This window comes from Anoplopoma fimbria, chromosome 14 (assembly GCF_027596085.1).
Source record: "Anoplopoma fimbria isolate UVic2021 breed Golden Eagle Sablefish chromosome 14, Afim_UVic_2022, whole genome shotgun sequence".
Classification (NCBI taxonomy): Eukaryota; Metazoa; Chordata; class Actinopteri; order Perciformes; family Anoplopomatidae; genus Anoplopoma; species Anoplopoma fimbria.
Genome location: NC_072462.1, coordinates 8,883,777 through 9,027,955, shown reverse-complemented (window position 1 = coordinate 9,027,955; position 144,179 = coordinate 8,883,777). Strand labels below are relative to the sequence as shown.

Here is a 144,179-nt window from a genome sequence, read left to right as displayed (position 1 = left end):
TGGAACCAAGTCCAGTTATTCTGCAAATTAACAATGGAATGAGCAATAGTAATGGGGGAAAAAACAAATATAATGCAAAAAGGAATAGTGTACTTGGAAAAGAACCTCTAATGCTTTCCAAGTCCGTTGTAATATATAGATCAATATTCTCCATGTTCCGAAATGACATGTAATCAAGTAATGATGTAAAACATCCGAATAAAATGAGACCTTGCAGAGGAACAAGAATCTACCCTGGGAATATCTGGGAAGTATTTTAGGCAGTACAGTTTAAAGAGCTGTCCCACTTAGCTTCCATGTTTTTGTACAACATCCCCATGAGGTCAGGCTCCAGAGCTTACTTAGATTCTGCTCATACAATTTCAAGTCTTATGACAGTGAAAACTGTCCTGTTTATACTTTGACAAGCTTATAAAAGGCTTATTATGTATTGTCTGGATCAATATTACTCTCCTATTCTCTATTGCTGACATTTTACATGTGGCTGACAGGGGGCTAGCTAGAGTTGAGGTCACTGTAACAGCAAAACAATGTATGGATTGATAAATACGTATATACTCATATCATAAAGCAACTCTCTATGCCTATCACATGGCAGAACTGCATCAAAAGCATCTGCTATGGCCCAGGCCCATTAGATATGCAACATTAATATTTTAAATTGTACATGCACAATGACAAACTCTAGACTAAATACACTATTCAGACACTATTTTTTAAGAAAACTAATGTTAAATGTTAAATGTTATGACCACCGACATGACAATCCAATGAGTACATTTCTGGACTATACATTTAACACAGTCAAATCCATGGACCCATAAAAAAATGATACAGCACATTTAATTATAAGCCTGGGCTCTTTTAAACAATGTTTACATGATTAATAATGTGATTCTCAACAATAACTATGGTACTCCTTTAATTCCCATTGTGTTTGTAGCCAGTTTACTGCAGCTTTCTATCTGAATCCCTCTCAAGAGCGTAGGGGCAGCTGGTATGTGGAGAACTTGGCACCACCCTGACGAAGCCAGCTTCCTGGACAGTCAGGCAGAGGTGTGAGATAGCGCTTTAGCGTTATCTCACATCCTGCTCTTTTTTTTAACCTGATCTCACTTCGTTCCGTACCAAACTATACGCGACCCAGGCAGAGTCCTCTCACAGCCTGGACCCGCTATTTAAAACCACGTTAAGCTCGCTACAGGACAATACAACACAGTCTCACAAATTGTTCATGTATTTGAGAATATATCCACCAGAGGACACGTGTAAATGCATAAAACGTGACACTGTCCACATTTGAATATTTGCAAAGCAATAAGAGGCCCGACAGCTGGAGCCATATGTCCAAAGGTATTCAACTGCTCTGGGCGGCTCCCATTCAGCCATGGCCGACAAGAATGCAGCTAGTCATCCACATAACCTTGCCATTTTGAATCCAGTAGCATTTCATTCATTGAATCAAACGCGCAATGTACAAACTGTGACCGAGGACCCATTTCAATGAATACAAGTGAATCAGATTTGGTTTCTTAAATTGTACCTTGCGGACTACCGTTAGCTAGCAGACACCGCTAGCAGCTCCTGACAAACCCCTGCGTTAACGTTACGTTATGTTCGCTGACGTTGTTAAACATGCATTATCATACAGTTAGCGTAACACTGCCAAGACAGAAAACACAATAGTTATGCTAGCGGATGTTAATTAAATCGACGTTTAATCAACCATTTTGTCTGAATGCAACGCAGGTTGATGTCAATGCACGCTGAGTGTCATTCGTTAGGGTGGCTTACGTTAATGTCAACACTGATCATGCATTTGATCATGTCTAACCAACAGACAGCGTTAGAGGTAAACTAGCAAGCAGTCTGTCGTTATTTGAACTACCGTACTGGAGTAACCATTTAACAAAAGGAGCGCAGCTAATGTTAGCTACTGAGCTAGCGAACCCGTAGCAGACAGGAAACTCTAATGAAATTAGCAGAACAGGGTAACTTGGAAAGCACGGACTAGATACATTGTTTATTTAAAATGGCCAATTCAATAAGAATGTAAAGCAGTTTCATACCACGGTGTGTTTTCGGAAGAGCTTAAGAGTAGTGGTGCTTGTCCAGGCGGATCGACGGCGGAAGATGCACGACTGCTCTCTGGGTTGCTGTTTTTTTTTTTATCAAATGTGACGTAATTTTCTGCGGCTGTACGAAAAAAACGGCAACTACCGGACGCACCCGAAAGCCATAAAGCATAACATGCTCAATACAAACTATGTTACCGTAGTTTGTCCCACCCTGTGTGTCATATTATTAGAATACCCAGCGATAATCGTGGTTGTGGCACAAATCAGAAATCATTAAATATATGTACTGAAGGCTGGTGGTCTGGATTGGCATTTTTTTGACCAAATTATCAAAATATTTACATGTTGAGGGGTGGTTTTCAGACTTCCTTCCCGACTGCAAAGGAATATTACTGTAAGACAAACGGTAGATAAGGCAGGACAGAAATACATGATGCTTGCTGCTCATGCACTTTGTTAGTCACGCTTAATAGAATAAGTGCTGATCAATTCAGGGCTGGGTATTTTGATGTTATTCTGAGAAGCTGTGCTCCGATCCACTATGCTGTTAATACAGAAAGCACTGTAACTTCACCAATAAACTGACTTTCAAAGACTACCATCTTTTATCATAAACAACTTGACCTGCAAAGTCTGTGTTCCTAACATAATCTTACCACAACCATATTTGTCGTCTGTGAGAGTTCAGCTGACTAGCACAAGGATTTATCAGACAATACATCATCTGTTCATGAGATGTTACACATTGGTTGAAGCATTATTTTGCCTGCCTCATTTCCGTTTGAACTGCCCCCTCGTGATGTTAAGTTAAAATGTACAAATAGTAGGCTTAGGGACAATTTATCTTACATCCGTCATACTTACTATTTATTGTGAAGTTGACTGATGAGGCTGCTCATGCACAGTAAATAATTAAACAGCTGCTACAGGACTATTTGACAACAGCTTTGCCGACTGATAGACAGCTTCTTTGGATAACAAACAAACAACTACAAACAGGCGCACACACTTTTTCACTAATTGTATGTCTATGGCCCAACACCAGAAAGTGTTATGTCAGTTGGTATCCTCTTTGTAACACTATATGACAAGAAGAAAATAAGAGTTGAGAAAACCGTTTGAATCAGGTGGAAAAACATTTTGTTGCTTTATTGACGCTTTTAAGTTACCCATAGTGGATATAAATGATTCAGTTATTAAATACACTCCATGGAAAATAAATAATTATTGATTCCAATAATGTAGTTTGAGAAACTGTAAACCCAACAGTTGTTTTGACACACACTGTCTTGTCCCAGCCAAAGGACAGTGATAGCACCAATGTTTTCAGCTCCATACAATCAAAGGGTACAAATACATTAAAGAACATGTTGTGCCACATAATGTGTCATGGGTGGCTTGGCTACAGAATTGTATACATGTAAAAAAGCACACAAATCAATAGTTTTAGTACATAGCAGTACCAATACAGTACGCAGTCTGTTAACTCTGGTATAGAGATATTACCTTCATGACTAGCTGAGGATGAAAACGAAAGACACTGTGAAGGCTTGATAAAGATGAGCAATTCTTATTGTTTTCGGCGTGTAAAATACAAAGTGACTTTGATATCCAATCCTACATTTTTGAAGAAAACATTCAATCTGAGCAACTCCAAGGGGCCATCAAAAGTACTGTAGCTTTTGTAACAACTGAAAATAATCATGACAATATTTGATGTTGGTGTTTTGTCTCGAGGATCAAACAACAAACGATAAAATCATAGAAAATATAGCAGTTTGAAACATGACAATGGGATGGTACTGTAAGGAATGGTAAAAGCAGCAGCAAGAGCGAGCTGGTAAGATGAAAGGCTGCAGGTTACAGGGACAGTTTGTGTGAACCATTAAACCTCTAGCATATCATCAGGGTAAACACAATGCTTTATGATGCTTTCCTTTCATTAAACCACCTGCCTGCATTGCAAATACCCAGATGGGCATTATCGACATTAGGTCCATTTGTTTCAGAATCAAATTTTGAGGTGAAATGGAAACTGCACACAGTTCCCTACACTTGCACAGTTTGCATTAGACACCCTCAATCACCCAGCCAATCAACATGTCAATGTAACAATTTGCTTTATACCTGGTAAATTGTGAAGCCCTCATCTCCTTTCTGTAGTTTGGAAGATGCTAAAAATGCATTTAGTGGATTAAATCATCTGGTAAAATAAGCATGAGCAAAGTGAACGATGTTGGAAGTGACAATCAATCATCAAGATCTTTAACAAATGCCTTGTCTTGGAAATTGAAAGCACTATGAGTACAGTTTACATGTGACTGGTGGAAAGAGGTGTGAGCAGCATGAACTGCTCTCTGTCATAGTGTGTAACGCTTAAGTACTAAATACTCTTTACAGAAACAAGTCTTTCATTGGAAAAGCCCCACAAGCAGTCAGTACTGTTCACCGAACTGGTTCAAAATGGGATTAAACAAGCAACCAGACTGAGCAAGCATGACATATTTACAGCTGCCAGCTCTTTTTTAGTAAATTTAAAAGTATCTGGCTCAGACCACTGTACTGTTTTGGAACGAATGCTTACAATACACCTCTGACAGATGGGCTGTTAGATGGGTGAGGGGGCACGCAGTGACCTGTCAAGGGCCAAGTCTCCAAAAACATTGGCGTAGGAGGCTTTTAGGAACTGGACGTAGTTCTGCAGACTTTGGTTGGTGCTGTCTGACTGCTCCAGACGATCCTTCACATCCTGCAGTCGGCTCTGGTACCGCCTCTCAACCTGTGCATCATAAATTCACACCTTATAGTCCTACTGACACAGCGGATACATACACACTTTAAGTAGACTATTAAGGGAGGCCTTTACCTCCTCTTTGCTGCGTCGCAGTTGGTTGATCTCTGAGGTAGTCCTGCTAAGTTGAGCCTCTAGGTCCAGTATCTTGTACTGGGTGGAGCGTTCTTTGGTGGCAGCAAGTCCTCTGGTCTCTGACATCTGGAGATAAATATGACACACTGGACTTAACCACTGGGCAACAGAGGGTGAAATAGTAATAACTGATATAACCCTACAGTATAATGTATGTCCCTCACAACATGCACACCAAGACATGAAAGCTCACTTATAATGACACGCATCCCGACACACCCAAGCCCCTGAGTGCAACACTGAAGTGTGAGCTCAGGTTCTACTTTTTGCTAGACAACCCTGCATTTTTTAGCCAAAGAACCTCTGCATATCTGCACCCTTTTTTTTGTCATTACAGAGGACTCAATGAAATGAGTGAGGAGGCTACGTTTTCTGATGCAGTGCTAATTATGATCGACTTTCACACACTTTATATGGCAATGTTCAGTTTTAGACCTGTTGGTGAGCATCCCCCAGAGCCTCCTCCAGCTTTTTGCTCAGCAGAGAACATTCCCTTGTTTTTTCTTCCAGGTGGAGCTGATTGTTGTGGATAGTGTCTTCCCGTTTGGCAATGACACCCAGAAGGTCGGTGTTCTGGCCGGCAGCCTCACCCAGCTTTCTGTAAGATGATACAAGACAGGACAGCCACAACAACAATGAACAGTTAAAATGAACACAGTTAACCAGTACACTGACTCGTATCATTAAGATGGGTTCAGTTGTTTGAGTGCAATGTTTGAGTGCAATTAGGGTACTTTAAAACCCATGGGTCCAAATTGTTATCTGGCAAGGCAGCTGGATCGCTGGATCATATATCACACGAAAATCCATCTAGGTAGGCTTCAAGTAATGTGTCTGTGTCCGGTATGCCGGAGCATGGACCAATCAGCATCCGGTAAGGAGCTACCGGCAGCTAAGGGCGGGGCTTTAGTGTGTGCGTGACCACACAGAGAGGCATCTGTCTGTTCTAAACAAAAATGGCAGCTCCCAAAGAAGATAGCGTAGATGCTGCAATAGCATCAGTTCAGAATTCAGAATTGGAGAACATTTCCTCATTGAAAGAAGAGTAAAGAACAGCACTTAAGGCTTTTTCTCCACGGAGAAGAAGCTCTTATCCCGACTGGCTTCTGTAAGAGTTTGATTGACAGATGGTTTTATCCAATCACATGCCACAAATTTTCTGAAAGTGCCTTTTCAAAACACTTTCTTATGACGGCTCCTCAGATGGTTCTATGTTACAAACAAACTGACAGGTCAGGTTAGCCCGATCAAAAAATCAAAAATCATAATCCTTAGAACTCAGTCAAATCTGAACACACAGACATGATACACATTTTTAGATTAGGTATAAATTACACTTTGCATATAATTGTAACTGATGTCCAAAGAGAATAAACATAAATAGATATAATAGGAAAAAATTGTTTATAACTACAAAACCTGTATGAGAATCATTCAATTTTTAAGTTTTCCAAAGCGCCAAAGCCAATGGAGAAAAGCAGAAGTGATGACTGACCTTTCCAAACTCTCCACTCGCTGCTGAAGCCGTCGATTCTCCTCCAGCAGAACCTTGTTCTTCTGTCTCAGAAGCTCCACTTGGCTGTACTGGGTCTCCACCTAACACAACAAAAGTCCACGATCTGACGACTTGGACTGTACATCCAAGTATTTGGTTTCCTACTTACAGCTTTTATTGTGTGGTCTGACATTATAATGCCAGCTGAAATCAAGTCATTAGCAAAAGTTAACCCGAACCTTAAATTTGACGGACATTAAAAGTGGCCTTATACCAATGTTGTTTTCAGTGCTACTGCAATATAATTGTTGTTCATTATGAAAACCACATTTCCCATAAATCCTATGACTTCTTCTCTCCCCGACGTTATAGATTAAAATGTTTGAAGTCATTTTTTTCCATTTGCCCCTGGCATAACTTGTTTTTGCTGAAAGTGTGTGCTTATTACTACAAAATAATATATTTTGTAGTAATAAGCATTCAGCAAAAATTTTTCCAAATCTGATTTGGTGTAAAACGTTACAATGCAAAATGTAGTATGGAGGCCAGTGTTTAGATTTGACTTACTATCTTATCCAAATCAATGTTGTTATATCTAAATCATTTTCAAATTAGCACTTAAACTTGGAACAGAATTAATTATTTTCTGATGCTAACATGAGTTTACATGCATCCGACAGTTGACCTTCATGCGGAGATCAGTCAGGGTTGTGCTGAGCTCCACGCTGCGTCTCTCCTGGCTGTGCTCCCTGTCCTGCGCCTCCTGCAGCTGGAGTGCAGAACGTCGTAAGGCTTCGGGAAGAGGCTCTAGCTCTGCCAGCCGCCCCCGCAGCTCCCTTCGCACCTCCTCTATTTCCTGCTCCAGTTCTCTGCGCACCGAATGGGCCTCCTGCTCCGCTTGAGCCAACTGAGCACGGTACTCGTCTGCTTCGGCCCTGGTTTTTCCAACCTGTACAGAAAAATAAATGGATCAGAGTTCTGATGGACGTTAACATTGTTCATGGGATAGCTATGCTATCACAATCTCATACTCAATGTGCTTTTAAATGCAAACTAAACTAAGGATATGCTTGAACGTGTTAATATTAAGTTTGCTGATGCAAATAAATATCTTGGCACTTGGTTTGACAAAAATCTAAATCTAAAGCATCACAATGGAACTCTTATAAAAAACTCCAAGTTCTCATTTGGTTTCTTATTTACATTAAAGTCATGTTTTTCTCCATCCTCACGTTAACCAGTTGTACAGGCCTATTCCTGTCTCAGTTAGACCAGTGTTTACCAAACCTTTTTTTGAGCTAGACTATTGTGATTCCAGTTACAGATTTGCTTGTGTGGTCTTACTTGATCCACTTTATCATGCTGTTTGAGATATATTTCAAAGAACTCTGCACATTGTACTGACTTCTTCCTTGATCTTGACTTGCTAAAGGCAGGTTTCAGCATTGGTATATTTTGATGTACAAGGTAATTCTGGGCAGGATACCCACAAACATATGTGCTAAGGTTATACAAAATACCTACTAATCTTCAGGCCAAAAATTGGCTGGGCTTTAAGGGGCAACCTGTGCGGACTGAGTCTGTTAAGAGGTGTTTAATTAATTATGGCCCTCTCAAACACTATCTTTGTCTATAAACCTCTTCTGGTAATTGGGACTTAAGTTTTTACTTATGTATTGGTTTTTTTTATTGTATGTATGAAATTGACATGCAAAGTTGAATTTAACTCTTGGCCAGCTCACCATCACAAAATAGATTTTACCTCAATGGATTTAATCTTGTTAAATAAAGGTTTAATAAAAATCTCACCCTGTTGTATTCCTAGTCGTACCGCATGCTTCACATACCTGGACCTTATAGCTGTCCAGCAGGCTTTCATACTGCTGGATTGAGGCTTTGACCTGCTGGAGCTCTGACTGAGACAAGGCCAGCTTCTCCTCCACTGCAGACGATGTAGTCTGACAGGAACACGTTGAATCATTAGTTCTCAATTATAAGGACAGCCCCCCCCCCTCCTAATGTAGCATAAGGCAATGTAAATCTATTGGAAAGATAATGGGGATAGGAAGGACATTATCCAAGACATAAAACTACAACAAATGTGTAGACATTTTGATCAGGCATTGGTCATTTTAACCTTCTATAAATGTGTTCACTGTTGTTTCACCTTGAGGGATTGCTTCTCCAGTTTGGCAGCAGTGCTCTCTGTAGTCAGTCCATGCAGGTGATCCAGCAGGGCCTCTCTCTCCGCTCGGCCTTTACCCACTGTGGTCTGTAGCTGCTCTGTCAGCTCTGCTATACGGCTGCATCATAACACCACACCGATCATATTTCATATATATTACCAAAATTAACCAACTTTACTGTTTAGACTGTTTCATAGTTTGAGAAATATCTTTTAGGTTTCATTGCAAAAATTCTTTCACTAGTTACAGTTGGTAAAGTGATGTCATGACGATGGGATCTTCATGCATTATTCGAAACACTTCCGTTACTCAGATCACTCAGTGGATTACTATAGGGTGGATAAAACAGCGGCACGTCCCATTTGGCATGCCTGCAAAATTTAATGACTCGGTTATGCATCAATATAAAAAACCCAATGTGCCTCATACAAGAACAACCTGTACAAACAGAAGCCTTCCTCAGTGACAGAGATGACTGATCAAAGAGAACTTTCACATTCACTAACTTTCTCATATTTAGTTTTTTCTCTTGGGCATGAATGAAATTCCTATGTGGTCCAGTTCTGTTGTCTGACTTATCAATAGGGTGATGACACAGGTTGGACTTAAAATGATAATGGCTTTAATTTTATTGTGTAACTAAAATACAAAATACTACTAAATAAAACAATGTTCATCTGTGTGATTTTAATTATGGCTTTGGGTTATCTATTTTAAATTTATGATTTTTAAAAATTATTTCACCACAGCAACTACAGTTCAGTAGTTGCTAGGAAAAATGTTCCCACTCTGCAGCTGCTCAGATTCTCTATGCAGGATTGTCAAGAGGATCATCCTCTGTTGTACCTTACCATTTATTTGTGTCAGCCTGACCCCTTGACTGCCTCCAAACATGGACCACTTTTTTTTTTTTTTTTTTTTTTTTTTAGAAAGACATGTTTTAATCGTTTTAATGCCAAACCGTTCTCTCCCTTGTAAGACAAACCTGGTTCAATAAAGGCATTAAAAAAGATATATAAAATAAATACCTATGAAGCTTAGTGAAAGTTCAATCAGGAATACTACTCTATTTTCTCTCTCACTCCTTTTCTGCCTCCAAAAAAAAGCTTCTGAATGAAGTCTTGAGCTACGGGGTATGACACATGCTCAGTGTAACTGGAGATGTTGGAGGGTTACAGCAGACGACTAGAAATAAAGGGGTGGTGTCCGCTGGACCGGGCCGGTATATACAATAGAATGTATTCAAATAGAAAACATTTGTCATGTGTAATATGCTCTCTTATTAAAAATCTTCAATTATTGCAGAGTTATTGTCATCCATATGACAACTTCCCTCAGTGAACTGAATCAATCCTCCTCATATTCTATGACCGTACGCCAGCTAGAGAGCCTTTTTGCCATGTTCAGACCAGATTTTACTGCGTATGTGTTGCTTTTAGGCGAAATTAAGCTCTGACATCTCCTCTTTTAATCCTCTCTGCTTCCAACTCAATCAGCTGACTGGGGGGTATACCTCTGTGAGCCAATCATCCCGAAAGTCGTCATTATTCTTGTCTGCAGATGGAGCCGTAATAGAGCTGTAGTTACCTGTTCAGCAGTGACAGTTCAATCTCCAGTTTACTTTTGTCTTTCACCTCTTGGGCATGGTGACTTTGCCAGGTCTCAGCTGCTGTCAGCGCATCGGCAACCTGCTTCTCCTGTTGCAAAATAATAAAAAGTGCCTTTAAAAGTGATAATTTTTTCTTGATTCTGTTTGATGGAGCTTGAAGCTCTTTTTTAAGGTGAACTGAATGCCAAGAGGAATAACTGAATACAAGTTTCTTTAACAGATGGCCAGTTATCTAATAATTGACAAAGCATCTGGTGATGAGTTTACAATGAATCATATCAATCAATAATCAATCTACAGCTGTAGTACATCAGCCCCCCCTGCTCTGTGACACGGCCCTACCATGTCCAGTAGCTGGACGCTCAACTGGCCTGCAGTGTCCCTGCTGCGCTCAGTTCGCCGTTTCTGGTCTCCCGTGGCTCGTTTCAGAGCCTCTCGGTCGGCACTGGCCTGCTGCCTCAGCCTCACCAACTGCTGTTTCAGAAGCTCCATCTCTGCCTTCTGCTGGTTGGCTGCACGCTCCAGGTTCTGAACCAATGGAAAGGACAGAACCAAGCATTACAGTTCACACATATTGAAACAATAAGTCTGACTTACTTCATCTACCACATGATGCTAGGACAGACAGATCCCATGACAAACCTTTATTTGCACAGTAAGCCGGTTGTTCTCGGCTTCTTTGTTCCGCAGCTGTCCTTGTAAATGAGCTCTGGTTGACTCCAATCTCTTGGACAAATCAGCTGTGCTCTTTGCATTGTCCTGCATTCCCAGAATACAGTAGAATTTTCATTACGGCCAAACATGTATTCTGCTTTGACCTACACACTGTCAGTAAAGGATTAAAATCCTCTGTAAATATATAGTTTTGGACCCCTGATTAATAAGATAGCTCCACATATTGACAGAGCCATATTTACAGTAAAAGTATCACAAATACTGACAACAGGGCTATCAGTACCTTTTCAGTATCTATGCGTTTGGAAAGTTGATTAACCTCTCTGTCCTTCTCTTGAAGTTTCACCACAAGATGCTGTAAAAGGAAAATGAAGCAAGCTTTACTTATAGAGCAAATGTTATACACAGGGGGAAAAATGTATGTGCTTTACACAAAAATAGAAAAATACTAAACAAACATAATACACGGGAAAAATATACAATAGGTATCAGTTAGTCTAATGAAGGAATAAATATAAACCAGACACAACATTTGGTAGATTTCGTAGGATTCTATCTCACAGCATTTTCTGCCTCTTTGTCTGCCAGTCTCTGGAGTAAGGCATCCTTTTGCTCCGACACTTGGATTGACTCCATCTGCTCAAAAACAGCCAATGTACATGAAAGTCAGTCACACTGCTTAATAAACATTTGCTGTATATTAATGCTGAAAAGAATGAGTCAGCCAGCATCACACATGTTGTGATCCCTGGGTATCCATATCAACATTTGATGGCCTGATGTACCAACAGATGTTGTTTGAGGATGCATTACACACAGTACCTGGGAACTGTGCTGCTCTCTGAGAAGGTGCCGCAGAGTTCGGTTTGTGGTCTCAAATGTCTCCAGTTTCTGTAGCAACAGCTCCTTCTGACAGGCCAAGACTGAAGAGTCAGATCCAGACAGCCTCTTCACCAGCCAACAGAAAGAGAGACAGAGACAAAGACATAGGTTGACCAAAGAAGATTATGTGGACTTATTCTGTAAAGTCATTGAATAGCATCACACAATATCAACATTAACATTTATGACTAACTAAATGTGCTGTTCTTTGTTCCAGAGAAAGTCATGAAAGTCAGAAAACTTGTCCCTGTTGCTTTCTAAAGTTCCCAGCTTTGGACCTGACAGAACCGGACAGGACACCATATCAGTGCCAAACATTGAGTTAACACTCACACTGCCAACAGCACCGCAAAGTTTGGAAACAGATTCTCGCAGGGCTGAGACTTGCTTGGCAGCTGCTGTCACATCCACATCAGCCTCCACCAGTTTCCTGCGCAGAGCACCTTTGTCTTGCTGCATACTGCAAAGACAAGATGTTTCACAATGATGTCATAAACACTGGAGTTCTACAGGGTTGCATCCTTTCATGAGTTAGGTGTGCAGATGATATGGCTTTAGTGGTGTGCCTTACTCATCTACAGTCATTAAACATGTACACTAACCATTTTACAGAACTCATAATGTGATTCAATGACATGTCATCTTTTGTTGAATGTCACCAATACAGATGGAATGTGTCTAAATGGTAACAGGAGCAACCTTTCAAACCTCTATTTAGACAATTAAGGTTAAGGGCATGGAGGTGGAGTTGGGAGCTCCTTTAAGTACCAGGTTCCTGTGTTAGACCAACGTTTTTTCTTTACAGATCATGTTGAATGCCTTTCAAAGAAGCACAGCAAAGGCTCCTTCTGCTGCGTAAATTTGGCTGCGCCAATTCACTTTAAACAAAGTATACCAATCCCTAACAGAAAGTATACTCACTTTTGATATTGTGGACTGGTTCAAGCCACTAAGTATCAAAAACAAGTCTAAGCTTTCCAAAGTAGTCAAATTGGGTGGCACAATTACAAGCTGCAAAAGAACACCACTGTCCTATCACCATGGCAAAGCAGTCCAACGTTTAGGTGGCAAAATGTTAGACAACCATAGCCATTCCTTAAATCACAACCTTCAGCTACTGCTATTAGGGCAAAGCTACAGAGTCCCATATGAAAGAAAAAATCTCTATTGAAAATCGTTTGTCACTGTTTGCATGAAACATCTTAATCCAACCTTTATTCAGTCCTCCTCATTGAGTACCTGGTGCTTCTTTAAATGTACCTTCTATTGTGTATTTTGTTTTTTTGTAAATGTGTTTTAATGTGCCTTGTCTGGATGTGATATAACGTGCTAATGTACCTTTTTCTTTTTTTTGTATTTTCCCTTCTATTCTCTTCTTCATGGGTTTAAAGTTATGGCACTGTTACAGGAAAGATAAAACAAAGGGACAGAATAAGGCTGACTTGGATCATTTCACACAGCTGAGTCTAATAACCTCCCATATTTTGCATATAAACTTATTGAGTGTCTTGTCAGTGTTAACTCACAGCCTATTATGCAAATTGATCACGGCCTTTACACATAAAGCCTACAATAATAATTTCAACATTTTTAAATTTGCTCTTATCTTCAAATTTGGTCAGGATGATCTTGAGACCTTTACGATCAAAAGTTATCAAAATGGTGAGTTTTGATCCAAGGACCTTGATGTGGCGTGGCGACCATTTTGTGGTGGTCGCAATGAAAAAGGAAGTTGTTGTAACTCCAAGGTACATTGTCCAATCTGGCCAAAATCTCTTATGCATGATGCTGGTTCAGGGCTGAACAGATTCCAATACAAAAAAAAAAAAAAATCACAAAGCATAGCAAAAGGAAGTAGATTTTTCTGTGGCTTGGGATGCTCATAAACTCATGGATCTTCTCACACGTGTAATAGGTGATGTAAATAAATATTTTGTATCAGATTCGTGCTTTGCCGTTTGAAATTGCCTAGATAGCGCCCCCTATAAATCTTCAAATAAGATGCCCCAGCGCTACGTTTGACCTAGATGCATGAAATTTGCTAGGCACATGTATCTCATGTGGACTTAAATAAAAGCCTCTTGGGACCATGCTCCAAACCAAACCGGAAGTCAGCCATTTAGATTTTTGTGTGCATTTTCATCACTTTTTCGGCCATTTACAGGCGCTACACTTTAATGAACTCCTCCTCGGGAATTCATCAGATTCACCTCAAATTTGGTCAATACAATTTAAAGACCTTAGTGATTAAAATTTTTCAAAAGTTTGTTGTTTCGCGGAACGCCATTACCGTGGCGTTGCATTGTTCGCCATGAAAACGAAGGTGTTTTTAAAGGTCTAAAAATGCTTGAAACACAACCACGCTTGGCACACACATTAAAAGTCCAAAATATAGTTGCCTGATATGATTTGAATGCATCAGAGTGAAAAGTCGACTCGATAGCGCCCCCTACAAAATTTCGATTTTGAAAGGCCACGGCCCTCATCCCGTAAATCCCATTGACTTGAAATTTTACACACATATCCAGTTCCATCTGCTCTACAAGCCACGCGCTGCAACTTTTAGGCTCCGCCTCTTAGATTTTCCTCCATTTCGAATTTAGTTAAAAACACATTTTTGCATACTCCTCCTAAATGCAGAGTCCTATTACTTCCAAATTGTCATCAAAAGTTATAAAAAGCTTGTTGATATCTCATTGCGTTTACAAGATATGGAGCAATGAACATAATAGGGGCGTGGCTTTGTACAACAACACAATTAAATTGAAAACCGTTTGGCCTATCATCACGAAACTTGCAGAATATGTCGGCATCGCATCCTGTAACAATCCCTGAAATGTTCATTCCATTCATCCAATAGGGGCTACTACAGTAATTTGGTCAATTTCTGTATTTTTAGGCATCTAACTATTGGACGCGGTGTCCGATTGTCGCAGGCGTTTGCGGCCTCTTGAGCCCGATCATAGCTGTTTAATTTAATACTTGAAATTGCTATCAGAAACTACAATGCGTCATCATAATGCAGGAAGCGTCACCTGAGCTAAGACGTCTCTGGTCCTAGTTTGGAGTGATTCTGAGACGCCTGATTAATACAGGCCCTGTAGCCTGAAAGCAAACACATACACCCCACCCCAACTACACACACTGAAGAAGGGAGGACATTTTATTGATTATACTTCCTGTCCACACTTTCCCATGTGAAGAGGTGTTCAGTGTAATATTTGCCTGCTGTGGTCGGTCTCCCCCAGCATCTTCTCCATGGATTGGCGTAAGCGTGTGTTCTCCTGCTCCGTCTCTTCTAGCTCCTTGCTGACCTCAGCCAGCTCTTCCTCCTGCTCGACGATCACCCGCTGGGAAACACTCAGTTGCTCCGACTGACGCTCCAGCAGCTGCTCCTTCTTCCGCAGTTCCACCTGAACCCGTCCAGATGTGCAAACATACACGTGGACAGACAAACAATATATCAACGGGGTCTCTGTGGACTCAGTCGCATGACTCAAATCTACACACGACAACTCATAATGTCTCAAATGTTCAGAATACCTTGTATTTATGAAAGCCAAATGTGTGGTGATAATTCGTGCATCTCATACAAACTTCACACCATACGGACTTCACACCAGGTGAAATCATATATTAAATAAAAGGTGAGAGATGAAACGTTCGAGTAAAACATTGTTTGTTAGGACACATCCTAACAAACAATGTTTTACTCGAACGTTTCATCTCTCAGCCATCACTTCGATGTCAATTATCTCTTCATTTTATCCTCATTTGCTTCACAAATGAGGATAAAAAAGATGATGACTGAAACATCACTTTATAAGGCTTACTGCTTGCATTTTTCTGTCATTGTGTCCGCACAGTTTTAGTCATATTTTATGCATCTGGCCGCCTCTCACTCAGGAGTGGCTTCTTTGAGAAGCACTGTATATTGTTAATTCAAATGAAAAAATCTTATATCTCTAATCTCTCTCCAAAAAAGTCCTAGAGATATCTCAAGGATACGGGTCAGTTTGGAGTGAGATAGCAAAGGCTGTTAATATTGTTGTAAATGAGAGATTACATTTTTGATTTCTAATAAATTTGGAGAAAATTCTAAAAGCATGTACCGTATTTTCCGCACTATAAGGCGCACTTAAAAGCCTTTAATTTTCTCAAAAAACGACAGTGCGCCTTATAATCCGGAGCGCCTTATATATGGATTAATTCTGGTTGTGATTACTGACCTCGAAGCGATTTTGTGTGGTACACGGCGCTCTGTCAACATGTTTTAGTACGACTTTGGTAAACTACAAAGCCGCACCGCTTGCAGCATTACGGCTACCGTAGTCAGGAGCGTCGCGGAGTAATACATACTGTGCTTCACCATCATATTACAGTGTGTGTGTATAAGGACCCCAAAATGGCTCCTGTCAAGAGACACGCTTACGACGCGGACTTCAAACTCAAGGCTATCAGTCACGCAGTAGAACATGGGAATAGAGCAGCTGCGAGAGAATTCAACGTTAATGAATCAATGGTAGGAAGTGGAGGAAGTTTGACTGACTGACTGTTTTGTTTCGCTTAATGCGCCTTATAGTCCGGTGCGCCTTATATATGAAAAAAGATCGAAAATAGACCATTCATTGACAGTGCGCCTTATAATCCAGTGCTCCCTATAGTGCGGAAAATACGGTACTCACTTTGTCATTTTGGGTAACTTTGTGTAGAATGTATTGCCATCAGGGTAGATTTAATCCATTTTAAATCATATGTATAAGAGTGTACAAAAAATGAAGGTGGTCTGAAAGGTCACTATATTTGTAGAAATGTAAAAAAATAAAAACAGTGACTTTATGTTTGTTGTTGTGAAATTCCATATAAATGACTAATTACACTCAATAGCATGCTAAATATTATGGCATGGCATTAACTTAAGTTAGATTAATTGGTTCACAATTGTTACATATGGCAAATCTGGACTTGTTTATCATTTGATGGCACTGGACTTAGAAGGTCTACATTAGCAATGAATCACAAAACATTGAAGGACATGTGCAATCCTACTCTACTGCTGTCAACAGTTTGATGCCCCAACATTCCTGAGTCTTCACCCTGTTTCTCTCTGATACATTAGGCTAAGACCAAGGTTATAATTAACACCGGGGGACCCCAGTATGCAAAAATATTCAAAAACACCATTTAAAGAACATTGGAAAATATACTGCACGCAAAAAAATTGCGAACTACATGAGATTACTGCAATTTGTTATAACCAGGCTGCTATAATAAGTCTCTTAAATCTCTCCAGTTGATCCAGAACGCTGCAGCACATGTTCTAACAAAAACTAAGAAAAGAGATCATATTAGCTACTTAGTTAGCTATTAGTATACCAGCTTCCAGTTTCAGTCCGGGGGGCAGACACACTCACCACTTTTAAGAGTAGTCTTAAGACCTTCCTTTTTGATAGCGCTGATAGTTAGGGCTGGTTCAGGTTTGCCTTGGTCCAGCCCCTAGATATGCTGCTTTGGCCGAGCAGCATATCTAGGCCTACCACCATTATTATTAGTCACATTACTATTACTATTCCCTATACCATGACTGCTCTTATCATTATACTATATTCATTGCTGCTGTTATTATTAGTAGTCTTATTTTTTTTCCTTCATTGCTCTGCTTACTACTCTTATTATATAGCGTAAATCATTTATGTCATATGCATTGAAAATATGACCCGTTTTTTTAGGGGAGTTTTTCCTGTGCGGATGTGAGGGTTCCGGGACAGAGGATGTCGCATGTGTACAGATTGTAAAGCCCTCTGAGGCAAATTTGTAATTTGTGAATTTCTGCTATATAAAATAAATGTAATTGAATGTTAGCTCCCTTCTGAGCCACAGAAAATGTTATACATTGTTTAGTGTTACTTTATGTGACAAATAAACTCATAAGCCAAATAAGGACTTGATAAGGGAAGGGTAATGAGGAGGAGAAACTGACCTCGTTCTTCAGAGAGTTGACTTCAGTCAGTAAACTGTCAACCTTCCTCTCATACTGGCTGATTCGTCCATGTAGCCCTTCTTCTTCTTCTGATGTGAGGTCAGCTAATCGCAGCACAGACTGGGAATGTTCAGGTCCTGGTTCAGGGGGCGTTTGTGTGATCTCAAGGCAGCATGTTGGCCCCTTGGTGAACATTACACGTTCAATACCACTGTATCTTTAACTGTATGAGCTCTTTAACAATGCTGAAACTAAAACAATCTTTTGTAAAAATGGATGGGATTTAGGTGTACATTTCCTTTAACTTGTGTTACCTCCCATTTGAATGAAGCGTCCCGTACAGAGGCCTTTCCTGGTGGTATCCATGGCACCCGAGTTTTGACCTTGGCTGTCGGATGGAGGTTTGCTCTGTCGACCTTGGCCTTCCCCTTTAAACACAGTGTGTGCAGCAGCATAGTCATTTGCTAGGCCTTTTTGCTGCATCATAGCTACAGGGTATGAGAGTATGTGCTTTCTATGAATAGGACTGAGTGTTATGATTTTCAAGACGACATAACCTGTTATCAGGAAATAAGAAGAAAGAAATAAGATCAGGAAGATACACATCTTCAAAATGTGCACATTTACAATAAAAAGAAAATTGAAAACAGTAAAAACCAAAAACATCACTTTGACAGACAGTCCAAACAAAGTAGGTCTCTAACCTGAGATATCCTGGCAGGACTCGTCCTCTGGCTCTTCACATGCACATGGACCGGTGTGGCATTGTCGATGTGCACATGAATTGGAGGAGAACTTGACCGAGTTCTCATTGCTTTCCTCTGTGAGACATAGTGTGTTTAGTATTTCCAACCAACTTAACTGCTCACATCCAAATTTACAATATAAATTATTGTAAAGCTGATGCCTTGAGTTCTGAGGAGGTAGGATGGAAACATGTTTCGTTCCATACACGAAACACAAAATTACAAACTGTGATGGAAAATGTAAGAATAATTTGACTGCACCATATTCCAGCTTCTCCCTCTAGGTAAGGCGGTTAACATATTTAAAACAAGTACTGTGAGTGTGTTTGCGACACAGTTGTGTAATGTTATCATGTCAACAGAGATGAAGGCAAATGTTCATGCATCTGTTACCTCTAGTCTGGATTACTGCAATTCTTTATTATCAGGCTGCTCTAATAAGTCTCTTAAATCTCTCCAGTTGATCCAGAATGCAGCAGCATGTGTTCTAACAAAAACTAAGAAAAGAGATCATATTACTTCTGTATTAGCTAAAATTCTCCTCACCTACAAAGCTCTAATTGGCCAGGCACCGTCTTATCTAAAGGAACTTATAGTTCCATATTTCCCAACTAGAGAGCTGCGCTCCCTGAATGCAGGGTTACTTGTGCTTCCTAGAGTAGGACGGGACCAAGAGCCTTCAGTTATCAAGGTACTCTTCTGTGGAACCAGCTTCCAGTTTCAGTCCGGGGAGCAGACACACTCACCACTTTCAAGAGTAGTTTTAAGACCTTCCTTTTTGATAGCACTTATAGTTAGGGCTGGCTCAGGTTTATAGTTAGGGCTGGCTCAGGTTTATAGCTAGGGCTGGCTCAGGTTTATAGTTAGGACTGGTTCAGGTTTATAGCTAGGGCTGGCTCAGGTTTATAGCTAGGGCTGGTTCAGGTTTATAGTTAGGGCTGGCTCAGGTTTATAGCTAGGGCTGGCTCAGGTTTATAGCTAGGGCTGGCTCAGGTTTATAGTTAGGGCTGGCTCAGGTTTATAGTTAGGGCTGGCTCAGGTTTATAGCTAGGGCTGGCTCAGGTTTATAGCTAGGGCTGGCTCAGGTTTATAGCTAGGGCTGGCTCAGGTTTATAGTTAGGGCTGGCTCAGGTTTATAGCTAGGGCTGGCTCAGGTTTATAGCTAGGGCTGGCTCAGGTTTATAGCTAGGGCTGGTTCAGGTTTATAGTTAGGGCTGGCTCAGGTTTATAGCTAGGGCTGGCTCAGGTTTATAGCTAGGGCTGGCTCAGGTTTATAGCTAGGGCTGGCTCAGCCCCTAGGTATGCTGCTATAGGCCGAGACTGCCGGGGGACTACCTAGGATACACTGAGCTCCTCTCTCCTCTTCTCTCCCTCCATCTTTATGTATTCATGTCCTATTTATGCTCATTACTGACTTTGCTTCTTCTGCGTAGGCTGGATCTGGACCGTGGTCCTGCTGACACCCACTGCTAGTACCATTATTATTATTAGTCACATTACTATTCCCTGTACCATGACTGCTCTTATCATTATACTATATTCATTGCTGCTGTTATTTTTAGTAGTCTTAATTTTTTTCCTTCATTGCTCTGCTTACTACTCTTATTATATTATATAGCGTAAATCATTTATGTCATATGCATTGAACATTTTGTAACTCTGTTATGTTGTTCATTCTGTACACATGACATCTATTGCATTCTGTCCACCCTGGGAGAAGGATCCCTCTTCTGTCGCTCTCCCATAGGTTTCTTCCTTTTTTCTCCCTGTAAAAGGGGGGTTGTTTTTAGGGGAGTTTTGCCTGTGCCGATGTGAGGGTTCCGGGACAGAGGATGTCGCATGTGTACAGATTGTAAAGCCCTCTGAGGCAAATTTGTAATTTTGGGCTATATTAAATAAATTGAATTTAATTGAATATAACAGAACATCGTGTAATGAATAAAACAAGAACTATGATGAAACATAAAAGCTACGTAAATTAAAAACACAATGCCTCTTAATTAAACAAACAAACAAAGCTATGAATTAAACACCAGCTCTGGCTATATTCTATGTAACATTAGACACTCGGAAATGCATTTAGATGATTGTGGTGGGTGTGTCAGTCTAACGCTTATCAAAAGACGAGATAGTTCTGGAAGAAGTAACGTTACTGTCACGTTATGCATTAGCCTGACAGTAGCATTAGCTTATTAGCATCTCTAGCGTCCTTTCAATTGAGTAACAAATTGTCCGTCTTACCATATGAGAAACCAAAATATATTCGTCAAGACTTGAAAATATGTTTCATTGCGACAACAGCGGGGTTCATTTAGCTGGCAAACAAGTAAGACTAGGTTAAAATAGAAAGTCTGTTGGCGTGAAGACTTTTAGAAACCTCAACAGGTAGTAGTGACGCTAACGTCTCTCTGGTTGGTCAGTTCAAAGCAGGTGACATCTTTGACCAACAGTGATTGGACCAGATTCGACATTCGAACGTCACTTAGCAACAAACTTAACTCAACAAGCTGTAGTAGCATCAGAGATACTCAGTGTGTTAAGATACTCCCCCTCCGTCTTGATGCAAATCGTAAGAAGCTATATAAAAGTGCGCTGAACGGGACCTATGACCTACTAGACCGTTAACCAAGAAAAAAGGTTTAAGTATGTTTTCTAAATAACTGCAAATCTGTCTGAGATCACTCGCTTATAAAATACGTCATGAACTGAATCCTAAATCATCACCTAAATGTAAGCCCCATCTTGTAAAGGCACCCTGAGCGTCTAGTTTAGTGTAGTGTCGTAGTAGTACTTCAACGTGGCCACTGTAGGGCAGTAAACAATCATATATTCTCATTTCATTCATGGCAACCGCAAACCCCATCTGCGTAAGCAAGTTCACCACAATAACAAAACTTTAGACGATTTTACTCTTTTGACATATTTGTTTCCAGTATAGATCTGCATTCGATTTGGCAAATGAAACACTGCACCCTAAAAAATGTAATAAAACAGTCAGGCCTATGGTTCTGGTTAATCCGTACATTATTGAATTGGCAAATTAATGATTCAATCACACTATTCATCTTTATGTAGTTTGATTTGTACATTTTCAAACTTGCCTTGACAAACTAATGGAAACAGAGCATTTCATGTACAGCCTTCCCAGTCCCACAATAAAAACACTCCATTTTCCTTTTATCAAGCCAACTTTTCTTTTTCTTTATTGGCTCCATCTGGCAACACAGAAAAAACAACACAAAAAAAACCAACCATCTGATACAATCATTGATCTCAATCACTGTTAAGATGGAAAGCAAGAGTACATCAGTCTTTGGCACTTTCTATTCTAAACAAACATGCTGCCCACATTAAAAAACATCTGTGCATTTTTTTTAAACTGAAGTTTTGAAAATACATTTGACAGTTTGACACTGACTTAAAATCATAACAAGCAAGTCACACGTGTTGCTATAAAGGAAGGCTTCAGCCATCTTTTGGACATTTGTTACAGTATAAAAAGGTAGAAATGACCCCTGCATATCTGGGGGAGAAAACAGGATTGATCAGTCGGCAGTTATTGGAGTTGTGTTCCCAAGAAGCGTCAACATGTTTCTCCATGGATGTGGGTCCATTATATGGAGCAGTGTCTTTTGTGCTTGCGGCATGTCAAAAACTTTTATTGGTAATATCTTGTGCTGGTAGATTCTAATACAGGTTATGCTCGTCGAGCACCGATTTGTCTCATACCCCTAAAACAGGCCTTGAAACCCTCCCTGTTGTTATTTTCTCTAACTGTCAAGTCAGTTTGCTTCTCTGCTTCTTCTGTGCATGTTGTCGATATGAATGTTGGACTAAGTGCACTGTGGCATCTTTGGAAAAGAAACCGTTGATTCTGTGGAGCTGCAACAAAAACCTGGTGTTAACGAATTATGTTTAATGTAGCTGAGACATTTTCCGCCGGGAAACTTCATTGTAGCTGCTTGAAACAACTGGAAAGTCCTCCCATCATCTATGTTTATCTTAGTCTGAACTGTTAGGGATTGGAATAAGTAAAGGCAACAAACCCAGTATGGGTCCAGGAAAGGAAAAGTAGGAATCATTTGAAACCCCAATTCTCAAAAAAGTTTCTGGATACAAGTTTCAGAGTCAAACAAGGCCAAATTAGTTTAAATACAAGAATACCTGGAAATATCTTTGAACACTCAAATGCAGTTTGTACACTACTCTATTATATGTAAAGAGAATGTCAGAGAGGAAAGCCCTTTTATTGGGCTTTATCCTGGGGTTGTTAGTGAGCACCTCGCGTAATGCTTTATAATCTCATATGAGTATAGTATGAACTGCGCATGATGTTGTAGATCAACCACCGATTCAAATATCTGATATTCACCTCAAATGCACAAAAAGATCAATCGTGTTTTTCGCACAACTCATCTGGTTGACACAGGTATTTTGTTAATATCTCGTTTGCACAGATTCACATTAAATTTACGCACGGAAGCTTGTTAGTACAAGTAAGTTAATATCCTGTTCATATCAGTCCCGTAAGCTGTGTTGTTCATAGGGGTTATCTGGTAAGCAAAAGTGTCTCGTTTACACAAATTGATATATTGCTCGCACTAATTATCTTGGTGGAGTAAAAATTGTATTCATACAAATGAAACCTTCTTAACATCTTGTTATAGAGTTCGAACAAGTTATCTTGTGAACATGAGGTTTTTCGCTCTGATCTTGTGTTAAAAAGAATTCCTCAGCTTCCAGGACTCTAACAATCCATTCTGATACACCCATCAAATGATGTGAAGCAGGAACCGACATTTCATCAAACACAATCAATGTACACTATAACACCATGCTCCATATTCTGCTGAGTAGTTTTTTTTTCAAATTGAGGACAATAATTAAAAAACTATTATTCACACACACACACAATCCTGTCCAAGGAGCGCAAGTCTGTGAGGGGTAACAAGCTCATTCAAATTTAGACCTTTTTCTGTGCTACTAATCACACTGGTGCTACATAACAAATGAACGGATTGTGTTCCCAGTCCTGTTTTAAATATAAAGCACAGAAGACATCACTACAGCAAACAGGCTCAACAGAAGCTAAAAGTTACCTTGTTTATTTGTTGCTTTTATGTTGAATTATGATCAGAGTACGGTGGTCACTTCACTGTTTGAGCTTATTTTCCATTAAATAATGCTTAGGTTGTGCCCTTTAGGCCACATATTTGATATTTTCATGGATTCTGAGGAACGCACCATACAATAACATGTTATCAACATGACTTTTTCAGACTTAACGTACAAACTTGTCAACTTGCAATATTGGACAGTCTAATGAACACATTTCATCACTTCTTCTTCTCCTGTCCTGACTGATGTCCAAACATGTAACATGTTAGTGTTGATATTCCTTAGTAAAGTAAAAAAAAAAAAGCATGATTGGCGTTGCAATCCCCTCCGACAGCATCGTCTTAGAGCACCATTGGCTATCAAGCACAAGGATCTCTAACTCTTCCACACATGTACATGAACATGTTATTGCTGCCTATTCAACACTTTTTGGAAAAGAGCAAACATGTATGACACATTTCAGGAAGAGGCTGTTAAAAAATTGACAGCAGATGATCAGTTCCTATAAGAAAATGTTTGAAATCACTGACTCACACAACTTTTACTCTGAGTAAAAAAGAAGGTCACCAGTGTGAAGGGCTGGCATGAGGAACACTCACATGGAAGGATTATTCTCACAGCACAACAACAAGATCAGAACAATATTAAACTCCATAAATTGCAAGCCTACAATATCTTAATCGTCAGAACTGTCAACACAAGGGAACGTGGAGGTTGATATTACAATGAAAATAGAAGAAAGTGTAGAAACAGCTCACTTTACCAGACAAATGGAGAAAACAGCGGTAGTTGTCCTCTGCCTCTCTTCAAGTCCTTGAAATGTTGGAATGTAACATATTTAAAAAAAATGGCCAAAGATCAAACTGGCCTCATAAACAGTTTGCTCCTCCTTAAAAAGGAACAGTGTGTAACATTTAGGGCCAAGACAAAATATTAATATCTACACATGGAGCAGGTCCTCTTCAAAGTCCACCTTGTTTCTACAGTAGCCCAGAACGGACAAGCCAGAAAGCCTTCACATTTTCACGTTACCTGAAGGCCACCGTAGTTCTCTACGCACTAGAGAAGGGACATATGATCATTCGGTTGCAATCTGCAACTTCACCACTAGATGCCACTAAATCCTACACACTGCTTCTTTAAGTTTAACTTCATATTTCATCATACATTTTATAGACTTACTAAATACTGAACAAGCACATCTGTGGCAAAACATTGCTTCACATTATCTGTACACAAACTCTAACAATGTCAATAAATATAAGGAACACCAAAAAATTGTGTTCTTCTTATCATTTCTATCAATTCAAAAACTTCATTGCAACCAGCCGGTTTGGCTACTTCCTGCATCATTAAACATTTTGGTCAGGGGCAGTTAACTGTCAGCTGCTTTCAGTATCTGCATCACTAAATGGCCGGTGCTATCACTCCCCCTGTCTCAGAAATAAATCCCCAATGATAACATTTGGACATTACATACTTGCCTTCAGCTTGTTTCTACTTTGGTGTATGTTAAGATGTGGAGAATAATAATAAAAATATTAAACTGTCAAAAACAAACATTAGAGGTTGAAGCCTAACTAGAGACCTGAGTGGTGCCAGACAAAAAGATTTTACTTACTGACACTTTAAAAGCGCTAAAGTACATTTTTGCCGTTTGAAAACTTGGTCAGTAGTTCTAGAAATTCCTTGTCTTGGCAGGTATCAACACCTTTAGGAATCTACTTTTCAGCAAATCAGATAGTTCCTGTTAATTCGGACAGCACTTGAACTATCCTTCTTCGGGTCATAGTATTGGACGGGAACATGCTGACAGACAATACCCGTCAGAAACCTACATACCCTCTGCAACAATTCAGCAGCATGAACATGCTTTAAAATGAAAAGCCCCAGTGCTAAGTATTCTGTGAAAAATGTGAAAATATCCAGCTTGTTAAATTTTGGAATCTAAAATATAATATCAATACATTGTTTTAAATCTTATCTGCACACCGCTGATTTTGTCTTAAATGAAGAAATGATCTGCTGTTTACTGCAGATTGAACTCAAACAGAAACAATACACAAAGTGAATGAAAGGGTCATTAGACCAGGTCTCTGGAGGTGCTAACTGGGGCAGTTCTCATGCTATATTAATAATCTGATACTTCTTTGATTCACTGCCAAGCAAATAAATTCAGATTGTTGGGTGTTGAGACTAGAAAGAGACAGAAACCTGTTGGAGAGAGAGGGGTGAATGATGATGATAAAGGTCCTGGGCCGTAGTACAATCCAGGACATCATGGGAAGTGTGTCTTTGACCACTGAGCCAATGCAACCCCTTAACAATAATCTGCCTCAATCAAAGGAATAGCTGGCTGTCTGGTTAAAGGCCATTAACAGCATCAGTTTAGACAACACCATGCTTCCTGGTAACCACTTCATACCTCAGAATCCCTATCAACTAAAAACTTGATTTAAACTCCAGGCAAAGTACTTTCATTTTTTAAATATCTCCAGAGTTCTTGCCTGCATGTAGTAGCAACCATTACTGCCTTTAGCTGCAGTTCTTCTATGAACCGCTAGATGACTGCTCCAGGAAGTCTGCAGCAGATGCACATGTAGTCCTATATATGTCAGTGTGCATGTTCATACACAGGCGTGTGCACACAGGTTTGCTGACGTACGAGCATCGTGGACATGTTCATCTAATCAAACTGTGTCAAAAGTGTGTCCCGGCCACAAGGATACAAAAAATATAATTTGGGCTTTAAAAATGTCTCTCAAGACAAAACCACATAAAAGGTCATGGTCTCAAGTGTTTTCGACAGGTAGTCAGCCATGGTTGTTACTACTTGTTCATCCCTCCTCAGCTCCACCCAGGTGTCCTCTTTTTTTAGTACATTAGATACAGTTGTAGTGCCAGTAAGACCTTGTTCAGACTGCATGCCCAAATCAGGCATGTCCAGATTGGTTTTATAAGAAACAAAAAAAATGAAATGCAATTTTGCAAATTAGATCCAAACCTCATTTTGAGGTGATTTGAAATGCGATTCCTACACGTGTCTCAGTAGCACACTGCGACAGAGAAATTCTGCAACGTGTCTCCACAGCACGAGAGGACGCATGCTCCCGTGTTGGAAAGCCTACAGCGAAGGCTCTACAGCAGCAACCCATGCAGAAGCTTGATGATGGCTGATCTGATCACTTGCTAATTAAAATGACAGTCTGTCTTAAAGATCTGATTTGAGAAAGAAAGTTGCCTACAGTCTGAATGTAGCTGAACTGACAAAGACCTGTAAGCTTTTTGGATCAACGGTAAGAGTAAAACCCAGGTCGCTGACCTGTGAGAAAAGTCACCTGACTGTAGGATGAAGATGACTGCTGTTACTAATGTTATTCGGTTCAGGCTACCAGCAGGTAATGTCACAAAACTGCTTGTCATTTAGGTTACAGAGGGGTTTTGGTGTCATTTAACTAATTAACGGAATGATGCATGTTGGTGTGCACACCGTGCTGCCTTCCTTCATCTCCTCTGTTACAAATTAGATTGTCTTTATTTGCTGACACCACTACAAATATATGGGCCCATGCAACACATGCACTGGCTCCATTTACTTTCCAACCATGCCATTTCAAATATACAACCCGTTTTAGAGCCGCATTTGTGGTTATTTGTGGATAAAACAACTAAATGGATACATTTCTTGCCCTTTTTTCATGCAGATAGAGCACAGTGATAGGGAAAAGCAACAACGATCACTTTGAAAACGCTCAAGGCTAAACAACGGACAATTCAAGGTATAAGTTGGATTGCTGGTTGATGTCATCAAGGGGTGCGATAGCTTTCCAACTAATGAGGACCTACAACACGCAACAGAACACAACCTCATGCACCTCAGCCCGCTACAAGTGAAGATGTTGAACAGCAAGCACTGTTTGGCAAATACCAGTAAAAATGTTTTTGGTGAAAATGTTCCGTTTCTAAGCTAGCGTACGGATAATATGCTAAATTATACATGTTTTTTTATATTTTGTGACGCAGAGAAGGGTTTTGTTTAGCACTCTTTTCTCAACACCATCCTGCTCTGCCTTCATACACATAGTTACCATCACACCTGGAAGCTGCCCAGGGTTTTATTAATTATCTGTCATTTAGGCATACACAACCTTCCCTCTAATTAACAACAATAAATAGGATTTAAAAAAAGTCAAATCCAAGACTGTTAACAATTGTGAGGGGGAATATAGTTGGAGGCTGCAGTTTTTAACCTCACATTTGGATTGGATTGGTGAGTAGGACAGTTCTATGCAGCCCCTCAATCAGTTTACTCTTATGTCACATGACGCTGATTACATTTAGGAGGAAGCCGCTGAGACTCATGAAGGGGAATTTATAATAAACTTATCTACATGACATGCACATACATTTTCTTCCACAAGTAACAGTAAAATGCGTGACATGAGCTTGTATGTGCTTAATCAGTAATTTCATTACCTGTTAAAAAAAGAAAAAAAAAAAAGAAAAGGGACTATGAGGGCCCTGGCAGTTGAGTCTGTATGTACATGAATGCCATTTTGCCCTGTGCAAAGATGTTAGTAGGCTTCCAGTGGATCATCCCAAAATAGGCTCTGCACGTCCAGCATAGTGGCCAGCTCCAAAATATGCTTCTGTAAAAGGCTGCTCTCCACTGTGTCCTGTTTAGGGAGCTCAGGGTACGACTCCGGGAAGCTCTGGGACTCCTGCAAGCACAAACACCTCCGACTCAAATATCACTGTCTTAACGAGCTGCCAAGAATTGTTTAGTGTTTCACTGTGGACAGTGGTCAGTGTGTAATTGTACAGGCTTGGGGGTCCGCAAATACAGTGTTTCTCATATATTTATCCTACTGAAGCACAGTGATGGTGGTCAGCCAACCAGCTTTCAGGTGTGTTACCAGTAGCAGCTTCACTGGTGTGGTGCAGTAGACTTAGCTCTGAATAGACGTTCTGAAGTGTGCATCGAGTGTGTTGTGTGTTGGCATTTCTCAGAAGTGGGACAGACTTTGTGTGCTATGTGCCCGATGGTGCATGAATGCGTGTTAAAGACCACAAGCCTGAGTACTGGGCTCTTACAGTACATTTTTGGCATTCAAATAAACAATGCAACTTTCTAAAGAAAACCACAGCAGCAGAGACTCACCCGGAAGAGTTTATGCAGTCTCAGTGCAGCTGAGCAGAACACAAAGCGGATCAGCAACAGCCGGAGGAACTCGTCACCAAAGAATTGCAAAAAGGCTTGATCTGCAGAGACAGTGAAAAAACACAACATTTTGGTGGGCACCTTGTTAAGTTGAGGCTTATTTTAGTATTTATTTGTACTTTAATGCTAGCTCTTAACTGTGAATAAAACTAAAAAGAACCTCTGATCTATTGAAAAGACTTTTCTGCATCCTCCACAACGCAAGACTTCCCACAGGAATGCCGAGCTTCCTATCAGGTATTAGATGAAGGAAAACACTGAACAGGGAGTGCGTTTGCCTTCTTCCTCGCTTCTCTGTCAGATACTTACCCAGTAAAAAAAACTAAACTTTTTTCTAATTATCAAATACATTATATACATTAAATTTGACCTCTGCATTTAAACATTAGACGGGCCACTCCTCTACTCACACTTGGCAATAGGGAAACCAATAGCATACTCCTGTACCCAGACTCATGACAGAGTTTAACAATGCCATAACCCATTTGGGATGATCCTTCAGAACTATCTTACGCCCTTAACCATAACCACTCCTTTTTTTTTTTAAAGAGACATTCTTTTGCCTTTATGATGGAGTTGACATAGGGGTGATAAAAAGTCAAGGGGGGAGAGAGAGAGAGAGATGTGAAGTGACATGAAAACAAGGTACCTGCAGGACACGAACCGTGGACATTCATTTAAATTACTTTTAACCTGACCGTTAGTATGTTTGATTTGAAAAATAAAAGGAATTAAAAACAAGTAATACACATTCATCACGATCCACCCTATGCTGTTATGTCTGCACTTATGTTATGAAAATGAATGGGAGGTGTGCTACCTATGGTCCGTGATCGAGTAATCATCTGCCCAATGTCCCGGTAGACTTTACGCAGAAACTCTTGAGCCCTTTCCCACAGGCCACGCTGCACACTGTTTAAGCCGCACACAGAGGAGAAAGCCAGGAGTGGACTGTAGAGGAACAGAGTGAAGAGACTCCCTCGCTGAGACTGATCTGAGGTAAGCACAGATGTGGCACAGGTTAGAAGTGAGACGCGTGTTCACATAAACACATTTAACAACACAGGTTTTCAGGAAGCATGAGTACATCTTAAAAGTCATACACACTGGAATTTAAAGACCTAAAAAAAACAAGATTTAGGCTAATAGATATCAGAGATTTGGTATCTAATTCAAATTCTGTCAAACTGCCAGTTAATAGATAACTGCAGCTTTTTGTCAACTTAAAGCAGATGCCTGGCGTTATTCTATATACTTAATGTCAACAAAACCTATGAAAAGAGCCAAACCAACAGCATCTACTAACAAGTAGAGTGTGTGGATGTCTCTTCTTCCTCTGTCCATAGAGCTCCATTAAAACACATCAATGAGCCTCACTGTTGTCATGGTGACATGTTCCTTCTTCACCATCAACACAGAAACACACACACACTGTAGTTTATTAAGACCCACATACACCGTCCTGCTGCTACAAATACTCACTAGAGCAACACATGTGGATTCATCCGCTGCTGAAAATAGTCCCCAACAAACGCTCTACTTCCTCCTGTCTGAGTAGTGTTTGATTAAAAACTAAAGTGACCAGCTGTTTTTCTGAGCTTTAAAAACAAACAAACTGTAAATTTGTGAATATCACCATTTAATGAACTGTTGCTCTAGAGTGACACACACCTTGCACACTCTTGGGATATACTGTAGGTGATAGTAGGCACACCAGAGGCTGGCCAAAAAGATTTGTGAAATGCTATTAGGATAAAGAAAAGACAGAAAAGTCATATTAGTTATAAGAATATACGGTGTGATCCATATACACAACAGGTTAACAATTGTCAAAAAACATTTAGAATGACATTAAACAGGTTATTATTCCCATCATTTGGAGGTTTTGGGGGATGTAAACAGGGAGTATAAAGTTGCCATAAAGTCAGCAAGTTCCACTACAGTTGTTTATATTTTGTCAAAACATTAAAAGTATGCTGAATTTGTCATTAGCATTTCTTGTATGCAGTGTACCCATGAATGTCCAGACAACTATAAATTGAATATTTTAATACTTTAGAAAAATGTATGATTCTCAGGCAAGTCCTGCAAGTTATGAGAGGATTTATGGACGTTCATTCACAAGGAACATACGAAGATTATGACATCCTCGGAAAGTGTAAATCCCACTGAATTTAAAAATAGTGTATCATGTCTGTTTGTTCCGATTTGACTGAGAAAGAATTTTCGACTCACCTTCTTGGATGAGTGTTTTATGACTGCCTCCGTGAACAGGGCGTTGGTGAGCAGCTGAATCAACAGCCTGACTCCAATCACTAACTGCCTGTCGCACCTCTCCCTCTCATCTCACAGTCTCTCTGTCTCTCATTTCTCTGCCCATACAACTCTCCCTCACAGTTTGCAAACTTCTGATACAGATGTGGTTCTTTTCAGGGTACTTCACCAACTTACATACCTTGTAGGCTGTGCTGTTTGAAGAATCCACGATGACAAAAAGTGGCTTCCTGGTGAAAGGGAATAAGTCCCCTGGATGAAGGCTGCAACATCACAAACAAGTTCATGTCAGGAGGTTACATTTCTGTCCCAACAAGTCTACTGTGAGCTGTACACATGGCTAGAGATTCTGAGCTTATTATTAATTAATTAAAACAGAGAATTAGGCAGCAGACAAAATTAGTCATATGATGTAATTTGTCACTAGCCACAACAAGCAAACTGATGTTCCTTTTAGGTTAGGTCTGAACACACAGGATGCATTCTTCTTTCTAAAATGTTAAATAAACACATTGAAAAAATGCTAATAAATATATTAGACAAATCAATAATCACCAGTGCATTTCTTTCTGGGCCTGATTCCTCTTCTGCACCGTTTCTCCATTCACCACATCTCGATTTGTATTTGTGAGAACTCCTCCAAAATCATATGGTCCTACAGGAAACGGTCAAAGATCAAGCTGTATTGCTTCAACTTGAATAGATTATTGATTGTGACACATAGATCATAAATTCACTGCAACTCTACACTACATTGGTAAGCATTGTGGATGTCTGCTTCTCAAAGACTGGATGTTGATGTATGAGAAGGTGCACCAAATATAACTATCAACACTTGAATAAGCAGCAAAGGCTCTGGGTCAAACATATGTTGATTATCCCCATAGCTTTAACTATAATAATGGGGTTTTTTTTCAGGGCACGGTGGTGTGGTGGCTAGCACTGTCGCCTCACAGCAAGAGGAGCCCGGGACAGCCCGGACATGCAGCTTATGTTAATTGTAGACTCTAAATTGCCCGTAGGTGTGAAGTTAAATAGTTATGATATCAGTGTGCATCTCTGGCCGAATTAAAACATTTAAAACTTAAGTTTTAGTCTTTATGAATGATCATCATTACTGCGAGGGACGTTTCGCTTTTCTCTGTAATCTCATTTAACAAGAACAGAAATGGAATTCTGCTGCTTACTTTATAAGTTCCACAGTGCAAAACGTGCTTTACACATGTAAACAGTGTTTTTCAGATTTAAACAGCCCAACGTGAACATCTAATGGCTTAGAGGCTGTAAATTAAGACAATGATCGTACTTCGACAACTTTCGCTAGACAACTTTCACCAGTTAAATTACCAATGTATAATATTATATTATATAATATGAATGAATACATATTAATTTATTTTAAAACAATGTAAATAGTTTGGTGGCAGGTCTATTTTTCATAAAAAGTCTAGATGATTTTAAGAAGATTATGTGGGGTCGAACTTTTAGCATGGTACCTTCATACTCTGAATTGCCAGTAGGGAAGACTCCGGTCGCTGACAGGTAGACAAGCAGAACGCTGTTGGAAGGCAACTCCTGAGGGGAAAAAAAAAAGATGCTGACATGAAATCATTAGATCAAAGCAGAAGATAAAATCATGGGTAGGGGGTGCAGAAGAAAACTAACAAAATATGGGTCCAGATTATGAGTCAGTAGATGGAATTCTGTGTAACATCAATACAACGAAGGTATGATAAAATAAGATAATCCTTTATTAGTCCCGCAGTGGGGAAATTTGCAAGATTACAACAGCAGAGTGGATAATGCAAACAAGAGACAGTTAAAAAACAAGATCAAATAAGGTATACTAAGGTAATCACACAGTGTACAAATGTTAAAAGACCAAAAACACTACAATATGATATAAAAAACATATACACACATACATACACACACATATACAGTGGGTACGGAAAGTATTCAGACCCCTTTAAATTTTTCACTCTTTGTTTCATTGCAGCCATTTAAAAATCGAAAAAAGTTCATTTTGTTCGCATTAATGTACACTCAGGAAATTTGCAAGATTACAACAGCAGAGTGGATAATGCAAACAAGAGACAGTTAAAAAACAAGATCAAATAAGGTATACTAAGTAAGTAATCACACAGTAAACAATATTAAATAAGTACAAATGTTAAAAGACCAAAAACACTACAATATGATATAAAAAACATATACACACATACATACACACACATATACCGTATATATACACACATACATACACACATATATACACATACACACACACACACACAATGGGTTACTTTTGATTAAGTTGAATACTGACCTTAAAGGAGGCAGACAAGAAGGTAAAAAGCTGGCTGAATGTTGGCTTGTACAGAAGATACTTGTGAGGGTTTTCTCTTTTAGCCGGCTTCTCATTGGGTTCCTTTGGAAAAATGACCAATAGAATTACTGGTGATATCTCAGTTCCAGTTTACTTTATGTACAGCAGGGTAACCAGTCTGCTAGGAGCCAATTATGTGTAAACCAGTAGGGATTTAGTGAAATATCCGTGGGTAGCAGAAGACTTTAAGGTTGGCAGAAATATATACATTTGCTTATTTATTCACATACAATCACATGTTCAATATTTGTTTGGAAAAGCCCCCAAATAATTTTTTTTAAAGCATTGAATAGAAATACCAAAAGGTAGCATTAAAAATCAATTAACAGTTTTATTCCCAAATAGGCACATTCAGAATTTTTTTCACATTAAAAAGGACAAACATAAAAAACATATGTCGTTTTTAATTTAATATAAGCCTGTCACTTAGCCAAATTTGTGTCCATAACAAATCATTAAATTATATGCTTTCAGTTCCGTTTTTTTTAATCATGAAATTTAAGCTATTCTCAATGAATGCGGTATAACTCTCTCTGATTCTTTGAATCTGTCACTGCATTGCGGACTTGTGTGGCTTTTTGTTGGACGCTTTGAGCGACTGCTTTTAGCGCCTTTTAAACAGACTTCCTTTTAACTTTCACTGATCTCAAATTTGGACGTGTTTGTCTGCAGGATGAGCAGTTTCAGAGATATCGGGAGCTGCAGGCGATCAGGAGACACTCACGATTTATATTTGGGTTTAGTCAGGTTTACTCGGTCCATCAGGTATTTGTTATGGGTAGTGGGAACCACCACAGGTGGAGATAAATGCAACTCTTGACAGAATGACGCATCTCACTCAGCACTCAATCGTAGCAGGATTACAGGGCTGCTATAACAGGACAAAACATGGTGACATACAGGTGTTTGCTACTGATTGGTCCTGAGGGAGACTGCATAATTTACGAGACATAACATGTTCACAGTGGCCTTGATCGGAAAATAATGCTCTGAATCTTGACTCATTTTATTTGCGCAAAAATGAAACAGGAATTAAGAACCATGTTCCACAGCAGCTGATGCTTTTCTCTTAATATTGTAAAACCTTATTTTGCCCAAAACACTCAAGTACGATAGCTTCATACATGACACTCACCAGCGTTCCTTGTTTTGAGGACTGTGTTGCCAGGTTTACTGGTTCCCTCTCCAAAGCTTGAAGCATGCGGAACATATCGATGGTTAACTCACTGAACTTCACCTGAAAAAGGAAGAGAAAAACTCTGACATTACCTTACCATTTAGAGATTTGTGAAGAATTTGTCATTTAGGCATTGTGTTTTTACAGATGGCACAAAGCTCAGTTTTTGTAGTGCACAACATTTTTTTGCAGGTTGCCAATATGACAAAGACAAATCAGGGCTGCAATTCTAGCAACTTTGCAAAGATTACATGCAAAATCATCAGTTTTAGGGATTTAAAGTTTTTGGTCAGCACTTCAACTACAAGTAGCACCTCCCAAAGCAGGAGATGGAGAGCATGTGTTCTACTTCAGCAGTTGTGAGAGAATAAATAAGTCAGAGACATGTTGGAACAATGAAATAACACCTTACTGTGTTCTAGGGAAATAAACCATATACGTTTGGAAACAGAGCCAGCAGGGTGCTACTTCCCATGTATGCAAGAACATGTATTAGTTTAGTTTAACTGTCCGGACACATCCAGGTTTGTACAGCCGAATGCCCTGAACACAGGCTCACTGTACAGGTGCTTCCCTTCCACAACCGCCTCAAACATTTCAGGGGCCAATTGAAGGAGATTCATGTGGAAAGTGAAGCATGACTCTGGAAAAATCCACAAAAGTAACTTGTCGCATAAACTAAATGTACAGTGTTTATGAAGTTAAGTGTTCTTGTCCATCACGGCCATTAAGCAGAGAAAATATCACTACAGCGGTCAATGCCAGGGCAACATGAAACAAGAGGAAATGGTCTGACATGAAGTCTTGCTGTTAATGAGACATGACAGTCACTGGAACACAGAACACTTTCTAGTACAGGTGATGTTACACTGTGTGGTGTGATGAAGATGTCCCCCTGGACACAGCTAGCATTAGCACTGACGCTGCAGTTGGAGTGGGAAAATTCTCTAGCAAGTTCTGAATTGTAGAAGTTGTCAAGCTAATTGTGAAAATGATGGCGGGCGTGTCCTCACTGAAGGTCTTAAACCATGCCCAGTCCTGGGTGAGTGCTGATTACATATGAACAGTTACAGTATATACCGCATGTCGGCCATCTTACTGCTGCATGCTACTTTAGCAGAATGTTAACATGTATTGCTCTATGGGCAGAGCTTGAGCACAACAGACTTCCAGCGGCCGAGCTGTAGTATTACTGATGCTATGTCTCTAGTTGTCATATAGAGTTACGGGCGGGGTCATGGCTCCAGTGCTACATCGAGCCATGATTTCAGGCCTGCCCCAACAACCCTTAACAAAGACATGGTGAAAAGCTGTTCAACGATCTACCTCGACCATTCAGTACTTTAGAGTTGACAGTGTTTTGGGGCGCCCCGGTGGTGCAGTGGTTAGCAAAGTCGCATCACAGCAGGAAGGACCCAGATTCAATCCCAGACCAGGGATTGTCTAGGCTGGCCTCTGAGTCTCTGTGTGGCGTCAACCTGTTCTGCAGGTGTTTGCGTAGGTGTCCTCCCACAAACAAAACATTTATTCCCGTCAGACGCTATGATCCATAAAATCGGATTTCCATACTGGATTGGGTTACCAACTAGATGGAAACAGATGATCTGCTGAACCAAACCAGCCCATATAGTAAGATAGATCACAATCGTTCCACATTTTTAAAACAATTGTCAACCAACAAGTACAATGTGTTTAAAAATTTATGTCAGATTAGACTTTACCCAGACTTTAACCCTTTGTGGAACAGTATGTTTTGTTTTTCATTCTGTACACATTGAGAATTTAACTGAATGACATAGCATGCACCATGAATCTATTAGGGCATGCATATCTATCAAAAATTGGTTTAGACAGTTGACAGATATACTTTGTCAATACAGTACTGAAACTATCATTCAAGAGCAATGTAAGATGAAACATCAGAGACAACAGAGCTAAGGTAATACTAGTAAGTTCTATCATGAAAAGGTGAGTTTGATATTGTTTGTTTGAGAGTTTTGTTTTTTTAATAAGACCGGTCGGCAACTGTGTTGATGTGTGTGATTTGTTTGGGAACTAAAAATTAGAATTAGTGGGTTAAAACCTGGTTGTTACAGTTTCCGATGATTAGTGCATCTGCAAGGACGAGCTGCCCAACCACCATGCCTTGTTCTAGAGGAGGCACATTTCCCTCCTGCAGACGATTGCTGGTGACAGCAACAGAATTGTTGTCATTCAGAACTACCACTGGATCTGCCTGTTTAAAAAAAAAAAAAAGAGAAATGACAGTGAGCCACAGCTGATCCAATGAAACAGTCAGCGGACAAGTAACAAAAGCGACTATTTTAATTTCCTGCTCTCAGTCCAGAGAGATGAAATGTTGCATTACCGTTTTAATGTAAGTAACTAAGCTAAACTCTAAATTTCTCTGTCACACAAGTATGGGTTGTTACTATATTTTTATAAGATACATCAAGGACTCAGTGGACCTCAGGACAATCTAATCAAAAAGATTTGCAACTTGCATTATGGACATTGATATAGGAAACATTGAAAGAACTAATGTGTTGTGCTACATATGGAGGGTTAGTTACCTCTACAAAAGCAGCCACTTCCTGGAGAACCAGGTTCCATTCCAATTGGTCCTCTGTGTTGAATCGCTGTGTGTAATCTTCAATTTCCTCAGATAACTCCTGCAGGTAGCAGACAGAAATGAGGTTCCATGAAGGTCATGCCAATTTAAAAATACACTTTTTTCAATTCATAAAATAGGTCTCATAATAGGTCTCACTTGTCCCAGTATTCTGAAAAGGGGAAAGTTGAGTTTTTGTTTGTAAAGCCAGTGCATTCATTTTGGTTTCTCACTAAAGGATTCTCTCCACACGTATTCTCAGAATAAAACGGTTGTTTTGTTGAATCTCCTAGTGTATTTCTCCGGTGTCATTTTCCACCATCTCTTTTCCGTTCTTGAATGCGCAGTGGAGACAGCAGCTATAACATTACCCACCATAACATTCAGATATGTCAATTTGTAAATTAACACTTATTAGCTTTACAAATTGTTTGTGTCACAAATTGATGTGTGGCGGGGTGTTTTATGCTGTAAAAAAGAGTTAGTTGTGGGTTATTTATTGTTGTGTTACGAAGTTCTAACCATGAGTGAGAAGAGTAGGCTATTAAGAGAGTGCACTCCCAATGCACTCCAAGTTGTGATGGCAATAGCACTCTAAGTGGACAATTTTAAGTATGGCAGTATATGCAAATTAATATTTTAAGGCAAATTATAACCCCAGGATCTAGGCACCGATGGATGGACCTTCAGGCCGACAGAGAGCTGAACTAATGGGAAAAGCTTAAACTGCACCAATAACTCTAATTGTCAATTTAATGAATTATGAAAATGCCTCAAAGGATAAATGATATTTCTTATTTGAAAATATACAGGAGTGCTCTAATTTCTAATACTCCTGGTGGCCTAGGGGTTGGGGCCCCAACCACTAAACACAATGTCCCCGGTTTGTGTTTGCTTTGTTGCATGTCAATCCCAATCTTCCACTCACTTCCTGACATCTCTTTGCTGTCCGTGTCCCATAGCCAGACACTGAGATGAATGCTTTAAATGGTAAATGAGGTATAAGGGTGCAGGAGATGGCTTCATGCTCAGAAAACCAGGGGTGCAAAAGTTTTGATAAGTCATTGTACTGTATTAAAAAGAACTTCCATACCTTCACCAAAACTTTGACTAGGTCCATCTTGTTCAGCAGTAAACAGACGACTATGTAGCGAGCATAATATCGAAGCTTCTTCACTACTAATTCTGGCCTGATAAGAGATAAGAGAAGACAATATGAACTTGTGAAGTTAAAATACATTAATAAGCCACGCTGTTGCTCCAAATACTTACCAAATCAACAAATGTGGATTATTTCACTGCTAAAAATAGTCCCCAACTAATGCAATATTTTCCCATTTGAGTCACATTCACTTAAAACTACAATGCCCAGCTGTTAAAGAAAACAGCTTATCAAAACCTAACTTTTATATTTTTATTTTTTAAAGATTTACTTCTTCAATAGAAACCAATATGCTTGTGGCTGAGAGTCACTTACTGACTGGGGAAAGTCAGAAAGTCTTGAAAGATGGTCTTTTGGTAGGATTGGTTGACAATAACAAATATATATAATATAGCCAGCCCTATCCTTTAAAACTAGACCATAGACCCTAAATTCGCTGCACATATCAGTAATGTATGGATTAAGAAAAATGATATTTGGCTCAGTTTTTGAAAAAGGATGAAAACAAGAGAAATCTTTAATAAAGTAAATGTCCAAGGAATGTATTATATACAAAGCAAAGGCATTTACTTCCTGAAATTGCAACTCACAACATTTTAAGAAAAAGATTTTTGGAACTAACCTGTCCTCTTTGTTGACCTGAAAGTAGTAGGAGCGCTGACGGATGGCTGAGTAGAACGAAAAGGCCTCATTCAGGTAACTTGTTTCTGAGGTACGAAGGCTGTCAGTCGGGATGAGAAAGTAGAAGGTGTGTTACCATCTCTGGAGGGGAGCACATTTCAATACACTTCAGCCTGAGAGTGGATTTATTAATCACTCCACCTTGTTATCTAAATTCAATAAGCCATTCAGCACTGCTGCACATACATGACCCAAAGGAGCAGGTCCGCTTGGACAGTCCCAGCGCCCAAAACTTATTGCTTTGCACTTACTACAATGGGCATCATGCAAGAACATTACCGTCTACTTATCCTAAACCTCTCTTACTTTTACGAGTGTTTCACCAAACTCTCTTCAGTGCACAAACTTGGCTTGAATCGCTATATTCAGCTTGATAATTGACACTTGTTCATGAGGAATTGAGGGTTTGTGAGATATCATCAGCAAAATCTACGCCCCTGAAATCCCATAGGATTTGGCCTGTCCCGCTCAGTTTGTGAGCAGATTTCATTCACAAAAAGGTTACCAAAGAGTAAAAAGAAGGCTTTCACACAGCAGAGCTTCAACTCCTGATTATATAGAAAGTTAAGCTGTGGCAGTATTGGTCTTAGAGGAAATTAAATAAAAGACATTAATAATAATTCATCTACCAAGAAAATGTCATTAGAGCAGCATTATATTGTGATAGAAATAAAGAGGAAAGGGCTTTACATGAATGGTAAAGACATCTTGCTAAGGCAAAGCAGTCCGAGACTTGTATGAAACTCGTCAAGGGGACATGAACTCACAGAGATATTAGATAAGAGAATATGATAGCCTACAGTAGGTGGGGCCCAATGAAATTGGTTTTAATTATTACTAGATTCCATTTTCTTTTCTCCAAATTTTATGGTTTTCGTTTTCATATTTTTTTCTTCTGTGTTTTACGAAAATAAGCACATTTTTGTGCGTGTTTAATCATAAATTTATAAGAAAGTTCTCAAACTTTAATGAATATCAATGAATTTGATGCAACACCACAGTGCACTATTTTTTAATCAAAGAAAGTACCTCAATTATCTGTGCCATACCTTGTTTTTAAATAATTGTTTTAATTCTATATAAACTGGAGTAATGGACGATTAGAGAATAAATCATTAAATCATATTAAGGTAATGTATTCAGTAATTACAATCAATAACAGTTTAGGAACAGGCAACTGTGTGACAGAGAAAACCCTTGGTGGAGACATAGTTTGACTTACTAGTAGTGGTAGTAAAGCTGTCCAATTTTGGATGCAACTTCCCCAATCTGCCATCTCTTCAAGCCATAGCGACTGTCCAGGACCTGCCTGTCAGTAAACCAAAACAAGTTTTAAAAGTGTTGTTTGTAATCCCATCTGTAATATTTCCCCTCGTTCTGATGAATCATAACACAACTCTCAGTTTGACAGCTGATTCGACCCTGAACCACATACATGGAGCACGGCACTCTCCATCCACCTATTCTAACAGGGAACACAATAAGAGATGGAAATAACCTGTGCTGCTGCTGAAATTTCCACAGCTTAGTGTAGACGTCAAAAGTCCGTCCAAAGTAGGACTGCCACTGCTTGTGTCCATACTGAGGCAGGTCCCTGCAGCAAATAGCACCACAACGGTAAGAGGAGAGAAAAGAGACACTGTCACATACATAACATCTTTAAACAATCTCCAATCAACCAGACTGCAATTAAAGCAACTCTCAAATACGGGAATATAGGGAAACAAAGGTATGCAATAATTTGTACATGAATGGGAATGCTTTCAAATAAAATGCCCATTTTGCCCTTCGTAGAACTCAAGACCAATTTCCAGTTCTGTCATTACATCCTGTAACTGCTGTTTCTATTTCTTGCTATTTCTATTTCGGACATACTTTGCTCTCTAACAGGCTTCACTATTGGTAACCACTGGAGGCGAAGGCTGCTAGGGATGCAATGGATGATGTGGAGCAACATCATCATTCATTTGGAGTCGTGTTTCTGTCCACATGGTAAAGTGGATAGCTTCACAGTAAGCTGAAACCCTATAAAGTCGATGGGAACTGCAGATTCAGGGGTCATTTTCTGTACGTCCATCTCTACCAGAGACACCTTTCACTTTGCCACACTCTTTCCATGCGAGCATTATATTTTGAACTTTGATTAATCCATCAACCTTTTTTTAATTATTGTGAAAATACCCATCACATTTTCCAGAGCATAAGATCGGTCTCAAAAATCGTATTTTTTCTGACCAAAGCCAAAAGATAATCAGTTTACAATTACATCAAAGAGCAGTAAATTCTCACATTTAAAAAGCTGGAACCAGTGAATGTTTTGAATATTTTCGATTAAAAAGTTGTCAAAATTGTTAAGTATCTTTCTGTATTCTGTTAAACAGAAATACTACTGATTAAGGGTCTGCCCCATTATTAAAACAATTACAGTATGGTAAGAGAAAAGCTCTGTAGATAATTATGCACAAGCAGAATTCAATGAAAATAACAGAAATGGGGTTTCAAAATTTCAGTCACTTCAAATAGTGTGACTTAGTGAGTCCTTTAAAAAGGTGTGCTTTGAGCTGATGATCAAGTCATTTAAATATGACGAGAGAACGCAGCATCGGTCAATGACAGCCTGAAGTCTGGAACCCATAGACATCACCAGACGCTGGGTTTCATCACTGGTGATGCTCTGCCAGGCCTCTACTGCAACTGTCTTCAGATCCTGCTTGTTCCTTGGGCAGTTTCCCTTCAGCTTTGTCTTCAGCAAGTGAAATGCATGCTCAATTGGATTTATGTCAGGTGATTGACTTGGCCATTGCAGAACATTCCACTTCTTTGCCTTGATAAACTCTTTGGTTGCGTTTGCAGTATGCTTCGGGTCATTGTCCATCTGCACTGTGATGCGCCGTCCAATGAGTTTTGAAGCATTTGGCTGAATATGAGCAGATAATATTGCCCGACACACTTCAGAATTCATCCTGCTGCTTTTGTCAGCAGTCACATCATCAATAAATACGAGGGAACCAGTTCCATTGGCAGCCATACATGCCCATGCCATAACACTACCACCACCATGCTTCACTGATGAGGTGGTATGCTTTGGATCATGAGCAGTTCCTTCCCTTCTCCATACTCTTCTCTTTCCATCATTCTGGTACAAGTTGATCTTTGCCTCATCTGTCCATAGGATGTTGTACCAGAACTGTACAGGCTTTTTTAGATGTTTTTTGGCAAACTCTCATCTGGTCTTCCTGTTTTTGAGGCTCACCAATGGTTTACATCTTGTGGTGAACCCTCTGTATTTACTCTGGTGAAGTCTTCTCTTGATTGTTGACTTTGACACAGATACGCCTACCTCCTGGAGAGTGTTCTTGATCCGGCCAACTGTTGTGAAGGGGTTTTTCTTCACCTGGTAGAGAATTCTTCGGTCATCAACCACAGTTGTTTTCCTTGGTCTTCCGGGTCTTTTGGTGTTGCTGAGCTCACCAGTGCTTTCTTTCTTTTTAAGAATGTACCAAACAGTGAATTTGGCCACACCTAATGTTTTTGCTATCTCTCTGATGGGTTTGTTTTGATTATTCAGCCTAATGATGGCTTGCTTCACTGATAGCGACAGCTCTTTGGACTTCATATTGAGAATTGACAGCAACAGATTCCAAATGCAAATCCCACACTTGAAATTAACTCTAGACCTTTTATCTGCTCCTTGTTAATGAAATAATGAGGGAATAACACACACCTGGCCATGGAACAGCTGATCAGCCAATTGTCCAATTACTTTTGGTCCCTTCAAAACGGAGGGACCACGTATAAAATGTCTTGTAATTCCTACACCGTTCACCTGATTTGGATGTAAATACCCTCAAATTGAAGCTGAAAGTCTGCAATCAAAGCACATCTTGATTGTTTCATTTCAAATCCATTGTGGTTGTGTACAGAGCCAAAATGATGAAAATTGTGTCAATGTCCAAATATTTATGGACCTGACTGTATGATTATGTCATACTGTCATACTACTTAGGCTTATCTTCCCAAGAGCTGGTCTCTTTGGTTCACCATGCCGTCCATGCTGAGCGTTCATTTCAGTTTGGTTACACTTGGTATGTATTCATAGCATGTATTTTGAGATAGGACAATTCTCTGTACAAGTCTTTAGTTGGAGCTCTCCAATTTTCAGATTCAAGACTTTCAAGTTAGGCTTTGTGTTATTTCTATTGACCTTTTGTATACAGGACATGATTTGTCTCCATGACTACATCCCAAATGGAAAATTGAGGAGAGAAGGAAAGAAGTGAATTGGTTCTCTTATGAATGTACAGAATTCAGGTTGTTTTAGAAGTGTAGGATTCAGTCTCCATCTAAATGTTCCAGGTACCTTTCAAAAATGGAGGCAGATAGAAATAAATAATCCTTGTCTTGAGGGTGTATCAATCTCCAAGCATCAGACAAATGTAGCTGCCTCAAGTAAAAGATTGTGGATTTACTTGAGGCAGCTAAGAAAGGAGGGTTTTTCACTTATTATATTGCTGTCCCTCTTGCTTTGCTACTAAAAGATCAGGCACACACTTGACCTATCCATTGTCTTTTCAATTTAGCTGACTGTCAAATGTGTTTCTTTTTAATAAATAAAGTCCCCTTTAAATTTCTTGAGGTAAGTTATGACTGGTTTTCTCTGGATAGGGCTGCTCAAGGATTTTGTACCAAAGGTAACCAATATCCAACTGTCTTATAATTGGCTTAGTTTCCAATGAATAGTAACCAGATAATTAACCCCTTCATGTAAATAAGTAAGATGGCATTAATCATAGAGATGTTGTGATCTAAATGTCTCTCAGAAAAATCAGATCAAACAAACAAAAATCAGATCAACAAAAAACATTTACACTGCCCTTTAGGATATAGTATATGAAAACAAATGCTTTTATAACCTGGTTAATGAAAGCCAGATCAAAAAGGTATATTTTTCCAAGATTTATAACAATAATATTCACTTTTCAGCAATGTTATTGTATCGTTATTATTAATAATAATACTAATGATAAAAAAAAACATGACTGAATAGGGTTTTGCTAAAACTTAATTGTCCCATAGAAGAGTTATCTCAACTACTTAAAATTCAGTTCTATACAGATGTAGAACAGAAAAGTCACTTGTTTCATTTGAGGCTGTGAAATATTTACCAAAGATTCCTGAGGATTTAGTTACATCCAACTCAGTTACTTATTGAAAGTGAAATAAAATAAATCAAATTAACAGGGGAGAGATTTTTTTTACAAATGTCAATAAAACAAGAACTTGCCTTTCAAGTTGATCTGGTATTATTTGTATCAATCGGATTCTAATTCCAATCAGTCAGTCAGTGACTCTCCCACAAGGATGAGGATGATCCATACAAAGACGTAAAAGTTCAAAATGCCAAGGCATGAAAATAGTTAGGATATAAGCTCACGTTCAAGGTCAAGCATATTGTTCCCAATTAGCGTTCTTGCTGATCAACAATGTTTTAAAAATGTGCTCTTCAAGGTTTAGACTTTAGGCAAGGCAAGGAGGGAATTGTGACATTCAGAAAAATATAATTTCTGTATCTGCTGCACAAATACACACACACACACACACACACAACCCACCCTCTTACATCCATGTCAACCAGCACACATATTTTAATTGCGTATGTTTGCTACAGCGGAGCGGTTTTAATGGGTTTCAGTGGTACATTTCTTTCCTGAGTGTCTGTATTTCAGCTACACAGTTTATTATAGACCTTTATTACACAAGCCAAGGTTGAACTTCCAAAATTCTGAATAAAAATCACTAGTGAGGCACAAGGGTGCAAGCATTTAGACAGCTAGAATGTGTCTGTATTGCTTGAGTTTGCTTAAGCTGGCGTTATTTGGGTGATGTTGTTGCGTCCTTCTCTACATTGACCATAAGGTATTGAGGGTGACTTAGCTTGGCTTAGCTAATTCTAATTTGATAACATGTTTATTTCTTTCCAGCTACTGACTCAATTCTGCCCAGCAACCCCCTGCCAACGCACCCAGACGGAGAGCAGCACACAGCTGACGTTCGCTGCTGGCAGTCACGCTAGGTTATCTTGGAGTAGCATCGTGCTACGACTCTTAGTAAGTGATAAATACTCTCAGAATAGACATTTTCAATTTTACTTTCAGTTTTACTTATGTTATGTTTTTATTTCACTGAACGTACATTATATGAGTTTTCTGGTTTGTACCACACAGAACCTTATAGACATTAACTTAGTTATGGACTGCTGCCATTTTAGGGGCCAAAACAACTCAAAAGATTTCAACCAAATGTAAGCCATTAACAGACTTGATGTTGTATTTTGAAGTTTTTTTTAAATGCGTTTGCAAATACTTATTTTCATTATTGGTTATAGAGTAAAGAGTGATCGGGAAAAATATATAAATTTCATCAATTTAAAATTTTATTTGCAACACAATAAAACGTGCAAAGACTGAAAAGGTCTAAATACTTTCTGAAGCTGTAGATAGTCCCTTCTTTATGTGGCAAGGTATTCTCTAAAATGTCTCCAACATTGTTGAACAACTTAAAAGATTTTCACTGTTTATCAACACGTGCTAGAGGGATGACAGTTGTCTTTCTGGAGCAACTGGAGGAGTAGACAGACCTTGGAACAAGTTCCTGTTGAGTTGGAGGGTGCATTAGTCCTCAGGGCCTGGGAAACGGTGCGACAGCTTTTGGGGTGTTTCTTTAGTTTGGACTGCTCTATGTTCTCAACATTTAATACCCAATGAACTGGAGGTACACACATGTGGCAATCATGGACATTTTTCTTGGTTTTGAAGAAAAATGCTCAGTGGGAATTTGAAAGCTTAGTTGAGCCTAATGATGAGTTGAAACTGAGTGAAACTTGTACAGACGACTGTAAAAGCTCCATAAAGACAGACCTGCCACATCCACACAGAAACTACATGTTATGAGCTAGATTGTTTTTGTATTGCTCGCCATTAATTCTGTGTACATTTCTGGGACTTGTTTACAGAGAAACAATGAAAGGACCGTCAAGTCCAACTGCAAAGTGTTGAGCTAAACTTATACCATGACTAGTAGAAAGGCCGACTTGCCCTGAGAGATAAATAATTACCTGACCCAACAACAGTAATGGGTTGAGAACGTAATATTTCAACTTGTAGAAAGGTTGGGCCAACTTTCCCAGAGAGAAGTAAATTAGTTGAGCTTACTTAAGTTTTTGAATTAGCGTAAAGTGCTGCCATCTTAACGAACTGTGCACACATTGGGACTAAATGGTAATTCTGTAACATCAAAGTTGGGCAGCATTTGTTCTAAAAGTTGAATAAAGCAGAACACAATAATCCATCATATTCATATGTCTTCACTGGAATAAATACTTTGGTGTGATCCACACAGTAAGAGAGGTACATTAAATATATGTGAGGTGCATCAAATATATGAGGTGTCACACAATTGACAACAACTATGGAACACTTGAAACTAGCTTGGCAGGACAAGCAAAGAAATTGAAGAGGAGCAGTGGCAGACAGCCCTACAACAGATTCATAGCACATAGTGTGTGTAAGACATTGCCACCTGCAATTCAAGGGAATGCATCCTTTATTAATCCATTTTCTTCATCATTTCATGTTATTATTGTTGTTACACCTTGTCTGTACATGTGTGTGTATATGTGTGTAGGGGTTTGTATGTACTGTACACTATAAATAGTGGGGGCAACTGTGGCTCAGTGGTAGAGCAGGGTCATCCTTCAATCAGAAATCGGTGGTTTGATCCCCAGCTCCACTAGTCCATGTCGAAGTGTCCTTGTGCAAGACACTTAACCCCAAATTGCTCCCGCAGGCTTTTACTGCGGTGTATGAATGGGTATGAATGATTAGATAGATCATGGTGGGCAGGGGTCACCTTACATGGCAGCTCCTGTCCTACCAGTGTATGAATGGGTGTGAATGGGTGAATGATGAATTGTAGTGTTAAAGAGCTTTGAGTGGTCGGAGGACTGGAAAAGCGCTTTACAAGTACAGTCCATTTACAATAAATATAAGACAATAAATACAGTTAAAAAAAATGTAAATTGAGAATTATTCTTATTACATTTATTGCAATGGTAAATGACATAGATCAATATAAAAAAACATCATGAAAAATGTTTTGGCCATATCATCCAGCCCTGGATCTGTCACATCATGGCAGATACTCAATGTTCCTAATAAGCTCAGTATTGGTATCCATATTGATCCAGAGGATCAATTTGGTGCCCCTCTAATGGTAACAGGTTTTTTTTTTCTTAACTGTTAGATTGTGACAGGACACAAACTCCAATCTACCACAAGGAAGCTGGATGCACTACACAGTCCGCCACCCCCTGACCTCCACACCCTCACATAAAGGCCACACTACTTCCTCTACTCACACCGACAGTTGGTGATGGATGTATAACTTTTGCTGCAAAATTGTCCAATGTGAATACATATCGTTCATGTGCATTGCATCGGTTTCCTTCAACTAGTCACTGCAAGTCATTGCTTGTTTACAAAATGCATTCCAGCAGACACGAGACAACATAGTAAGTTCAAACTAACCGTAGCCCATTGAAGAGTTGTTTGGACTTGTCCAGGAGATAGCAGAAATCTGTGACAGTCTTCCTTTCGCCCAATGGAATGTCATCCTCAGTCTCAGCTCCAGTCATGACACTGACTTCACACTCCTGATTGCAAACAAAAATAAATGAATACTGTATTGACTAAGGAGTGATACTGCAAAAAATACTGGTTAGTTATAAGTGGTTAAAAACAGTGGAACCAGTGGCAACTAGACCAAACAGACTACCATTGGTTCCAATGTGAACTTGTGATTTATTAATACGAGGTAATACATTTCAACCATGTCGATATCCAAACTATTACCACTAAACAGACGTTTCTGGATGCAGATATCCGAGTGTCTTTCTGGTGCCCTACTTAAATATTAATAGAAATAAGAAACTATGGAGGAAATGCGTCACATGATCAACTTTTTTAGGTTGACTTGGGATGTCCCAGATTTCACTCACAGTGGTTGCAACTTCCAGTTTGCTAAGATGGATGTGCAATCAGGTCAAGGCATCGCACAGTCAGGTCACAATGTCCAACTATTGCTGTGTCTTATCAAAAATGATTTGCCGCAAATGGAAAGTTGATTGTGCCATAGAAATGACTGACATAGCTTCATGAATGGGGGATGGTGTGTGCCTTCATATAGAGAGAGTGAAGACAGACGACATGTGCAGGATAACCTAAAGCTGTAACGTTACTATGTCTAACGAATGGCCTCCTCTCAAACCTTCAGCTTACCTCTCTGTTATCAGGGTGGTAAAAAAACCTGCATGGCTTATGTTTATCTCAGTAACAAACTGTCATTTTGTTCTAAAATGATCTATTGTGCTGAAACGTTCCATGCAGGAATGAAAATAAATGTGTCTTTAGACAACCAACAGCTCTCATTCAGATGAAGAGAAAGCTCTCTATACCGTGAAAAGAGACGTTTGCGTACGGGATGGTGACTGGAGAAAAAACATTCAACACAAAAGCATGTCACTACACACATGAATGAAAATGCACGAGGAATTAATCAGCTGGTGTATTGTTTCTCAATAATTAGTTATATTTAATATCGGTAGTTAGCTAGTTAACTCATCTGTAGTGTCAACTAATGATCACAGCAGTGGACTCGGTTAACCCTAGGATAATCCATCTACCTAATTAACTTTAGCTACTAATGAGACTGAGCTTGATTGGGCCGTTCACTATAAGCGAACAGCTCTGTATCTAACGTTAGCCATCTATCGTCCCCAACATCGGCAACATTAGTCCAAACGCCACTCCACCGTTCACTTCCCAACAGAACAAACATCTGGATATGCATTAGTGGATAACAGAGGTAACCAGCGTTAGCTAGTGTAAAGACGGGTCACACAGCCTGGATGCAGCTGCTTTAACCACCTCTGTTGGTGTGATTCACATTTCTCCTTACCTCGCCAGCCGGCTAGCGATGATGAACAGGCGGACGTTACCACAGTGATGCTGCTCACAGCTCTGTGCAAAAGCCACGACGAGTTCTGTAGATGAAACGCGCCTCTGTTGGCATCTCACTGTATGTACCTGACACTGGACCGCCGTCCAACGAGCCGTGTCCCCCAGCAGCGTGGACGGGGCCGCTGTCGGTAGAAGCCTAAATGCTACCCTGTATGAAAGGACGCCGTCCTGTGACAGGTTAGGAAGCAGGGGGAGGCAGGGGAGGGATGGGGGAGGACAGCGGCTGGCACCGCTCCGCTACAACTGGCTAGCTACTTCCGGGTCAACATTTTTAAAATAAAAGCTTTCCCGCTGATAAAACGCAAATCTTTAAATAAGTTACTAATCTTACTATTATTAATAGAATAATGAAAATATTGAATGTAATTCCAGCAGACAAGTTTTATTGGCAGAGCAATAATCAAACATGAATATTAACAAAAGTGAATCAAAATAAAATTTAATTGTGAGCAATTAATAATACATTTTAAGCAAAAAGATTTCAACAGTTGCTCAAATGAATTAGCACTGACTAAACTCCAGAAGACAATTTAAAATCCTTCTTCTCCCCTACAAAGCCCTTAATATTGAGGCACCATCATATCTTAAAGAGCTTATAGTACCATATTACTCCACTAGAGAGCTGAGCTCCCAGAATGCAGGGTTACTTGTGGTTTCTACAATCTCCAAAAATAGATTGGGACCCAGAGCCTTCAGTTATCAAGCTCCTCTTCTGTATAACCAGGTTCCAATTATAGTCCAGGAGGCAGACATCCTATACACATTTAAGAGTAAGCTAGAGACTTTCCTCTTTGATTAAGCCTATAGTTGGGGCTGGCTCAGGTTCTTCTAGGACCAGCCCTAGTTATGCTCTATAGGCCCAAACTGCTAGGGGACTTCCTAGGATACATCAAGCTCCTCCTCCTCTCCTTCTGTAAGTATTCATGTCCCACTAATTTAGGTAACTTACTTGTTTTCTTCCCCAGAGTCTTTGGGCTTTCTCCTCTTACAGGTTTCCATGGATCGTGGTAAAACCTGGAACATGGTTACGCCAGCTGCCATGGCCCTGATTGACTCCCTGATTCCACTTGAAAAGGGAGATCCCAGATGAAAAGCCAAACTCTCTGGCAGGGATGTAGGTGTGCACTGTTGTCTGACGGCAGTTGGCTTGCTCCGGATGGCTGATCGCTAACCAGACAGCCGACAGTCAACGCCAGGTGTGTCAACAGTGAGCAATGAAGGCCTGGACATAAGAGACGCTGGCCTCCCACTCAGTCAGGCAGCAGTGGAGGCTGGTAGACCCCTGGGCACTGAGAGGGTTCCATCTGCGGGATTTTACTGAAGTCCCACAAGATGACAGTATTAGCCAAATAAATGAAGGAGAACGGACAGGCATTAGGCAAGAAGCTAGGATTGGGGTCCATTAACACTGCTTATGCATAGCGTAGTTCTTTATTTATCTTGGAACTGCCATGGGAAGAGGATTGTATGTGTAAATGAGCCGCTGTAAATTTGTTTAGTAACCACTAGACATGCTCAGCTACTTTGGTGTTTTGTGGTCATGGTTTACTGTGGAAACTTTTTTCACAAATGTAGAAATTAGTAAATATTTCAATTTGACATCATGATTGGGTTTGAATGGGCAAGCCGTCCGCTCCATAGCACCCACTAATCACTTAAATTCAAACGCATTGTGACACCCTGTGGATACTCAAACTCACGAGACTTGGCACAGATCATATAACCTGTGAACATTGCGACAATTTTCAGCGATTGAGTTCATGCGTATTTAGCAGGCTCCATAGCGCCCGACCTGTGCATTTACAGTGCCACGCACTCCACGCAGGACGGACTTGAGGTGACAGTGACCTTGACCCTTGGCCACCAAAATCAAATAATTTCATCATTGAGCCTGGTTGAGGTTTATGCCAAATGGACAATGAATGAGAATGGACCAGACAGCCGTAAGTCTACAACTTGAAAAAATAATGCTTCTGGCTAGAACTGTCGCAGGCAGAGGCATAGAAAGGAGAAACACTGAGGGGTTCAAAGTGGGTGACATCACAGGTCATGTGACACACTAAGCAGCGCAAATCACACCAATTTTAAATCTGTAAACTGCATGAAATGTAAACTGTGATAACTCAGAAACTAAGTAATACCAAAAAAGCTGATCACAAGTTTAATAGCTCAAAGTCGTTTAAGGTTTGAATGAAGTCTGTAGCTGAAAATATGCGGAAGCATTATCATTTCAAAGTGGAGTAGGTAAAAGAGGATTTCAAAATTTTCTCCATTGAGTTAGATTGTAATTTTTTTTTAAAAAAAAGCTTAATATTTGAAAAAGTACAAGAGGCAGAGATAAGCAATGTCATAGCAGAAATGCCATCAAAGAACTGAAATTTTTGATATTGATATGAAAACCATGTTTATGGTTTATTTTGCTTAAAGTACACACCAGTAATGAGAGTCCAAAGAACGTACTGAAGAATTGAATGTTGAAGAATAAAGATTAGGATCACAACACACACAATAACGATTATCTCGTTAATTCAGAAACACTGCAAAAAATGTTCTCAAGTGAATACATTTCATCTGTATAAAAGCCACAGATGCAGAAACTACCATCATAAAAAATAAGGTCTGCAGCCACATACCTTTTTAAAAACATTGGAAAAAACTCACATTTAATGCAAAATGGTGTAGGATGTGCTCAAAAGCTGTTTATACGGGGGGGGGGGGGTTACACACAACAGCAATTATTGTATTAAAACATTTCATTACCTAATTCCAGAAAGTGTCATCCTAAAACAAGGAAACTAGTCCAGTCTTTCAAAAAGGCAACCATGAGACCAAACTGCTACAATGCTAAATAAAATATATATCACTTTATTTGAACATGTATTATTGGCAGTTTCCACCAGTTTAAATGTTTGATTTGCTTCAATAGGATACATAACATCAAAATTAAACCATTCAACATTTTCTTATCATTAAAATTTGAGTTATCATTTTCTCATTGGGGCTAGTTTGTTCTTAAAGACAGAACAAGTGAGTGTGGTGCAAACAGACTGTTGCCTTAGAAGAAACCCTTTGCTACTCAAGATGCTGTAGACCTGAGAGGGACGTTACTTCCATTCATCTTCTAAAACATCTTATTAAGTTTTAGAGTTGAGACCTTAAGAGGCTTCGAGAGGAGAGAGGACTGGCTCTCGTCATTAGAGGAAGTAGGGGGTAGTAGTTCGAGGAGGTATGACACGCTCTGAGTCGGGGACGGCACGGAATAGCTTTGGCTCTCGTCTGTTTACGTCCTTGAAGACCATGATAGACGCGATGTTTCCACATCGGTAGCAGTAGTTGGGCGCTGACCACACAGTCACGAGCTTCTCATCAAACATGAACTTGTAGCCTTCGTGAACCAGCTGATGTGCACGGCAGATGAGCTTCAGATTGTTGATGTGCACAAACTATGACAAAATATGAGTATTATTTTCAATCAACTGGTGATACAGATGTTTCTGTTTCCATTGATTGGTTGTACATGTTGATGACATAACATACCTCATTGGTAACCTTGGAGCCAAACAGCCAGCCTGCACCGCGCGGACTGATTGCCCAGGTGTCCACATCCTCTGGATCTGACCACACAAGATCACAGAAGGCCCCCTTGTGTGGAATCTCCTGATTGCGTTCGATGGTGCGGATCTGGTCCAACGTCTTGATGTCAGGTGAAAGACCACCATGGACACACAGGACCTGCTCATCTATCAACTGGGATTACACATTAGAGATATCATTAGAAAACAGGCAATTCAGAAAATATATTAGTAAATATGACCCAAATCCTAATCTTGATCAGGTTTAGGTGTGTTTGTAAATCAAATCTGAAGATCTACACTAAAATTAAGGCACTGCTGGAACAAACAGAGCATTCTATTGCTATGTGAATAGAGGAACAGGTATGTCAAAATAAATGTAAGAAAACTTTCCTATAGATATGTAAAATGCAAAATAGAGTCTCTTGTGCAAGAGCCAGTGAGGATGACAATGATGACGATGAGACCGTAACAATATGTCGATGAAAATTAGTTGAGAATGTAGGCTATGGCTAACATAAGGAGTTAGTGAAAATGTAACCAAGGTAGCTTAGCTAAACAAGTAACTTTTACACGTTCACTGCATTTGACACTTGGCTGCTCAGAGTGTGTGGTGCTACGAACAACCAAATGTGTCATTTCAACAGCGCTCTGAATTTAGGAATTCTGGCGCTTGGAGTGACTGTTAACTAATGCACTTCTGTCTGTAAAAACCTGAATCAGCACATCAACATCAGTAATATTCCATGTTCTATTCAATACGCAAATAAAGTCTTTTGGACTGTACTTGGATTAGAATACAACGAGAAATCTTGTTTTAATAAACAAGTTTAATTGCATTTGCTCATAATCAAAATATCTCACAACAGGGAAGATAGAACTAAATTAAAAATATACCAAAAGTACCAAGGTGGGAGTACCAATTATGCAGCCCATCTCAGAACCATGTTTATTATATTAATGGATTAAAATGACTGATGCCTCACTGTGTCGATGGCTTCAAATGAGCCAATTAATTTACATATATTTTATATATTAATTTACATACTGTTCGATAGCTTGTGAATTTCCCTCTGGGGACCAACAAAGCCTTATCAATAATATTTAAATGGATCTATTGATTTTTATTTATTTTTTTGTTAATCTGAATCTGCAAAATGACCGAAAACAGTTTAAATGGTAAATGGACTGTACTTGTATAGCGCTTTTCTAGTCTTCCGACCACTCAAAGCGCTTTTACATTACTAATCATTCACCCATTCACACCATTCATACACTGATCAAAAAAGCTACCATGCAAGGTGCCACCTGCCCATCAGGACCCTAGCTAACATTCATACACATACATACACCGCAGGAACAGCCTGCGGGAGCAATTTGGGGTTAAGTGTCTTGCCCAAGGACACATCGACATGGACTGCCGGAGCCAGTGATCGAACCGCCGATCCTCTGATTGGAGGACGACCCTGCTCTCCACTGAGCCACAGCCGCCCTACATTAGGCTGTTTGTGGACTTGGTGAGAAGCAGCAGCCTTAGTGCTTGTGTCCACATAGTGTCTTCTTCTGAGTGTCAGTGTCTTTATTAAATGTTCCCAATGAGGAGAGCTTATGCTCCGCTCCAGGAGATTACATCCAGCTCAGATTAGCACCATCACTGGGAATACTTTGCTTTAGTTTGTTCCCCATTTAAGAGTTGCACGATTGTCTTCAGGACAGAGTTAAAAAGGACCAGTCCATTGGTTTTCTTTTTCTATTTTAAGAAAAATAACTACCATCTGCTCACATCATCCATCCTTGCTTTTCATCTTTAAGTAATTCTGATTGGACAGAGACATTCTAGTTGATCCGATGATGTAGCGGCTCAGTCTCCTCCTCTTGCCCTTACCCTGCACCATTGCCTAGGTGGGTCTGGGTCCATCCAATCAGACCGTTCCTTTTTAGTGGACTAGCCAGTGAATAGCAGTTTTTAAATCTGTTTCAGTTATGTCTTGTTTCTTGCTTTCTTGGTAAGGCTACCTGATAGGTCAGATTTTTTGAGTGGCAGTGCATTTTGCTCTCCATCTTTATGTATTCATGTCCTACTTATGCACATTACTGACTTTGCTTCTTTCCCGGAGTCCTTGTGCTTTCTCGCCTCGCAGGTTTACATGAATCGTGGTCATATCTGGACCGTGGCCCTGCTGACACCCACTGCTACTACCATTATTATTATTAGTCACATTATTATTATTATTCCCTGTACCATTACGCTTATTGGCTTTGCTTCTTCCCTGGAGTCTTTGCGCTTTCTCGCATCGCAGATTTCCATGAATCGTGGTACCTGGACCGTGGTCTTGCCTCCTGTGACCCAGATGACACCCACTGCTACTTCCATTATTATTATTAGTCACATTACTATTACCTATATCATTATTATAATTCTACTATAGTCATTGCTACTGTTATTATAAGTAGTCTTGTATGTCTTGAATGTGTTGTAACTCTGTTATGTTGTTCATTCTATACTGTTTTTGCCATTTCTGTAATCAGGAACTGTTTTGAGAGGTGTAGTTTAGTTTCAATAGGTCAATTGCCCTGTTAAGTGCCAGGGGGAGTGGCTTACATGGGGGCGGCTGTGGCACATGAGGTCGCTTGTCCCGTAACCACAAGGTTGGTGGTTCAAGCCCCTCTACCGGCAACATGCCGAGTGTCCTTGAGCAAGACACATAACCCCAAGTTGCTCCCCGGGCGCTTCATTGCAGCCCACTGCTCCTCCGGGATGGGTTAAATGCAGAGAAATAATTTCCCCATTGTGGGACTAATAAAGGCTTAATTATTATTATTATTATTATTACACATCTCAAGGAAATAAAACCTGCTTCACTCCAGTGTATTTGACTTCTGGAGGGATACTGAACTACTTGATTCTGCTAGAATAGACTAAGTATATTGTTCTTGCATTTATAAGTTGCTCTGCGGCCAATCGACCCGGTCACAGCTTTTTTCTGTCCTGGCCCCACAGTGGTGGAATGAACTCCCCACTGACGTCAGGACAGCAGAGTCACTGCCCATCTTTCGGCGCAGGCTGAAAACTCACCTCTTCAAGAAGTACTACCCTGAGCCTTCCTCGTAGCACTTATTGCATTCGTATTAGTTTGTTGCACTTATTGTATTCGTATCAGTTCGTTGAACTTATTGTATTGTATTCGTATTAGTTTGTTGCACTTATTGTTTTCGTAGTAACTTGCTTCTGCACTATACTTTTGCTCTGGTTTATGCTTTTAGAAGCTTGTTTAAGAAAGGAGATGCACTTATGACTTCTGGTGACTAGTAGTTCTCTTGAATACCTATGTTGAATACACTTATTGTAAGTCGCTTTGGATAAAAGCGTCTGCTAAATGACTAATGTACACGACATCTATCGCATTTCTGTCCATCCTGGGAGAAGGATCCCTCCTCTGTCGCTCTCCCATAGGTTTCTTCCTTATTTTTTTAGGAGAGTTTTTCCTGTGCCGATGTGAGGGTTCCGGGACAGAGGATGTCGCATGTGTACAGATTGTAAAGCCCTCTGAGGCAAATTTGTAATTTTGGGCTAGATAAAAATCAACTGAACTACTTTCTACCAGCTGCTTCTAATGTAGGTTAGGATAAAAAAATAAATCATGGCAAAACAAAGCAGTTTTTAGTTTGGCACAAAAAGAAGCTGTGAGGAGCAGGTGGAAGAGAGTTCTCATCAAGTTCAGCCATTATTCTCAACCGAGACCTCTGTGTGTGTGTGTGTGTGTGTGTGTGTGTGTGTGTGTGTGTGTGTGTGTGTGTGTGTTTAATGCGACCACTGTGCCAGGCTATGTTAAAGTGTAATTTTGATGTTACTGGGCATGTTGGTGCTGTCGTCCCTCTATTAATACTTGTGATTAATGATGCTGCTGCATCTGTCAGCTGTGTATGTGAATGAGTGGCCATGTGTCGCTATGCCATGCCTGTAATGTTCGTCTTGTTGCTGCCGTCACATTCACTCCGACGATGATGTATAAGGCTTGTATGATAAAACTGTGGAGCATTCAGGCAAGTATAGGGGTAATAGCCTATGTTTGTTAACATATGCATTTCAGAACCTATTAAGTAGCATGTGATTGGTCTTGGACGGCTTAAGCCCACCTGGTTATCTTTGTGGCCACCAATTTAATTAATAAAGTCTTTATGAATAATGTCTGATGACGATGTGAAAATTCATAGATTAGAACACTATTAAAACAAATTAAGTTAACAGTAAGTGAAGTTTAAATTCAGTGCAGACGTGTTTATATTATGACGCATTAGCTATGTTAAGCAAGTTCTAATTCACTCACTGGAAGAAAAGGAAAAACATCTAAAAATGACAGCTCCACTTGCGTGAATAAGGAAATTGTTGTCATTATTACAAGTTATAAAAGATTTACTTGGCTGATGCAAAATCTTTTATATGTTGTTAACATGTTCTTGCTATGTTCAAAGATTCACATGATATGTTACAACAGGCAGTGTTTTTTGTAATCAAAGTGAAAGAACCATGAGTAAACTTACAGCTGCCACAGTCAGCATGTCAAACACTTTTGTGCAATACCGCCAGGCATTTGCATTTCCATATTTTGTTTGGCACTCATCTAAAAATGAGAAAAAAAATACATGGCAACATGGTTTGATGGGCTTGTGAAACAGAAAACATTTACATATATAAAAAGTAAGAGTGAAGCATGTGTACTTACCATAAAAGCCGTACACTTGTGTAATTTGTCTGCTCTCATGGTTTCCACGTAGAAGTGTGATACGGTCCGGCCACTTCGCTTTTAAAGCTAGCAGATGTGTAAATGTCTCCAAGCTATAATATCCTCTGTCTACAAAGTCTCCCTAGAGGAGGGAAAAGAAGACACCATCAGTGAACGCAAAACATTAGAGAGCTTCCATGTAATAATTTAAAAACACAACTATGTTGTTTCCAGGACTCAGTGCATCTTCATATCAGAACCTGGCTACAGAATCATTGGAGTTACGGGTTTGTTACTTTCCAAAAAGCTTGTACTAGTTAAAGCAATTTGTAACTCAAATATAAGGTTACCCTGTGGAATATGTCACGTTACAGAAGCTTAAGACACTAGCTTTCACTGGGACTTTAATTGGAATAGCTCAGGCGCCATCCGGGAATAAGGAAAATAATCATTTTATTCTATCAGGGCATTAACTTTAGAACATCCAGATGAACAGAGACCCAAATACAAGACTTTTTGTAATGTGACTTCATTTTCACGAAATAATGCAAATTACACAATATTTTAGGGGTTGCAAATCGTTCAGTGCCTCACAATTTGATTCTGAAGTGACTTAATTATACAAAAAAATTAAATTGCTGCAAGACATATAAATAATATTGATGGACTAGCTGACTTTTCTCAGAAACTTGACAATTTCAAAGAAATAAATCATAAACAAAATAACTAATGGTATTTTGTGATTTTTCAACAAATCAAACACATGATGTCCATAAAAAAAAACGTGTCCTAAAAGGGCCACAAGTGATGCAGCACTGCGCAGCACACTGTTTGGAACTGAACTTTTGTTGGACACCCTGTTGCCATTTAATTCTTATTCCTTTGAAAACGCCACAATGGACGAGGAAGAACTGATTTGGGAAGCTGAGGTGAGTTATCTATACCATACCTCTTTATTTCACTACAAAACCTAAATAAGGTGGCGGCTGGCTAGAGGGAGATCTAAAGTTTCCTTCTTGCCGTTGGCTAAATCTTATGTCATTTACTGTAAATATCACAAAATTAAAATGCGTTTTCTGTTTTTAAAAGTACAAACACAGGTTGCCCATCTTTTAAGTGGTTGCATTTCCAGTCTGATCTGGAGTTCACAGCCGATAGAAACATGATTTGTTTATGCCAAAATTGTACAATATAATATAAATATAAAATCTTTTTTTTTGTTTAATGCCAAAAATAATTCCAAATAATAATTTAAGTTTACATACAACTAGTGAAGTGAAGATAATGGTAAAAAATAATGGTAAAAAAACAGGCTCATTAGCACACAACACACTAAGATGCTGACAGCTTCAGTGGTTTTAGCCGAGCTAGACCGAGAATATTTGGTTTAACAGATGCCTGATGCCCAGGCATGGGAAAATGCCATGTCACGATTATCCTGGCCAAAATAATAACGAATGAAGGTATTGTCCAAAAACTTCAAACTTTAAAGTGTTAAATTGCATTAGGGAATTAATTAATATGTTAGGAACCCCCCCCGCTGTTGCAACATAGGTTATTCAAGAAAACTTACTCACTTACCATGAAAATGTAATTTGTGTCTGGAACTTGGCCTCCAGTTCTGAAGAGCTCGCAAAGATCATAAAACTAAACAGGAACATTAAAGAGAGATTCTTTCTTGATTTATTAGAAGAAGAAAAAAACAGATAATGTATGTTCAAAAGTGCAACACTATTAGCAATGTAACAAAAAATGAACCTGGGCTTTGCGATAATTCAATATGATAATTTATCGTCTACTAATGGAATAATATCATGGTAAAATCTTATATCGAGATATTTGATACACAATCAGAAAAAATCAGATCATTTTGCACACACAATAGTATACAAAACCATGTGGTTATTTAATTTAGACCATTTAATAATTGACTAGAAAACATGCTTCATCAAAAGGATTTTGGCTGTATCGCTTAGCCATACTCGCAACTCATTTCACATGGACTGTTCTCCATGTGGATACATGGGTTTTTTTAAGCATTAAAAGTAAAATAAAAATAGGATTGGGGCCAAATCATCCTTAATAATGCTGTGAAATTAATAGATATTGCTTCATTTCCCCTACTAATACATTCAGATTGTGCATGCCCACTTATGAAACATACATTAACATACAAAAAGTCCCTTAGTTAATTCAATTCATTTTTAAAATATGTAACAATGGTATAAAATCTCAATCCGTAAATTCATTCTTTAGGCTAGATTTTCAGTCATTGTAAAGAGACAAACAAAAATTGGGTAACAAGTAAGGGTAATTTAGTTAGTGTAAGAGATCAGTTGGGCCTACCTGACCATGAATATCTCCACAAACAGTAACTGGAGTAGAGACTGGCTGAACATTGGATTCTTCCAGCAGTAAATCACATACATAATCACATAATCTCTGAAAAAGTAAAACATGGCAATAGTTAGTAACAATCACAGTCATGCATTTACAACACAGCTTCACAACAACATGCAAGCTTACTGGTCTATTATGTTTATCCATGATAAGAAAAGAGGAGCGGAGCCGCTTTGGGGAGGAAATAAAAACTAATCAAACCAAATTGAATCTTAAAAACAAAGTTGAACAATCTAGATGAAGGCTAGATTTACTCTAAAGTATTTTACAATTAGGCATTTTCCATGATGCCATTTTCAAAAAAGGACTAATGTTTTGTTTTTTATGATTTTTCGCTCTACAACTGCATTTTATTCTGAAACCCTATATTGACTTGACCTTATCATTTCTATACAGATCTATACAGGGCTAAATTAACTCAAAGCCACAAGACCCACACAGTGTCTGTGCGAGCCTCCCAAGTTGGTTACAGCATACAGAAGACAATAGCCTAAACCAGTGGTTCTCAACCTTTTTTCAGTGATGTACCCCCTGTGAAATATTTTTTCAGCCAAGTACCCCCTAACCAGCGCAAAGAATTTTTGGTTGAAAAAAGATGTAATACACAGCGCTGTGCCATCAGTGTCTGATTTATTAAACTATCAACACTGAAGATTGCATTGTGGCATTGAATTCAGTTCATGAACTTACACTTATATTTTATTGAATATTTATTAAATAACTATTTTGAAAGGATTTTTGAATGGATGCTAATTTTGAATATATTCTTTAAAAATCTCAAGTACCCCCTGGAGTGCCTTCACGTACCCCCAGGGGTACACGTACCCCCCATTTGAGAACCACTGGCCTAAACTATGTAGATTGCAAACTACTTTGCGCTAAACTGAGTGCTTTTCTTCCTTATTAAGAATGATGCAGAAATATGAAGCCAGTAAAATGTTGCTGCAATTATAGGTCTGGCTATGCGACACTGTAGTGTGAAAGGTAAAATGCAACGGACAGTATTACAGGTAATCTATACCTCATTAATGTCTGCTAAATGAGACGTTAGTTGACACGATCAGGTTGGAGAGACGGATGAAAATCAGATTAGGCTCTGAATTTCTTCTGTGGCAGATTCTGGGTCAGCAATAAAACAATGACATTACTGCATTTCTGAACAAGTGTTTTAATTAACTAAACCTATATTAGAGCGCCATACATTTGAAGTAGCTAGCAACATGCTCGTGAGTATCAATGGTGGGTAACGATACACCTAGCTACTGATGTAGACTGCAGATGAAACTTGCTCCCGTGGTTCCCATGTTTTGCACAAATGGTTACATGTAACCGTTAGCCAACGTTAGGAGCTAGAGTTAGATCTACGCAGTAGCAACTCCCGCGTCCTCTGTGAATTCCGTCCTGATTTTCATCGGACTTTGTTAGCCGACGATCGGTTTTATTGGTGACGCTGACAAAATGTGGATCTAAATAACAAGGCTTTCTACCTCCGAGTAATACGTGTTAACGTTAACTAGCTAGCGGTTACGTTATTAGCCACGCTTTATACACAAACGTCGACGTTTGCCTTCACTGATATCATCAAACCTTAGTCTACATTAATTCCAGCTTCTTAAACTCACCTTTAGATCGTTTTCCGGCAGGTATTTGCAGTGTCTCGCTATTTCAACGTACTTGTCAAGGTCTAAAGGCGCCATTATCAACACGCTAAAGCCAGAAGATTGCTAAAGTAGTTAGCCAGCTAGCAAGGTTCCTTTTCTTCTTCCTCTTCACCGCTCCTTCATTTTCAACTCTCATCACTGGCGTCAATTCAACTTCAATCTAGTTAACCTCATCCTGTGAAAACCTTCAAAATAAAAATCGTTACCAACGAAACCGTATTCTATTAATAAATAACACCAAAGTTAAGTCGAATATGAAATACAAAATATTTTTAATATATATTTCATCCCAACTCTTGATATTGGAAACATATTAATAAAATTCCAGTGGCTTATTTTAAACCTTTATTTCGAAGGTGTCATTAAAATGGCATTATCTCAAGTCAACTTGTCGCTAACTACTGCGTTTGGTGTGCAGGGCAAATGCAACAGCGCTCCCTGATGGTGCAATGACAACTGATCTTCCAGGAGCACTATGTGCATTTGTTTATTTGTGGGTTTAATGTGTTGTTTTGGTCATTTTGTTCCGTAGGCTAATTACGTTATCTTGTACGGTGTCGAAAAAATGAACACTTACTCCTGTATTACGTTGCACATACGTGTAGCAACTGTAGTTCTCTAGTCATAACAGCAGAGGGCAAACAAGGGCCAGAGAGCACATGCAGGACACTGTTGACAGTGGTGAAGAAGAATAACTCTCATTAAAAAGACCTTAGGCTGCGGTCCAAAAGTAAAAATAAAAAAAAGCTTCCTCAGCTTCGATCATGTTGCCGAAGATGGAATACCAAAGCGTCGAGAAGAAGCTTCATGAAGAATTGAAGGTTCCCACAGGGTTCATTTCTTGAGGCTTCATGTGCACACAAACCACCTGTTGGTCAAAGAGTGTACAACAGGCAGATCTATTACAGACGAGCTCAACCTGTAATTTGTGATATAGGCTGCTTTATTTGCGCAAGTTCTGTGATAAATGCATCATATGTGTGGGAAGCTGCAGTGGTTTAACCGGGTGGAGGGCAGTGAACATGCTTGAGTTACTAGGAAAATGATGTAGAGAGGAACCTTTATTCGTTTCTATTCAGAAACAATGATTTCTTAGCCTGGTGTGGTTTCAGACGGCGTTCATTGACTGTGGCTCAGAAGGTAGATCCTGTCATCCCTCAATTACAAAATCGACATTTGATCTCAAGCTCGATGTGGCAGAGTGTGAATGGGTGACATGCCATGTAGTATAAAAGCGCTTTGAGTGCTGTACAAGTACAAGTTGTGAAGGTTTTTGTTATTACACATCATTTTCGTTAAATTTAGAGAATTCGTTCTTCGTTTGAACCTTTATTCCTCTTAAAAGTTAGCCTTTTAAAATCATAATCAGTAATTCAAAAGTGCAGTTTCAGAAAACTTAAAAATAATGTTATAAAAGTCATGACAAACAACTGGGGGATCACAAAAGGGATATGGACATTGAATAGATTAATTACAACATCCTCATTCTTTGAATGGTGCGTCTCTTTGAATCCTAGACTGTAAGAAGTGAACGTAGTCATCTTGACGTCCCCTATTGGTTTGTGGACAGTGTCAGGTCCCAAACCGTCCCAGCTGCCCGATCTGTTCTGCGCCTGTGCGGGAGCGACTCTTGGGAAGAACTGCGCCTACTCTGCCAATGATTGTCTAAAGCCTGCTAAGTGCTAACAAGTTCACAAGGTTACAAGATTTTTTTATTTGTCATTGTAAGACAGGGTTGCACAACGAAATTTAGTTTGTAGTCCCAATTTGCTACATAGAAAAAAACAAAAACAAGAACAAAAAACCTATATTATATATGGAGAGCGGAGGATGAGTTAAGGAGTCTCACAGCCAGAGGAATCAAGCTGTTCTAATGTCTGGATACTTCTGTATCTCTATCCAGATAGCAGCAGGGTGAACAGTCTGTGGCCGGGTGGGTTTGTTTTTTAATATCCCTTTAGCTCTTTGCAGGCTCCTATTGTCACTAATATCACTGATGCTCAGTAGATGGTACCAATGATGTTCTGGTTGTTTTATTCACCCGCTGTAGATTCCTCCTCTCCTGGGTCAGTCACATACCATGCCAGTTTGTAATATTTTCAGTCAGGGGGATTTCTATTGCAGCTCTGTGAAATTTGGTAGGAACGGGAATTTAGCCTTCTTAAATTTCCTTAAGAAATACAGTCCTTTATGAGCTTTATTCACCAGGATAGAGATGTGTGAGGACCATGTCAGGTTGTTTGTGATGCTGATTCCCAGGAACTTAAAGCTGTTAACCTCCACCTCAGCTCAATTGATACAAGGGTGCATCTTTGCCTCCTTTATTCTAAAATCAACAATCAGCTCCTTGGTTATACTGACGTTGAGCAGTAGGTTGTGAACAGGAAGTGGCTGAGCACACAGCCCTGGGGGTCTCCAGTGTTCAACAATAGAGGGATGAGGTGTGGCAGGCCATCATAACTGCCTGGGGTCTGTTTGTGAGGAAATGTAATAACCAGTTACAGAAGACATGTCAAAATTAAGGCCTGCGGGCCAATACAATTATATCTGGCCTGCAAGAAAGTTTCATTTGTCCGCCGGTAGACAATTAGCACATCGCTGATACTTAAAGTCCAAGAATGCAAGACCTGCAAGCCCAGCTGCATCTTCCCGCTACTCTATTGCACACTCATCAGAGGTCAGAAGTCTTGGGTCCAGACAAAAAGTTGGCATTTTTAAATATAAGCCTTAGCAGAAATACTGTTGCTGATCCTGTATGTGAGCTTGCCACCGATTTACAAGCACAGTTGATGGAAAAGGGAAAAAACATATTTGCATATTCCCTTGCTGTGAATGAGAGTTCTGACGTGACTGATACTACTGCAGTTGCCAATCTTCATCCATGGAGTAAACTCAGTTTATGCGTTACAGAGGAACTTTTGGGAATTAAATCAATGCATGGCACAACCACCTGAAAATACATATTTGAGGAAGTATCTAAATGTGTTAATGAAATTAAACTGCCCTGGGACAAACTGACGGATCTGCAATGTGCGATGAAAAGAACGGATTGGTGGGAAGGATACGCCGAATGTGTTTCACTGCATTATACACCAGGAAACACTGTATGGTAAAGCTCTCCAAATGGAACATGTATTAAGCACCGTAACACAGACAGTTAACTTTATAAGAGCTAAAGGCTTAAATCACCGCCAATTTCGATCTTTTCATGAGGACATAGTTTCTGAACATGGCGATGTGCCCTATCACACAGAGGTGTAATGGCTAAGTCAAGGGAAAGTGCTGAATCGATTTTTTGACTTGCATGAGGAAATCTGCCAGTTTTTTTAAAGCAAAGGGAAGGACACCACAGAGCTCCGGGACAAAAAGTGGCGAAGTGAGCTGGCCTTTTTGTGCAACATTTTGAGACATTTCACTGCGCTAAACATCCAGCTTCAGGGATGGGGACGTTTGATCACAGACATGTATGATGCAGTGAGAGTGTTCCAAGCCAAGCTGCGCCTATGGCAGACTCAGATGCAGCAAGGAAACTTGGGTCACTTTCTGTGTTTCTAAACACTAGAAAAACCATGTGTCCACCACTGTGTTCCCGACTGCACATTTTGCTGATAACCTGGGTACTAAATCCATTTGCAGTTACAGTGGAATAAGCACCTGTGAACATCTAAATGGAGCTGATAGACCTCTAGTGTAATGATACACTCAAGGTAAAGTATGACTCTGCGGGCTCTTAGAGATGGCTGAGTGGAGACCAGTGGAGACAGCATCCTCTGTGGATCTGTTGGCTCTGTATGCAAACTGGTGAGGGTCCAGGCTGGCTGGGATGATGTTTTTAATGTGCTGGAGAATCAGTTTCTCAAAGCACTTCCTCAGAATGGCGGTGGGTATCACAGGGTGGTAATCATTCAAACTGGACTCAATAGACCTTTAAGGTGTAGGCCCGATGGTGGCTGCCTTGAAGCATGTGGGAAAACTCTCCTGAGACAGTGATACAGTCTCTCTCTCCAGTCTCTCTTAACCCCTCTACCTTGCCACCTTGTTGCCAGCTTTCAGTCTTGCTCTGGCAATGCTGTATGCTTCCTTGTCACCTGACAAAACGGCAGCTTTTTTGGCTTTGGATGCTGTCATCATTTCTTTTTGTAAATTTGCCTATATTTGTAATCGACATAGTTCATTTCTCACTTCAAAATGTATCAGAAATGAGTTGATTATGAAAAAGCACAAGTAAATTGTAAAAATAAAAAATACCGTTCTTCAGACCGAGTAGCCTCTCTTTGGACTACAGGAACTGAGTCCCTCTTACCCAACGTATCTAGTTCGAAGCAACGGTTAGCATCATATCTAGGCTAGAGTTAGCATTTAGCAGCAAGTAGCCAAAGGGCAAAGTTAGGGCAGGTCTCATTCTGGGTGGACGGACATACGCAGAAGGGTTCAAGCAGCTGGAACGGATCGAGTACTGACCGATGGCCACTATGAAGCCTTGAGTACAGCGATTTCAGCATTGCCATCTTTGAATACGACCATCTCTATTTATTTTTTGGAACCGATGAACAGAAGTTTCCATATTTGCAACGCGGAGGAGTAACGTAGTGACCCCGGTACAGCTCTGGTAGAGACAGCGACCTGTCAATCACAGTAAGCTTGCTCGCTCTTGGTCTGTTTGACTCTAAATGGACCAAAGTTTACTGGATCATCATGCTGTATTGAAGAAGACTTTAAACTAGTCATTTAGACAATAAAGTAATGTTTACTAAGGTAATAAATCAAGTGAGAAGTAGGGTCATTTTAACATATTCTTCTATACAATCCGACATCTTTCTGCAAACAGAGGAGTCGCCCCCTGCTTGCAAGTAGAGAGAATGCAAGTTTTAAGACATTTCCGCAGAACCAGAGCTGCCGCCTGGCTTTAAATGTTGCTGTTGCAAGGAATTGTATGATGACATTTTCTCCTTTCCTTTCATAAGGGATTGTAGAGTGTATCCTATGCTAAAAGGAGATAAGAAAGGTAACATTGAATCACTTTTCCCTTTTAGAGAATTCGATCAGCTCTTTTAATGGCTGCCTTCGCCCACTGACAGCTGAGATTGGCTCCAGCACCCCTGCGACCCTTAACTGGATAAGCAGGTCACGGAAAATGAATGAATGAATGAATATATGCATATTTAAATTAATGCAGGTGACTTTCTGAGTGAGGTGGTAATCGTAAGCCATGACTATAACTATGGATCCAAGTGACTGAACGATGACCATCACCATCTCTTGTTCACCTTGATGCTTTATGAGCTGCAAGCCAAGTCTCCTAAGGTCAGGCACCGAACTTTGTTGATATATGGTCTCGAGGATAGGTAGATGAAACCATCATTCAAGGTGAAGACCTTGATGACTGTCATTGTTTGGTCTCATAGATCCATAGTTACAGTCATAACATATGTTATACTCATGCGTGGCACCGTGGCGGGGGCCTCCGCAGATGGCGGGCAAGCTAGTACCACTCTCAAAGGCGTTTTAAGCTTAACCTGCTGTTCATTACAGTATTCTTCAAAAACGCCAGGGAGGATACAGTCAATGAGTGTTACCAGCAAAATGCCGTAAACCAAACCCCTCAATGTCGAGGAATGTCTGTTAGATTTTTAACAGAGCACACAGGGGGTTCACATATATATTGAACACACATGTTCTCTTCTCTTTGGAATAGTGAAGGCTAAGAAGATAAGGAGGGGCGATTAAGACAAGCAATTCTATCCCATATCTAAGCACTGATTTTGAGGGAACCACAAGTTAGGGGCACGTGAGGAGAGCAGGTAGTAACATGAAGACACTTAACAAAATGAGGCTTAAATTGTCAACCAGGAGGGAAATAAAAAGATTTATTTGAAACTACAGATGAAAACTGATTTACCACAGAAGACCACAATAAAGACAACTGAGTGGTGCAACTTAGAACTTTTTTTTCCAAATATGATCAATTTATTTTATTGGGGAAAATTAGAAGATTGAAGAGGCTGGGGGGAATAGTGGGGTCAGTGCATAGTGCAGCTTGGAGGAGGAGTGGAGTGGCAGAGGAGGCAGAGGAGGCCATATAAACTATGGGCTACACTTGTTGTTTTTTTGATTTTTCACAGTTCATTTTGCCTTTTGGAGAAAAATGCAACAGAGTATTGAGTATACGGGTACAGCAGTAGAGATGTCATTTCTCAAAAACACGGTTCTATTGCTGAAGAATAATGTAAAAACAGACAGAATTGGTCAAACAAGGACATTAAGGCAGATAATGAATAGATCTGCAGTTATAAAATGTGTTTGTTCGCATGTCTACAGAAATCAGATTCCAAAGACAATTAAAGCTGCAAGCAGCGATGATCGGGCCCTCGCCCTGCACGCGCGCCAGGGTACCGGCGGGACGTTGGCTCAAGAGGATGAGGGCCGTGGCCTTTCAAAATCGAAATCTTGTAGGGGGCGCCATCGAGTCAACTTTTCACTCTGATGCATTAAAATCATATCAGGCAACTACATTTTGGACTTTTAATGTGTGTGCCAAGTGTGGTTGTGTTTCAAGCATTTTTAGACCTTTAAAAACACCTTTGTTTTCATGGCAAACAATGCGTCGCCACGGTAACGGCATTCCGCAAACAACATACTTTTGATAACTTTTAATCACTAAGGTCTTTAGATTGTATTGACCAAATTTGAAGTGGATCTGATGAATCTGATACGAAATATTTATTTACATCACCTATTATGCGTGTGAAAAGATCCATGAGTTTATGAGCATCCCAAGCCACAGAAAAATCAACTTTCATTTTCATGGCGAACAAAGCGTTGCCACGGCAACGGTGTTCAATTAAATTCAATTCAATTCAATTCAGTTTATTTTGTATAGCCCAGAATCACAAATTACAAATTTGCCTCAGAGGGCTTTACAATCTGTGCACATGCGACATCCTCTGTCCTTCCCTCACATCGGCACAGGAAAAACTCCCCTAAAAAACCCCTTTAACAGGGAGAAAAAAGGAAGAAACCTATGGGAGAACGACAGAGGAGGGATCCTTCTCCCAGGATGGACAGAATGCAATAGATGTCATGTGTACAGAATGAGCAGCATAACAGAGATACAACACATTCAATGTATATGACATAAATGATTCATATAATAAGACTACTTATAATAACAGCAGCAATTATTACAGTAGAATTATAGCCATGAAAATAGGGATAGTAATGTGTCTAATAATAATAATCGAAGTAGCAGTGGGTGTCAGTCGGCTCACAGCAGGAGGCACGACTACGGTCCAGGTACCACAACGATTCATGGAAACCTGCAGAGCGAGAAAGCAAAAGGGCTTCAGGGTGGAAGTAAAGCTAAAATGCTTAATGGTACAGGTAATAGTAATAGTAATGTGACTAGTAATAATAATGGTGGTAGCAGTCGGTGTCAGCAGGGCCGTAGCAGGATGCACGTCCACGGTCCAGGTACAGCCACGATTTATAGAAGCCTGCGAAGCGAGAAAGCACAAAGACTCCAGGGTACAAGCAAGTCAATAAGCGTAATAGTACAGGCAATAATAATAGTAATGTGACTAATAATGATAGTGGTAGTAGTAGTGGGTGTCAGCAGGGCCTCAGTAGGTGGCACGATGACAGTCCAAATATACCCCCGATTCCTGGGAACCTGCGAGGCGAGAAAGCACAAGAACTCGGGGGAAGAAGCAAAATCAGTAATGTGCATAAATAGGAGATTAATACATAAAGAAGAAGGGAGAGAAGAGGAGAGAGGAGCTCAGCGTATCCTAGGTAGTCCCCCGGCTGTCTAGGCATATAGCAGCATATCTAGGGGCTGGACCAAGGCGAACCTGAACCAGCCCTAACTATAAGCGCTATCAAAAAGGAAGGTCTTAAGCCTGCTCTTAAAAGTGGTGAGTGTGTCTGCCCCCGGACTGAAACTGGAACCTGGTTCCACAGAAGAGGAGCCTGATAACTGAAGGCTCTGGCTCCCATCCTACTTTTATATACTCTAGGAACCACAAGTAACCCTGCATTGATTGAGCGCAGCTCTCTAGTTGGGTAATATGGAACTATAAGTTCCTTAAGATAAGACGGTGCCTGACCAGTTAGAGCTTTGTAGGTAAGTAAAATAATTTTAAATTCTATTGATTTAACAGGGAGCCAGTGCAGAGAAGCTAATACTGGAGTAATATGATCTCTTTTCTTAGTTTTTGTTAGAACACGTGCTGCAGCATTATGGATCAACTGTAAAGATCTAAGAGACCTATTAGAGCAGCCTGATAATAAGGAGTTACAGTAATCTAGTCTAGAGGTAACAAATGCATGAACTAGTTTTTCTGCATCGCTTTGAGACAGGATTTGCCTGATTTTCGCAATGTTATGTAAATGAAAAAAGGCTGTCCTTGAGATCTGTTTTATATAAGAGTTAAAAGACAGATCCTGGTCAAAGATAATTCAAAGGTTCTTAACGGTAGTGCTGGATGCTAGAGCAATGCCATCTAGAGAAACTATATCGTTAGATAATTGAATTCGAAGGTGATCTGGGCCTAGTAGGATAACTTCTGTTTTTTCAGAGTTTAACATTAAAAAGTTACAGGTCATCCAGGTTTTTATGTCCGTAAGACATGCTTGAAGTTTAGAGAACTGGTTAGTTTCGTCTGGCTTAATTGATAGATATAACTGGGTATCATCTGCATAACAATGAAAGTTTACTGAGTGTTTTCTGATAATATTCCCCAAGGGAAGCATATATAAGGTAAATAAAATAGGTCCAAGAACAGACCCCTGTGGAACTCCGTGACTGACCCTGGTTTTCATCGAGCTTTCATTGTTTACATATACAAACTGAGATCGGTCTGATAAATACGACTTAAACCAGCTAAGTGCGGTTCCTTTAATGCCTATAAGATGCTCCAATCTCTGTAATAGGATTTGGTGATCAATGGTATCAAATGCAGCACTAAGGTCTAGCAATACAAGTACAGAGACAAGTCCTTTGTCTGAAGCTATTAGAAGGTCATTGGTCATTTTCACCAGTGCCGTCTCTGTGCTATGATTCACTCTAAATCCTGACTGAAAATCCTCAAATAAACTATTGTTATGCATAAAGTCACAGAGCTGATTTGCTACTGCTTTCTCAAGGATCTTAGAGAGGAACGGAAGGTTAGATATAGGTCTATAGTTAGCCAACACCTCTGGATCAAGAGTAGGTTTCTTAAGAAGAGGTTTAATTACAGCTAGTTTGAAGGCCTGTGGTACATGGCCCGTCAGTAAAGACAGATTGATAATTTCTAATAAGGAGTTGCTAATTAAAGGTAAAACTTCCTTAAGCAGCCTAGTCGGAATCGGGTCTAAGAGACAGGTGGAAGGTTTAGACTTAGAAATAGTTAAAGTCAATTGTTGAAGGTCGATGGGAGAAAAGCCATCTAAATATATTTCAGGTTCTACAGCTATGGATCGATCGGTACTGGTTGAGGGCAGTAGATTATACATTTTTTCTCTAATAGTTAGAATCTTATCATTAAAGAAGTTCATGAAGTCACTACTACTGAGGTTTATAGGAATACACGGCTCAACAGAGCTGTGACTCTCTGTCAGCCTGGCTACAGTGCTGAAGAGAACCCTGGGGTTGTTCTTATTTTTCTCTATTAATGCTGAGTAATAGGCTGCTCTAGCATTACGGAGTGCCTTCTTATATATTTTAAGACTGTCTCGCCAGACTAACCGCGCTTCATCCACATTGGTGGAACGCCATGTCCTTTCAAGTTTTCGCGATATTTGCTTTAAATCGCGGGTTTGAGGATTATACCATGGAGCAAACCTCCTTTCTTTTATTAGCTTCTTTTTTAGAGGAGCTATAGAGTCTAGTGTCATTCGCAGTGAGCATGCAGCACTATCAACAAGATGGTCAATCTGAGATGGACTAAAGCTAGCGTAGGAGTCCTCTGTTATATTGAGCAATGGTACTGAATAAAACCCTGAAGAAATCGCTTCTTTAAATTTAGCTACAGCATTATCAGATAGACATCTAGTGTAGAAACTTTTGCCTAATGGCGTACACTCTGGTAGAAAAAATTCAAAGGTTATTAGAAAATGGTCCGATAAAAGAGAGTTCTGTTGAGAGACAATTACATTTTCTATTTCAATACCATATACCAGAACAAGGTCGAGGGTATGGTTAAAACAGTGAGTCGGTTTATGTACACACTGACAGAAGCCAATAGAATCTAGTAATGAACCAAACGCAGTACTAAGGCTATCATTATACACATCCAACGAAAACTAACAATATTCAGGATGATGCATCAACAAGGTCTTAAGGCTTTCCTTACCAAATTTGAAGTCGATCTGGTTCACTGGCTAAGAGCAGTACATCAAAGTATAAAACTTGTAATTTCCTTTTGCCAGTAGGCAAAAGGAAATTTTTGCATTGGAATCTGTTCAGCCCTGAACCAGCATCATTCATAAGAGATTTTGGCCAGATTGGACAATGTACCTTGGATGTACAACTTCCTTTTTCATAGCGACCGCCACAAAATGGTCGCCACGCCACGTCAAGGTCCTTGGATCAAAACTCACCATTTTGATAACTTTTGACTTTTGATCAAGATCATTCTGACCAAATTTGAAGTCGATTGTGTTGTGTTTAGGATTCGTCAGACACCAGAGAGAAACAGTTGAGTTAAAGTCAAAACGCTTTATTGCAAGCTTAGTGAGAGTATTACATTTCCGGCATTTATACGTGCACGGTCCTAATTATGGATGTCTAACAGAGTTAGAGTACCAAAGTAAAAAAGGCGCTTAACACACGGTGCGCAGCGGATTTCATAGGTTCTCCTTTAGGGAGCCTATTGGTCAAATATTAAAGTAGCAGGCGGTGCTTGTTTTAGCTATAAGCGGCCTGGTTGGAGCTCTGGGCATATCCGCCCACACTGGCTCACGTCCCATTGGTTGCTGTCATCTTTCAGTGTGTGTGTATGTTGTCGAGTGTACATGTGCGAATCTGGTGTGAACGGGTTTTATTGGGCAATCTGTTCTATCTCCTTATCTTTATTATTTGTCTGTCTTCTACAGAGAGGGTATTTTCCTCGTAGAGTACGACTTTGCCTACTCCTTAAGCCAGGTGGTTGATTCATCTTGTGTGTGTGTCAGGCCCTTCCTGGCCTGGTGTGCATTTGTATATGTGTGTGTGTCAGGCCCTCCCTGGCCTGGTGTGACTGATTCATCGTTTGTATATGTGTGTGTCTCAGGCCCTTCCTGGCCTGGTGTGGCTGTTCAAGGTTGGTGTGTAGACGCGGGGATGCTCCCACGCCGTTTCTGACCTTTTGCAGCACCTTTCCACTCTTTCTGAGTGCCTGAGTTTACGTGTAATAAAGTAAAACGTGCTTGTTAAGACAGCTGTCATGGTTACTTTATGTTTGTTAATACAACTGTCATGGCTATCCTATATCACTAATAAGGTGAAGTGTGTTGTTTAACACTGCTGTAATAAGGTGAAGTGTGTTGGTTAATACTGCTGTAATAAGGTGAAGTGTGTTGGTTAATACTGCTGTCATGATTATTTTATATTACAATTGCATAAATTCTGTAGGAGGAGTTCGTCAAAGTACAATGCCTGAAAATGACGAAAAAATGCAGAAAATTGACCATTTACTGTAGGCGAAGCTTAGGGTTCCAAGAGGATTTTTTTGTAGAGCTCATTCCGGTGATATGTGTGTAAAATTTCAAGTAAACTGGACTTACGGTGTCCGAATGATTTTTTTTTTTAATTTTGTAGGGGGCGCTAGCAAGCCATTTTGTCATATCCAAATGGGAGACCTTGAACATATCAAAAAATTTCACCAGTCCTGATATGCATGTCAAATTTGGTGAGACTTTGAGCATGATAAAGCCCTCAAAAAGGCAATTAATTTGGCTGAATAATAATAATAATAAGAAGAAACACTACAGTTTCAAGAGGGCCTTCGCAGCCCGACGATGTCGGTACTCGGGCCCTAATTATGTTTTTTTTAACCAACTTTATTATTTCAAAGGAAGGGCAACTTGCTCCCTTCCTGTTTCAACACATAAACAACCAAACACGTATCAAACTTAAACCTCCATTCATCCTCTTGCGTTTGGAATGAGAGGGGTTAAATCACGTGTGCAATGCACAGCTCTTCGGAGCTCGTAAGAAGTGTCATTAGAGGAAGACAAAGACGTCCTCCTCCGTCGTTCATTGCACTACACAGAATCCTGTTCGGCGGCAGCATTCGCCCCGCTATCTCCGCTCCGCTCTAACCGTCACTCTATCACCCTGTCACTGTGATAGAACACCATGCAGACTGTGTCAGTCGTGTTTTGCGGCATTTTGCTTTTGCAACTTTTCCTCAGCGTACGTTCTCTGCCGGTCCACGGCCGGCCCGCCATCAGGTACAAGCAGCCACAGGTGAGTCAAACACGGACACCTCAGCAGGAGTTGGACAGGGAGAAGTTAAGCATGGGAAGATATCACGCAGAGAGGACTGTGTGTGTGTGTGTGTGTGTGTGTGTGTGTGTGTGTGTGTGTGTGTGTGTGTGTGTGTGTGTCAAGAGTTAAAGTTAAAGACTAAGTGAATGTTTTTCACAGAATTTACTGTCAGTAAAGGCTAGTTAAAAGCAGCTGTATGTTTAATGACAAAATGTATCATAAAACTCAGGAAACCATCCTCGGATCTTTTTTTCCAGAATCTCTCCCATTCAGTGATTATAAAAAATAATACAATATATAATCTCTTGTTCACTACAGATAAGTGGTTCAAACTGAAGTGAGGTGAAATGGTTATATTAAAGAGCTACAAACTCCTGTCAGTTTAATACAAGGCTGCATGCCAGCTTTCAGCTCAACAAGAGCTCTGATTGAAACTGCTTTTGTTCTCATACGCTCAAGCTGCTGCCAACATGAAATATCTGACATTTGAAATCATTATTAACCCTGGAAAACTCATTGGTCCTGTAGTTACCATACATGTTTAATCTATTTCAGGATGAGTGTGGATTAGATACTGTATTTATAAATGGAAAGGGATTTTTGTTATAGAATCAAACTTCCTTTTGAAGAAGTAAAAAAACTCTGAAGCCTCATGCATGCTATGTCATTGTACTGTATTCCCAGATAGAACAACATCTGTTTAAAAGCTTCTGCTGTTTGATGGATGCCAGGCCTGTTTTGCGGTATAGCTGTCAGCAGCGTGAGTGAGAGTCAGATTAAGCAGGCAGAGTCAGGTCATCTGGCAACTGCTGGTGGTTAAAAAACTCTGCTTGTTTGCTGACTCAAAAGAATAGAAGATCACATGCAGATAGCTCATTAGAGAGTGACACATCAGGCCAACAGACACCAGGCGACTGGTGCATCATTCTGACAAACAACCAGCCCAGCCAAATGCGACCATAATACAACAGTATCAAACACTGCTATTCATTATATATCCGTGATTTTATTAGCAAATCAGATTGATCTTCCTTTTATGCAGTGGAACCCTGACAACATGTTGTGTGTGGGCATTAAGCCACCCCATAACACACTATTCTTTTTCTTTCATTACATTGCTTTTTGGCCATTTTGCCTCTAATGTTGACAGGATAGATAGACTGGAAAGGGAAGATAGAGAGGGCCATGCAGGAAAAGGTCACAGGTCTGATTTGAACCTGGTAAATGGTGCGCCTGCTCTTCCAGGTGAGCTACCTGGCAGCCTGCCATTAAACACTTCTTGATTGACAGTGAATGATTTCTGTTCACTTTTTTAGTTTGCCATATTGAGTTTGTGGAAAGTGACTAAGCACATTATTAGAGTACTGCAATAATGAATAATTTTGAAGTCCTTGATATTTACTTGGGTATTTCCATTTTCTGCTACTTCAACTCCCCTACAATTTAGGGGGAAATTGTTTGTATGTCTGACAGATTTTGTCACCACAATATTGTCTCAACCGTGCTCCGGTGGGAGGAGGAGAGCTCAACACCCAGTAGCAGAGTCTCCTCCTCTGACCAGGAGCAGAGCTTCTCCTCGCTGCTCTGCAGGTCCCAGAGGTTCTGTTTGGACTGTTGATCACAAAATAACATTTGAAGATGTCACCTTGGGCTCTGAGAAACTATGGATGTTTTTCATAATATTTTAAACAAACAACTACGGTAATCGATTAATTGAAAAAATAATCAACACATTAATTGGTAATGAAAATAATCATTCGTAATGAAGGTCTGCTGAAAGTTTTATTTCGTTGACTTTTGACCCAAGCTGTGCTGGCATCTGTGGGTGCAGCCAGTGACCACTGCTCGAATAGAAAAATGAACAAAAAACTAATGTCTCTGATAGATGTGCTCTTTCTGAATCACTGAAATGTAGCGACCTAATGTTGGAGGTTTGGCGTCTTTAATACTGCTGTGAACAGCACAAAACTATGTGTGTCAATATTGGGTTCAATACCTGTTTCCACTGTAGGATTCAAAATGCGGGACTTTCACTTTAAGTATTGAAACATTGTGCTACTTGTACTTTTTCTTAAGTGAATGATGTAAATAGTTCTTCCACCATTGTCAACAGTAGCTTTCACTTGTGTATGTTATGTAGAAAACTGTAGGGATGCACCAATGCTAATAACGGATATCGAGCCGATACTGACTCGCATAGGATTGGGTTTCTGTGACAGTGGGGCTGATCTTTTCAATTAAATTAAATGTTATGTTCATATACTGTATACATTATATCCTTTTATTGTAATTCCTGTTTAAGTTTTGAACAATGCAGCATAACAAATGTTTATACTTGACTTGTAATTTCTTTTGATTTTGAAGATTTCTTTTAGCAATTTGCTGGTGTATAATTTATTGCAATAATAATAATAATAATAAATAACAATTCAGTTAATTTATATATATTTATTTTTTGTTATATTTTGGTTTAACAGTGTTAATACATAAATATTTTATGCAAGCATTTAAAGAATGATCCCAGTAACTTCCACACAGTGAGTCATACAGCCTATTAATTAAACAGCAGTATTAAACTTAGGCCTCAGGACTGAAAAGGTGCATCACAGAAGAGGTTTAGTGAGAGATGTTTACAGTGGAGGATCAGTCTGTCATCTCCATTCATGCTAATCCTTTTTATCCTGCAAATATTTTCTCCACTTGGCATAATCAGTCAGTTTGTGTGCAAAAAAATGCCTGCTGATGTCTAGGACCTTTTGCGGGTAAATATTTACCCTTGAGAGATTTCTTCCAATGTGCACATCTTTTTTTTGTTATCTGCCTGACTGTGGGAGTAGATCTTATCACACATGTAGTGTGATGAATGCAGGAGCCATATCCGATTCTGCTCAGTTTTCTGTAATTGCAAGTTGTAAAGGTAGTCATTCCCAATAATGTCAGATCAGCATCCTTGAAAACCTTTCATAACACTCTCCCTGTGTGATACGGCAGACGACCTGACCTGACTGAACAGGGACTTTCCAGACATCTGCTTACCGTGTATGATACAGCTTTGTTGAGGTTTTCAGAATAGACTTGTGTGTGTCTGTGTGTTTTTATGTGTTGGTGTGTGGGGCACATTTTTCCAGTCATGTGCATGTTCATACCTGCATGCACTCATTGTATTTCCATGTCAGTAACAGCTGTACTCATTGCCACATAAAACAGCAATGCTCCCCTGTGGAAATACCCTCACCACTTAATTTTGGTTGAAGCTTGGGCACGTCAATATGGGGAGAGATGCAGCAACACAGGGTCCTGTGGTGACAAGTTAGCTCCTTCTCCAGGATTCCCCCAGCATACATAAAGCTTTGTTTCAATAGCATGTGACTTTGTGTTTGTACTGAATGAAAACCTGCTTCTTGCCCACACACGTGCCATAGTTTTGTCACTCATGAGCTGCCTGTCAGCTTGCTGAATGGTTAAAACCTCTTCAACCCTGTTTCCAGTACGTTTTCGGCCATTGTTGAAAACTGCCACAAGTTTAGTCGAGAAATCCCTTCTGTCATCTTTAATGCGAAAAATGCCTTGTACAAAACAAAACAAAAACAGTAGTATATTCCTGTAGTGCATGTTTTGAATTTGCATCGCAAAGAATATAAACATCATCGACAAAAACAATTCTCTCTGCGGATATTACACATTAAAAATTCAACATGAGAAAACATTGTCCGTCAACTTTGACTGTGATTCAGCATCAAGCATTATGATGTAAACACAGAGTCCACCTCCTCTGGTCCAACCCGAGTCCTGCGCTCTGTCCTGCTGTCTGTCCGTCAAGTGGAGCTTGATCCAGGATGAACGATGGATCCAGATCTCTGTGAGGATGTGGGCTCAACTGTCACTGACCTCCGGCTGCTTTCATATACAGTGGGTACGGAAAGTATTCAGACCCCTTTAAATTTTTCACTCTTTGTTTCATTGCAGCCATTTGCTAAAATCGAAAAAGTTCATTTTTTTTTCGCATTAATGTACACTCAGCAACCCATCTTGACAGAAAAAAACAGAAATGTAGAAATTTTTGCAAATTTATTAAAAAAGAAAAACTGAAATATCACATGGTCATAAGTATTCAGACCCTTTGCTCAGTATTGAGTAGAAGCACCCTTTTGAGCTAGTACAGCCATGAGTCTTCTTGGGAATGATGCAACAAGTTTCTCACACCTGGATTTGGGGATCCTCTCCAGTTCTGTCAGGTTGGATGGTGAATGTTGGTGGACAGCCATTTTCAGGTCTCTCCAGAGATGCTCAATTGGGTTTAGGTCAGGGCTCTGGCTGGGCCAGTCAAGAATGGTCACAGACTTGTTCCGAAGCCACTCCTTTGTTATTTTAGCTGTGTGCTTCGGGTCATTGTCTTGTTGGAAGGTGAACCTTCGGCCCAGTCTGAGGTCCTGAGCACTCTGGAGGAGGTTTTCTTCCAGGATATCTCTGTACTTGGCCGCATTCATCTTTCCTTCAATTGCAACCAGTCGTCCTGTCCCTGCAGCTGAAAAACACCCCCATAGCATGATGCTGCCACCACCATGTTTCACTGTTGGGATTGTATTGGGTAGGTGATGAGCAGTGCCTGGTTTTCTCCACACATACCGCTTAGAATTAACGCCAAAAAGTTCAATCTTGGTCTCATCAGACCAGAGAATCTTATTTCTCATAGTTTGGGAGTCCTCCATGTGTTTTTTGGCAAACTCTATGCGGGCTTTCATATGTCTTGCACTGAGGAGAGGCTTCCGTCGGGCCACTCTGCCATAAAGCCCCGACTGGTGGAGGGCTGCAGTGATAGTTGACTTTGTGGAACTTTCTCCCATCTCCCTACTGCATCTCTGGAGCTCAGCCACAGTGATCTTTGGGTTCTTCTTTACCTCTCTCACCAAGGCTCTTCTCCCACGATTGCTCAGTTTGGCTGGACGGCCAGGTCTAGGAAGAGTTCTGGTCATCCCATACTTCTTCCATTTAAGGATTATGGAGGCCACTGTGCTCTTAGGAACCTTGAGTGCTGCAGAAATTCTTTTGTAACCTTGGCCAGATCTGTGCCTTGCCACAATTCTGTCTCTGAGCTCCTTGGGCAGTTCCTTCGACCTCATGATTCTCATTTGTTCTGACATGCACTGTGAGCTGTAAGGTCTTATATAGACAGGTGTGTGCCTTTCCTAATCAAGTCCAATCAGTTTAATTAAACACAGCTGGACTCCAATGAAGGAGTAGAACCATCTCAAGGAGGATCAGAAGAAATGGACAGCATGTGAGTTAAATATGAGTGTCACAGCAAAGGGTCTGAATACTTATGACCATGTGATATTTCAGTTTTTCTTTTTTAATAAATTTGCAAAAATGTATACATTTCTGTTTTTTTCTGTCAAGATGGGTTGCTGAGTGTACATTAATGCGGAAAAAAAATGAACTTTTTCGATTTTAGCAAATGGCTGCAATGAAACAAAGAGTGAAAAATTTAAAGGGGTCTGAATACTTTCCGTACCCACTGTATATATACTGCTTTGTGGATTGAACTTGTCATTTTAAAAGTGGGCCATTAATTACCTGCCTTAAAGCAGTAATCCACTCGTCTCTACTCTTGACAGCATAATGAAAGGCTGGATTTGGCCCAGATGGCACACCTAACTTCATTCCGGGGATCCTTTTACATTAGAGCCCTTTGAAGCTTTGCTTAAGACTCAAATTCCTCCTTTTAGTTTTTATTAACTTTACAATCATAAATGACAATTCATCAATATTTAGACTTGAATTAAACTCTACACTGTGCGGAGGGGACTTGCTTACTTGATTTAAGTTACAAGCTTAAACTGACATTTTGTCTGTGAAGTCAAAATAATCCTGTTAGTTTCATCACTAGCTTCACAGGCCAAAGAGCTTGTTTTAGCTAAAAGATTAGTGGTTTTTCCAACAAGTTCCAACACCTAATACAACCTATTAGTTTTAGCTTAAATGCATTTATTAATACCAAAATATGTTCCGATAAGCTTCATTAAACTACAAAAATATGCATCATGAACACATGAATTTATTCAAAAGAAGAAGTAGAATGATTGAACATTTAATACCAATTAAAGGAATCATCATGTCTAAATCATGCCACGTATTCAAGTTCTGAGATGCCACTGCGATTGTTGGGTGTATACTTCCTGTTCTGTCTTTCATTACTTCATACCTTACATTGAAAATATGAATAAATATTCTCCCTGCAGACTGGCATTTTCCCTCCTGCTGCTCTCACCTCTGTTGAAGAAAAACTAATTAATTACTACAAATCAATTTCAAATTTTCCTCCTCTGAGCAAAATACTTAAAAAAATTGTTGTGTAACTATCTTTAAATTCACAATATATATGATTTATACCAAAAGTGTTTCAGAGCCAACCATAGCACCGAAACGGCTCTCATGGGAGGAGACTACTGCAGATGTCTTACCAGTGGGTTGTTGCCAGCGTTCTCCTTTATGCTGTGGTGGGGATCACGATCATATTTCCGATATTTTGCCGGTCATATATAGACAGGTGTGCCAGCGCTGCATGATAGTTTTGCATCGACACAAAGCGGCACAGATAGTAAAAAACCCTTACTATAACTTACATCTATATGACCAAAAAAACACACTCTATTTTCCCCATTTTATTTTTATTGATAGTCATAAAACATGACAACAGACATACATGAAGCTTTTTTTTCTTCTCCAAAATTCTCAATAGAATTTTAAAAAAATAATAATAATTCAACTCTGCCCTATTAATGAGAGTCGCAACAAACAAGTTGTGATGTGCTGGGTGAACACAGTCAGTGTTCAGCATCAGGGGTAGTAGTAGCCAGCAGAACTACTACTAATTCTAGACTATCACTTCACTTACATGATTTTGTTTTATTTTATTCCTATGTCTTCTTTATTCCTGTGTGTATCTGTGTTTTGTATGTGTAGCTACTAAATGGCTAAATTTTCCATGGACTTAATAAAGCATCAATGAATGAATGAATGAATGAATGAATGAATGAATGAATGATATTGGTCCGAAAGAGGGGTCAGGACAACAAACTGGCCAGTTGTCCATTTGTCTTCCTTGAGCCTTTGCAGGCTGTTTCCTTCTCCAGAGATCAAATTTGTCTGTGTGAATGCAAAATTAATTGTAACCATTGCTACATATTGTACAAACATATATCCTAAATTCTCTCGGATAAGCACTTTATTAGAGTAGCTCAAAGCGATGAAACTGTTGTTGGCCTGATATCAGATAAAAAAATGACAAACAGAATCACCTCCTAAATCAAGTTCCATTTTATCTTAGGGCAATTAAAGACTCCTCAATTTGCCAACAACTAGTTACACTTGTTGGTCTGTTTCTTTGTTGACCTTGGAAAAAAAGGGAGACTAGCAATAGTAATACATGACAAGGATGCACCAGCCCCATGACAGGTCACACCCAATCATTTCCACCGTCTCCACAGTAGTGTGTTTACTGGTCCAGCTTGTTGTCTTTTTAAAATGGCCCACTCAACGACTCTGTACCTGAACTGTACCAACAATCATAGGCTAATGGGATAGCTGACCTTGTTGACTTCAATAGTCAAATCAGCAAAACACAACCAAACTGTATCATCAAGTAGATGACTTTGCTGGGTTTGGAGGAAAGGTTGTGGGCACCCAGCACAGTACTGTATGACTCTTAAAGCAGACTGTAACCTGGAGAAGTCCCGTATTTTGGTAAAGCTTACGGCATGCAAGATGCTACCATCAGCATAAAAATGGATATTACAATATTCAGTTGGAAATTAATAATATGTTTTATTATGTATCATGGCTAATAAAGACCCTGTTATTGTATAATGACCTTAATAACTGTGCCTTGGTTTAAGGTATGGCCTGACAGCAACATCCACGTTGATCTGAAGAAGAGCGGACAACACGAACAGAACACGCTTAACAAAGAGTACCATCTGAAGTCTTCACTGTCATCCAAAAATGACACAGAGTTCTGGAAGCGCCCTCGCTGTGGAGTCCCAGACTATCCAACTTTAACGCAGGTTGGCCTGTCGTACTATAACCTGAAGGAGAAGAAGGGGCGTCTAAGTAGACAGCAGCGCAGGAAGCGATTTGCGCTGTTTGGTGGGCGCTGGGAGAAGACTGACCTCACTTACAAGTAAGAAACACAGATATTCTGTTTGTTCAGTTGTTTCTCACTGTCTTTTAATCCTGAATGTTATGCTTGTTGTTTGTCATGCTAATCTGTGATTGGCCAAAACATATACAATGATGCTCCAAGAGAGGACCTCCACCCTTGGGTTGTTACCAATCAACAACCAAAATACAATACTGATATTGTGTAGGTTCTATTCTCTAACACTGTATGTATTTGAGTGTGACGAACTGGCAGTAAAGAGATAGTAGCATATTAGAAAATATGCTACTATCTAAAATATAAAAAGATGTGCTCTCAATTGTGAGAAAGAAATCTTTATTTGTATTGTCATATGCAGATTTAAGTTAATGCAGGTTCTGTGTGATGGACAAAGATAACAGCCGATAGGATGTGCTGAAATTGACATGTGTCAATAAAGTTTTTTCTCAAGTGAGAGTTCCACTGAGCAGAACTGATGCCCCACTGTGTTTTATTCCTCCGTAATTATATTCGGGTTAGCACTGGGTACACGCGCCAGAATCGCTGATCAACCATCCATGTCTGATTGTAATCACCACCAGAAAGACAAATTTATTTTGTCTGAGATCATTTGATGGAGCAAAATAAGCAGAGTTGCCAGTTGTGGGATCATCCTATAATTAAAACAAATGCATTAATAATTATTATTGTAGAGTCAGACCTGAATCAAGTCAGCACTGCGTCATTCTGCAATACACTGTTGTGTGGGTGCATATGTGCTTATCTAAACGGTGAACTAGACTGTTGCTACATTACAGAGACCCATGTGCTGTTTGTAACACATTTGGACAGGGTGAGAATCAGATTTTGCTTTGTCAGCTTTACAAGTGTAACTAAACATGCACACAATTGAAATGATTAGGAAATAAAAATAACTATTTTTATTGATAAAAACACATCGTGTCATTTGTATTTTTTGTTTGCATAGAGCTAGTGTAAGTTTAACAGGTAATTCATCTCTGATGTGTATTTATGTTATTATGAAAACATCCCCTTCAAACAACTGGATTTATTCAAATTTCTCACTAAAACTACATTTTACAAGATTACATATGAACACATAATGATAATGGCATAAATTACCTTCCCCCAATACTAATTTTCACAGAACAGAGCCTGAACACATCATAATGTAACTCAATGAAACCTCTGCCTGTTAGCCGTCAGCGGTGCTGCGACTGTCTGCTGTCTGCTTCGACTGTCTGCTTCTCTCTGAAAAAGAGTTTTCCTTTTTACAAAAATTTGATAATATTTATTCAAGGAGGGCGGTTAGTGACAGTGTGGTCTCCATGGTAGCTCTGAAAGCTTGACAGAGTAGCAGCAGTGGGCAAGGCTTAGCGAAGGGTCATTCCAGGTTTTAGTGTGTCCTACTTAGCTGGGCTGCCCTTTTTAACGCAATTGGCAGGGTGGTCAATCACAAACAACAAAGCCTATTGTGCAAATGGTTGATATGGTTAAACATTAACATGCAGGAGGAACACTTTCAATGTGTTAAAAGTTAACTTAATGTTCATCTTCAACTGCCAGTATGGCTACAAAAAAAAACTGTAGGCTCTTCAGAATGGCAAGGCCTGACTAACCACTATTTGCACTGACTATTAATTATTTTAAATTGGTTACATAAGCTTTTCTCTTACACAGCAGCACACACAGCTTACCATCTGCTTGGTGTACTGTGAATCCCTTAACTTTGTCAGTGGTGCAGTGGTTACCGGAGGTAAAGAGGTTCACATTGCATCCTGTCTGTCATGTCTGAGCTTGTCCAAAAAGGAGAACATTAAGAAAGAGTCCATCCTCTAACTATAACACAAGATTAACACAGAGTGGAATGACTGCTGTGTATGCATACATACTCACTTTGTTAATTTTTAGTATGCTTTTTGAAGTCAGTGTACCTGCAAAAGAAAAACCCCATATTATCTAGACTTCTTTTGTATGAAAATATCAACAAGCAAAATGCATGGGATTAAACTATATATAATTAATGGATGGATTTGTGCAGATAATAAAAACCAAGGAACCGTTTCCTTCTTTTAGTTTCTTTTAGTTAGCTAGTTTTTAAATATTTTATGTATTCATCTTTAGTATGCAGTGAAAGAAATATTTCATCATTTATTTGACATTGATAATACTGATAAAGGATTATCTTATCTTATCTTATCATAAACATTGTTAAATTGAGAGACGCCCAGCTGAAGCTAATTTGCAGCTCTTGTTCCTGGCTAGGCTTTTAAATTCAGGTTAAAACAACTAGGCAAACAAATGAATACAAACGGTTTAGGATAGAAATAACCGAACAGATAAGGCAGTTTATGCATGTGACATGCAGGCTTTGATGACACACTGAGGGTATGGTAAGGTGGTTTTGAAATGTCACATATGTTGAATGGAGTTAAAATTGTCGGATACTGTACAGTGTGGGAATATATATGTTGATAGGTGGCTAAATTGTAATGTCTTGCTGCACCTGCACGGTGATTTTTTTTAATGGATGCAGGCACTAAAGGCCAACACTTCCCATTTATACTGTTAATAAAGGGTATCATACATTGCACACAGTAACATTCCCTGAAACATGTAAAAATAGACAGCTTTGGAGGTGTTTTTGAGTGTATTTTGATGGCGTAACAGTATCAGATAGTTTCATAATGTAATCATATTTACAGAAATCTACTGTTGCATGAGATGTTTTTTCTTTCAAGTCAGTTGTATAAGGTTATAAGATGCTGATATTTATAGGGTGTGTGTGTGTCCAATAGGATTGTGCGTTTCCCCTGGCAGATGCACGAGGGCAAAGTGCGGCACGTCCTGCATGAGGCATTTGGAGTGTGGAGTGCAGTGACTCCTTTGACGTTCAGAGAGGTCACCACTGAGAAAGCTGACATCATTATTGACTTCAACAGGTAAGAAAGGTGCACCAGCAGGCAACACATCTTACAGTGAGGTTATAGGCACCATAAAATAGTAGATTTCAGAGAATAAAATGTTGCGGTTATATGGCATGTGCTGTAACCGATATGTCTAGTTTTTAAATGGATGGTTGTGAAAATGTTTACTGGAAAGTTATTATTTGGTTGATGTTTAGATCCTCCCAAAAACTGAGGATATTGAAAATGTAGGCTTCTCCAGAAGGTACAGCGTCTGCCTCATCATATGTATCTCTCAATTAATGATCAGAAAGTCACCACATTTGGACTGGATGTTCACAGACGGTCATAAGGTTGTGTCAATACATCTGTCCATATTTGAAAATCATACAGTTAAAAACACAAAATTATAGAGGGAAATGGAATAGGAAATTGAAAATCCAAAGGGGATTTATATGTATGTCTGTCATTATTAAGACAAGGAGACTAATCACCAAAAATGTCAAGGTCATGCTCAAACAGATTACAAACATGAAAGATTCCAATTCCTTGTTTGGCGGGATCTTCAAATAGCTCACCTCCAGTTATATTACAATGCCTATAAAAAGTATTCACCCCCCTTGGATGTTTTCCCCTTTTGTTGCTTTTATACATGTAATCATGGTTGATATAATTTGGCTTTTTTGACAAGAATTTGCAAAAAAAGATTCTTTCATGTCAAAGTGAAAACAGATTTTTACAAACTAATGTCAATTAATTAAAAATATATAGTGTAAAATAAGTGTTAGCATAAATATTCACCCCCTTTTAAAGTGACTGACCTAATTCAACAGAGGTCCAGCTAGTTGATGCCAGCAGTGTCACAATTAGTGAAATGGAGATCACCTGAGTGCAGTTGATGTGCATCAAGTGATTGTAGTATAAAAACACCTGTGTCTGGGAGGTCCAGTCTCTGGTTCATCAGTATTCCTGCTACAATTTGAATGAAGACAAAAGAACACTCCAAGCAACTCAGAGAAAAGATCATTGAAAAGTATAAGTCAGGAGATGGCTACAAAAAGATTTCCAACTCACTGGACATCCCACAGAGTTCAGTTAAATCCATCATTAAGAAATGGAAGAAGTATGGCACTTTAAATCTGCCTAGAGCTGGCCGTCCTCACAAACTGAGTGACCGGGCTAGAAGAAGACTGGTGAGGGAGGCCACCAAGACACCTACGACCACTCTGAAGGAGTTAAAAGCTTCAGTGGCTCAGATGGGAGAGACTGTACATACAACAACTGTTGCCCGGGTTCTTCACCAGTCGAAGCTGTATGGGAGAGTGGCAAAGAGAAAGCCACTGTTGAAAAAAAGCTCATATGAAAGCATGTGGGAGACTCCAAGGTCAATTGGAAGAAGGTTCTTTGGTCTGATGAGACAAAAATGTAGCTTTTTGGCCATCAGACTAGACGCTATGTTTGGCAAACACCAAACACTGCACATCACCACAAACACACCATCTCCACCCTGAAGCATGGTGGTGGCAGCATCATGCTCTGGGGGTTCTTCTCAGCAGCAAGCCCTGGAAGGCTTGTAAAGGTAGAGGGGAACATGAATGCAGAAAAATATCGCCAAATCCTGGAGGATAATCTGACTCGGTCTGCAAGAGAACTACGACTTGGGAGAAGATTTATTTTCCAGCAAGACAACGACCCCAAGCATACAGCAAAAGCTACATAGAAATGGTTCAAAGACAACAAGGTGAACGTTCTGCAGTGGCCAAGTCAAAGCCCAGATCTCAATCCAATTGAGAATTTGTGGCTGGACTTGAAAAGAGCTGTTCACGCAGTGTCCAAATGTACCAGCCTGATTGAGACATATCCACTCTGCTGTGATTGCAGCCAAAGGTGCATCTACTAAATACTGACCTGAAGGGGGTGAATATTTATGCAATAATTTACTTTACCTTATATATTTTTAATTAATTTACATTATTTTGTAAAAATCTGTTTTCACTTTGATATTAAAGAGTTTTTTATATTGACCATGATTTCATGTATTAAAGCAGCAAAAGGGTGAAACATCCAAGGGGGGTGAATACTTTTTATAGGCATTGTATATCAGCTCAGATGAGTTATTTGGTTTACCATACTTCCAGTTACACATTGCAGTTGCAGAACTACCCTGCCAAGCGGTCCCCTTGACTCAGAAAAAAACTGATTCCAAATAATAACAAGATAAGAGTCTATAGCCATGGTTGCATCTCTTTGAGGCACAGTAGTGCTTTAAGCTAAAGAGCAACAAGTATGGGACAAATTTCAATTTTGACCTGATGATGGCACCATATAAAAAGTTGGAGGATCACCAAATGTAGTACAATTCCTCCTGAATGTCTATATGTGCCAATGGAGTAACTTTTTCAAGAAGGCCTTGTTTTTCAGCCGGAAGCGTAGCACCCACCCTCTGGTTCCCCCTCAGGTTAACACTGTTAGCTCTGTCAGCATATTTGCTGTAGTTTGTACTTTTAGCACTGCTAACACCGTTAGCTACAAGTTTCTGGCTCAGGCATCGCCATACGGTTCTGAGTGGTGTGTGTCTGCCTGAGCCAGAAGCCTGTCTTGACCCATAAGTTGATTTCCATACTCCATAGCTCTCACAGACCGACAGCTAACTAGAAAGCTTGCCCTTGCAGTTGTAAAGCCTGCCTCTTACTTGGGCCAAATGTGCAATGCTGAGCTGTGTAGCTTCGCTCGTTAAAGTAATAAATAAGGAAAAGCTTTGGTGTTTTCTATGACATTGTAGAAGTCGGATAAAAACGGACGTCCATGTTTCCCGAAAATGTTTTTGGGATAGTCCAGCAGGATGAGCTGAGATAGGAAGCTTTCTTTTTCTCCAAATTCAGTAGCAGTAGGCTTAATGTGGGTGGAATTCACAGCGCCATCAGGAGGCAATTGATGTTTTAACTTCTGTATAAACTAAACAGACTTACAGCAAGTTGTGGACTTAATGAGTTGAACTTTTGCCAATATTACCAGATGGGGCAGGTTTCCCCCTAATTGTGCTACTTTTGATAAGTTTGGCTTGGAAAAATAGTGTTGGGCTGGTAGATAAAATTTAGGCTGCTTTTGTCAATCATTTGCCAAGGTTTTGAAAATATTATTAAAATAATACGGAACAAGCTGTTATTGTATGGTCAAAAGGACAGATACAGAATTCAGTAAACTTTGTTCTCTCTCTCATATTATTGACCTATTTAATTTGAGAGATACTTAATTGATATGAGTTGTATTCAGTCGAACATGTTATCTTTGGTTATTTGATGCATATGAAGATTTGCATGTTAATTATTTGTTTTCAATTGCACATTTACGAGTTTTACCGGTTTCTGGCAGTTATGATTTGAGCTTGAGACTGTCTTTCTGATCTGGCAATCCTGGCTTTTGCAGTAATGACGAAAACAAGCAGTGGAGCAGTAATGTTACAAAGCCCTGAGAGCCTGTTAAATTAATACAATTTAACAACATAAGGCTTCATCCACACACTCTTGTCACAGCGTAGGTGTGGTGGAAGTTTTCCAATACAATTTACTATACTAATACCCAATTTGTACTAGTACTATCTATGTCCCGAGATGAGTCCCAATGAGCGTTGAAATAATGATCAAATGACAAATGAAATGTCCTTGCGGTATTTTATTTCTTTGCATGAAAGAGCCAGAAGTTTACAGAGTCACCGGGAGCCTGCAAAGTACTGAACTCCCGAGTCAGGCTGCTCACCCCTGTATATATGGGAGCCGGGGTGGCCAGGCTCAGTTCTGAGTTAGCATCTCCTGACAATGAATGGGTGAAGGAGGGGGGGTATGAAGAACAAAAGGGTGCATGAATATCAAAGAAGAAACAAAGGAGAGGAAGAAGACCAAAAGGTGGGTATGAGTCTCAGGTGGGGAGGAAGGACCAAGGTGTGAGAGGGCCAAAAGGTGGGGGCATGAATGACAAAGGTGAAGGGACATAAGGAGCATCTCCACACAGTGTAACTTAACATACAGAGAGACGAGGTTCTCGACCTTTAGAATACACATCATAGTACATTTAATTCAAAACCTTTACACTATATACTTCCAACATACACTAATATAATTTTCCATTACATTCCCCCCTTTTGATCATTATATTGATCAAACATGGTATATACATATTATTCATACACCGTCTTCTTCATCCGAGTCACTATCATCAGTATCACTTGAATAGTCGGGTGGAATCTGGTTGGTTGCGTTGTCTAATGTGAAGTTAACGTTAACCAAGTTTGTGGGCAGCTGAGGATATGGTCTACATAGAAGAAGGATAGGGATTACAATGATTACAGTAACAACCGTTAGGACACATACGGAACCCCTAAGGCCATGGATGGATACCATGGTTGTGGTCGTTCCATGATGGAGTGAGTTGATCCCGCGGTGGTGACACAAGAACTGCGCTTGCACGTCACGTTTGAGCTTGTTCCAACGAGGACGTGTGTGTGTGTGTGTGTGTGTGTGTGTGTGTGTGTGTGTGTGTGTGTGTGTGTGTGTGTGTGTGTGTGTGTGTGTGTGTGTGTGTGTGTGTGTGTGTGTGTGTGTGTGTGTGTGTGTGTGTGTGTGTGTGTTTTTACTTATTTTATACTTATTTTATCTCTTTTTTGTGTGTGTGTGTTTGTTTAAACTGTTATATAAATAAAGTGGATTGGATTGGATTGGATTGTGTGTGTGTGTGTGTGTGTGTGTGTGTGTGTGTGTGTGTGTTTTGTTTTCGGAGCAACACCTGTCCTGTGTTGAATCAATGTAGTATATCTGGTCACAAATATGACATTATTATGGTCATATATGTGCCTTTTTACTAGATGCTTTTTTCCTCTGTTGTAGTCTGTGTCTGTGGGGGTTCTCAGGAACCAGCTTGCAGTGGCTGGCGTGGATCCACGTGGCTCTTTCAGCTACCTTGACAGCTGTGTAGGTAACCAGGAGCACCTGGAAGGGACCCTGCCAACGTTTTGCTTTCCAGTGTTTCCTCCTGAAATCTTTCACTACCACATAGTCACCCGGTTGGATGTTGTGCAGAGGTGTGCTGGCAGGTGATGGCAGGGCTTTAACAACCTGTTTTCTGATATCAGAAAGGGTACGAGAAAGGTTAATGCAATAGTTCAGCACAGCATCTTCACAGAGAGCAGTGTCAGGAGGAGGGCCTCCTGGTGGATGGATTCCAACGTGGGGAGGAGCTGCAAAAAGACACTCATAGGGGGTTAGGTTAGTTCTAGCCCGTTGTAGCCGACTCTCGACTACCGTAGGTTCTCCCCAACACAGATACGGCTTCAGCGGGTAAGTTTAACAAAGGTATATTTATTTATTTCAAAATACAACACAAAATGCGGACCGTCGTGCGCTCCGCTTCGCTGCCCGGCTTCTCGGGCGCACTCGGTCCAACGTTCCTGGAACGCCACCACTCTGATGGCTTTACGCTCTCGTCTCAGTCCTCGTTCCGCGTGTGTGACTGTTCCTCCCTCGAACTCCCGTCTGCTACTGCTTAAGTAGATTCAGCATAATTAGCACCACATTACAGCTGTGTTGATTGAACTCACCACGGCACTGTTCCCATGAACCACTCCCACACCTCTCTCGCCCTGCTGCTGAGCGCAGACCACGCCCACTGCCACACCCGTTTTCTCATTCTCATGTACATCAGGACAATAGGCAGAGCTTTAGGCCAGGGAAGACCTGTGTCTTCACAGCATTTAGCCAGTTTTTGCTTTAGCGTGCCATTTTCACGTTCAACAGCACCTCCACTCGCTGGGTGATAGGCACAGTGGTATTTTAAATCCATGCCTAGGTACTCACCGACTTGTTTGATGGCAGTGTTAACAAAATGGGAGCCATTGTCACTAGAAATCTTAGTCGGTATTCCCCACCTGGGAATAATTTCTGTCATTAGTGCTTTAGCCACGACAGCTGCTGTTTGATGTTTTGCAGGAAAGGCTTCAACCCATTTGGACCACATATCAACCATTACCAAGCAGCTTCTCTTACCCTCAGCTGGACTTAGCTCTATAAAGTCCACCATAAGGTGTTCAAATGGTCGCGTTGGAGGTGGATGTGCTGCTTGATGTGTCACAACAACGGGTCGACCTGTGTTATGTGTGGCACATGTCATGCAGCTCTGGCAGTGTTTTTGAGCAAATACTGAAAAACCTTTTGTGAACCAGTGTTCAGTTATCATAGATAGCATCCCCCCTTTTGACACATGGGGCCCTATTTTAACGGTCTGAAACGCAAGTGGGAAAGCGCAAAGCGCAAGTAGCTTTGTGGGCGGTTCTACGGCGCTATCGCTATTTTACAGGCGGATAAATGACACTTCCGCCGCGGCGCAAGTGTCAAAAGGGTTGGTCTGAAGCAGCCTAATTACCCGTAGGTGTGGTTTGGGCGTAACGTGCAATGAACCAATCAGAGCGTTTTCTCGCATCCCCTTTAAGAACGATCGGCGCATGTTCCATGGCGGATTGCTATTATGATGGCGGGTTTGCCAGGCGCACGCAATGAAAGGTTCACCACAGAAGATACCGATGTGCTTGTCAGAGCAGTCAAAGAACGCGAGTTGGCTTTATATGGGGATGGGAGAAACCCACCCAAAATTGCTTCCGTGAAAGCGGCTTGGGAGGAAATCGCCGTAATTGTTTCAGCAGCTGGGGCATTTGGACGTAATGGCATCGGCACATGCAGTTCAGCATCACGTCTCATTAAGTCCTCTAATCTATCCTCATTAATGTCATCGACACATCCATGATTCATGGCAATGTTGTGTAAAACACAACATGCCACAAAGAATGCTGCGACTTTTTGAGGACCATACTGTAAAGTACCACCTGACCTATCCAAACACCTGAAGCGCATTTTCAGAATTCCGAAAGTACGTTCAATTACACTGCGTGTTTGTGTGTGTTTTCTGTTGAATGCCATTTCGCGCACTGTTGCAGGCATAAGAAATGGGGTCATGAGCCATGTCTTCAACGGATAGCCGTTGTCCCCCAACAGCCACCCATCCAAGGGAGGATTCCCCTCGAATATGGCAGGAATGGTCGAGTTTGCCAATATGAAGGAGTCATGGCTTGAGCCAGGGTAATTGGCAAAGACATGATTTATTCGACAATTAGCATCGGAAATTACTTGGATGTTAATTGAATGAGTTCCCTTCCGGTTTATGTATGTGAGTGCGTTTAGTGATGGGGCACGTAGCTGCACATGGGTGCAGTCTATAGCACCAAGGACGCCAGGGAACCCATACTTGGTCCAAAACTCCTGCTTAGTTCTTTCCTGGCTGTCAGGTGTAACGGGGAATTTGATGTATTCCCCAGCATGTTGGACTAGACCTGACGTAACTGCATGTATAGCCGAACTTACTGCCGATTGTGAAATGCGTCCAATACAACTAAGGGGATGCTGGAACGACCCAGATGCATAGAAATGCAGTGCCGCTGTAATTTTCACTGCAACGGGGAGGGCATAGGGACAGCGTGCATCAGTCCCCAGCTCATCTGCCAGGAGATGACAGATGTCGGTGACAGCCTGACGGGTCAGGCGTAGCTTACGCCTGCATTCCTCCTCACTCAGGGAGAGATAGGTGTGTCTGGGCCGGTAGACCCTCTCCCTTTGGCGTCTGATCCTCTGTCCCAAGACGTATTCCATTCCACTGTGCAATAGAAAAATTATGAGTAACCTCAACTTAACTGGTAAGTTGCAGAGTAAGGTTTTAAATGGACTTACAGAAGGTGATTTCGCAGTCTTCAGAATTGTGGTTCCTGATTCTTGACGGACAACCCACTTTGACAGGTGTCCATTCCTTATATACATGTGTCTCTTGCCACTATTGGTCAACCAGGTTAATTTGATCCGTCATTACGCCTGCTACAATTCGCGTGAATAATTTGGGTAAATGTGTACGCTAGATTTATGCCTATTTATTTTATCTTTATGGACACCACAATGATTTTCCTTGTGTGGTAATATTTTATTTTCCTTGTAATTATGTATGGTTTGCAAAAATGGGAACTGCTGTCCGTGTAGATGAGAGAAGCAAAGTGTATGCGCGAGGTGCACAAGCAATCCGTATGCATCGCATGCGCATGTATGCATGCGCCCTTAAAATAGCATCTGAACAACGCGCCACTGACTTTAAACCAGGTATTTCCTGGTCAGTAGCGCAATGGTTTTCAGAAACGGCAAAATACCGTTTGCGCCAGAACACGCCTCCTCCTTCCGCCGAACCGCCCCTTGGGGCGCAAGATCATTCCCTAATTTACCGGCGAGTGGCGCTGGTGGCAAAAGAACGCTCTGCGCCAGTTGTAAACTAGCAACGACACATGCGCCAGTGACTAAGTCACTTGCGCCGGATGCAAGATAGGGCCCATGGTCTAACCCATGAGTCAACTTAGCATAGTGAGGGAACAAGGCTTTAGGGAGGCATGGTTTTCCATCAGGGCCTCTCCAAACGTCATCAGAGAATTTACAGTCACCTTTACCAGAGTGATCCAGAGTGGAAGTCCAGTCGGTTAATGATCTGCACCTTCTCACAAAGGGTCTCGTCATCGCTTTTTGAGAGAGAGACATGAGGATAAGAGCCATCAATCTTGAACAGGGACAACTGGTCAGTGGAGAGGGAGACAGAAATAGCACAACATGAGTCTGATACATAAAAGTCACATGTGTCAAGTTTGTCGTTCAAGTCTCTGAAGAAATGTTCCTCATAGTCTTTGTCAGGTCCATGTGAAACATGTGTAGTGCAGTGTAGATGTTCAGGGGACATGAAATCTGCTAGTGGACTAGCTAGGCTGTGAGCCAAGGAAGCCATTTCCTGAGCTACCGGAAATGGAATCCTCCATTGGTAAACATACAGAGGAATCTGTAAGCTGTATTTAACCATAGAAGGCTCAGCAGGAAGCGTTCTTGTTACTCTGAGTCCATCTGGGGTTGAGATGAGATTAATGCCCAGTGCACACATCAAATCTCTACCCATGAGATTAATGGGACAGCGTGGAGACAAAAGAAAAGCTTGTTTAGTTTTTACCTGTCCAACGTCATCAGAGTAATTACACTTAAAAGGAGTGGTAAAATGTTCCTTCACAGTGACCCCAGACGCACCTTGAGAATAGATGTATTTGTCACTTATTTTAGCTGTAGGCATGCATTTTGTCATTATAACTGAATTTGTTGCTCCGGAGTCTACTAAAAATTCTAATTTGGTACCATCAACATCGACCTTGGTCATAGGCATAGTTTTGTAAGCATCACTCATATACAGTACTTAGCATATGTTTCTACAAGAGGCCTTTTTAATGTTCTCTTCTCAAATAATTGAATGGCCTGTGTCAAATCAGTAGACAAAGTATTTTCTTCATTGTGTGTGTTACTTCCCTGCTCAGTTGCTGTAGGTGGGTGGTTTCCCGTCTCTGCACACTCCATTCTCCCCCCTTCTACAACAGCCTGATGTCAATCTGCCTGTTCATGGTGGCTGCCTGTCCCGTCTCCTCCTTGGCCTTGTTGTCTATCAGGGCAGTCATATGCCCAATGCCCATAACGTCTGCAAATGACTGTAATGTAATGTAATGTAAAATGTAGCATTGGTCTTTTGCAAGGGGAGGGGCACTTTGGTTTTGATCCCTTCTCCCCCTTCTCTGTCCTCGTCTTTGCCCTCGTCCCACATGCCATGGTTGACGCTGATGCTGTTCTTGTGGTTGCCATCTTGTCAGTTCTTGTACCTGGTGATGTTGTTGTCCTTGAGGTAGCAACTTTATCTGTTCAACAGCCTGGAGCAGGGAGAGTTGAGCCATGTGGAGCTCACTCTGTTGTGTCTGCTCTTTTTTATTCTTTTCTGCAGAACAGTGTTTTTCAGCATGAAGTGCATGTCTCATGATTTCAGACAGTCTGGCATTTTCCCAATCGACACAGCCTTCCTTAACCCGTCTTCCAATTTCTCCATGCAGACCATCCACGAAGGCATTACGCAGGTGGGTCTCCCACATACCACATTCTCCTCCCAGGTTCATAGGCTCCTCTTGGAGGCCGTAGACCTGATGGAGCCTGGTGTAGTACTCATCAATGCTTTCGTTAGCGCTCTGTTTACATGTGGTGATTTTCTTCATGTCAACTCTGACGGGGAAAGCCGGCTGATTTGAGCCGCCAGTCATCTGTTCCAAATGCTACCTTTATTTTAGCATAGTTTGCTGCGCCCAGATGTTTAAGGAGCAGTCTTTTCAGTTCGTTTTCAGTTGGCTGCCATTCTTGGCAGAACATAAACAGTTGTTTTGCCAGTCTGTCTCCTCCTGCAGACAGCGGAGGAAGTTCTATACGGGCCTGATCAATGTCTCTCGCTGTCCATGGTCGATGGACAAGGGTGGTGCCTTGTGCACCGGCTACCTGTACCATAGGTGCCTGGAGGGTCGTTTCATCCATCTCTTCCTCTTCATCAGACACGTCGGAAGCGGAGGCTTGAGGTGGAGGCACAGTTATCTGCTCCAACTTTGCCTTGGATCGAGTTGTTGCGGGTGCAGGCCCTCCGCAGGCTTCACCCTGCCCTTTAGAGGAGGTTGAGCCCCCTCCTTGGGAGGATGAGCTGGAGGGTCCTGCTTTAGGGGCTGAGGCTTTGCTTTGGGAGACGTTCCTTTCATCCTCGGCTTCGGCCTGCTGTCCTGTTGGTGGAGGGCTGTATGGGGGAGGATGGGTGTCCAGATCAGGGTCCACACCAGACAGTTCCTTAAACAGAGAAGCATAAGGTGATGTATCTAGATTTGTGTCTGGAGATTACATAGGATAGCACATTGCTATCGCCAGATTAGTAAGAATTTTGTTCGGCTCATTTTCTGTAACCAGTGTAGCATTTAAGTATCGTGGAATTAGCAGTACAGTTATCTAATTAGTGGATAGTTGGCTAGTCAGCTAGCCTTCCAAGTCCCTCGGCCTCACTCCCTGTCGCTTTGTAGCAGGACAAGCTATCATTACATAGCTAACTAGCCAACCATCCATCTACAGAGCTGCTTCAGCTCTCTTCTTTATGAGCTGTGACAGTTTATTGCCCCACTGGCTTGGTTGTCAACATAACAACTAACAACAAAAGCCTCTTTCTTTTGTACTAGTCAAATGACCATGGAAAACAGTTTGTACATTATATTCTATTTCTATGGTTAGCCAAGCACCAACCTAAATAATTGTGACCTGCTCTCACTGTGCAGGGAAGAGACAGCAAGTGCAATTACTGACAAAGGCAGCGAGCAGCTCCTGTCACATAGCTGCCAAGCTAACAGTGAGTTGAGGGAGTCTCTCAACTGCCAACATAGTCCCATTGTGACTGTGGTGCCCCTGAGCTCAGCAGCTCCATGACAGGTGTTCCTCGCCTGCTACAGGCTGCCATTGCCACTGGTCAAGTGAGCCGTCGTTTGCTAAGAAACCTGGTCAAGCCAGCCATCGCTTGGATTTTGATGCCTGTCTGTTTGTGGTGTTATGTTACCTGACCTTGGAGCGGCCAAAAAGGACCAATAAAGTACTATATTTCAGCAATCATTTCTAACATTTGATGTATCCAGTAAAACACACTACATCGTATAATAATATATATATAAAATGCAATCATAATCAATTCTAATAGGTCTGCTGCTTCACCCCTCTCACTGCGTGTATTAACAACTACATTATTTTATCGTATTACAGAGGAGTCATGTCACACAAAAAGAAAAGAGCAACACATGATTTACAACTCATCTTAGGCCTTTAAAGATTGTTAAGGAGGAGAAAAATGCTGGAAAGACAAAGAGTTTGGAGAAATAATCTCCTGACGCTGAATAACAGTGAGTCAATGAAACGCTACAGATAAGATCCTGCAAGAATAATGTTTATGGTCGATCTCATTAGAGATAAGCTCACATCTACCAACCAACACAATAATGTAACGCCAATAGGCTACTTTTAAAGCGTGCCTATCGCTTACAATTGATTCATATTCAGCCACTTTGAGCCATTCAAGTTAGAAATCTCTGAATTTTTCAGAAAAGCGCTGGTGACATCACTGGAAAATGGAGGAGCTTGATTTGGCTTTGTCTGTGTATCCTGAACTTTAGATGTCAGACTTACACTGTCATAACAAAGTCCAAAAGGTTATTTGTGTGAGCAGATCAGGCCGGGCGGACACAAATTGTTGCTGGTGAGCAGTGTGCGAAATACCCGGTGGCAATCAAGGGCCCGTCTCGGCTGAAAATTGTCTATCGCGGCCACTATTTATATTTGCTAATAATATATGTATTGCAATTTCAATGAAAATGGCTAACTAGTAAGCTTTAAAAAAAAGTTGGGACAATTGTGTTTTGGACACCATCCAAAACTTTATCCTCACACCAGGATTTCCAACATGCTACGCATACAGAAATAGCTTTAAATGTGTTATATTACATGTTAAATTGCTTGTGTAGGTACTGGCATGGCGACAGCTTACCGTTTGATGGTCCTGGAGGAATCCTCGCCCATGCCTTTTTCCCCAGGACACACCGAGAGGGCGAAGTCCACTTTGACTATGACGAGAATTGGACAGTGGGCAACACTGTGGGTGAGTACATTTGAAATAGAACTTGTTGTTGTACTGCCACGTGTTCCTACATCTGAGACACCCTATGTGGTACTTCCATCTCCGGAACCTCCATCTCCGCCTACAGTGGAATACTATTGGTTCTGGGCCTTGTCCTATTTACAATTTCTATTAATAATAATTTATCAGTTATATTATTTAACTTACGGCAATGTCCATCTTTACACAGATGACACCATTCTGTATTGTGATGCTGACTGTTTATTTTTTTTTATAGAGCAAGAAATATTAATTTTACCTATCTACCTTCACCTATCCACACTGAATAGTAGATTGCTACTATTGACATAGTCACAGAGTATAAATATATAGGTATTTGGCTTGATGAATCATTTACATTTAATCATCATAGTGAAAATCTCATCACCAAACTCGGACAAAAACTTGGATTTTTTGCATAGAAACAGATTCAGCTTCCCTTTGAATTGTAGGAAAAGCATAGCTGAGGCTGTCTTTCTATCGGTCCTAGATTATGGTGATATAATCTGCAGAAATGCTGCAGTTTCCACCATAAAACCTCCAGACTCAGTTTATCATTCTGTCTTCAGTTTCATCACCGGAGAACCCTGTGACACTCACCATTGTACTCTGTATAACAAAGTTGGTTGGTCCTCTCTGGCACTAAGATGTAATAAACACCTGTATCTTTTCATCCATAAAATTCCTTATTGGACATTCACTATCCTGCCAAACGCGCTCTACTAATTTATCTTATGCTTATCTTGTGTCTTATGCTTCACTCCTGCAGGTTTATTCTGAACTTGGAAAATCTGCCTTTTGTGCACCAAACACATGGAATTATCTGCAACATATTCTCTGGACAATTCAAGACGATTATCTAAAACCACTTCACCTCAGTGTGCAATTGTTTTGTTTTGATTAATTCTCTGTATTCCTCGTAATCATTGCAAATAAGGTGAACCACATAAAGGTTTGAATGAATGAATAAATTAATGTTGAACAACCTAGTTAAAAACTGCACATCATTTGTGTTCCTCATTTGATTCCAAAAGAGTTATAGATTGAGATACTTATTTTAGTGTCACTGTCCCTCTATGCTTTGCTGTCATGTTTAGGCACTGATCTCGCACAAGTGGCAGCTCATGAGTTTGGCCATGTCCTTGGCCTGCAGCACTCCCTGGAGCCTGATGCTGTGATGTGTCCTTTCTACAGTGACTCCTACCCTCTGCAGCTCAGCGAGGATGACAAGAGGGGCATCCAGTATCTATATGGCCCCTCTCTGCAAGCACAACCCGAAATGACGGAGAGCAATGAGATTGACATTGGAATGGTGAGACATTAATAATGGAAATGGACCTACGCTTTGTCCCTATGATTATGTTATCGACTTATCGTACAATAAGTGGACATGACCTTGATCAATTTTACATTACCAACTTATCATACGATATATGGCCATGATCGTAATCATTTTCACTTACATCAGTATTGCCCGTTTTGTCGTAATGCGTCTCTGTTTGCTTAAGATAACAATTTATCCCACATGATGCCAGAAATAAATAGCAGGGTTTTCCCTAACATTATACGATTTGAGCATTTCGCAGACATTGCACTTTTTTGTTAACAGGGCCTAAAATTTTTATTTATTTATTGTTTTAGTTGTATGATTTCATTTATTTTCTATGTTTCTATGTTTTATTTATTTAGGATATCTTTCATAAATCTTCTAAACCCAGTGAGCATTTTTCTGTTGAAAAGTTGTTTAAAAAATGACTGTGGTTACCCGTGAAAAGTTGTCAAATTGGTTCAAAAGGGTACGTTCAGTCACTGACTATTTGAAGATTTTGCGTGAACATTCACATTTAGTGTTTCAAACTACGCTAAACAATCATCAACATTTCAAAACAGACTGGTGTTTTGTGACACATTGATGTTTTAACCGCATTTTAGCCGCTTGTAAAGACAGCAGAAATAGGTCTTAGAAATTCAGACCAAATATCACCCAGTTTTCAACTGTGCATTGGTAAGGGGATTACACTATTATATTTTTATATAAGGGGCATTAAATGGTCTTTATTGGTAAGAAAATAGTAGCAAATATTTCTAGGACAATGTATTGTACAACAATAGTAGTTGACAGGACAGGCCTAACGGACCTCAAAGCTACATGCCCTGTGTTTCAAGATTTCATCAGCATTGAATATGCATATTAGTCCACAGACAAAAATATCTGCTGTGTATGTTGTTGTGCCCCAGCTGGATGCCTGCAGAACAAACTTTGATGCCGTATCCATGATCAGGGGAGAGCTGTTCTTCTTTAAGTCTCGGTATGTTTGGCGTATCCGTGATGGGCAGCTTCAAGCTGGCTATCCAGCCTTGGCTTCACGCCACTGGAGCGGCATTCCTGACCAAATCGATGCTGCGTATGAAGACAAATCTGGCAACATCTGGTTCTTCAAAGGTTGGTCATACAGAAACTTGAAAATAATTTTCTGAAGACAATGTATGTTTGCTCAATGCTGAAAACTTGCAGTTGAAACATTTTTAATTTAAAATACCATAACAGTTGTAGTCATAGCTCAAATGAGATTTATAATACAAATAAGATACCAAAATAAGAGGAAATGGCACTGAAATGGGAGTACTGAAAGACCATCAATGTGTAAGTGTTGAATAAAGTTGTATCAAGTACCATTTTAATTGAAAGTGCTTAAAGGAGTTCCATTATTAATCAAGGTATAGGTGAAAATTCAGCTGAAATTGATGAAAATGTATGTTCAAATGTCGTAGTGTAAGATGTGTGTCTCTAAAGAACTGAAGAAGTTTCTTTTTTATTTAAAGGTAAAACAGGAACAGGATTGAAGGGTCGGTTGACATGTTTGCAATAAATGGAGTTGGAGGGCTATCACTGAAAGTAAATTAACTCCCAGTTAAACAATGAGAAATTAAAGCAGTAAAGTAGAAAACCATTCGTATTTTTGTTTAGTTCTCCCCTCCACCAAGAGACTACTTTGCCGGGAGGAGAACGTGCAGAAGCTCTGGGAGCCAGCGCAAACCCAATCACTGACTATGTAGTGGCAGCAACAGAAAGTTTGTTGATTTGGTGGGGAGTCTGGGCAGTCCTTTTGAATCAGACCCCCGGCGCACAGACTAGGCATGGCAGACTTCTCCACGTGCCAAAGCAGTGTGCATTGGGCTGTAATAAGACTCATGATGTCTTTAGTATACTATAGTTTTTCCAAACACAAAAACAGGGCAAAAGTGTAAAGAAGACTAAACGATACCTAGAGAAGTAACTAAGCATTACTTCAAACGCAAAGTATCTTAAGCTATTATTATATGTGGTAACAGGTTATGTTTCAAAAAGCTCTGTTAAGGTCAGATATGCTGTGTGGGAGCCATGCTCCTAAAGCAGAGTTTAAGCTAATGTTTGGCCCTACTCTTTAGTTGGTTTTGGGATGTTTACACCCCAGCAACCCCAGGCTGTGTTAGGCAAGGTAGGAGAACTGCAGACCCGGATTGGGGATATTGTCGTGCAGTGGAAAGAGCACTTTGAGGAACGCCTGAACGAGATCGGCACGTTGTCAGTGGAAGAGGCAAAGTTTGAAGATTCTGGGAAAAAAAACATTCATATACTGGCAGCAGTCACTGAGGTAGTCAAATAGCTCCTAGGCAGCAAAGTGTCATGGGTGGATGAGATTCACCATGAGATGGGTATATGTATATGTTGACTGAGGAAGTCCTGTGGGGAGCACTGCAGAAATACGGGGTACAGGGGTTGTTGCTACAAGCCATCCAGTCCTTTTTCAACCAAACTGAGAGCTGTAGTCTTAGTAGAACATAATCTACTTAGTGGCAACTCCTAATTTGCAAAAACAGTGGGCTTAATAACAAAATAAAAACAATCATACTATTCTTTGGTATTTCTATAGAACTCTGCTGTATGTTTTGTATGAATATGTAAAAAGGATATTGACAGTAATCTATGTCATATAAGGTCCCATTTGGGGTTTTATTTATATCTTTCTATCATGACAGGTGAGCGCTACTGGGTGTTTGATGCTGAGAGGAAGATTACAGGACCGGATTCAGTGCAGCAGTTGGGTCTTCCTATTACAGATATCCAAGCAGCTTTGAAGTGGGAAGAGGACCACGTTGAGAAAGTCTACATCTTGAAATCCTCTTCCTACTGGCCCTTCAATCCTCAAGTGAATCGAGTAGATGATGTTCATCCTCGCAGCATGCACAAGTGGGGAGGAGTGCCAGGCCACATCGATGCAGCCTTTCGTGACCGATATGGTGAGAACAGGGACCAGGAAAAGGCTACATTTTCACATGTTTTCTTTGCCTCTGGCCTAGTGACTGTTAGAAGTCCACAGTTGATTGTTGCCTTCTCTCGCCCTCTGACAGGCTACGCCAATTTCATGAGTGGACTGCACTATTGGAAGTTTGACCCTGTGGCGTTGAAGGTGCTAGAAGGCTACCCCCGCAGCATTGGCATGGATTTCTTTGGCTGTTCTGCCTTTCTGTCTAAATAAGTTCATACACATGCATCTGCTAAACTTGTGAAAAGCAGTGGGTGGATTTTTTTCTTCTTAATTCCCCATACAGAAAATTCTGGCTATTTCGGAATTAAGGTAAGATTGATGTTTATCATTAAGATGACTCAAATCCCATGTTAAGACATCAAATGTTTGCCAAATCACTGCCAGCTGCACCACATTCTTTTTTTAACAATGAATTTGCATTTCAAAAATACTTGGGTAACACTTTACAGAAAGGGACACAAACTTTGAGGAACACAAGAGGAACTATCTACTAATGAAGCATTAGTGAATGAGGTACTCCTAATCAAATTTTATATCAAATAATAAGTAAATGATAAGTTAATTGAGAATGAAATTCCTAATGGAAAATTACGTAGTAGTGTTCCCCCCCAAGTTTTTTGGGGGGATTTTTTCTTTTCAGATGTGAATGTCCCAAGGACAGAGGACGTCCTGCACTGTACAGATTGTAAAGACCTCTGAGGCAAACTGGTGTATGTGATATTGGGCTATACATTTGAATAGTAACCCCCCACTCCAAAGAAATAATGAGGCAGCATTTCACCTCTACTACTGTGTCCATATATACTACTACTACTGTAACCCTAGAATCCATCAAAAAGTACACTGCTATCTTATAATGCTCACATGTAGTATTGGCCTATAATTTATGTTTACCATCTGCATGTTTACTGGGCCACTAACAGGGTTTACTGTCGGTGTATTCTTTGATAGTTCCACAGTCCAAAGACATGCAGCTTAGGTTAATTTAAGTTTAAATTGCCCGTAGGTGTGGATGTGAGTGTGAATGGTTGTCTGTCTATAGACAACGGTCTACTCCTGAAACTGCCACTCGCTCTCCTGGCTCCTCCTGGACCCAGGGAGGATGAGAGGAGGATGCATGTTTTTTTTATTTTATTCTGCCGCTTTGTATTTATTGCGATAAACAAACTATCAAAATGCTCATGGACCATGGATGTATTAGGGTTAATCAGCCCTCAGACTGGACACTACAGTGACTCACTATTGCCTCTCCAGGTACTTGTGGTATTAGCAGAAAGTACATTCAGGACCTTACTGCTTGACATTCGATTTCCCTTCAGCATAATACATTAAGCTATTTGGCATCATTTCCAAACTATCTCTTCACATTCTTTTGATAATGTAATTTGAATGTTTTGTTTGAATGTTTTAAACAAAAATCTGGCCACATCTTACTACCTTTAAATAATGATTAGTTCATAAATATCTGTAAATTGATTTATACTGATCCCTTCCTTCATGAGTCTTTCATAATAATCAGAACCAGCTGCTGAGCGACACAAAGCTAGTAACGACTCATAAATTACAAATTTCTTTACAATTAGGTACTGGTTTTGTTCGTTCATCATATTAAGACCAAACATACATTATTATTCTCATCCATGCATATTATTGACATCTTTACTAGCACAACATCGCATAGGTTGGTTTCGTCCCAAGACTATTGACTTCATCAAGTTAGCAAATACATATGTTGGTTAGCTTTAGCATGCCTCCCTCACCAGTTATTTTTGGACACAGTAAGTGTGATCAAATAATTTCAACTTGTCCATCTGATGGACCAAGCAACAATAAAACGTTTATGATGTATTTCAAGCATCAGAAACAAAAACTGTGAAAATACCTTGTCAACCGTGGATGTGAGTCGTGCATACAAACCTAGTGACTAGCACTTAGTGAATAACATCCACAGTTTATTCACACAGCAACAGTCTTTTCACAGTTTCTGATGCTTGAAACTCAACATAAAGGTATTGATTGTTACAAGCTGAAATTATATGATTCCTTATTCAGCCTCAACACTAACTTTGTCAACAACAACTGGGGAGAGAAGTGGACACAGCCTATTCGGCATGCATTTTGTGTTCGTATTTCTGCTAACTGCAAACATGCTTACCATAACCAAAGTATAAATATATTATGACCTGATGACTTCAACGTTCTTGGGACCTAAGCAACCCATGCTATTGTGCTGAAGATAATTTGGTCTGAATATGATGAATAAAACACTTAAGAATCCTTCTGTCTCTGAATTTTTGATAAAAAAACGAATTGTGAGGATAATAATGAAGCAATGAGAGGCTACTTATTAACCAAATAGGTATTATATACCACTTTCAACTATTCAACAGTTAAACCCATCATTTCAATTAGATTATATTCAATTTATTCTATATAGCCCAAAATCACAATACCACATCCTCTGTCCCAGGAACCTCACATCGGTACAGGAAAAACACCAGGTCTAATAACCAGGCCCAACAGAAGAGAACACATCACAGCGTTTTTAAAAATCACTTCATTGTCTCCCAGTCATCGTAGAGTGGATTTTTGAAATCTTAATGATCACTTTTAAGGCTCGTAGGGGATTATCACCAGAATATATATCTGACCTCCTGACCTCTTACGGGCCTAAATGCAACCTGAAATCCTCTGGTAGATAATTCCTGGTCATATCCTGGTCAAACCATAAAACTAAAGGTAACCGGGCCTTCTCTGCTTGGTCCACACAGTCAAGGAATGACCTGCGGGAGGAGAACACATTGTCTTCTTTTAAATTACTTTTAAAATCTCTATTTTAGACCTGCTCTTTAGGAGCATAAGGGGTTACTCATTAACTAATGGTTTACTATTAGATAGTTGAGTTGAGTGTGAGTTGAGAACACATATCTGAAGACAGCTGGTTAGAATTGTTGCTGGTGGTAAAATTAATTCATGACAAAGCTTCTCCGCCAGGCTTTAGTCCCAGAACACACTGGCATGTTGCCTGAATTTGTCCACATTTAAAGAGCAACTCCAATCTAAATCTAAGAGGAGTGGCACTGCTGCCCTGACTTCTGTGGGTTGAAAGGTGTGTAGTGATGCCCTATAGTGCAATGTGAAGTGCTGTATTGCAATGGTTGTGTAATTACCCACCAGAAGTAGGCACTGCAAGCAGGATTACTAGACTGGCTGCAAGTTAAGCAAAGTTGAGAGTTTTAAGGCTTTAGTGTCCCTTATCTTCACCCCTTTCCTAACTATCACTATCTAATACAGGCTAAAAGCCCCAACATTATCTTATGCTTTTCAGGGCTGCAATTTGGTAAATATTCACCATTGTCATTGGGACAAGTTTGGTACAGACTAGGGGTGTAACATATCCGTTCACTGGGAAGCAGTGTCACATTAAGCGAACTACATCAACCAACCAGCCTGCTGCACTATGGTAGGTTTGCAAATATGTTTATCGTATCTTGGCAGAAGCATAATTCCAGTTTCTGTCTTTTCCTTAGTGCCACCTGGGCACTAGCTCCCACCTTGATTCACCATTGCTTTGTTCACTCCCTTGGCATTACATACAGAAGAGTACTGTGCAGTTTTGGAGACATACACTTTACCTCTGCTTGGCCCTACATATCTACAAATCTTGGCCTTTTTTAAAAATTCCAAAACACCTTAATCTCATTTGTGCTTTGACCACCTTTCTCAGGTCCTTTGATTTGAGTCATTACCTTCTTGTTCTTGTAGCTTTCTGTTGCCACCTCAACCACAGACCATTTAGCGCTGCAGACAGTATTATACAAAAACAGAAAGAGACCTGCTGAATTTTGGGAGGCAAATTATTTATCAACAAACAATCAGGAACAGTCAGGTTGTGTTTGCTGATGCAGGGCACGTTGTAATTATATTATTTAATAGTTATCCTGGCACTGACTGTACTGGAGTTGACCAGTCACAAATGAAACAGGAGATTGATGTCCATTGACACTACTGAAAATTCCACTTTGAGTGAATTTGGTCATGCTTATTTCTCTAAATTCACTGCATGTGAATAAATGAAACAGTGTGCTACATCTTTTGATATTGAAGGTGCTATTTAAAGTTATTCAGGCAAGGTCAACCAGTACCTCATATAGTACAAACATTTAAAAAATCTGTTCTTTTCACTGTTCAACGTATTCTTTTTGTGCATTTCATAAAGCAATAATCCTCATTTTCTGTTGAAGAGCTTTGTCTCAGTTCTCTGATTGTTACTGTCTTCATTTGAAAGCTCTGAGTCTGGATCATTTTAAAAAAAATAAACATGAAAATGTGGTCTAATATAAATAATGTCTTTCTATCCTAATCAGAGAAATGAGACAGCGCTTTATTATGGTTTAACATATTTTTTCATGGATATTACATTTGGTTATTTGTATTCAAGGTGTTACTGTTTGTAATCAGCGTAGGACACTGATTATGAAATTGACTTATAGAATGCACTGTGGTATGTCTGCAAAATAGCAGTCCAGTGCAGCTTGGACAACGTGTCCTGACAGCAATGTTTTAAGATCTATTTTGATGTTCTTTACACATATACTGATCTGTTTGCCTTCATATTCAATTGTTTCAGTCAGAATATGTATTTGATATTTGAATAAATCTGTTAAGTTTTTTTGTTACAATAAAACCAGCTTACTATTTCTGTTAGTAATATAAAACATGTTAGTAATTTTCATTTAGAGCACATCTTTTTGACCAATGAGGTGCGCCTCCCCAGGCAGGAGGGAGAGAAAGGGGGCAGAGATACCGTGAGGTGAAATGAACAGGTGGAAAGCATTTGGTGCCTTAAAGGCTGACCCGAACTCTTTCGAAGATGCAACCATGGCCATGTCGTCTTTCAGATATTAATCTCTATGCGGGCATTTGATATGCATGAGTGGGCCCGATGTAAAAATAACAGGCGGCGCTGTGTATTTATCAGGCTGATTATACATTATAAGCACATCCTCTTATCTATACGTGGCCTATGTGAGAAGGATGTATTCTGTTTCCTGAGCATCAGCCCAGGTAGGCTGAATTTTCTCGGATCTGGAAACAACATAGATGGAGTCATTGACAGTAAATATATACCAGCAGATCTGTGGAAATGCAGAAATGAAGTAGAACACAGCTATTTTTGGTGCAATGCCAAGATGTGGACGTGATTTCAGAGCAGCAGTGATACAAGTAAACATGACAAACATTGGGGCTTACCTTCACCTCTGTAGGGGGATATCTTTGATAATCAAGCTCCAATTAAATGTTTTTTTGTGCACTCTGGCATCACATTTACTTAAAAGATTAAATGTGTAACCTCAAAAACGTTTTTTTACTTTCCAGATAAATTTTGAATTGTGATATAAAAAAAGAATAAGCCTATGATATCCCATTGCTCGTCTACTGTAAATTTTTTGGGGGGGCTACACACAAAATGTTCAGCTTGAAGCCCCAGCAAAGGATACCGGTGCCTGATTGTCCGTAACCATAGTAACGTGAGGGAGAGACGCTGCTGCCAGAGAAGAGAGTTTACTCTGTAAGTTAACCCTTTAAGCGACTTGCTGCTCAAAGTCCAGCGAGAAAGTTGCCCAGTTAGCAACACTGTGTGTATATCGATTAGCCTACATGGAACTAGTCTGTCTTTGGGGATGGCAGCTTCTCCAGGGCGGCACAGATGACTCAGTGGGCAGGGTAGGCCGGGACCTCGGTGGGTGGGGGACAGCCTGTACCTTTTGGTGCAACCCCATATGCCTGATTTAGGTTGTATTTGTATTGTTTTGTGTAGCACTTTAAAGCATAGATGTCCATCATCCACTGTGCTGTACATTTAATGACCACAGGGACTGACCATATCAGTGTGAAACACTTTTCTTTATCTCCATAAATCCCTTTAAAGAGTAGACTCAGTTATTCTCTGCATTTTGAGCAGCAGGAACTCTCCTTAATGGTCAACAGGTCTGCACATGTTCACCCCGAATTACACTGCATTTATTAAATGTAAACTTTGGCACCCTGTCTGCACCGTCAAACATACTTTGTTCCTTAATATTGAAACTAGAAGAAACTAGAGAAACCCCAGAGCCAAGACAGGAAAATGGTGTTTCTGTATTTCATCTCTATATTTCACAGTTTTGGGACATACAAAACAAGAAGCAGCCTCACCAGAGTTATTGTTGAAATCATGAGGGAACCTCAAGTAATCACAAATATAGGAAGGTTCTAAGTTGTGTAAAGCTTTGTCAATGTGGGAAAACTTAAAAAAAATATATTATAACAGACCTTAGGCAGCCTTGTAACTAAGAATGAAAAATAAATGAAAAATTTACCCTCTAAATTTGTCTGTTTGAGTGCATGTGTGGAAATATAGAGGAACATCTTTAGTCAAATAAGACACTTTCTTTTTAGGAAGTTCAATATATTTTCTATAATTAAGCAAACAAGAGCAGAGTAGACAATCTGCTTCCTGTTTACACCTGCACGCATGACCAATGTACTTGAATGGGATATTTAATGCGTTTTCAGGCATCTTAATAAGAACAAAGGTTTTTTCTACTTCTTCATGGTGCCCCAATCACCATAGCAACCATTGCCACAAACACACAAACACACACAGTTATTTCTATCTTTGTGGGGATTTTTTTTTCTTTCAGCCTTTTCAAGCAATTCATGTCAATTTCCATCTTTTTGAGTTTTCACAGCTTGGCTTTCAGATTTTCTACGCCTCCTCCATACTTTCAAATACAAACAGAATTTTAACTTTTAACGGGTTATAAGACTTTGAAATATTAAACTTGTATTCAGCTTTTTGATATGATGATTTGTAGCCAATATATTCCCGGCTCCACTAGTCCATGTTAAAGTGTCCTTGGGACCTCAAATGGCTCCCGCAGGCTGTTCCTGTGGTGTATGAATGGGTATGTATGATTAGATAGTCCTGATGAGCAGGTGGAACCTTGCATGGTAGGTCATGCCATCAGTGTATGAACGGGTGTTATGATGACATGTAGTCTTAACGTGCTTTGAGTGGTCTGAAAACTAGAAAAGCGCTATACAAGTAAAGTCATTTTGCCATTTACCGTTTACATCCAGGCAGTCCCATGGGTCTAATGCAAGTTCATCATGCCAGGGAAAATAACTCTGATTCCATTTGTGAACTTTGCAACATTTAAGAGATAATGATTTAAATGAGTGCTACTTAAGTGTGTCTACTGGGATGTTGATTAACATAAAAAAAACATTTGCATTAAGTCCGTAATCGACCTGCAGCCCGAGCTCTGCCAGGAGGTGGAGAGCGGCCCGGCAGCAGCGGCTCTTCTCCGGCCAGGAGACAATCAGAGTCTAGTTGCTCTGTCGGTCCCTGCTGGGAGCCACCACCGGCACCAAGCTGCTATAGGCTGTATTGCTGGGCCTGCTGGAGGGAAGGGAGGCAGGGGAGAACCAGGACTGCGCAGTAAGACTTTCAGACCCTGCTGCAGTTAAATTAGTGGTTTTCTAAATGAAATCTGGTGCTCAGAAACACTACCTCTTGGGTCCAGAGTGCTAAAATCAACACAAAATGAAAGTAGTAACTGGCTCCTGCTATCCTCCCTTAGGGAGGGACCTATTATATACATCTAATATATTTTATATTTTCCAAGATAATCTGTTGGCCAAAACAAAGGGAGGACGTCCTGCCTTGAGTCGTTAACAATTAACAATCAGAATACAATATTGACATAGCGTCGGTCAAAAGATGATTTACAAAATGTCATCTTTAATTCTTGACCACTGTATGTAAGTGAGTGTTGAAAAAATGGCAGTAAAGAAATATATGAATACAGTAGCATATTGTATTCAGAAAATAAAATAAGTCTGGGAAATTTGCAGGATTAGAGCAGCATAGAGGATAGTGCAAACAAGAGACCTAAGTAAAAAAAACAAAATCAAAACAGGTATCTAGGGGCCATAGTGCACTACAGCTAAAAAGTAATTAAACAAAAAAAAAAGTTACAAATATAAAAGAAAAAGCTCAGTGGTGAGCAGGAGCTGCTGTTACAGGCTGCCACTCATGCGGCACCCAAGTTGTAACATTTAAATCCCTAAAAATAAAAATATTTAGGCATTATCAAAGGAGTCCAAATCTACTTTAGTCAGGTTTACCTTTCCTTTTCATTACAGAGCAGTAGGTAGCAACTTGCGTTAGCCAACGCAACAGTTAGCTTGTTTTAGCCCCCATCTGTAAGCTAACAGCAAGAATAGATTTGGGTTGAGATACACCCAAAAGCGGCCAACTGGCTCGACTGATTTTAACATGGCAGCATGGTCACAAACTTTTGCATTTTACAGCTGAACCTGTTGCACTTAGGTTGGTGAGGCCCTAGTATTGTGCATGCTCGCTCACTGGAAAGACTTTGGCCACACAAAATAGAATGCGAAAAGGCTGTCCCATTTGGAAGACTCCTTCGAATGCATACGAGGAATGCTGCCTCTCTTTCCTAGGTTTTAGAGGATCCAACTAATGAATCCTTCACGGCCCGCATATCCAAGATTCATATATGGCATCCCAAAACCAAACAGCAGCGGCAGAGCATTGCACTTAAATTGCAAGTACTCGGTTTTATTCACTTGAATAACTAAAAATATACAGCTCTGGAAAAAATTAAGAGACCACTTCAAAATTATCAGTTTCTCTGGTTTTACTATTTATTGGTATGTGTTTGAGTAAAATCATTTTTTTTGTTTCATTCTATAAACTACTGACAACATTTCTCCCAAATTTCAAATAAATATATTGTCATTTAGAGCATTTATTTGAAATCAGTAGGTGGAATAACCTTGATTTACAATCACAGCTTTCATGCGTCTTGGCATGCTCTCCACCAGTCTTTCACATTGCTGTTGGGTGACTTTATGCCACTCCTGGCGCAAAAATTCAAGCAGCTCGGCTTTGTTTGATGGCTTGTGACCATCCATCTTCCTCTTGATCACATTCCAGAGGTTTTCAATGGGATTCAGGTCTGGAGATTGGTAAATGGTAAATGGACTGTACTTGTATAGCGCTTTTCTAGTCTTCCGACCACTCAAAGCGCTTTTACATTACTAATCATTCACCCAATCACACCCATTCATACACTGATGACAGGGGCTACCATGCAAGGTGCCACCTGACCATCAGGACCCTAACTAACATTCATACACATACATACACCGCAGGAACAGCCTGCGGGAGCAATTTGGGGTTAAGTGTCTTGCCCAAGGACACATCGACATGGACTGCCGGAGCCAGGGATCGAACCGCCGATCCTCTGATTGGGGGACGACCCTGCTCTCCACTGAGCCACAGACGCCCAGCAGATTGGGCTGGCTAAGACAGGGTCCTGATCTGGTGGTCCTTCATCCACACTTTCACTGACCTGGCTGTGTGGCATGGAGCATTGTCCTGCTGGAAAAACCACTCCTCAGAGTTGGGGAACATTGTCAGAGCAGAAGGAAGCTTCTTCCAGGACAACTTTGTACTTGGCTTGATTCATGCGTCTTTCACAAAGACAAATCTGCCCGATTCCAGCCTTGCTGAAGCACCCCCAGATCATCACCGATCCTCCACCAAATTTCACAGTAGGTGCGAGACACTGTTTGTAGGCCTCTCCAGGTCTCCGTCTAACCATTAGACGACCAGGTGTTGGGCAAAGCTGAAAATTGGACTCATCAGAGAAGATGACCTTACTCCAGTCCTCTATGGTCCAATCCTTATGGTCTTTTGCAAACCTCAGCCTGGCTCTTCTTTGCTTCTCGTTGATGAAGGGTTTTTTCTAGCTTTGCACAACTTCAGCCCTGCCCCTAGGAGCCTGTTTCTAACCGTCCTCGCCGTGCACTTCACCCCAGCTGCCGTTTGCCTTTCTTTTTGGAGGTCACTTGATGTCGTCCTTGAGTTGGCGGTCATCCCGGTGAGTGGAGAGTCGTTTTCGTCCTCTGCCGGTCTGTAGCTTTGTTGTCCCTAATGTCTGCTGCTTGACCTTGTTCTTATGAACCGCCGTCTTTGAAATTTTACATTACATTACATTACAGTCATTTAGCAGACGCTTTTATCCAAAGCGACTTACAATCAGTAGTATATTACATATCATTCACCCATTCACACACTGATGACAGGCTACCATGCAAGGTGCCACCATCAGACTCTAACTAACATTCATCATCCAGTCCACACCGATTCGGGAGCAACTTGGGGTTAAGTGTCTTGCCCAAGGACACATCGACTGCCGAGGCCGGGTATTGAACCACCGACCCCCTGATTGGAGAACTACCTTGCTCTCCACTATGCCACAGCCGCACCCAAATTTTAAGGGTGGAAGCTCTTACTGTATCCCTCTGCCAGTAAAACCAGAATTGAACCCTTCTTTTCCTCACACACTTTTCTTTTCAACTAATTTGGCATGGTCAATAGTCACTTTTTTTTATTCCAATTACTTTTGAGGTACTACTAGCACTGTTTCTGCCATCCAGCTGGTCCTATTGCAAGAGGATAGTGATGACCACAGCACTGGTTTTTATACTTTTCTTCATTAAATAAGATTTGGTTCAGGTGATCACCTAATCAGTACCTCATTAAGTAGAATCAGGTGTGCCTGTATTGGAATTCAACAGACACTGGAATGGAATGGTAGAGATGCTGACTTAAGAAAAATTTGGAGTGGTCTCTTAATTTTTTCCAGAGCTGTGTATGTATATATATATATATATATATATATATATATATATATATATATATAGAGAGAGAGAGAGAGAGAGAAGAGAGAGAGAGAAAAGAGAGAGAGAGAGAAAAAGAGGGAGCTTATAACTTTGAAAAATAGGTATTTTCAGGTGTTCAAAGTGTTTGTTTCAGACTAAAACACAAACCATTACTATTAAGAAAATAACTATGGAATAAAGTTTAAAAACACTGCAATGTATGTCTATGAATAAACTCTATTTCAAATGCTGATTATCACTGCTGACTGGAGCCACTTCTAAGTGATGTATAATAAGAATACAAATCTGTCGACCCACAATAACCCACCTCATGCATTGCAGGCAGCATCAGTAGTTACATTTAACTTATTTTTATAGCCCAAAATCCCAAAACAAAACTTTGCTTCAGAGGGCTTTACAATCTGTACACATGCGACATCCTCTGTCCCGGAACCCTCACATCGGCACAGGAAAAACTCCCTTAAAAATACCCTTTAACAGGGAGAAAAAAGGAAGAAACCTATGGGAGAGCGACAGAGATCCTTCTCCCAGGATGGACAGAATGCAATCGATGTCATGTGTACAGAATGAACAACATAACAGAGTTACAACATATTCAATGTATATGACATAAATTATTTATATAATAAGAGTAGTAAGCAGAGTAATGAAGGAAAACATTAAGACTACTAATAATAACAGCAGCAATGAATGTAGTAGAATTATAAAGATGATTAGACCAGTAATGGTAATGTTACTAATAACAATAATGGTAGTAGCAGTGGGTGTCAGCACGACCACGGTTCAGATATAACCACGATTCATGGAAACCTGCGAGGCGAGAAAGCACAAAGACTCCGGAGAAGAAGCATAGTTAGTAATGTGCATAAATACGACATGAATACATAAAGATGGAGGGATAGAAGAGGAGCTCAGTGTATCCTAGGTAGTCCCCCGGCAGTCTAGGCATATAGCAGCATATCTAGGGGCTGAGCAAAGGCAAACCTGAGCCAGCCCCAACTATAAACTTGAGCCAGTCCTAACTATAAACCTGAGCCAGTCCTAACTATAAACCTGAGCCAGTCCTAAGTACAAGCCTGAGCCAGCCCTAACTATAAACATTATCAAAAAGGAAAGTTACAAGCCTACTCTTAAATGTGCTGAGTGCATTTGCCTCCCGCATTGAAACTGGAAGCTGGTTCCATTTCTGAAGAGCTTAATGGCCGGAGGCTCTGGCTCCCGTCCTACTTTCTGCACCAGTGCTGTAATATTTTTAAAACATTCAAGGAGAGATTCTAAATGATATTGAATATATCAGATATAATAGGTGGGATATTATTTAACTAATATAAAATATAATATAATATAATATAATATAATATAATATAATATAATATACAACTAAAGCTGAGACCAAGTCTGAACACATAAGAATGTTTATGAATGGCACTTGTTTTTTATATTTATATTATAAATCAAATCAAGTAATTTTTCAAAAGTTTGTAACAGTTCTGACAAAAATGTTTCTCAAAACGACTTCACACACACTATCCAAGATTCTGGAATAATGTGTATTTGGAATAATGTGTATTTTCATCCATAATGTGCAGAGTGATGACTAAATATACTCCTGTATCTGTACCTTTTATGCAAAGTTCTTAATCTCATGGCTGAGAGAAATTAGCACAATATAATGTTTAAAAAAAATACACAGGTTAACAAAACAAGATATTGCCAACAAGTTTCCTTTATTGTTATTTTCATATAAAAAACAAGTCCACTATAAAGGTAAAGCAATTTTACAAAAGAAGAGAACAAGAAGCGACAGTACATGGTTAACACAATTCTCTGGAGTATGTAAGTTGAAGACACCATTGGTTCTTGTAAGCTTGTTTTTTTTCCCTAGTCTATTACTCAAAAAAACCAGAAGTAACAACGGGTACAATTAGTCCCTCATGCACAGGGTACAGTATGAACTAACTATGTTTTAGCATGCAAATGAACACTGGTTCACATAACTGATCATAATTGGTAATTAGGATCAGAACCAGAGTCTACATGCAAAATTCAAACCAACTCTCTGATTGGCTGCAAACACTTGACAGCTTTGAGCCACTGCTTCTGTCCGAGCAGTACACGCAGTAACATTACCAGGGATTGTAGCTGGATTTTACACATACACACTAAAGAGTTTTTGCATGACTGAAATAACCAACATCAGCCACAGTCTACCAAAGTAGCCAAAACACTTCGATGTGGCTCTCTTACATTTTTAAAGCTGTATGTGTAAAATTTACTGGCTTAAATAATGCATCTTTCAAATGATCCTGCTAGCATGAGAGTTTTTGTTTCTTTGCAAGTCACATCATCCCATGAGCTTGGGACTTATTTATTTCAGTCCCCCAAGTCAGAAATGTTCAAACCCTACACATAGGGGTATTTACTTTTTCTGGGCGATTGTCCGCCGACAAAGGTTTGCTTTGCAAGGCCCGTTTGAATTGAGTCTATTAAATAATAAAAATAGGGATAAAAGGCCCATCACAATTTTAAATATGTCGGTTTGTCTGACAAACTAAAAATCCAAACAGTCCAATCTTACAATGCTATTTGACTAGAGGAAAATGTAGTGTTTTACCATTTTTGCAGGAGAAATTTGTCAAATGATTTATCATTTATCAAACCAGCTCATGATAAATGTTCTGCTGATCGACTAGTTGGTGAATCGATTTATCGTTTCAGCTCTACAGGACACCCTGCCTCAGTGGTCCCTACCGATGGTCATGTGAAACATCAAAATGATTAGGTATTTTTCCCCAACAGACACTTTTTTTACATTTTCATTTCGCCACTTCATATGTCTTGAGCAGATCAGAGAGCGAAGAAAAGTGTACAAATGCATCATAGAGGCATTCAAGACCGATTTAAATCTGATTGCTGAAACCAGCTCCAGAGGACATTTCAAACGCATTCTAGCCAGATGTTTAAAATGTTTAAATCCATCTGTGAATATGTGGGTATATCCACGTACTGTCAGATTTTCTGTATTTATCCAGGTCTGTCACCTCTGTTTTTTTGTGTTCAACTAAAATGACACTGAAATAAGCGGCTGTTCTATCTCTCATTTAAGTGACAAAGAAAAATGGCTCCGGCCATTTCCCCACACACAAAAACATACTAAATCTGTGTGGGTGAGACAACATTTATTTGTATTGGTGAGTTAGAGCAATGAGGGCAATAACAACTTAAATGAGATTCATTCATATGTTTTTGTAAGCTTATGTAAAATGTTCAACTAAAGCTAGCTACTGTTGTAACCTGACTGCTAAAGTGCAAAAGTTATTCTTCTTCTGGCACATTGGCAGTTACCAAACAGCTTCGGGTGCATTTACCACCTACTTCTGGACCCTGATTTACAAGTAGCCGGGAAAACAAAGTTGCTATCAGATTTGCATATATACGAGGCTGAGTATAAATCTCCAGTTTTTTCATTATATCTGAAATGACTAGTGTAATGAATGGGATCCTGACCTGTCATGGCTGGAAAAGCACAGGTGTCATTAATATTACCAACAACTTCATTCTATGTAGCTTTGTAAGTCAGTACTGGGACACTGAGCCACCATTAATGTTATTAATTCTACCTGTGCTTCTCCTTTTCTTTACAATGTGTTCAAAATGTCTGCTGTCAAAAATACCTATAGTGTAGATGTTGATTAGGACAGAATCTAAATTAGACTGCTCAATCTTGGAACATTTTTTCATTTCAATTGGAATTTTGGTAGTCAGAGAAAACGACAGACCTTTGTTACAGATGTGATGAAGGTGTGAAGAATTTGAAATGACTGTTGTAAGAGTTTCCCTGATGATGTTATAAAACGCTTCCATAACCTATTCATACAGATAGATTCAATTCAGTCACTGTACTGTAGTGTGAACGGTGGTGTGGTGTGTGGAACAGGGATGTATGTAAACCTCCTTCATTGACAACAGTAGCCTACAGTGTTGATGGATGAGATTTGAACTGTTGCTATGACTGATGTGCTAAAGGCAAGGACTAACATGATTACAGTAGACTGTGTGCAGAGAAATGCCTGGATGTGTGTGTTGTGTTCAGTCAGTGAGGTGTCCATGGAAATTGACCACCTGTCTGTGAGTGCAGTCATGCTTACAAGAACATCCAGATGCCTCATCAATGCGTAAAGGATGACCTGGTGACTGTGCGTGTAACTCGGTGAGTATTTACTTGGTAATTTAAGAGTAAAAGGAGTCTCCTGAAGACATGTCAGTGTATCCGTCTGTCTGATGCAGCTTCATGTCTCTTTCTACCAGGAGGGAGCGGTGTTGGCCAGTCGTCTCATACGCCTAGAAAAACACATTTTGCTCACGTTATTTCAAGAATTTTGCAAAAAGAAATTATCTGAGCATATGGATTATAGGTCTCTACTCAAACATGACTAATAGAAGACTAATAGAAGAACTAAACAGAAGGGACTAGATAAATAAACAAGCAAAAATGTCTTTGTGTATATATTATAAATGAGGGCGGCTGTGGCTCAGTGGAGAGCAGGGTCGTCCTCCAATCAGAGGATCGGCGGTTCGATCCCTGGCTCCGGCAGTCCATGGGTACATCCCAAGTCTCTTAAATTGCCTCCTCGATTCCCTCACTTGCGTCTTAGTCCCTCCCACTAGGGATGCATGGAGAGATGCAAGGAAACCAGGCGAGGAGAGAGGAAACGAGGAAATGTGTTTTAAGAGACATGAGACGTCCTTTCCTCCGAAGCGTCACGTGAAGCGACGTCTGTTTCTGATGACGGCGGCCGCTGATCTCAGCTGATCCGCTGTGTCTGTCAGTTTAACAGCTGTTACTATGTTCTTAGTATTTATACTGTGTTCTGAGTATTTATACTTTTTTCTGAGTATTTATACTGTGTTCTGAGTATTTATACTGTGTTCTCAGTATTCATACTATGTTCTTAGTATTGATAATGTGTTCTGTGTATTTATACTATGTTCTGTGTCCTGCTCATAAGCGCGGCGCACCGATTTCTACCGGCGAAATGCGTTTGTCTTATTTATTAATTATTAACGTGAAATTCGGATTGTGATGTCATTATTAAATAATCCAGAATATGATATGTTTTCTCCTAAACACTGGAATTATTTTATTAGGCTCAATGTTTAGGGGTAAATTGGAATTACATAACTCATCCAACCTGAATTCAGGAATTATTAGCCTCATATGAACGAATGGAAATTAAGATAAATGATGTAAAAAGTATTTCTACTGACAGACAGACAGACTCTCCAACTCTTTAACTCTCTTTCTAACTTTTTAATCCATTCAATCTGTGATCTGTCATCACTCTGGTATTAAACTCCAGTGGTGATGAGCTATATCAGATCAGTACGATCGGCTGCAGCGTCCAACCAGATAACAGATGAACGATGAGGGGGCGTGTCGGACCTCACAACACTTCCTGAAAGGATGATCTCGTGCATCCTCGCTCCTCACTCCTCGGTGCCGAAATAAGAGCTTTGGGACGGCCGTCAATATGGCGGCGCAGAACGACTTCCAGTTCAAGCGAGGAGCGAGGAGCGAGGAGCGAGGAGACGACAAATAAGAGACTTGGGATGTACCCCATGTCGATGTGTCCTTGGGCGGGACACTTAACCCCAAATTGCTCCCGCAGGCTGTTCCTGCGGTGTATGAATGTTAGTTAGGGTCCTGATGGGCAGGTGGCACCTTGCATGGTAGCTCCTGTCATCAGTGTATGAATGGGTGTGAATGGGTGAATGATTAGTAATGTAAAAGCGCTTTGAGTGGTCGGAAGACTAGAAAAAGCGCTATACAAGTACAGTCCATTTACCATTTAGCATAAATAATTTCTTAAATTAATTAATTCAGCTGTAACCAACTGCTGGAAGGAACTAAAGACAAAATAGGCTACTAAAATCATAGATTTATATAGATAGACTAATTATTGTCCCTAACTAATTTTGGACTTTATGCGAGATCCGTTGCAGTTTGAGGGGGGTCACAACGCCTGATTACCAACTCAAATCAGGCTGATGGAAGATTGGTAGAATTTACAGCAGGTCAGAAATTTTCTTTGGCTGTCTGCAGATTGAGCAGTTAAACACCAATTTCACATAACATCAGTCAAACACTGTAATTATTTTTTGAATATGTACATATGATCTGTCACTGTCTATATTAATAAATCTATACAGTATACTTTACTTGAACATTCTGTAGATAATCATCCAGTCCATATATTCAGTTAATTTAGTATAAAATGATTTGTATGTGCACTCATACTTAGCCAATAAAACTGATTCAAGTCAAGCCGGCCACTTTATTGTATGAATTTTTGATTCTAATAAAATTGTGTGCGATTCGCTATGTGTGTACATTTACGATCGCTAGCCTTGGCTTTAAAACAATGGGTGTATGATGATAGCCTGAATCTGTCCTGCCCCCACATACTTTATAAGAGTGGTTACTTTTTAATCAATAAAGTACCCCTGAAAGATTTTTTCAGTCAAGTACCCCCTAACAATTATAGGTAGGTAGTTGTTGGTTTTTGGCAATATACGCCAGTAAAAGATTGCATTCAAATATTGAATATAAAAAGTTTGGTTTATGAACCTTCATCTTTTTATTTAACTTCCTATCACATAATTATTTGAGTAAGTATGGGTGAATGTTTTTCTTTAAATTAATATTTTCAAAAATCTTCTTCAACAGCCAGCAATATACGGCAGCCATTGTTAGTCTGTCAAATGTCATTTGAGCAACAGCTTTTGAAACAACAAACCTCATGTATTCTGTCTGTATCTGACTCTCTCACCTTGTGTTCCTGTCTTGGTCTCGTATCTTCTTCTCCATTTCGGCATCTGTGAGAGTCTCCAGCAAGGGGCACCACTGGTCTGCATCACCTGTGTTGCGGATGGCGATCTCTACTGTCGGGAGTGGGTTCTCACTGTAAGCAAATTACAATCATGGCAATACTGAATCAGTCCAACAGAATACACCAACGATCATCAGCTTATAATGGGTATAGAAAATAAGGGATGAGACTAAATTGAATAAAAAAAACATGAAGTGAGGTCCGACAGTCCTCCACAGTCAATGAGAGTTTGTTATATTCATTTGAAGTCAAAACGATTCAATATATTGTATGTCTGTGTTAATCATAGTGTGTTTAGACCACTGCCCCCATTGGTTCTAACAACCCTGTTGAAATGAGTGGATGAGTTACCTGAAGGCATAGGTCCTCTGGTGCCAGCTGAGCTGACCGCGAATGCTGTAGGCTATAGTGGTGACAAACTCTCCCCCCAGACCTAGCTCAGAGCACAGCTTCAGCGCAAATGACTCCGGCGAGTTTTCTCTCTCAGACATGTCCCACTCAAACTGGTCCACCAGAGAAATGTTCCCCACATGGATGTTTAGCTGAGGAATACAGAAAAACAAAAACATTTTTTTAAACCAACTTAATCCTATGTGAGCAGTATGTATTTGATTCCCCTGTCTTTTAAATAACAGCAGATTCTTATCTGCCTCAATCCAGACAAACTTGCTTTCTCTGTATCATCATCACCATCATCATCATCATCATCATCATCATCATCATCAGTCTCTGCATCTCTTCTCCCTTCTCTCAGTGCAATCTGACTCTGACATTCAAAGACTTTGGGCAGAGTGGGTGATTTTTCTTTGGCTGCTTCAATAAAACAAATACTAGCTAAATATAAATCACAGTAAATTTAAGTTATATTAAATTGGATAGAAAAATTATTTCACTTTCAAAACAAAGAGGCCGGAAGGTGGCAGTATTATTTGTAATTTGGGGTTCAAGTTAAAATTGAATTCTATGGTCTCAAAACTGTGGCATTGACAGGAGGCTGAGTTAGCAGACATGGCGGTGCTGGTTTATATGGACACTTAGTGGTTATTGACTCACTTCATATATGCCCCGGCCTTCAGCTAACGCTTTAGCACAGAGCTTGATTTGCTCACGTTTATTTAACCTTTTCCATCACAGTTGTCCAAAGACATGACATATACGGGGCAATTAATGTTATGTTATATGAAAATAATATACATTTTTAGATTCAGTGTAACTTATCCTTTAAGGATTTTCCCGATGTGTATCATGGTTAAATGTCCATAAAGCTGCTTAGAAATCATTGAAAAAAGACAGCCCGTTTTTTGGTGTCCAGTCTCAAACTATTCCTGTGATAGTTGTCTGCAGGGACAAAATAATATTCAGATACAAATTGGTTTGGTAAAAACCTGGCGAAAGGTACCAAACTCTTCAGAACTGAAAACCCCCTTTATTCTTTGGTAGCTGTAGACTGTAATAGGTTTGTCAAACTAACTTTAATATGTTGGCATACAACTAACTTACGCAGGATGGAAGAAATTGAGCAATGGATGGGAAAACAAATACCAGTTTTTCAGTTGAAAAAAGGATATTGATTGCAATATTGCAAAGGTTGTTATTGCAATACTCAGCATCACACAAAATGTTAAAATTACATCATCAATCATGTTGATAGTCAGCTCAAATCGAAAGAGGCCGATGAAATTTAAAAATTGTTTGCATACGACCCAAGACCTACACCTTGGACCTCCAGTGGCGGAAAAGACCCAAAAAGTATTGTTGGAAAAAAAGAAGAAAAATAGGAAAGGAAAGGACAAATGCAAGAAAATTCTCCATACTTACAAAAAATGTGAAGCAGAATAAGTATAATAGGATGGAACTTATAAAAAGGTAATTATAAATACATAATTTCTAAACCAGAGGTTTTCAACCCATAAATTATAGGTGCAAGATACAATATTGGGAGTATTTCGATTGCCTCCCAACGGCTCTCAACATGGCGAAGGCGAGTAAAAGTATTATTTTACCATCGCGATCACTGTCTGCCATTGTGAATACAAATTTTCAAAAGTATTCAAAGTCATCTTTCCTCACCACACACTTTAGAGCAAATTTGTAATTTGTGATTCTGGGCTATACAAAATAAACTGAATTGAATAGTGCAGAGTTGTCTCATCACTTTTTGGTTAAATAAAAAAAACAAAAACTATCCATTTTGTGGCACTTCATCCGATGGAACGTTCGCAAGCTAACAGTTGCCAAACCCGTTTGTCTCTGATGGTGTGTTGTGACTGGCGTAAGGATATTCAAACTAAACTGGTCATTGCAATCACGTTTTATTGATTTGATTTACTATGTGTTAATTCATTCTTGAGCACATTTATATGTAAAAATAACTAACTTTGTAAATTACCGGGCTGCACGGTGGTGTAGTGGTTAGCACTGTCGCCTCACAGCAAGAGGGGCCCGGGTTCAATTCCCGGGCCAGACTGTGTGGAGTTTGCATGTTCTCCCTGTGTCAGCGTGGGTTCTCTCCGGGTTCTCCGGCTTCCTCCCACAGTCCAAAGACATGCAGCTTAGGTTCATTGAAGACTCTAAATTGCCCGTAGGTGTGAATGTGAGCGTGAGTGGTTGTCTGTCTATATATGTCTGCCCTGTGATAGGCTGGCGACCTGTCCAGGGTGTACCCTGCCTTCGCCCATTGACAGCTGGGATCGGCTCCAGCACCCCCGCGACCCTTAACTGGATAAGCGGTTATGGAAGATGGATGGATGTAAATTACCCAAAAAATTAATTTCAAATTCAATTGAACCATTTGGCAGTTCCATCTCGGCCCTCTAGGTAGTGCTCTGCTGCCCACAAGTGAGCCCCGGGGCAGTGGCTGAATATAGCTGTTCTAAACTATACTTGAGCTTTTGGTAACTTAATAAAGACACTGAAAGGTCGTCAAGTTCATATTGTGTAATTTTGTTTATGTAGCGGAATGTTCCTACTCTCCTAAAGTCAATGAAAAGAAAATTACTTAACAAACCCTGGTCTAGTATATTCCTGCTAAGCCACTAGCTACTCCCTGAGAAATTGTTGTTCCTTTGGTTCAACACGCACCTTGATGATGACTCTCTGGTCTGCCTGCTCTTCCAGTATGCTGTCAGTGGGGTAGGACTCAATCTGCTGACGAATGGCTGAGGCAATGGCAGGGACAAAGGCCAGAGGATTCAGGTCCAGGTCATCACATAAAATCTCGGCAAACATCTCTGGAGTCATCAATTTCTCTAAAGAGGGGCAGATTGGGGAGGTTAGAGAAAACTCTTAAATTGAATAACTTGACATACCGGAAAAGTTAGACAGTAGACAAAACTGTATGTTTTGGATGTTGGTAAGCTAATTGACTTATATAACAACCATTCATGTTCCACGTGAAGGCATCTCGCAGTTTCTGTCCGTCAATCTCCATGTCGAGACGAATGGGAACGAGCGCCTCTACCTGGGCTGCGTTCTCATGGATCACTGCAGGGTCATGGTCATCAAAGCTGAGCGAGACACAAGAAACAGAAATTATAAATTGTCTTCTACAAAGATGCAATGTGTAAGATCTGGCCAAAGTTTTGGTTTAAACATTTAAAAAAAAAAAAAAAAAGAAATATCGACTGAAGGACTTCCGGGTGGAACACCGTCAAGATGGCAGCATAAAGGAAGCTCTCTGGCTCGTTTCTGATTATATTAGTATAAAACCCTCTCAAAGTGTGAATTTTCTGCTAAACTAGAGTCAAATTGAAAGCAGGAAATGGATACCAGGCTAAAAATAAGAAAAACACACAACAACCAGAATTACACGACGATGGAGACGGAGCTACTTTGCTGCCATCCACCAGCTAGCATAAATGCGGCACGCTAGTGCCCTGCGAAGAGACCGCCGATCTGGACCTGTTCCTACGGGAGAAATTGTGAAAATGAATACCAGACTAGACATGGCTGAAGAGCAAATAGTGAAAGCTGAGGAGAGAATCCAAACCACAGAAGATATTCTAACAGAAATTTTTAAACTACAAATCAAACTTGATGCCAAAATAACTGATCAAGAAAGCTGCTCCAGGCGTGAGAACATTTGGATATATAGAGTTCCCGGGGGAGCAGAAAAAGAATCAGCATTCACCATCTCCTTTGTGGAGAAGCTGCTGCGAGAAAATTTTGCGTACCCGACGATACAGCTCTGCAAATCGAACTCCGACCCAAACCACCGGAGGGTACACAACCACGATTCATCCCAGCTAAATTCCTCAGCTTGAAAACAAAGGAGGCAGTTCTCCCATCTGGCGTGGCAAAAGAAGGGTTTTACCTGGCAGGGGAAGCTGATAAACATTGATAACAATTATGCACCACGCATTGTCCAAAAGCAGAGGGTTATGAAAGATCGACAAATTAAATTCCAAACCCTGTATCCAGCATGGCTAAGAGTAAAACATGATGATGAAACCCGAATCTACGAGTCCGTGGAGGAAGCGACCCGAGACCTGTCGCAGAGAGGATTTCCCCTGGAAATCATCAAACCTCCAGTGTCATTGATGGAGCAACTGCGACAGCTAACGTGGGAGAGAAGTAACCAGCGAGCTGCCAGACGGCATCGCACTAATCGGGGAGCAAACTTCAAAGAGAAACTGCAAGTTTTTAGGAGATCCTCTGCATCCCCGACTTAAAAGACTTGACGCTCTACTGTTGATTTTATGGATGATTTATTTCAAAATGTTGGCAGCTGGTGTGGGTGAGTCCACCAATATAATTTAAGATCAATAATAGAAATGTTACTAACCTGGTGTAAACACGTTATGGATAATGACAGGGACATGACTGAACGTTTTGGCGTAGCTATCTTCTACAAGGGCCCCCTCTGTCGGTCTCAGGAGAAGGGTTTTCCCTTGGAGCCTTATCTGAGAGGCTCAAATAGGGTCACAGAAGAGACACTAAATATTGTTACATATATGTTGTTACTTGTTACTCTCGTGTTATGTTCTTTTGTTTCAGTGATCAGTGGTTGTTTATTCTCTGTCAGTTCTGACGGGAAAGGGAGAGCTTTTCAAATGTACGACTTGGGAATGATGCTAAGTCACTTATTTAAATGCACAGTAGATCTATAAGAGTAGCGTAATTTAATGTTGCTGGTGTACTCAATCTGGTGAAGAGAGAGAAGATCCTGTCGAAATTAAAGAGGGCAAAAGCTCAAATAGCCTTTCCGAAAGAATCCCATCTTAGTGATACAGAACATAGCAAATTAAACAAAATGGGCTTTAACTATGTATATTCATCATCCTACAAATCAGGACGCAGAAGGGGCGTGGCCATTCCGACATCAAGGGCTGTAAACTATGAACACCTATCAGAAATCAGGGACAAAGAAGGCAGATCTGTCTTGATAACTGGGAGGGTAGAGGGAACCTTAGTTCTCACTTCTCAATGTATATGTTCCCCCAGGTAGCGACTGCTCTTTCTACAAACACATATTTGAAATAATGCCAACAAAAAGCCAGGGGATTCTCATTTGTGGAGGCAATTTTAACATATGTCTAAATCCAAGACTGGACTCGTCCAGGGGTGACTCAAGTTCCAAAGGAAACAGTAAAAAGATAAATGCCTTTATGAAGGAAATTAGCATTATAGACGTTAATGCCTCACTTCCTGTTCCTGTTACCAGCGTATCTGATAGCGTACTTTTCGCAGCTCCAGCGAAAACGAGTCAATTGTGTGATATTCTTTATTATAGCGGCTAATAACCTGCTTTATAGTTAAACATTTGAACACTCATAGCTCACATTCTAATTCAGCGACTTTTCGCTTAAACCAACAGCTGTTTACACGTTGTTCAGTTCTACTAACGTTAGCTAGCCTCATTCAGCTTAGCAGCTAACAATGGCTCTCCTCTCTCCTTCTCTCTTCTTTTCTCTCTCTCCTGCTCAATGTGTCTCATGTTTAGCTATTCCTCTGCCTCCTTTACTGATAAGGGTGCATGTAATAAATGTAGTTTATTTGCTAGGTTGGAGGCGAGGCTCAGTGAGTTAGAAGCACGGTTCCGCACCATTGAAACTCAGTCGTTAGCTCCTGTAGGTAGCCAGCCCACACCCGTAGCCAGTGCGGGCCGACCAGATGTAGCTTCTGCTAGCCGTCCCCCGCCAACCCCCGAGCAGCCGGGAGACTGTCCGAAGGAAGCATAACTCTGTGTCGAGGCACACGGGTCACGACCAACCGCTTCACGTTTCTAACCGGTTCTCCCCACTCAGTGACACAACCGCTAAGAAACCAACTCTGGTTATCGGCAGCTCCGTTGTGAGAAACGTGAAGTTAGCGAAGACAGGGGCCATAGTTAACTGCATCCCCGGGGCCAGAGCAGGCGACATTGAATCCCACTTAAAACTGCAGGGTAAACGTAAATACAGTAAGATTGTTATTCACGTCGGCAGTGATGACACCCGATTACGTCGCTTGGAGGTCACTAAAGTTAATGTGGAATCGGTGTGTACACACGCAAAGACAATGTCGGACTCCGTAGTTTTCTCCGGCCCTCTCCCTAACCTGTATAGACTGTGTCTGCCCCACGGCCACTTCAATTATTTAAAACAAAAGTCAACAGAAGAGGAGTTATACAAAATAACCTAATATAAGTTAAGGCAACAGTGCAACAAAACAGTGTAATTAAATGTGGACTCGTAAATATCAGATCTCTGTCATCTAAGGGTGTACTTAATAATTATTTAATATCATATAATCATATTGATTTATTTTGTCTTACTGAAACCTGGCTGTGTCATGAAGAATATGTTAGCCTAAATTAATGTGTACAGATTGTAAAGCCCTCTGAGGCAAATTTGTAATTTGGATTTTGGGAACTGAATTGAAAAAAAAAAGTTTGGGAAATATTTTAGATCACTGTACTCTCAACCACAAATGAATAACGACCCTAAGATTGAGTCATTAATTGCCTCTTTAAATCTGCCTTCTATTAGTAATGAACAAAATGAAAAATTGATATCTGAAATAACAAAAGAATTACACTCAGCAATTGGTAGCCTAAAAACAAAAATCCCCGGGCACAGATGGTTTCACCTCCGAATGGTATAAATCAGGATGCAGGAACCGTTATGTCCAACATTGCTGAAAGCACCTAATTGTGTACTACAGAAGAGGGAAGTCCCGTCCTCTTGGAGGGATGTGATTATTTCTGTCATACCTAAAGACGGTAAAGATAAACTAGACTGCGGTAATTACTGTCCCATTACTGTATTAAATGTGGACTATAAATTGCTTACATTTATACTATCCAGAAAAATATAAAATATTTTACCAGAACTCATCCACTTGGACCAGACAGGTTTCATATTTCAAAGACAAACACAAGATAATATCAGGAGTTGTTTGTTGGAACATGCCACACAACAGAAAATAGAGACAGCCATTTTGAGTTTAGATGCTGAGAAAGCATTTGATTCAGTCAGATTGTTGTTTTTATACAAAGTGCTATCAAAATTTGGTTTTCACAAGATTATCATTGAAACATTAGAAGCACTATATGACAGACCATCAGCAAGGATAAAAATGTATGGCGATTTATCAAATCCATTCATTTTGGAATGAGGCACAAGGCAAAGCTGCTGTGCCTCACCTCTCCTCTTCCCATTATTCATAAAACCCTTGAGCCAATGGATTTGACAAAATGCAGATATTAAGGGAATAGATATGTTATCTGGGGAGCAGAAGTTAGTTGTATTCGCTAATGATATATTGATAACACACCTTACGCACTCACTCCCAAAACTGATGAGCCTACTAAAAGAATATGGGACACCCTTGGGATATAAACTTAACATACAGAAAACTCAGACGATCACATCTAATTATGACCCACCCAATCATTTTCCAGGACATTTTTAGGGATTATATAGCTGGTATGATATTTCACTAATTCATTTGGTTTTCTTATGAGTTATATTAACCATTGCTGCATGAATTTTAAAATAACAATGCAGCATTGCGTTTGAAGGACAATGCTAGATTGGTAAAAAATTACCTTTCAATATTTTGACTCTTGCTTCCCAATCATTACCATCCAACTCCTTCAACTATACTCAACACACAAAACAACTGCCCATAGTCCGAGTTGAATCACAACCTTTAACCGTTGCAGCTCAAACAAGCTAGCAAGCACATCGACTTTAGCAACTGAACCTAATATGCCAACCAATTTAACATTATTCAAACATTAAAACCAGTTGGGAAGAAAGCAAAGATATGTAATGTCATCAAACCTGCATGTGCTACCATACAACAGGACATAGAGGTGTGTTGAAAGCATTTCCACAACATAACCAAAATACCCACGTGAACGTATCATTATGAAACTCAATGCAACCTGCAATGACATTGGTTGCGCAGGGCTCTCCTGCCCACCAGCTGCTAACAGCAAACATTAACTAGCTTTCCTCCCGCATCAAATATGCATGTGCAGGAAGTATGAGCATACGACTGGATTAATGAGACTCGGATTATAGTGCAAGAGTTGTGTGACAGATAATTTGATATAGTTTTGCTGTTTTTAAATGCAGCCCACATTAACTTTCATTCATCAAGATTTCCCCCCTTCTTTGTATTTTTGGGGAGTTTTGCAAAAAAGAAACCTAAATAAAGCTTTCTTCAAGCTAACACAGGGTGAGTATAATTGTTAAACAAATGGTCATTATGGGTCAGAAATATTCCTTTAATATTGCTCTCAAATGCCCTTATGTGCATTAAAAAGAGATTTTTAATGCTCCACCTGTTTATCTGGCCACAAAAGTGGAATCCCTTTAGAAAGAGATGAATCTTTCTTGGAGTTTCTCCTGACTTGATCGGTGAGGAGCTACCTTAAGCCCTAGGATAAATTGTTTCACAACACAACATCGATACAGCCGTACTGTTGCTTTTTTTGTTGTACAGCTTTCTTACCACAGGGGGAAGGTCCTTTTCTTGTCACGGCCCATTCGATTGCGGTTGATGGTGGTGGAGCAAGGCACAGCATCGAGATGGTGAGAGCTGTTGGGCAGCGTGGGGACCCACTGACTGCTCCTCTTTGCTTTCTGCTCCCTTATAGAAAGTAAAAAAACACAAGGTGGACAATAAATTAAGTATTGTTATTTTATTCATTTGGGGGAGTCACAAAAAACAGATTAAGATATCCTGACTGGCACAAGTTCAAAAAGTAAATAAATAACAGATCCAAACTTAAAAGCATTTTCAATTGACCCCCCTGACTGGTAAATGCCCATGTCCTCAAAATTCCTCACCTCCAGTTTATATCGCAGACTTTCTGTTATCAATTTGTAGTCTCCAAGCCAAAACTGATATAACCCTGATGATGACATCACCATAAATTCATCAGGATCATTTTCTCCGATTTTTCAATACTCCCTTTATTTGTAAAATTAGTGAACCGTTATCTAACTATGGTACCACCAATTTCAGTGTTGTGAAAAATATTGGGCGCCCGCATCTGCTCCTTCATGTTCTGAGACCAAAGTGCATCTTGAATCATACAATCACATTATATATCTTTATGGACAATGAAAAATAATTTAAATTGTAAAAATAACGACATAAACACAAGATATGATAAATGAGCCATCATCTCATTGAAGTTACCTGAGGTAAGCTGGGGGCTCTGTGCTGATGGACACCGCCTTGTATTTCTCATCATTCCCCTCGAAGATCTCTTCACATTCTGAAGCCTTCAGCAGAGTTACACTAGTGGCTACAGATGGACAATTGGCAAAACAGAAACACAAAAACATGTCAACTTTTACTCGCATCCTTACTGCTGAATTTTCAATGCATTATGGCTATAATTGCTAAGCATTTTTAACTGATGCACTTATTATTCATTGGCATAATGTTTTGGGATTTTCTGTTGGGTGAGTTCAACATGGTAGCCATCTGGCCACATTAACCACCAGTTCACTAGTATCCCCCACCTCCTGTATGCTGGCCAATTCCCGTGTGAAGTTTTGTTACAACTTGGGTCAACAAACACCAGGAGATGGAGTCAGAGCAAGGGACAACGTCCATGTAGGAACGGATGCCAGCTGTGGATCGTCATACATAATCAATCAGTGCCTCCCCCGCCACAAGCTTCAATCATGAGCAGCAGCTGTAGCCTCAGTCAGCAGAGAGGAAGGCACAAGGGCCGTTTCTCAATACCAAGTATGGTCAAGTATGGACTTGCAAACTTGCAAGTTCATACTTGGATAGTTCGACTCGGGAGTACAAACTCCCGAGGACGGGAGGACGCAGTACGGTCATTTTGCAATTGGAACAGCAGCGAACTTGATGACGTCACCAACGTCACAACGTCACCAACTCAGCTCGTCGGTCCCGCCTACTCCGGTTATCTTCAGTCATATATATTGACAATAAAACGAAATATGATATAAAACACAACCCTGCCTTTTTTCGTTTTCATTTAGAAAATATTAAAATATTAATATGTATATGTTTTGTGTTACATCTGCAACCACAACCACAGAGACACCGGAGCCAGCGGCACATCTGGAGAGGCCTTGCCGAGATCAGGCTGCTGTCAGCGGGCTACATGAGCACCACCGCCCGGTCTCCTCTCTGGTCCTCTCATATCTCCGACAAACGTCGGCGCTTTTTTCAAACAGGCTCTATCTTGATAAATTGACCGCATATTTTAAGTCTTAACAACTACATTCTCGCTTAAAAAAATGTTAAAACTAAATTCCGTTACACAACAGCAGCAGTATTTAGACAGTTATAACTGACAGTTGTGAGCCGTCTCCGCTACTGTCATCTCTTGTTTGCTGGTGAAATGCATTCTGGGATACTTGGCTGTCCAAAGTCCACACAAGTCTACTCCGATGCATCCTCGATATAATGGGCGGAGCGAGGACACATCCGGGTATCTGGACCGTACTTGGCTGGATGCGAACTTGTGTATTGGAACAGTACTTGGGCCGCGCTAGATGACGTTTCACAAGTTCACGAGGACACAAGTACAGAGAAGTTCACATATTGAGAAACGGCCAAGGACTGACCTGCTGTAGGCCTCTTTCTCAGTCAGGTGAAAGACAACATAATAGGGGAGGCATGATTCTTTTGTTTTTTTAGGGCTGTCAATAACATATTAAACAAAAAGAAGATCCGCTGGACAACAGCAGCTTGAGTTTCTCAGAGTTAATGAGGTACACCTTAATGCGACATTATGTCTGTGTCAGCGCCCACATGCTTTACAAGCCCAACAACCAAACTATGTTGACAAGTCACTAGTCTGACTGGTCACTTGGTTCAAATACATTTTCTATCCAATATCAGAATTGTTTATATCCGCAATTATTAAATATAAAAAAAACTATGGACACTACAGACAAGGGGTAAACCAAAATTACTTTAATTTAAAGTTACTTTTTGTCCAGAGGTGAAAATAACAAAAAACACAACTTACCATGTGATGACGCTACAATTTTCTTCCTCTCCTCCACCGAAGCCAGCCTCCTCCATAAAGATGGATATCTTTTGTACAGAGAGCCTCTGAACATGCGCAGGTAGTTTCCAACCTTGGGGGCAGAAGGCAGATATAATTTAGTAAATCAAAATGTAATAAATAGCAAAAAGAAAGTTCTCAGATTTAATATCTTTAATAATTGCACATGAGGCATCAAAATGAACCATCCAGGTTTTGTGGTGGGGTTTTTTTTTGGGGGGGGTGCGTTCCTTCAGTGTGTTACAATGTGGTTTGATTAAACAGAATAACCCACTATTCAGGAAACACAGGCCCGCAAAAGTGGCTCATATTGGATGAACCCTCCTTAAACAGGCCCTATTATGCTATTTTCCAGGTGCATATTTTTATCTCAAGTTAGTTACATGTTTACATGCGTTAATGCTCATAATCCGCCTTGTGTTTCTCATCCTGGCTGTCCTGCAGCACCTCTTCTCACCCTCTCTCTGAAATGCTCTGTTGCAGTGTTTGCTCCTCCCTCCAGAAAGCAAAGTCTGCTCTGATTGGTCAGCTAGCCCGCTCTGTTGTGATTGGTCAACGTTTCACATTTCAAAAACTCTACCTCTGGAGAATGACAAATGGAAGACGGGTCACTATGGGATTTGAACCTGGGCCTCCTGGATGAACAACTGCTTTCTTAACCACTTATCCGTAACATTGTGACCTCATAAAGTTACGGAAGTGAAGGAGAGAATTAAATCGAGCAGTTTCAGTCAGCTCAGGAGCAGTGTTTCTGAGGGGGAGGGTAACTCCTTTTAGGCATGGACTTCAGGTTTTACACTCTACGGACCTTTTACATGTAAAAAAAAAAATATATATAACACACTAAAGAAGGAAAAAGTGGAAAAGCATAATAGGGCCACTTTAAGACGCATATTTTCTTCAAAAATAAACATCAGTATGGTTCTTTGTTTATTGGTTATTTACAAATTCAATACTTTTTTAACTACCTTTTTTTTCATTTTTGAATATGTTATAGGGTAAGGGATGTATTGATCAACCATTTAACAGTTAACCAAAAATAATAATTTGTACCAGTTAATGAGATCAGTAAAGCAGTAAAAAATGAAAAGAGCAAAACTTAAAACGGCAGCTTGGAAATGGGTTGAAAGCAATACAGATTCCTGGTGCCTGCTATTGACCTTCCCTGAAAATGCAAAGTTCCTTGGCAAAGAGGAACAATTTATGTGGAGTCTCTATTTGGTCAGTTGTTGCTTAACTGGTAGTGGTAGTGTAGTAGTGTAAATAATTGTATAAGCCCCTTACGGTTCTATGTCTTTGCTAACCGTCAAGTTGCAGTTTACATCCATGTCTGTCAAGCCTCTCACAATATAAGTAGCAAAGACATTGAAAGATATATATATTTTTAAAGGTGTATTATTTTGGAAGTTATCACTAAATTAACATGTGTGATTGAAGTGAATAATTTCCAGTCAGAAACATGCTGTCTTTACCTAGAGACTATTTCGACAGAGAAGTACAGAGGACTAATAGAGAAGCTTTGTCACATGGTGCAACAACAATCACCTGAAGCTGAACATCAACAAAACCAATGAGCTACCAGAGGAACAGCAGGCCCCCTGTCCTGGTTGTCATCCAGGGAGAGGAAGTGAATTGGGTGGACTCGTAAAGGAACATTGGTGTACAAATCAATAAAAAACTGGACTGGACTCATAACACTAAGCCATCTTCAAGAAGGGACAGAGCAGACTGTTCTTCCTGGGGAGACTCAAATCCCTCAGTGTGTGCAACAGGCTCCTACAGATCTTCTAGCAGTCTGCAGTAGTCAGTGATCTGTTCTTTGTGGTGGTGTGCTGGGGTGGTTGCATCAAAACTTGAAGGTCATCAGTCTCAATAAGCTATTAAGGAAGGCCAGCTAGGTGATCAGGATGGAACTGGACGGTGTGGAGGCAGTGGCAGGGTAAGGGCGAGGGACAAAATTACAACCATCTCAGATAAACTTTGTTACCCTCTCTACAACCAGACGGGGCAGATTCGCAGCTTGATGCAGAGAGAAGGATGAATGACAAGACCAAACCTGGGAGCTGTTCCTCATCCAAGTTGAGGGTCTAAGGGTAGAATGGTCATTTGCTGTACAGATTGTGAGGCCCCTTGAGGCAAATTTGAAAGAAATATGATATATAAATAAATAATAAATATAAAAAAAATATTTTCAACAACTTTGTTGTTCTTGTTCTGCTGTATACCTATTGGTGTGTAAATTAATTCAGCTTAACAAGTAAGAGAGTCCTTGTATGTGTTCATATGCTTGGCCAATAATGCAGATTCTGAGAGACCACAAAATGTATAGCCATGATATGTTGTAGATATGATACATGTTAGATCTATACAACCAGCACAATTATGGTGTGGGGACCCAAGATATGTGTCACCAATTCAGTATCAATCCAAAAGTGAAATATGGCCACAAGCTGAGTTATTGCACAAAAGTGTCCACACTTTTCACAATAAGGTTGATCTTTTGATTATAAAATGTTTTTTTGTGTGGAATTTTGCCCATTATCGTATACCTTTTTGAATTAGAGAGAAAACCTTGTTTTATGAGGTCACAGTGACCACCAAATTCAAAATCAGTTCATCCTTGAGTCCAAGTGGATGTTTATGCCAAATTTGAAGAAAGAAAGGTCTTCCACGAAATAGGACGGACAGACAACCCGAAAACATAATGCCTGTTGCCAGCCCATATTTTTGCAAATTAAGATTTGAGAAAAAAAAAAAGAAAAATCACCCTTTATATTTGGACTAAAAGTATTGAAATTGTGAATCAGCTTGTTGGTTATCCAATGATCAGACAACCATAAAGTCATGTTTATATTTGAAGAAGATATCTGTGTCTTTAGGCAGTGTGAGCCTCCGATGTCGGCCAACTTTGAGAGCCATGTGTCCTGAATTGTTGGTCTTTCTGGTTAATCAAATCCCTTTCTAACACTCTCATTTAAATTGACATGTAGGAAAAAAATCTAATTGAAAGGGGTGAGATTAGGAAGTTGATTTCTGACTTAACACCCCAACTCTCTGTTTTATAGTACAATACAAACATGCCAGTAAAAAAGTATCAACTCCTCTCTGACCTTGGTCATGTTTTATATTCTGCAATAAGTCTTTTTTGACACTGATCAACAGAAAAAAACAAAAAAACAATGGTTATAGAAGATTAAATAACTGATTACAAAGTCTTTCTCTCCATTCAAGTCATTTTTGGGGAGAGGCAACTTTGGCAGCAGTTACAGCCTTGATACTATGTACATAGGTCTCTATCAGCTTCACATGTGTGGACATGGAGTATCTCCTCCTGAGTCAAAGTTATCTTGCATACTTTACTGCAACAGGTACATCTCCAAGTTGTCTCTGTATTTTAAGTCTTCAAGGGCCTGCTGCAGTGAAGCATCACCACGCCTCATGGTGGTGGGTTTCTGCCTTCTTCTGATATTGTGTATGTCAACACCAATCAAAGTGTTTAGTTGGATGTTCAAGAAGCTACACTCATCAGACCATAAAAGCTCTTTGTTCAGAGTATCTTCTTGCCATGTAGTTCAGTGAGACACAGTGAGCATTGTAAAGCCAAGACTAAGATCACTTACTGGGTAGACCATTAGGGGGAAGTTGGAGATGCTGTTTAACACACACTCTTTTAAAACATGACCTGGTGCTTTGCTTTTCTAGTCTTTTCAAAAATACCTAGTTACGTAGAGGGGTAATTACTGTAGACATTAATGCAAAGCATTACCTTTCTACAAAACCGACACATATCGCTAAGCTTAATAATTGGTATGTTCAAATATTAAATGTCGTGAGAGACTGAGGGGTCGACACCTTTTTCAAACACAGTAATCGTTCGCACGTTACTTCATGTTGATGTAACGTAATAGTCGAACACAACTAACGTTCTACCCTCTGTGGCAGACTGGGATTAAGTTACTGCAAGACAGCAGAATATGTTCTTTTAGCTGTTATTTATTTGGTTGTGAGCATTATACATGATGTTTCATTTGCCGGTTGCTGGCCCGGCTTTAGCCGATAGTATCCCGTTCTTCGTTTTTAGGCATTTCTTTGTTTAAGAAGCCATCAATGGGGCTGGTTAGCATGCTAGCACCAACTAGCAAAAAATAATAGATAACTGAGGCTAACATTAGGGTACCAAGCTTTCAAAGTTAATTAATAGATAGTCACATACCTCTGATCCAACCATGTAAAAGTCTCCATCTTGCTCTAATTGAAATTTAACTGGTTTCTGGCCAAACGTTTTACTAAGAGCCAATTGCATCTTCACGCAGTCGCTAGCCAGCTAGTTTAGGCAGCCTTCCCTTCTTCAGATGCGTTTGAGACCTATGATAAAGGTGGGTAATCAGGGTGTCCTCCTTGACAATAGCGTTAACTTCAGTTTAATGCATTTGAAAACAACAGCTAGAACAATGTCTGCTCAGTAGGTGTATCACTGCATAAGGAGAAACCTAAACATATTGAGACTACAACCACTGTGCGCACGTCCCGCTTTAGAAAGTGTGGTAAGTGAACACATCCTTGATGTGGATTTCTACGTCTCGTGAGTTTTTGTTTTTTTTGAAAATCACGAACGATGCATTGGTCTTACTCTTCGTTTCAAGGTAGAGGAACAATTTCCAAATCCCACTACCGCCCTCTACTGGTCTATAGGGAGACCGGATTTAAGACATCCGCAGTGATTGTATTAAGAGGGCATTTCCATTTCTTTTTGGATTAGTCAAATTTTTTTGTCAATACCCTGTGCTATATTTTCATAAAACCATAATATCTAGTTGGATCAAAAGAAAACAGGTGAAGCACACTCGTAGGAATTAGATGTAAGAATGTAAATGTTATACTGAAATACAGTGCATTATGTTGATTATAACTTGGCTTTTTATGTCTGTGACAGTAAAAAAACAACTCCATTTGTAAAGCAGTTGTCATAAGATTATTGAGAAGTGCAAAATACAACAGAATAACACTATCAGTTATAATACATAAAAAACTATTACTTTACTACAGTCCTATACTCATCTTAACCCATTATACAATAGTACAGATTATTAGAAACTCAAATTAGGCCCATATATATTTTTTGTTCCAGTGCAAGCTTAATTTAACAAAGCTTTTCAATCCTCCTCTAAATTTGACATATGCATCTTACACATCTCATTAACTTATTTTATCCCTTCTCTAGAGCAAAAAACAAGGGCCAAATATCCTCTACCAAGATTCACAATCCATTTACCACAGACCTGATCACATGGTAACATATAAAACATAACAATAATAAAAACAAAACAAATTTCAAAATGCATGCAAAATCCATGAGAGAAACCAAAGGTGTTGTTGTAAACAAATAAAAGGGAATATTTAGCCTTTTTGTATACGACTTAACTACACATATCTGATTTAAAGCTGTTAGTATCAAATAAAACACAAAAGGAGTACAGCTGTGAAAAGCTGAAGTTGAGGAGATAGTACAAATCTTGACATTTTATCACAGTGACCTGCTGGGAGAACAGAGAATGCAGTTACATGACCCTGTATGCAGGCAATAATGTTATTTGTATGTATCAATTAGTCTGAGATGTTTTGGGTTCAAGCAATACTACTACGGATCAAAGAGATGAAACCAAAGCATAATTTGCCACACATTTATTTCTTTAAAAAGTGAAATGAGAAAAAGAAAAATGCACTTGCCATCTGAATAAATTCATTTAGATATTTTACTGCTGTCATTTATTTCTCTTTAATATAACAGTTGTTTTATATCTTTTTTTTTTTTTTTTTTTTTTTTTTTTTTTTTTTAAGATAAAGGCTCACCATCCAGAGTTCCATCAGAAGCTTGTGTTCTCTCAAATAGTCTTAGAGCAAGGATCTTGCATCAAGAAGAGTTTCTGGGGATGATATAGGCCCATATACAAAGACAACAGACGTTATCTCCAAACCAGCTCTGGTTGTTTGGCATTCTTCATCCAGAACTAAACAAACAAGTCAAAAACTATGACCATGTTCGTCCCCTTCATCTCTCTGAGGGAATGTTCTTGGAAGTTACCTGACAATCAGGCACGATCTGTGGGCATATTTAACCTCCAAGGCGCTGTCCCTCTCCCCAGGCAAACCCTCCCGGGCGCTCCTCGGGCAAAGGGTTGTAGTTGGCATCTTCTTCTGGTGTGTCAAACAGCATTTTTCTGTGGGAGACACACAAAGGAGGAGGAAACTTCCTAAGCAGGTTCAGGCTTCCAGAAGACTGATCCTTTATATGTTGATTACTCTGCAAGCTTTCCTCTAGCCACCATAAAGGTAAAAAAATAGAGGTAAAGCTCTAAGAATTCATTCATGCCTACACTTTCAGATTGTAGGGTGTATTTTACGTTGAATCTCACAGGTTTTCAGTCTTGTTTTATTCAGCAAAAATGTTATAAGAAACCAGGGACTCACATGATAGATGGGGTCTTGAGCCACCTTCCACCACCTGGCTGGTTGGGGAAAACATCCTCCAGAAAGAAGTACACATGACCAACAGCGATACCTCAAGGTAAAAAAAACACATTTTTACACAAGTACTATTCCTACTATAAACAAAAAACCACACAAGTTCAGTAATAAATAAGGACTACAGATGACAGTGATAGGTACCTAAAAGATCCACAATGATGGAGTTTCCCAGCAGAAGTGAGAATCCCATCAGCACCCAGGGAAGGAAGGGTGCCTGGAAATTCAGCAGGCCAAAGAAATTCATCCGAACGTTCGGATTCCGCCGACTCCACACGTACACCAGCATGATAGTGAAGGCTTGGCCCAGAAACACCAGGCTCACAAAAGTGCCAAATATCTGACACCTTGTTAAAGAACATGGCTTGAAAAATCTTTGACAAACTGATTATTGTGAGGACAGAGCCATGCTGGTGCCAAACAAGGAGGGATAAAGGAATGAATCTTACTAACAGGAAATATACAGTATATGGTAGTTATGAGGTAAGCGATGGTCAGTTGGACAGAAGTGGTATACTACTGACAATGGACAAATGGCAAACCACTGGTAGAGGACTATTAAAAGTGACAAAAGTGTTGCACACAGTGGCAGCATATCAGAATACCATTGAGCATCAACATGTGCCACTACAACAGGCAGCAAAGCCTGTGGTTATTAAATGGGTGGTTTCACAGAAATCGAATATTTCCTGTACATAGTACAAGTGCAATGCATTGTTTATGGACAAATACTAAGTAGCTACGCCCTTCGTATCCCGTAATGAAGACAGAGTCAAAAGATGCAGGGGGTGAAACAACTGACCCACAACTCCGGCATTACACACACAAAAACACAATATTTGTATTCCGCGACCCACAAAAATGAATGAATGAATGTTTATCTGGTCATTGAATTCTTCACTACAGCTCTCATTATCTGCCAGTGAAAAGGTTTTTTTATAAACAATAATGGGAAGGATACAGTCATCAGAAGCCCACCAAAAAGGAACATGAAGACAAAGTCCGCTGTGCGTCCCCTGAAAGAGCCCTCCTCCAGCATACGACAGTATCTATACCTGAAAGCAAAAAGTTAAGGAAATCTGCACAGAATTTTAGCCAGAAGCATTTTACAGATTTCATCTGCACCGCCTAAATACTAAAGAAATGCCACATCATACTTGTTTGTGTTTGATTGATTGTGCATTTTAGATTATGTATCTCTATTATGTTACGCCATTTAAGTGTAAAGCTCCATCATCCCATCTCTGAAACCACATACAGCCTTCCACTGTGAAACATAAAGTATGCAAACAAACTTCACATGCTCAATGAAGTGAGACATGGAACTGAGAAGGATACAGAAAAATCATATTGAACAGGAAATTGAAGCCAACTGGACCAAAAAAGAGGAAGTTGGTTATTAGTCGCCATACCTACAAAAAAAGAAAGATACACAACATTCAGCTGTACATAACATACAAACAGAGTAAGATACACATATTCAGGTCATTTGCTTGATTAAAAAATGTTCAACACCTTTTTGTAGTGAATAGAGGCTTTGTTTAAGTGCGGAAGTTAGTCAACATAGTGGTGTGAGACAGGTCACATGCCATGTGGATGAAAACTATTAGGCTCAGGGCAGTCTGTATCAGAAATCTGGTTGAAAGTGTGAAAAATCTAAAGAACTAATTCTATTTGATTTTGATCATGATGTAAAAAAACACTGACAATCTAGGTTTATTGTTATTTCAACAAAAAATGATTCTAACAGTATAATTGTATCATCATATGACACTGATTTAACTTATGCACTCATCCCGTTTGTATTCTAAAACACTTTAAATACGAAATGGAAGAAAAGTCAGAAATGCTTGTTTTTGTCTCAGCAGGCTAAAGAGTATGTCGCTCTCTGCGTTTGACTGACAGCAGCTGACAGGCTGCAGTATTTGTACGTTAGATAAGAAGAAGACTTTAGCTGGAAGCTACAGTGTTGTTTTTGAGTTTGTGGCTCTTGCGTTGAGTGCTGCCTGGCTCAGTGTGACTGTGTGCTCTGCCTATGATACAATGCTAACCTTACTGCTTTATGCTAGATTTGATTGGCTGGTTCAAAATAAGGTCTCCATCTACACAGACTGTATTTTGTCAATTTAATGGAAAACTAGGGGATGCAATCATGAAACCGAAAATTTGGAAAATAAATGTCTCCCTTTTGGTTTCTGTTTGATTTTTCTAAAAGTAGAACACAGGACAGGTGATTTACAGAAAACCTATGTGGCAGATGTAGCTGTAGCAGACAAATAAAAGGAATTTCATTTCATCTGAACTTGTCGAACTACTCATTTCAGCTGAAATACTGAAATGTTACAGTATGCGCCCTGTATCCTCCTGAGGATAAGGATGAGCAGTGGGTCAGATTACTGACCTGGTAATTCCTTAGAATCAAATCCGGATTGAAGTATAGCTGAAATGGTGTGATGATCTCTAGTTGCTGTGAAAGAAGAAAAAACAAACCTTTTAAAGATGGTAATGATGTTAAGATGAAGAATCCAGCTTTGACAAACATTGACATGCATCTGAAAATAAATAAATATATTAAAACCTATTCTCACAAGAAGTAACTTCCATTTCCAAACATTCCATTGCTTGTTGTAATTAAGTTTATATGAGCCGTTTCCTGTTGAGGCAGGATAAGGAAGTCAGTTTCGTTTACCCCACTGTAAACATTTATTGTGTATAATTTTGATGCTTGCAAATACAATGAAACTGATTTGAAACCAAATCCCACAACAAACAGATTTGCATGACAGAAGATGCAATTATATAACCCAGTCAGCATATACAGGTGATAGGCATTCTCTGTATGTGTTATTTTCCAATATTCTTAAAATGGTGTATTTGAATATTTTTGCATACTGGGGTCCCTCAACAGTCTTGGTATTGTATAAATCCAGTTTGACTGGAAAGCTGATGCTCTTGTGGCTCCAATGAGCCCAATTCCATGAATGTGTGATGATGTTAGTTCCCATAGTAGCCATTTCATTGTAGTGAGAACATTTAAAAAAAACTTGACATCACTGTATACAATGACCTGTTGTGACCTCTAGGATAATCACAGCCTCATTAAACTAGAGACCTTGGGCATTCAGAGGATGTAGAGAAGGGGGTTGTCAACGGTTTCCACAACAGAGTGCTCGACATCCAATCACCAAAAATGCCATTCTTACATGGATCTCCAAATGTCAAACCTTTGATACCAAATCAGAGTGTGTCTTTTTATATGGTGTTCCTCAAGGTCTTGGTGTCTTTATATGGTATTTTGGAGGGATTTCTTATATTTCTTTATCAATTCTCGAGTGGTACATTTTTTTTTCATTTAGCACCAAATCTGTGTAACAAATGGAATCAACAAAAAAAATTGCAACAAATTATAGGATATAATTGAACATTGGAATGGCATAACTGACTAAACCAACTTAACACACTATGAGGAGCTGCATATGCAATTAATCATCAGATCAAAGCTTTCAGATGATGTGCAGCACTTCTATTTGTAACTAACTGATGTCATTTACTCTTCTTTGAGGGATACCAAATAATTTGAAAGAGCTTTCCTCCTTTCCTCACTTCAGACGGATACTATAATTCTTAACGACATATCTATTTGACAGCTTGAATGACTCATTACTCTGCAGATTAAGATTTTACGAGTATAAACATAACATACATGATCAGTTTATGACGTATGTATCATTGTAATAGACTGATGTATTGATAGATAGATAGATAGATAGATAGATAGATAGATAGATAGATAGATAGATATGTATCTAATAACAGATGACTTGTATAACACAAATAAATTGGTTTCTGGGTTATATTTTATGGAGTACCAACACATACTGGCTAATCCATACAAGCTATATTAAGCCTGATTTTGATAGAACTTTCGTGTGGGTTCCCATTAAAGACAAGAGCTAACTACATTGTACAGCAGCATCTGCCAAAGACAAAACAGCTGTCGCTTGTGAGCCTTCCGTAAACTGCCACCCTACGGAAACGCGACTCTACGTGCCCTTACAATTTTTGATCCCTTGATAAAATGTAGCAAATGCTCCGGCAAAAGCTAGCTATGCTTTTGGCTTTTTCCTCGCTTGAATAAAAGAGTTAACACCCGGATAACCTGATGCCGACACGTCTCCTTCTCACAGGTGCTACAGCTAGACCGTCGAGCTAGCAGCAAAGTAACGACGTTACGTTAGCTATGTTAGCCGACGAGAAGCAATCCCTAAACCAACAAGGTGAACATGTGAATTTATCTTACCACTGCAGCAGTTGTAAGGACACAGGCGGTTGTGTATGCCCTGGTTACAACAGGAATCTGTAAGTACTCCTGTTGTAGTGTCTGGTAAGCCATTTTGGACAGACTGGAAGCTTCCGGCACTTTGTTGACACGTCATCCCATAAAGCGAAGGGTGTTGCGTTCATGCACGTGCGACACATTTGCAAAATATCAACTGGCCTGGAATAATAATGTCTGATGAAAAAGTGTAATAAATAAAACCGATATGCATTTTCAATTTACCATACAATTTGCTACCTACGTAAAAAATATATTATTTTGAAAACAAAATGTCCTGCAAATGGAATTTTTGCATCAATGAGTTGATCTCTTGGTATACTCCCTGAGACTCTCTTCATAAAGGGGTAATAAAGTCCTTCTAATAAAGTCCTATTAACTAACGGCTTTAGTATTCATGCATAATAAATAATTTATTTATGTGTTATAAACTTATTAGGCAGAACAACTTCTGGGTTGCCAGGTTGAGCTGTGGTTTATTCTCCAGCTGGAAAAAAAACTTGTTGACAACACTATGACTACTTAAAATGGCTTAAGTGTAAACCTATAATAATTTATAAATTGATTACCAGCATGTAAAATTGAATCATTAGGCTTAGCAACTAGAAAAAGAGTATAACACTATAAAGCATCAGTAAACTGTCAATAAAGCCATTAGTTACAAATTACCAACCCTTTATTAGGAGTGATTAATAATTCAATTCAATTATTTTAGAAATTATTGTTTCACAAAGAAAAATAACATGATTTTATCCATATCTCTTGTCAAAGATGAAAGTCAAACAGAGGACTTTGGCAGAAGACAGTACGTGAAAAAGAGGCACTGTAGTGCCATTCTGTGGTTATTTGTCAATCTTGCAGTGGCCAAATCACATTGAAATTACATTTGTTTTGCTGCTTATATGTTCCGAAATATTTACAGTCCGGGAATGGCAAAGGGGCATCCCCAATGCCATCCAACAACTATGTTAATGTGCCCAATAAATTTGGTAATTATATGTTAATGATACAGCCGAGAGAAATAAGACAAATCTATGTGTCAGAAAGAAGAAATCAGCAATACTGCATTTGTTGAATGTGGTTTGAAATGTATCAGATAAAAGAAACTGAATTATAAAAACTTCCAGAGAAAAGAGCTGAAGAGCAGAGTTTAGTTTTGTTTGGTGAAAACTTGTCATGTTATCAATGCATACTGAGGAGGTAGGAATAACAGAAGGAAAGAAATAAGAAAAAAATTAAAGAATTCAAAATTAAAGAAATATGGAAGCCTTTTCCACACCTGTGATGAAAAAAAAGATCCTGTTTGTCACTATAATGAAAAACTATATCAAATGAATGAGTTAGCATCTCAAAATGAGAAACTTTCTCAATATTGAAACTTAGGCCTACAATCACCAACAACATTCACTAGCTAGCTCTTTTCATATATCTGAAAGAAACAAAAATGCTTGCCGTAGTTAAAAAAATATATATTTTTCACTTAAGTATTTCTTGTTTTATTTTGTGTTACTCACCTCTCCTCTTTCAGATCACTTCACTTCCTGCCTTTGTGTGTTTTCAAGCCGTTGTGATTGTCTGCCTCACCCCTTATTGAATCCACCTGTGGGTACATCCCAAGTCTCTTAAATTCCCTCCTCGATTCCTTTCCTTGCGTCTTAGGCCACGTCCACACTAACCCGTTTTCAAATGAATCCGCATATCTTTTTCTGCGTTTGCACCGAGCGTCCACACTACACAGCGTTTTAGGGCACCGAAAACGATTACGTTTGAAAACGCTCCCGAGGACGGAGAAGTTTGAAAACGCCGCGTTTTCATGATAGTGTGGATGACTGAAAACGAAGAAGTCCGAAAACGATGACGTAGGCACCGGTGTTCGCTATTTGATTGGTTCTTAGCAGTTATGACATTCCCTGATTCGTCACCCCCTTACCACGTGACCCCTTTCCGGAAGAGAACAACAACAACAGCAGCCTTGATACCGATCGACTACCAGGTTAATTCAACATGGATAATGTGCAGGCACGTGCACAGATAGACCCCAAGTGGTGCTCAAGCACCAGCCCTTGTGCCCTGGTTGAGAAAAAGTGCCCTTTTTT

The 144,179-nt window shown here is 40.0% G+C and overlaps 7 protein-coding genes across 13 annotated transcripts in view; 1 reads left to right on the top strand and 6 right to left on the bottom strand.

The window, feature by feature from the left end:
* Positions 1-2,153, bottom strand: part of sptan1 (spectrin alpha, non-erythrocytic 1) — a 36,401-nt gene extending 34,248 nt beyond the window's left edge. For all 5 annotated transcript variants that reach the window (XM_054612560.1, XM_054612563.1, XM_054612564.1 and 2 more), the window contains exon 1: positions 2,070-2,153. The gene's annotated coding sequence lies outside the window, so the exon portion shown is untranslated. The remainder of the gene's footprint in view (positions 1-2,069) is intronic.
* Positions 2,154-3,211: 1,058 nt separating this feature from the next.
* odf2a (outer dense fiber of sperm tails 2a) lies at positions 3,212-20,949 on the bottom strand. Of its 3 annotated transcripts, none has more exons than XM_054612293.1 (19): positions 20,819-20,949; positions 18,536-18,652; positions 18,146-18,259; positions 17,832-18,014; positions 15,077-15,264; positions 12,185-12,311; positions 11,792-11,917; positions 11,531-11,605; positions 11,253-11,324; positions 10,937-11,053; positions 10,637-10,822; positions 10,273-10,382; positions 8,667-8,802; positions 8,347-8,457; positions 7,167-7,448; positions 6,500-6,600; positions 5,440-5,602; positions 4,945-5,070; positions 3,212-4,857 (listed from the first exon to the last, which is right to left on the bottom strand). In XM_054612293.1, the coding sequence occupies exons 1-19, from the start codon at positions 20,819-20,821 to the stop codon at positions 4,687-4,689; spliced, it is 2,508 nt and encodes an 835-aa protein (XP_054468268.1). In that variant the 5' UTR covers positions 20,822-20,949; the 3' UTR covers positions 3,212-4,686. The 3 variants fall into 3 exon arrangements, with proteins under 3 accessions (XP_054468268.1, XP_054468269.1, XP_054468270.1); XM_054612294.1 differs by having other exon boundaries at positions 7,185-7,448; XM_054612295.1 differs by lacking the exons at positions 3,212-4,857; positions 4,945-5,070 and having other exon boundaries at positions 5,509-5,602; positions 7,157-7,448.
* A 6,989-nt stretch (positions 20,950-27,938) lies between these two features.
* scai (suppressor of cancer cell invasion) lies at positions 27,939-49,445 on the bottom strand. Its single transcript, XM_054612836.1, has 17 exons — positions 49,225-49,445; positions 47,796-47,920; positions 40,709-40,804; positions 40,433-40,519; positions 39,152-39,250; positions 38,461-38,557; positions 37,330-37,428; positions 36,840-36,992; positions 34,715-34,816; positions 33,520-33,621; positions 32,687-32,765; positions 31,746-31,845; positions 31,372-31,453; positions 30,588-30,660; positions 29,737-29,910; positions 28,857-28,957; positions 27,939-28,416 (listed from the first exon to the last, which is right to left on the bottom strand). The coding sequence occupies exons 2-17, from the start codon at positions 47,900-47,902 to the stop codon at positions 28,270-28,272; spliced, it is 1,698 nt and encodes a 565-aa protein (XP_054468811.1). The 5' UTR covers positions 47,903-47,920; positions 49,225-49,445; the 3' UTR covers positions 27,939-28,269.
* A 2,231-nt stretch (positions 49,446-51,676) lies between these two features.
* Positions 51,677-61,791, bottom strand: LOC129102149 (serine/threonine-protein phosphatase 6 catalytic subunit-like). Its single transcript, XM_054612147.1, has 7 exons — positions 61,605-61,791; positions 59,929-60,024; positions 59,164-59,229; positions 57,583-57,724; positions 57,401-57,480; positions 52,824-53,033; positions 51,677-52,729 (listed from the first exon to the last, which is right to left on the bottom strand). The coding sequence occupies exons 1-7, from the start codon at positions 61,677-61,679 to the stop codon at positions 52,481-52,483; spliced, it is 918 nt and encodes a 305-aa protein (XP_054468122.1). The 5' UTR covers positions 61,680-61,791; the 3' UTR covers positions 51,677-52,480.
* Positions 61,792-73,836: 12,045 nt separating this feature from the next.
* On the top strand, positions 73,837-102,287 carry LOC129102466 (stromelysin-3-like). The gene is made up of 8 exons (XM_054612629.1): positions 73,837-74,073; positions 81,990-82,273; positions 85,051-85,194; positions 97,616-97,749; positions 98,865-99,079; positions 100,006-100,210; positions 101,788-102,048; positions 102,160-102,287. The coding sequence occupies exons 1-8, from the start codon at positions 73,963-73,965 to the stop codon at positions 102,285-102,287; spliced, it is 1,482 nt and encodes a 493-aa protein (XP_054468604.1). The 5' UTR covers positions 73,837-73,962.
* A 12,274-nt stretch (positions 102,288-114,561) lies between these two features.
* On the bottom strand, positions 114,562-136,065 carry LOC129102045 (SWI/SNF-related matrix-associated actin-dependent regulator of chromatin subfamily B member 1-like). The gene is made up of 9 exons (XM_054611978.1): positions 135,439-136,065; positions 131,187-131,298; positions 129,368-129,476; positions 128,675-128,812; positions 123,110-123,237; positions 122,813-122,979; positions 120,083-120,273; positions 119,672-119,803; positions 114,562-117,182 (listed from the first exon to the last, which is right to left on the bottom strand). The coding sequence occupies exons 1-9, from the start codon at positions 135,526-135,528 to the stop codon at positions 117,143-117,145; spliced, it is 1,107 nt and encodes a 368-aa protein (XP_054467953.1). The 5' UTR covers positions 135,529-136,065; the 3' UTR covers positions 114,562-117,142.
* Positions 136,066-137,053: 988 nt separating this feature from the next.
* derl2 (derlin 2) lies at positions 137,054-142,176 on the bottom strand. Its single transcript, XM_054611979.1, has 7 exons — positions 142,048-142,176; positions 140,149-140,214; positions 139,086-139,159; positions 138,709-138,802; positions 137,892-138,087; positions 137,694-137,784; positions 137,054-137,443 (listed from the first exon to the last, which is right to left on the bottom strand). Exons 1-7 carry the CDS (start codon positions 142,138-142,140, stop codon positions 137,338-137,340), a joined length of 720 nt encoding a protein of 239 aa, XP_054467954.1. The 5' UTR covers positions 142,141-142,176; the 3' UTR covers positions 137,054-137,337.
* Positions 142,177-144,179: the final 2,003 nt, after the last annotated feature.

What these genes read in the sequence shown, in the direction of transcription:
- derl2 (XM_054611979.1), bottom strand. Translation starts at nt 142,140, where the DNA reads ATGGCTTACCAGACACTACAACAGGAGTACTTACAGATTCCTGTTGTA. An exon ending in TCCTTACAACTGCTGCAGTG is followed by an intron (nt 140,215 to 142,047) that starts GTAAGATAAATT and finishes CTTCTTTCACAG; the next exon opens with CAACTAGAGATCATCACACC. An exon ending in TGATTCTAAGGAATTACCAG is followed by an intron (nt 139,160 to 140,148) that starts GTCAGTAATCTG and finishes CTTTTTTTGTAG; the next exon opens with GTATGGCGACTAATAACCAA.
- LOC129102045 (XM_054611978.1), bottom strand. Translation starts at nt 135,528, where the DNA reads ATGCAATTGGCTCTTAGTAAAACGTTTGGCCAGAAACCAGTTAAATTT. An exon ending in ACCAGAGAGTCATCATCAAG is followed by an intron (nt 120,274 to 122,812) that starts GTGCGTGTTGAA and finishes TGTATTCCTCAG; the next exon opens with CTAAACATCCATGTGGGGAA. An exon ending in GACCAAGACAGGAACACAAG is followed by an intron (nt 117,183 to 119,671) that starts GTGAGAGAGTCA and finishes GTGTTTTTCTAG; the next exon opens with GCGTATGAGACGACTGGCCA.
- odf2a (XM_054612293.1), bottom strand. An exon ending in TGGAGAAGCAATCCCTCAAG is followed by an intron (nt 8,458 to 8,666) that starts GTGAAACAACAG and finishes TGTTCCTGTCAG; the next exon opens with ACTACATCGTCTGCAGTGGA. An exon ending in TGCGACGCAGCAAAGAGGAG is followed by an intron (nt 4,858 to 4,944) that starts GTAAAGGCCTCC and finishes TATGATGCACAG; the next exon opens with GTTGAGAGGCGGTACCAGAG.
- LOC129102149 (XM_054612147.1), bottom strand. Translation starts at nt 61,679, where the DNA reads ATGGCGCCTTTAGACCTTGACAAGTACGTTGAAATAGCGAGACACTGC. An exon ending in ACAAGTGTACGGCTTTTATG is followed by an intron (nt 57,481 to 57,582) that starts GTAAGTACACAT and finishes TCTCATTTTTAG; the next exon opens with ATGAGTGCCAAACAAAATAT. An exon ending in ACATGCTGACTGTGGCAGCT is followed by an intron (nt 53,034 to 57,400) that starts GTAAGTTTACTC and finishes GTGTAATCCCAG; the next exon opens with TTGATAGATGAGCAGGTCCT.
- scai (XM_054612836.1), bottom strand. Translation starts at nt 47,902, where the DNA reads ATGACTGGAGCTGAGACTGAGGATGACATTCCATTGGGCGAAAGGAAG. An exon ending in AAGTGGCTGCTTTTGTAGAG is followed by an intron (nt 36,993 to 37,329) that starts GTAACTAACCCT and finishes TTTTTTAAACAG; the next exon opens with GCAGATCCAGTGGTAGTTCT. An exon ending in CAAACAGCACAGCCTACAAG is followed by an intron (nt 30,661 to 31,371) that starts GTATGTAAGTTG and finishes TTATCCTAATAG; the next exon opens with CATTTCACAAATCTTTTTGG.
- LOC129102466 (XM_054612629.1), top strand. Translation starts at nt 73,963, where the DNA reads ATGCAGACTGTGTCAGTCGTGTTTTGCGGCATTTTGCTTTTGCAACTT. An exon ending in AAGACTGACCTCACTTACAA is followed by an intron (nt 82,274 to 85,050) that starts GTAAGAAACACA and finishes TGTGTCCAATAG; the next exon opens with GATTGTGCGTTTCCCCTGGC. An exon ending in ATGAGATTGACATTGGAATG is followed by an intron (nt 99,080 to 100,005) that starts GTGAGACATTAA and finishes GTTGTGCCCCAG; the next exon opens with CTGGATGCCTGCAGAACAAA.